General features: G+C 44.1%; 2 protein-coding genes across 12 annotated transcripts; one reads left to right on the forward strand and one right to left on the reverse strand.

Annotated features, from left to right (window-relative positions):
* Positions 1 to 15,151: 15,151 nt before the first annotated feature.
* IL1RAP (interleukin 1 receptor accessory protein) lies at positions 15,152 to 84,288 on the forward strand. 8 transcript variants are annotated; one of them, XR_004358878.1, is made up of 13 exons: positions 28,777 to 28,828; positions 33,436 to 33,503; positions 46,559 to 46,844; positions 47,586 to 47,778; positions 49,473 to 49,638; positions 50,589 to 50,660; positions 51,826 to 51,955; positions 53,183 to 53,331; positions 55,597 to 55,746; positions 56,705 to 56,848; positions 59,535 to 61,195; positions 66,582 to 66,591; positions 84,277 to 84,288. XR_004358878.1 is itself a non-coding variant. In XM_032698217.1 (12 exons), exons 3-12 carry the CDS (start codon positions 33,437 to 33,439, stop codon positions 67,224 to 67,226), a joined length of 2,082 nt encoding a protein of 693 aa, XP_032554108.1. In that variant the 5' UTR covers positions 15,152 to 15,155; positions 17,254 to 17,304; position 33,436; the 3' UTR covers positions 67,227 to 67,527. The 8 variants fall into 8 exon arrangements, 7 of the variants coding, with proteins under 7 accessions (XP_032554108.1, XP_032554107.1, XP_032554109.1 ...); XM_032698217.1 differs by lacking the exons at positions 28,777 to 28,828; positions 59,535 to 61,195; positions 84,277 to 84,288 and adding exons at positions 15,152 to 15,155; positions 17,254 to 17,304 and having other exon boundaries at positions 66,502 to 67,527; XM_032698220.1 differs by lacking the exons at positions 28,777 to 28,828; positions 59,535 to 61,195; positions 84,277 to 84,288 and adding exons at positions 17,442 to 17,638; positions 29,934 to 30,006 and having other exon boundaries at positions 66,502 to 67,527.
* A 27,528-nt stretch (positions 84,289 to 111,816) lies between these two features.
* GMNC (geminin coiled-coil domain containing) lies at positions 111,817 to 120,284 on the reverse strand. 4 transcript variants are annotated; one of them, XM_032698356.1, is made up of 6 exons: positions 120,014 to 120,071; positions 118,649 to 119,514; positions 117,662 to 117,821; positions 117,486 to 117,571; positions 115,989 to 116,105; positions 111,817 to 115,179 (listed from the first exon to the last, which is right to left on the reverse strand). In XM_032698356.1, the coding sequence occupies exons 2-6, from the start codon at positions 118,649 to 118,651 to the stop codon at positions 114,535 to 114,537; spliced, it is 1,011 nt and encodes a 336-aa protein (XP_032554247.1). In that variant the 5' UTR covers positions 118,652 to 119,514; positions 120,014 to 120,071; the 3' UTR covers positions 111,817 to 114,534. The 4 variants fall into 4 exon arrangements, with proteins under 4 accessions (XP_032554247.1, XP_032554245.1, XP_032554246.1 ...); XM_032698354.1 differs by lacking the exon at positions 118,649 to 119,514 and having other exon boundaries at positions 120,014 to 120,284; XM_032698355.1 differs by having other exon boundaries at positions 118,649 to 120,283.
* Between the last annotated feature and the right edge of the window lie 23,144 nt (positions 120,285 to 143,428).

Consider the following 143,428-nt stretch of genomic DNA (forward strand, 5'->3'; position numbering starts at 1 on the left):
AATGATCCTCCTCCCTTAATTAGCTCTAGTGATAATCTCCCTCTTCTGGAGCAAACAACCTTCTACTGACCAATTCCTTCTTTGTATTTGCAGAGGTCCTTTTCATACTGTAATAGCACTTAAATGGGCTGTATAAATGTAAGCCTCCTGATACATATGAGAGTCTAGATGTCAGAGAAGGGACACTCTTCTCACTTCCACCAGGATGGCAATCAATATTAGATGTGGATCTAATTTTTTAAACTTCCTCATTCTTACAAGATATTACTTCTGCACCACCTCTCCTGAGTCTCTCCAGTGTGTTACAGATACCAATGAGCTCTAATACTGTGAGAGAAGAAGAAAATATTTAGCTTCATTCTCACTTGTGATGCTTGGATACATTGCTTGTGTGATAGAACAGAGACTTCCAGGGTCTTGGTGGGAATGCTGGGGCTGGAACCCAGGAGTGCTCAGGTTCAGCTATGTTGTGTTAAGTATAATAGCTTCCATTTCTAAAAGATGTTCACTGAAAATCACAGCTTAGGCACCCACCTCATCTCCTGTGCAGAGATCTTTTCTTCCTTGATATTCTCAACCACACTCCCATGATCACCCTATTCTTGCAAGCCCTGGTGTCAGGGACAGAAAGAATGGGCCTAATCCTACCAGACACAGAGTTCCCACTGCCTGCAGGTAGGGTGGATGGTGCCTGGGACGTCCTTGGGGTGAAACCTGGTCTGTCCACTCCTGCCAGGCAGGATGTTATACCGAGGGCCCAACACTGGTGCAGAGTGGGCCCTGAGTGGAGCACGACCATCTGTGAATTTACTATTCCTTCTCAAATGCTAATTAGTTATTTACATAAAACTTTGGAACATTTTAATTAGTTGCGTTAATTTAGAATTCACAGAAGAGAGCTATAAAAGTCTATTATATGGGACGCTTATTCAAATGAAGCTTGAAATGGCACATGGTGATGTACTCACAAATCTCCTGCCAACACAGTGAGAAAAATGAGAGGGTGGCCAGGCTTTGAGTGAGGCAGCAGGAGACTGGCATTTCTGATGCATTGGGTAAAGCTGAGAAGCTGGTCCTGGTTATGGAGATGGCTCTTTCACTCTTGATGTCTCAGCTTGACAGCCCTAAATTCATATTGTCCTAATGTTATTGTATTTGATGTGTTCTCCTCCTCAGGGAAGCATTTACAGTTCTCTCTTTTTTACCTGACAGTTATTTTTTTTAAAACTTGTAGGAATGATTAGGTTTGAGTTGGTTTGTGATGATTCAAATCAGGCTAAAAATGGCCAGCATTTGTGGAGTCAGAGCAATGAGATGGATGGACATCAGTCCATTAGTAATGTGATCATGCTGCCTTGTTTCTTTAGGAGATTAGGTGATACAAACAAATACACTTCAAATACAGACTTGCCAGGTGGTCTATAAGCTCCCCTTGATTGGCTTCACAAGTCTTTGCCATCCAGCTCAAGCCCTGAGATGGGCACCACAAGGCTGCCAACCTCCCTCCTGCTCTGCACAGGCTGTGGTGGCACATCCAGGCAGCATTCCTCTGCCATCCCACCTGTGGGTACTGCCTGCACTGGCAATAAAGGCAAAGTGTTCTGGTCCTGCCTCAGCTGGACCTTTATTCTCAAGGCAGGTGAAGAAGGGCTTTCCTCCATCATCTTTTCCGTGGCACTAAATTTAATTAAAGCAAAGATGCCTGGAAGTGGATTTATTGACAACTCCGTAAATCCATCTATCTCAAGTTGCTACAGAATCTAAATTACCCCATCACCGTTAATCCAAAGATAGACAATTGCCAAAGCAGCTCTATAAAATAAGTTTTCATCTGCCCTAAGTTTTCATCTGCAGGGAAAACTGTTTTCTATATAAAATACAGCCCAAGTTATCTCTTAAGGTTTAAGACTTGATCCAATAAATCTAGAATAACTTTCTTGGAAATCATCTTCCTTGGAGGAAGGTAAGTTCCAGCATCACATCCAGTAGTGACAGAGCTGCTCTCTGCCTGAAGAGCTGGAGGACAGCATGGAGTGAGGGAAACACAATGGTATATCCAAAACATTATAAACAGAATTCATGGGTGATGACATTAAAAGTAAGAGGAAACAACAAATTCTTATGTGCTCCATGACAAAACACCTGTTTTCTTGGTGCTCCCAAGAGGTCTAGGAATATTTTAATGTCATTTTCTGAAACTCCTACAGAGCATTGCACTGACACAGATTCACTCCACTAAAATCAGTGGGTCAGCTGGGCTTTCTGTACCTCTCTGATAACCCACAGTCTGGCGTTTTGCAGACTGTTGGGCAAACAATGCAAGAAAGACTGTTCTCAAACCAGAAAGAAGGTTTGGGCTGCATAGGCTTCATGGACATCTACTATTCTGCACAGACACTGGAAAATGTAAGTCATTGTTCATAGCAGGGAAAGATCACAGAGGACTGTCTTGAGAGGCAATAGAAGACTATTAGGAGCAAATGATTTGTTCTTTGTCTATAGGTTATGCTTGCAGAATAAGAAGCAGGAATGAGTCCTGCTACAAAACCTGTTAAAGTGGGGAGTGGAGAACATGTTGTGTGGAGAACAGCTCTGTGTTCTCTGGACCACTTAACCTAAAAATGGACTAGTTCATCTGGAAATGGAATAACTAACCTGGAGGTTTCTGCTTCCATCTCTAATGTCTTTGGCTTCCGCGGAAAGGACTGGGGCATACCTCAAGACTGTGCAATCCCTTGGGAGTAGATTTGTTGATTTGATGGAGGCCAGTCTGGGATTGTTGTTTCAGTCTTCATCGAAGATGAAGAGCCTGAATATACTTTGAGAATCACTGCCAATATCAAGGCAAATTGGAAATATTCTCTGGGCAAGAATTTGCTTGGTAGCAACAACAGAAGGGAATGAAGCTAGAAGGCACTGTCAGCCAACTGGCAGGTAGTTCATGGGTGTCAAATCCTTTAATCCAACCTTTTAAAGCCCATCAAAAGATTTTATAGTGAGTGTCTAAATGCCTCGTGATATACAAGGCTGCTGGAAATTATTGAGGGCAAGAGCCAAACATAATTCAGAAAGAAATTGGACATCGTCATGGAAAAGGAGAATTTACGGAACAATGAAGTATTTTTTGGAAAGCCTTTCTGTTATGATGCATAAACTAGATTCACACTAACAAAGGTGCAGAAGAAATATAATTCATAATTACTCTCCTACTTTCACCTGTCTGTAATTGGAGCCAGGGCACCAGAATTGTGCTCAGCAGAGCAATTCCTGTTTCCAGTTTTGGGCTCTCACTCTTTATTCAGAGCTCAACCATTGACCCATCTTCCTGTCACAAACTGATTAAATGCACATGTCAGAAGGATTGCCTGCAATATACAGCAATCAGTGGAAAAGAAAAGAGAACTGGAGGGTATAAAACAAGTAGCCTTTTACTAGTGACTTCACTGTGAAGGAGTTGGAAGTGACAGCAGGGCAGTGCCACATGTCAGGATAGTCCAGAGGAAAGACATGGAAATGGCTGGGGAGCTCCGTCAAGAAAAAGTGCCTTCAGCCTTCCCTTGACCTGAGCATTGAATCCTTTCTCCAAGTACGTAAAGGCAGACTCCCAGGGTGGGCTTGGGATCATAGGCACAGCATCACCTCACTGTGCACAAGATCTACTCCAAACCTTATTCCTAATGCCTCCACCCCTCATAGTTCTATCTCAGCATTGCCTGACATGAAAGCCTATATGAAGGACTAGCTTGTAGGAGGCAGAACATGCTGCCTGTGCCTCTGAGTGAAGGGAGCAGGCTCTTTCTCATCACCAAGAAAGGAATAGGCTTGGTCTCAACGTCTTCCATGTGCTAGATTAAAACTATGGTTTTAATAAAACCAAGGAGGAAAGGAAAGAGGAAGAATGGTCAAACAGGGTTTGGGGCATGGAGGCTGTGGTTTTCTTTTGTTTGTAAGTTCAGTATCTTGTGCATGAAGAGAAGTGGCACAGCATGGTAGAAAGAGGTGCTGGAGAGAGTTGGTCCATAACATCAGAGCTGGGCCACCAGGGTGCCTGTGGCTGGCCCGTGCCTCAAGTGACAGCTTTGCCATCTCCCACACTGGCCAGGACTCTCCAAGGCTGCAGCCAGGGTGAAAGGAAAAGTTTTAACAAAGGGGTAGATCTTTCCTCATCAGCTGGGAAGGGTGAATCGATCTACTCTACACTTCATCAGAAAACTGTTTTGCAAAGCTTGTGTACTCAGGTGATGAAGAACTGCACTTGGCAGATAGCAAATGCACATCACATCCTGTAAATCTTTCCTAAAAGGGTATCAAAAATTAATCACTCTGCTGAAGTTCTTAATTTTTTTTTTAGAGCATCATTTATCAGTTTAATTTAATGTTACTTCAGTTGCTAAGGAGCTATGATTACAAACCTCCACCAAACAGGAATTTTGAACACTGATGTCTGGTCATCTAATTGGAAAATATTACAAAAATCAAGCTGAAGTCTGCCCTCTCTAACCACACTGCACTCTGAGACAGGGAAATGTTCTCTATTATATATAAGAACACTGTTTATTAGTCAAGACCTGTAACTGTAGGAGAGAACAGCAAAATCACAAAAGGCTCAATAGAAGTGACTTGCAAATTAATCTCATTACTCTTGAAATTGAACTGCTTTCCATGCTCCTGGCAGAGATATCTCAAGGATACTGAAATTACCTGTGTATTGCATTGCATATCATGATTGCTCTGCTTTACACAATAATGTACTAAGTCTCCATCAGGCCAGTGATGGGAAGGGGGATGTTTATTTAGTGATGTGTGAAATGACGCCTAAAACTTCAGGAATGATTTCGGGGGAGAGGACAGCAAGGGGAGAGCTTTACTACATTATTGTATTACCACTGACTCCAGAAATCCAGAAATTTTGCACATCTTTCAAATAATGAGCATGAAATGGGGGGGAGAAAAAAAAAAAAAAAAGGAAAGTTCAATGCTGGTTCAAATTTCTGCACAACCAAAAATGTTTCTTCATTTCAATTAAATCTTGACCTATTTTTAATCAAAAGAGCCTGCTGTGTCTTTCTGCCTCAGAAGACTGACATTGCCAGCAGGATGCTGAAATCACAGGTCCCAGCTCACTGGGGAGGGATGGAGGCTTTCCTAGGGGCAGTGTGGTGCAGTGCAGCACACAGGAGGGTCTGCTCCACGGGGGCCATGCACTGCATGCCACGTTTCTCAGAGTGTCTCTCCTCACTGCCATCGCTGCAGGAAACTTCCCTGGTGCCATACAGCAGGTCTCAGATGTACCAGCAACTGGAACCATAAGAATGATTCAGGCCCTCAAGCTTCCAGCCCAGGCATGGCACAGGCTGAGGCATTGCACTGAACCCACAGTGGGGTCACAAAAAGGGACCTGAGCTGGCTCTGAGAGGGACAAGGCAGAGAGACAGGCCAGTAATTCTTCTAGATCAATATTTTCAAAGAAAAATATACAGTGATGTTTTGAAAAAGCTCCTGTGACATAAATAATAAATAACTAATATAAAATCTATATACAGTCATATGCACCTGCATACATTACTGAGAGCTCTTCTTTGCTCATTAATTCCCTTAGGAGTTAGAAAATCACAGCTAAAAACAATAATTTGTATGCAGAGATAGATTGCATAGATAGACAGAATTTTCTGTTCTTAGTAAGACAATAAATACTTTTTGGAAAAACCCCAACAAATTAATGCAGACCATACTCTATAATTTTGTCTAAACAATCAGCAAAAGAGATATTTTCAAAAAGTAAGGAAATGAAAAAAGCTGATTGATTGTCATATTTGCAGTTTCTTAAGTTTTAACTCGATAAGACTGTTCTCAGGGCCTGGCCAATTCAGTCCTTGAATGAGTCTTCTGAAAAACTGAGTATGTATTGCATTAGCGTGAAACAAGGGTGGGGAGTACTCACTGGAAAAATGGTAAAATTCCCCAAATTTGATTTTCAGAGTGCTTAGAACAATCATTACACTTTTTGGGTTCATCTTCAAAGCCCAAAAATTCCCACTCCTGTGTCTGCCAACTGGGCAGGCGGCCCATGAGCCAGCAGCTCTGCTTGCCCTGCCATTCCCTGCTCTCACCACTGGTGATGGTGGACACAGGCAGTCCCACTTCTGTTCCAGTACTTCCACTTTTGTGTTGCATCTTTAAACCACAAGACACGAGTCCTTGAGCAATAATATTTCCTCTGATATTGCATAGTCTGCTCAGCATATAAAAATGTGGAAGACTAGAATAATGTCTCCCAGAAGAATGATTTTGGTGATATTGACTGATTTAAAAAAAAGTTATTAAAAGATTAAATGTTTTCCCTGGACACTGGGAGGATGACATGTTTCCTGACATTTGAAGTGACTTGCAATCAATATTTCCTGCTTTTTCCTGCCCTTTTGCAGCATCTCCCTGACTTTATTTCTGATCTTGAACATGAAAGATTTAATCAATCATTGCTTGTTCTGCTTCTGGAATCCAAATGGTTCAAAGTGCTTGTATTTACTGAATATCATTAGGCCATGGTGTTGAAGTAGCTCTGCTTATATCTTTAATCCACTCCTTGTTACAGAACAACATATGATAGAGCTGTCTTTACCTGGTAGCACTTTATCAGGTAAAGCCCCAGGCACTGTACCAGGACAGGATCTTCCACATTTCTCTAGGCTAATCTTAAGGGCTAAAAGAAAGAGAACAACAGATGTCTTGTGAATTATTACTTTGCATATTAAACCTTCCTTCTTTTGTTGAATGTAAATGCATAGTACCACCAAATTTTATCTACCTCACACCTGGAGAGTTGTTTCAGGAAGAGATGACAGATGCTACCAGCAATAACAGAACCACATGCCCTTTGGATATGTAGCTGAAATGCAAAGGACTTGCCTCGCTACTTCCAGAAGTACAAGCACACCTGGCTACAGTGGGAGAGAAAAATGAAGAGCTGCTCCCTGGGGACTTGCAGCAGCTCCCCTCCTCTGCAGGCAGGCCCATAGGAGGCCTGCAGGATTCACCAGCTCTGCTATACAGGGTGCCCATACTGCTGCTTTAGGCAGGTCTCTAGCAATCCACTCAGCTTGGATTTTCACTATGTGGAACAAGTCTGAGAGAGGACTTGTGCCATGGTTGTTCTGAGACTCTGTTCCACAGACCCACAAAACTTCACAGTGCCAAACTCTCCATTGTTAGGGCTCATCAGGAGTTAAACTAATGATAAGACATGTCAAAAATACTTTTGGGAAAAATAAAACATCACCCTGCATTGCAGTGGTTGAGTCGTGCCTCGTTCTTTGTAAATACATGCTGAATATTTTGAACAAATAATGACTAAACTTCAGACTCTTCCCTTCAGGATATTCCCTGGTGGCAACTTTTGCTTCACATTGAAAGAAACTGATTCTTCATTCAACAAATGAAATGTTATATCAAGAATTATAGAATCATAGAATGATTCGGGTTGGAAGGGACCATAAAAATCAACTACTTCCAACCCCCTTGCTTTGTGCAGGGACACCCTTCACTGGACCAGGTTGCTCAAAGCCCCATCCAGTCTGGCCTTGAGCACTTCTGGGAATTGGGCATCCACAGCTTCTCTGGGCAACCCATGACAGTGCCTCACCACGCTCACAGGGAAGAATTTCTTCCTAACATTTAATGTGAAAGGAACCAAACTCTTTGCCCCTCTACGACCAGGCAAGATGTGGTTTTACCAGCCAGCGGAAGGAACCCACCAGCCTATCAGGCAGAGACTCCCCTGAGCCTCCCTTGCATTCCCAACAAATAGCCCCACAGTCAACATTTCCAAGTTAACCACAACCCTCGGGACTGGACCTGAGACACAGAGAGCAGAGGTGTCAACCCGGAGTCAGAGTCCAAACCACATGAATTCATTCACAAGCACATGCAACATCTGTAAACTGTTTTGCCTTGAATGTCAGGAATACCTATTTTGCTTTGGCAAGTAATCAATAAATGTTATCCTCACTATACGTAAAAGCACTTAAGCTTGTCCTTAATTTGTAGAATCGTATTTAAGGTTAAACTCGTGTTTAAACAACAAGCAATTCTTCTTCTTTTAATTAAGATATATACAGGTTCCCATATGTAGATGAAGCAATGAAGTCCTAATGAGTAGAGAGTCTAATTATGATCATTCTGTAATTGAAATAATGGTGTGGCTCAGAATGAGACTATTATGTTGCCAGATAATGAACTAATGAGCTCCAGAGAAGTACTAAAAAGGTCTGCAAAAGACTCTCACAATTCTTATGAGGACATGCCTGCTTGTGAACACCTCCATGTAGTATTCAAACATGTATAATGGAATATATAGTGTGATATGTCCAAAGATTTATATCAAGGTGTTGGAAATGGCTGAAGGTCAAGGGCATACCAAAAGCAATGGAATTAATTATTAATGCAAGACAGAAGAAAATAAGCCAGACACAGCTGCGTGAAGTGATTTAGGAGACAGACTAAAAATATAAAAAGGGAAGTAAGTGGGAGTCAACACTGGGAAAATGATCAACATCCACCACAATATTGGTTCCATCAGCTGTAACCAGCTCCCTCCACATTCTGATTGATGAAATACACTAGAGTCCGATATTTTTTCTTGCCTAAATGACCAGCTCTAATCATGAGCTCTACACATTGCTGCTTTCTTCATCGTTCAGCTGGTCAGGAAAGAAAAGATAATTACAGAATGTTTGTTTAGTAATTGTCTGCTTCTATTTTGGAGTTTGTTTCTGGTGCTAACGAATGCGCCTCCATTATGTCATTTATCATGTGAACAGTCAGGTTGAGGAACATTTTAAATCAGGAACTATTTTGGTTTGCATGAGAAATAACCCCACAGAACAACTGACAGCATGTGTGAGCAGAAAAATTCCATGGCTGAAAATGATAGGTTAGGTGATTTTACTGGGTAAAAAGCTTAAGGAGATATCTTTTCACCAGCAAAGCAGAGTGTTCATGAGGAAGGGAAGAGTTGTAGCCCCATATTTTTCCTCACAAGGAACTCTAGGTTTTAAGTTATTCAACTAGCTTCCTAGGTAACGTTTGTTTTCTATTACCTTTTCTTCTACCACTCATTGCAAGGGAGAGCTTTCATTTAGATCTTGGATGTGCTAAAAATTATACTCTAAACATGACTTTAGTACAGGTAACACAGGTTGCAATTATATCTCAGGTGTGGCAAGAGTGGGAAAGTGGAGTTAAGGGGAAGTACCAGCCAGACATTATGCACAGATATATCTAGAAAGTGATGGGGAGTTACAGTTATTTACAAATAGCTTCCTGCCCATAAACTCACATTTGTATCCAAAACATTTAATTTCTTATGTTATTCTGTAGCATCAGGTACATAGCTTTTTCCTGACTTAATACACCCAATGCACTGCTCCTGTCCATCAGGGTGGGATCTCACGTGTATTCCCCATCCTATGGACATGGGTCATTCTTGGTGAACCTGAATGTGGTGGCTTGGCTCAATCAAAAGGCTACTGGGAGCACACAACCATGTGAGAACAAACTGGAAATTTTCTCTGAGGGTATTTTTCAACCTCAGAATAATTTACTAACTGATTACACAACTGTGGGTTGAGAAACCTGTCTGAAGCGACTAGTCAAAGGAAAAAACATCCGTTTAATAGGGTGTCCTCCCAGTAATAGTGGAACAGAAGTTGTTTGACAATACTTTGGGTAATGTCTTGAAGGCTGTAGATGACTAATAATAGCAGCGCCTTTTTTTCCAGAAATATGAAAGTCATAAAAATGATGGTTTAGAGGGACCAAAACTATTTATAAACTGAAGAAGAATTCAGTGAAGAGTTTTGACTAAAAAGGAGTGGAGGGGAGAATTTTAATGTGCTCAAAATAGAAGTCAAATCTTAAAGAAAAAAATGCAAATCTGAAGTATTTTAAGTGGTTTTAAAAAAAGTTGAGTGGCTCAAACATGAAAGGACACCTTTTGTTTCAGATCAGATGAAGATTTTATGTTTACCAGGATAAGCAACCTTGATTCGAAACGTCCTCTAACTTCAGCCTTCTAAGGATGGGCAGAGGACTTTGGCTCACCCAGGATCTTTCATCCATGCTTTACACAGAGAAACAGTAATACAGAGAATTTTAACTGAAAAAAAATTAAAAGTTCCCAGGAGCATTGACTTCCATCACAGGGTTTATTGTTCATTTCCTTTTGGCCAATTACTCTCTTCAGAAATATCTCTGGGATATTATGAAGACTAAGTGTTGAACCTGGGAGGTCGTTTCACTTGCAGCCTGTCGAGTATGTCTTTACATTGCTGGTTAACGACTTGTGAACTTCATTGTCAGATGCTGCTCTGCTACTTTGCATCTCCCAGTTGGTGGCTCTCTGCCATGAGCAGAGCAACTGCTGGGGTTTGAGGGTGCCTCTCGCCCTTGTGAAATTCAAGTTCATTCTTTTTCTGCTCCCCTCGCTTTCTCCCTGCAAATTTATGACTTGCTAACAAATGTGTTGCTCTTGATTCCCTCCTCTTCAGTGATCTTTAAGATCTCTCATTTCATAAGGAAGAGGCAGGTGGGTGATCTGCTTCCAAAAAAAAAAAAAAAAGAGTTTTCATAAGCATGGCTTGTGTCTTAAGGCTGCCTATATATCTGTCCAATATCTGGTGACTTAATTCAGTCTTTTTTTGTCAAATTACGTAGCAGTAATTAACTGCCCTAACCAAAATATTTTTCTCAAGGTGCCCACGTTCCTGTGAGAGCCATAGGTTGTAGCCACACTTGCAGGCAGCATCCTTTCATTATTCTTCACACAAATTGAATATTTCCTCTGCTGGCCTTTATAGCTCTTCTCCAAACACTATCCACAATTAATGGAATATTCCTATAGCTCAACTATTCCTTCAAAAACCTCTGTTCAAACTTGTTATATCCTGAGAGGCTAATAGCATTTTTTGCACCTTTGCAAATTTTGGCTCAATCCCTCTTCCTGCCTCTGGGAAGAAAATAAGTTTTAAGGGCTTCTGATTTTCCTTTGAAGACAAATGAGGAAACTCAGGACTAGAAGTTACCAGGAGCATTCCTGAGCCTTGCCCTCTGCTTTCACAGGCTCATGATGACATTTATAATCATACTGATTTCCATTTAAAAACTGATTGATCTGTTAGGCTTGTTTACCCTCCTTGCATCTGCCAGGAGGCTGCTCCAGAAACTTTCCTCTCTGGCACTTCAGGAGGTAATGATGAACAGGTGGGGTGGGCCTTTAGCAGAAGCCACCCACATCCGAGCAGCACCATGGCTGTGACTCAGTGCCAGCAAGGCCAGCATTGTCCCCCTGCTCCTGTCACCAGAGCTGGTCCCCTGCGGCGGCACAGGGGCTGCATTGTGCTGATCTGGCATCTGGGAAATCAATAGCACTGGGGGTGGAAGGAATTACAGCACGTTTCTAGTAATTGTGCAAATGCGAATTTATTACTCCAAAATTTTCTCTAATATAAATCCAGTGAGGTCAATAGAGTTAGAGCAAAACTGGCCGTTCTGCTTCATCTGTTACGCTTGTTTTTATAAAGATGGATAGCAGCTGTTAAGAGAAAGGAACTTTCAAATGCCTGGAAACACACTAACCTGGGAAATGAGCTGCAAGGATGCCAGGAATCACTCTTTGTGCAGATGGGTATTCTGCCTAACCACAGCCATCAGCATTGCCAAAAGCCTTCACCATCATGAACTGCTACAGCTCCATCAGAAGCACTGATTAACAGGAGCAGAGGGTCCTGCCTTTTGGTTAAAACATGCCAGCTTGTTTTAACAAGGAGGAATTTCCAATTTTGGCAAGTAACATCATCTCCCTACATCAAGGTCTTGCTAACCAGCAGCTGCCCTTTTCAGGGATTGTGTAAGGTTTTCTGTAGTTTCTGGAGTTTGCTCCTAAAATCTTCTGTTGCTTTTGCTACCTTTTTAAGAGTTACACAAAAGAATTGTTTTCCTTAAGAAATCCTTAGCTTGTGCACAGATAAACCCAGACTGTAAAGGTTAATGTTGCCTCATCACTGCTGAAGTGAAACCAGATATTTTAAAAGCCATTCTGCAGAATCATCTTGTATCTTTTAGGGGGAGAAGTAAACTGTTACTGATTATAATAAGATTTTGGAATATGCTTCTGGAATTTTTTAATTCACCAGATATGATGCTCTCTTTTCTTCCATAACCATTGTGGTTTATCATCAGACAGTTACCCAAAAAAGTTGGGGTTTGTTCAGAAAAAAAGACTAGTGAAAAACTATTAAAGCATCAAAACATCTGTATAAACTTCTGTCAAGACATGAAGAGCTTTTACAAATAGCTAGGATAAAAATATGATGTATTAAGGCTTTTCTTTCTTCCTTAAGGTCTTTTAATTGTCTCTCAGGAAAGTGTGTTACTTCAGTGCCTTTTCCCATTTGCAATGGTGTCAGCAAACCATCAGCCAGAGAAGCCAGGTGTCTGAAATCATCTCCAGAGACCACTCTGTGTAGAAATACCCAGCAGTAGGGAATTGCCTCGATGACCAAGGCTGTATTCAGCTCATCTAGCTTTATTAATCTGCTGACAGCCTGCCACTTCCCACTGGCATCAGTGAGCAAGCGAGGTAAGCTGCAGCTTAATTAATGGCCAGTCTAGATGCCTTCTTCAAAGACTGACTGAGATAGACACTGGTCTTGCCCAACTGAAATGCCAACTCAGTTTAAGTGTTCCTGCAACCTCCCTGGTCAGGCAGTTTATACAAATTTGGTATGTTTGAATACATTGTGCAGAAGGATGTTCGGGCATCCTAAACACAAACCATGTGCAACGTATGTACTTGTGGGGCAGATATCTGCCAAAAGTCAAAGCCTTTAGCAGGATGAGAAGATATTCCTCTCCCTTGCTGATTTGAAATAGCTTTAGCTTGTATGAAACACAGACTCATGGGACTGGAAATATCTCTGGCCTTAGGCTGTATCAAAACATGTGTGACAGAGATTCGAATGGACTTAGATGCAAGTCACGTAAGGTCAAGTTTCCATTTAAGAACCATTTGCATTAGCAGCCCTACCACTGTGTAACACAGAGGAAGAGACACTAACGATATTTAGCAGATTAACATGGACAACAGCTATTTGCCACATCCTCAGGAATAAACACAGATGAACTCATAATGAAGCTGTGCTTCTAATCCCTCCTCGTTGTGCAGGGTTTTTATAGAGGTTCACACAACATGCCTCACTGGGGAGTGAGATTTGAGATCTAGTTTGGCCATACTCAGTATGGCAGAGAATACACAATCTGCGTCTGTCAAGCTCACCCAACACAGATACAATTGCAATTCCTCGTGCATTTTGGTGAATGAGCAGTTCATACCTGTCTGAAAGCCATGCCAGCATGTTCAGCCAGGCTCAGGTTCCTTGTTGAAAAATGGTCCCAGCAGAAAATATTCAGCCCTTACACCCATGTGGGGGTAACCTCAGCTCCCTTGACAGAAGCAGATGGGAGGTCCATGTGCTGCTATGTCAGAAATGTCTGTCATTCTCCTGTTTCTCCTCTGTCCTGTGTCTTAGGTTATCAGGCGTGCTCCTCTTGATGCCAGTTAAAACGTAGGTGTCAAACACAGAAGGCACGTTCATTTATAACTACACAGACTATAATTATATGTAGTCTAGGGCTTGTTTCCCAAACTAGGAAGAAGGAAAAATGGGTTAGGTGGGTGTGAGTAAAGTAGCAAGCAAGAACATGTTTTTTAGAGGTTATGAAACTACCTTGATCTCCCAGTGTCAGAACTGCTGGCTAAGAACAAACTGGAAAACTGTGTGCAGTCTAAGAGTCGAGACAAAAACAAGGGAATTGGGAACTGACAAGGGTGTAGTAACGAGTTCCTGACTGAGCCTGGGAACTTAGTATTGCAAGGAAAAATGGAGGAGAAATATGAGGTGACCACCACAGCTTATTTGCAGAAAGATAAATGCCAGCTTGGGATTACAAGGTGAGATATTTCAGCGAGAGATGGGGACTTTAATGTCACTGCATGAAGCATCAGTGAGACCTCCTCCCATTTGATACTCTAACTACTTTTGGTCATCTATATGCACTTTAATTGAAACCAGAGCAGATGGAGGGAAGAGGTCTGAGGTGAACTGATAGTCATTTAGGAAAGAAGATTGAAAAGCCAGTCCTGTGTAGCTCAAGGGGTAAAAGGAGACAGGAACCATCTCCACAAAAATACTTGAGTAATGAGCAGTGAGCAAAACAGCTACCGAAATGGAAGTCAGTGCTGGTGCCAGAACATGTGGGAATAAACTGGTGATGGAAATGACATGAAGGTTCCTGATCATCAGGGGCACAGACAACCTGGGAGAATATCACAGAAGGAATAACAGTAGAAAACACAAAATTGTTTTAAGTTGGAGGATGGTCTTTTCATGAAAAAGACCATAAACAACATTGTTCCTTGCACAGCAGAGAAGTGGGCTCTGTGATCCAGGCTCCTCCTGTGCATCTAGCTCTAAATTGCCTAATGAGAATAGAACAGCAGCAAACCAAAGCCTTCGGCCACTTGTTACTGGAGATCTGTGGAATATTTTCACAGCAGCTGTAATGCCAGAAGCTCCAGTGTCCTGGCTAAACACCAGGACATTCCTCTGCTATTGAAGTCCCCCCCGCGGTTTCACTTAGTAATGCTACTCTTTGCTCCCAGTCCAAAAATTGTGGAACAATGCTGCCTTTTTGGGCTTTAAAGATGTTTTCTATTTACTGAATTGCTCTTCAGACTGTAGTATAATTCACTCTAGGGTGTAACTGTGTTGTATTTTAACCTGCACAGAAATAGCATGTGCAAGTGTGGAGAGAGGATGGGAGAAAAAATAGCAGTATAAAAATATCCTTATGACAGCACTGAGCCCAAGTGAGCAATATTACCCTTATTTTACATTAGAGAATTCCTGATCCTTTTAATCTATAAGCAAAAAAGGTTTGAAACCTTTGTCACGAAAACACAATAAACAGGTGTGATTTGGGGCTTTGCTATCAGCTGTAGCTTTTAAACAGTCTCTGGAAACTTGATCTTGAATCTTACTTCATGACCCTTTCAAAGAAGTATAAAGTTGAATTCTGGCTTTTTGTCAAAATCAGAAGAAGTTAATAACTGTGGCCTAAAGATCTTAATAGGCACTGGCAGGCTTGGAGTTTGGAATGGTATGAATTTCCCAGGGTGTAAGTGTCGATGACTGTTAACCTGCATTACTTGTATTGCAACAGTGCTTGGATCCTCCCAAACAAGAATAATGACATGTCCTATCCCAGATCTATATCTGTGGACAGCAGATATTACGTAGAACAAGGAACCATTATTGTTATTTAATTCTTGCAATCACCAGAGCAGCTGAGCTACTCCCACAGCTGCATTAAATATCACGACTAAAATATGCAACCCTTTTGTTATTTCATCTTCTATGAGAAAAGTGGACTGTCATATTTCAACAGATAATTTTAAGCACATATTTCTGAGTAAGTATGTTGGAAATACAGCTCACAAAATGTGCCCTGTTATTCCAGTTTTGCCTACATTCAGTAATACTACCTAAAGTAGCTCCAGACAAGATAGTTTGGGTCCTGGAGCTGTGCAGTAGCATGGAGCAAAATACAGACTAATCTGCCCTAAGAGTGGGGTAAATTAGTCTACACAGAGCTCTGCCTTAAAAAGTTACTTTAATGTTTGGATGGAATTGGGTTAGAGATGTCTTGAGTAGAGCTGATTCTAAGCACAAGCCAAGTAGGCAGATTTTCAAGGGCATTCACCACCAGGACATGAAAGCTGCTGAGATAAGAAACTTTCTGCCTGAATTTGCTGTGCCAGAACCCTGTGAAGGGAAGGAGAGAGAGGTACAGGAGAAAGAGTAGCTCTTGCTGGAGCTGCAGGAGCAGCACTGGCCTCATACTGCAGCTCCTTCACAGCCTGTGGCATAGCCAGGCTGCAGCCACTCTTCCTCAGGATAGAGGAACTTCAGGTGTGCCCACCTTGGTGAGCTGGCGTGAGCTGATGAGGGCAAGGACCCCCCCGTTCCCAGCAACCACGAGTGCAGTGGTGCCTCATATGGCCTTGCAGAGAAAATGGGGAGATGACTGATAGCAATGGCTATGAGAGGTTGTGCCAGATGCTCTGGCCAGACCCTGCTCTCTAGAATAGGTTTGTTGCAGAGGAGCTTCACATGGTGGAGTGAAATCTGGTCTCCTAGATATCCTGGATTCACCTTCTGGGGATAACTGAAGTACTGAACTTGATCCAAGTGTTGTAGCCAATAGTGCTAAGAAGCTCTGCAGCACTTTGAGCAGACAGGAGTCTCCTTAGCACTAAAGACTTTTTGTCCAGCCATATAATTTTGCTGTCAGCCTGACAAGAGGTGATAAAAGTACCAATAAGGGCAGGTCACTCACTGCCAGGATGGAAGAGACTCCACGCCAACTTGAGAGGAGAACGAGCTTTCCTCATGGACAAGAGCAAGGGCACTCCTGCACTAGGGGCTACACTGATTATCTCCAGCCACATTCTTCAGGAGCAGGTGCTAGCCCAAATCTGTGCAGATTCTTATTCCGCTCCCAAGACTCACTGACATTGCCCTTGCAGCCTGTTTCAGGTGCTCACTCCTCGTCCATCAACAATTTCAGCCTCAGCTGGGCTGCATCTGTGGCAGGGATACAGCAAAAATAGGTGCCACTTCTCTGGGATGAGGTGGCATCAAAGCGCCCGGGTTGCCAGCTCTCTCCAACGAGCCCAGGCAGGAAACTCCTGTAAGGGAATCCCAGCACATGAGAGGGGAGAAGGAGAAACTTTATTTTCCCGGGGGGCAGGCAGCCCGCAGAGCGCGCAGTGGCTGCGGCATGGGCACCATGCACACGGCCGGCCCCCTGCTCCCGGCTGCAGGCAACTCCCGCCGGCAGGACGGCTCCGGCCAGGAGAGGGAGCCGTGGCCCCGCACACCCCGCCTCGCACCCGCCTCCTCCGGCCGGACCCCGCTAACTGCGAGAGGGACGGCGCGGCCGCTTCCTTCTCACTCAGCGCCCTCCGGCTCCGATCCCGCTTCCCCGGAGCGACCCGTCGGGGGCGGGGGGACCCTCCCCGTGCGCCTACGGAGCGCGGCCGCGGGGAAAGGGGCGGGCAGGGCGGAGCGGAGCCGCGGGACGCGGATCGGGGAGGGCGAAGAGGTAGAAGAAGAAGAGGAGGAGAAGGACGAGGAGGAAGAGGAGAGTGCGCCGCAGGGCACAGCTGTGCACTCCCCGCGTCCCCAGGTGAGCCGCGGAACGTGGGGATGGGCGGGGACACCCCGTTCCTGTAGGCGTGGGCAGGGACAGGGATGGGGCCCGGACACGCCCCGCCCTGGCCGTGAACTTCCCCGCACGCGAAGGGAAAGTTTGTGTCGGAGCAGGAGGTTTCCAGCCCCGGCGCGGGGTGAGGCGGGCGGTGGTGGCGGCGGCCGCCGCTGCAGCAGCCCCCGTAGCAGCCCCCGCTCCTCGGCTGGCACGGGGGAGAAAATAAGAAAGAAAGAAGAGGAAGCTCTCGGGAGAGCCCGAGGAGCAGTGCTCGGGGCCCTGGGCAAGGACGGGTCGGCACGGTGAGAGCGAGGTGCGGGGATGGGGGAAGCGGGGCGGAGGGGGCGGCGGGCGCGGCGGTGCCGGTGCCACCGCGGGGCCGGGGACCCCCGCGCACCCTCGGGGGACCCTCCGCGATCCCTCGGGAAGGAGCCTGTGTGTGTGCGGGAGGCGAGCCGAGCTGCGGGACCGCGGATTGTGTATCCGGCGCTCCTGCTGGCCATACCTCCGGTCTCCCAAAATTCGGAGTGGTTTCCTTAAATTCGCTCCTTTGGGCCAGGGAAATCTAGATATTCCTGGCTGGAGCTCTTACACGCACTGATGAATTCAACTTTCATTTTTTATCATATGTATTGCAAATGTGGGAGCCTCTGATACCTGCTCTCCTCTCCTGTAAAACACATATCTGAAAAGGAAGCGGGGAGAGGAAGGGGTCAGGCTTAAGCCACAGCAGGGAAATAAAGTGGAAGAGACATGTCCAAGAAAACCGACTGGAAGCGATTAAATACTGCCAGCAAGATGGCCTTTGCTGTGTGTTTGTTGGGAACAGATGCCCCCTTATTAGAAGCATTTTTGGGAGGTTACCTGGAGGGAAACTGCATGGTGGGAATTATTTCCTGAAAAAGAAGGTGGGAAAAAAGGAAACTGTCAGGGCTTCACTGTTTCAGGTGTCCCTTTTCTGTGCCAGTGTTGCTTTCCCCCCGGTACAGTGCTTGTTCCTTAGCTGGGGCTGATTTCTTGGGGTTTCTACTGTGCTTGGCACAACAGAATCCCGATCTCGGGGCCTTAGAATGTTACAGTAAAATGGATTATAAATGCACTCTTACATGCACACTCTCTCTTTCCGTCTTAACCTCTGCTTTGTGAATAGCTGATTATAATGCTTGGATAAAATTCTGGTTTGCTTTACTGATTTTTTTTTTCTTATAAAATGATGGCTTTTGTTCCATGCATTCGGTTTTGTTGTCCTAGCAGAGGCTTTTTACTTCTGGATTTGAGAGATTGCAGCAAGCTCCTTATATTTTTCAAAAAAATATCTCCTTTGTGATTAAAAAGTATTATTTTCCTGACACTCTGTTTTTAACAGTGCCTCTTTTGGGTAAGAAGAACTTGCACTTCCATATCTAGAAGGATTGTGGGGTATTATTTATTAACTGTACCGTGCAGGGTCCATATCTCATAACTTAGAGGGTCATTTATAACAGGTTGCTTTTGGCAGCTCTGGAAGATTTACTTGTGTTCCTTGCAGGAAAGGCATCCCTTGTTTGCATGGAGAGCATCACTCCAGCCCAAGGGCTCTCTGGTGGGCAGGCTTGGTGCTGCAAAAGGTCCTGCTTTCTACCTCCATTGCCTGCCTCTGGTGAGCAGGAGAGGGCAAGCAGAGAGGATTAAGCTCTAATACCTAGATATTTTCCTTCCCTGGAAATAGGTGTGGTGTTGTTGGTGTCCCTGGGAACACTTTCTCTGTAAGAGCAGTTAAGGATGCAGGATAATGAGGGACATGGAGAGTAAGACTGTGAGGACTTGAGGTGGTGGAAGCATGCAGGGCACTGAAGTGACAGGAAACATTAAGCTGGTAAGTTGGGAGCTGCTGCATGGGGGCTGTGGGGTGAGAGGTTATGTTTCTTGTGCAGTGCCTCTGTGCAAGGCAGAGGGCAGGTCTGCACTCTCACAGCCCTGTGACTTGCTTTCCATGTCTCTGGTTGTAGCTTGAGTTCCAAGTGTCTACATATTATATAGGAATAGCAGTGCTTGCTCATGTCTGTCCATGCCTCCCCAGAGTCCAGAAGGTCCTCTGGTCCCTCCAGAGTCTGTAAGGAAAGCTTGTGTCTGAACACATCTAGGCTCTCTCCTTCCAGACTCTGTGGCTCTGTGCAGGTATTCTGCATCTAAAACATTAGGGAGTGTGCAGCGGGGATAAGTACTGTGTTGGTCTGGGCTCCAGCAGACTCATACCCTTGGTCAGGTAGTGCTACCCCAAAGTATCTGGCAGGAACATATAGGTAAGAGAGACTTCAGAGAGTAGGGAGGGTGATGTGGCAGCAGGTTGGATGGTGCCTGGATACATGAAGGTATGGGAAGTGCCTCATTGCTGGCCTCAGTGCTGTGATTTTAAGCTCTGAAATATTCATATAGGAAGAACAAGGCAGAGAGAGTTTGTCCCAGCTTTATTCCTTCAAGACCTGCATGAACCAGATGCCAGCTCTAAGGAGGAACCGTGACACTTTTTCAGAATAAAAGGCCAGAACTTGTGTTTTTATTCCTTCTTCTCACTTATTGTTATGTTTGGATTTCTTTGTTGGTTATTCTGGCAGGCACATGATTCATATTCCTTTCCCCATCTGTCCTGGGTCCCCTACTCTTGTCAAGTGACCTCTCATTTCAGCAAGACTGACTTGTAAAAACTTGCCATGGAGGTAACCCTTGTGGCTGGTGGTGTGGGAGAGATGCCCCAGCTTGATTCTCAGAGGACAGGTTGCATTAGCCAGGTGGACAGTCAGGAAGAAGATATCAGCATGTGAGTGCACTCATGTCTTTTTTTTTTTTTTCATCATACAGTAATGGGGAATGCTTCAGGAATAAAAATAGATATATGGAAAAGCCTGTATAAGCTGAAATCTGTGAACAGCGCCACGTTATCTGGGAACTGAAACACATTCTACAGTGGATCTCACAATTCAGACATTGCCTGCTCTCCTCCTTCCTCCCCAGCCTTTCTCTTGACACAGCTCATGGATTTCACTGCCCCAGCAGCAGGGCCAAGAGCTGTCTCCTCTGATGCAGCCTGGGCTGGTAGCATCTCTGTACCTGGTGTGTGAGAGCTGGTGCTCCTCCGGCTGTGCAAAGTGGGACAAATGCAAAGGCAGAAGGAAGGCAAAGCTGGCTGTCAGGTTTGCCACACTGACCCCTTCTCCACACCAATTCTGCACCCTGTGTGTAGCTTGGGGGCCCATGTGCAGGTGGGTTTTTTCCCCCCCGTGGTTTGTAACTGCTTTGTTCTGCTTTGCCGTCACCAAAACGTGTGGCTGAGCTTCAGTCAGTGCTAAACTGGAACAAAACAGCTTTTCCTTTTGGAGGTATTTTAGGATTTCTCCCCCCACCCCAATGTTTTTGCAAAGCAGAAGGCTAATCTTCCATTCCTCAGCCACAGTGTTGGTATGTGTAGGGCTTTGGCACGAGACTGAGCCAGATGTATGTTTGGCGAGAGTGTAGGAAGGGAACTGATTTGGGGAAATTACTTCAAATGGTGCCTACACTTCGGGGAATTGTGATCTTGGCCAGTGTGTTTGCTGTGTTCAGCCTCAGAGGTCCCAATAAGACACATGCACAGAACATGATACTCTTAAATTCAGTGTCTTATTTGACAGAAAATAAAATACAGGAACATGAACATACAAGTGTATGTATTTTGTTATAGGGTTCCCTAAAAATAGTTGCTTGTAAAAACAGAATTTCTACTGCAAGTGAAGAATTGTATCTTTAGTCAGTCCGTTGTTAATTTAACAACTCTCAGTTTCATCAAACGGGGATATATCCCCAGGAATTCCTCTGACACAGGTGTCCCCTGAGTCTGGATGATTATATTCCAATTACAATTTAAAGAAAACTACATCAAGGATAATTGGCTAAAGATAGAAGTATCTGAGAGCGTTAGGGAAAGAGAAGAAAAGAGTGTGAGAGCTTCCCTTTCTCATATGAGTAAATGAGAATTATTCCATCCTTACCTTTTGCAGTGAGTGGAGTCAAGGTTAGGTTCTTGGAGTTTGGATCCTTCTTGCTGTCTTTCCCTCTTTCTTTCCTTCTACGCCCTCACTTGTTATGTGTTGACTCTATATTTATATGAAAAGGTTACGTTGTTTCTTATGGAGTCCTTTTACATTTACATGTGTTAACAAAAAGGGACTGTTAACTTAAATGCTCTGTTTGTAGCAGAGAAGAAGAGATTGCCATGAATCCTGGGCTGAACAGGGGAAGTGGTAGGTGGTTCCTTCTGGGAACACCAGGGAGGTGCTAGGGAGCCATTACCTTGGAAATTCCACTCAGAGTAGGACCATCCAGCTCTTCCCAGCTCTCTCTTGGTGTCCCCAGAAAAAGACCTATTATCATTCCTGGAAGGAAAACTGAACGGTCTAGCATTCCCATCCCATGTCTGTCATGGGTATTGGGATCCTTGAGCTGGCATGGCAGAGTTTCCAGTTGGTTCAGAAGCATTTGAGACTGCTCTTAAGCCTGCTCACTCTTTTTTTTTTTTTTTTTTTTTTTTTTTTGTTGCTAGCAGCTTGCTTAGGCATGGCTGGGCAAGCTTTGCTCTTTAACCCTTACAGCTTTGGATCTGGCCTTCATCTTGAGCCAGTGTGGCCATGGGTCAGTGCATTGTCTGGGTGCAAGTGGGGAGCCCTCTGGTGCAACCTGGCAGTACCACAGTAAGAGGCTGGTTGTGGGCTCCACATGCAGCTCCAGCTTTGTCGTACAACTGAAAGACAAAGATACAGCATGAATCATGCACTTACACGAATTCTTAAGAGGCCTCTTCAGCTTTACTAATCCGAAGTGTTATGAGAATTAGAAGAGGACTTAAAAAAAAAAAAAAAGGTAAAAAGAAAAAAAAAAGTAAGTTTTAATACCTCTCCCTTTATCTGGAAAAGCTGCTGGGTTTGATTATTTGGTTGTGTGTTTGTTTGTTTTCCTCACTGTTTTGCTTAATCCCTTCTGTGACTGAAATAAAAGTGACATGGAGTATCTTGCCTCCCTTAGGCCTGATGCTGTCCATTTATAGGGATGTGAGATTTTTTAGATATTCAGAGGATGATTCTTAGATATTTGATCAACTTGTGTGTAAAAGCTTGCAAAACAGTGACCTAAATGTTTATACTGAGTACTGCCAGGATGCTGTGGAGCTGTTTAACTATATATTTATAACAATTATCCTACTTGGCGAGAAAGATATGTTTTCTTCTCGGAGGAAATTTTTGCCTTTTTTTTTCCTTTTTCTGCTCATGATTTGTGGTTATAGTTGCCTTTCTCTGTCATTTTACCTTTTGTGTTAGATGTAAATAAAGAGCTAATTACAGTTAATCTCAGTGCAAAGGAATGAAATTTTAAAGAGTGAAAAATAACTCCCATCTGTTGGTTTTGCAGTAACATTTTGGGGTTTGCCGTCTACTTGGAAGGATGCCAACAGTTATCTTGCTCAATTTAAAGTTTTCTTTGCACTATTTAAACTGGATTTTTAATAATTTAAAAAACAAACAGAAGTGGAAAAAGCTTTTCAAATTATGTTTGGCCACATTCTTAATGTGGTGGTTGCTAAAATGTGAACAGCTCTAACTGAAATGAGTTGAAATCCCACTACCAAATTCTATAGGAACATGATTAAGACCTTCTGGAAAAGCATCTATTTTTCATAGTACTATACTGCATTTCTGTGTTTTCCCTCTGCTGAGGCTCCATGTGCCTGACTAAGCAGCCTCAAAATGACTTGTTCCAAGGGAACTGTTGCTTAAGTAGTTACTATTTAAGACAGACTCAGGACCTGAGTTTTATATGATGGGTAGGTGAGACATTTAGCCCCATCAGCTCCACTGACTGTTGAGCTCAGGGAATAAATCTATACTTTGCACTCATATGTTATCTTTCATCTCAGCATCTCTGAGCACTTTAGAGACATTAAGATGCGCAGCTGTGGTGTGAGGTGGCGAGAGGCTGTTATAAATGTGACTGGGGAAACAGAGGCACAAATTTCAGAAGCCTCTACTAATGCACTCAGTTCAGGGAACAGCCATTTATTTAAAAGTTCTCTAATGCTTGGATATCAGGGAGGCACTACAATTTTTCCTGCACTGCTTTTGGTGACTGATGCCTACATGTAGATTTCACGTACATTAACAGAAACTTGTATTTCTACCCTTAACTAGCAGACTGCTTTAAAATCTTCAGCCTTGGAGTCTTACAGGAGCATAGTAAATGGCAGAGTAAATAGTCCAAATTTCTAGTTATTTTTTCTGAGGTTAGTTTGCAATAAGTACGACGATCTCACCTCCCTCCCACCGTAGTACTATCCAGGGCCCCACCTACATAAGTTTGTTAGCAATCTGTTGAGTCAAAGCTCAGATCATTAGAAAATACTGATTTTGACAGTAAGAACCATGCAAATCCACTCTAATACAAATAATTGGATTTGTTCTGTTTGGAAATAGCTGCCTCCCCCCTCTTCCTTCAAGACACAGACAGTTTCCAGCCCTTGTTTCTAAGAAGGGGTCTTGGTAATGGGACAAGAATGTATATGTTGCTGCCCAGCTGGCAGGCTGTGGAGGTCTTGAGGCCACCCAACCTCTTTGAATGAACAGAGATGTGCTGCTGGATCCCAAAATGTGTTGCTGTAGTAAATTGTGCTGATTTCATTTGAGCCAGACAGGATTGATGTGTTGGGGTGACTGAACGACATGACAAAACTAAGATTCCACTGGAGTAACATCCCCACGGACTGGGATTCCCCATATCCATTCTCCTGAAAAAATAACTGCAGTCTCAGTGCAATTTACCTTTCTCCACCTTCCTTGTTCTCTCTCATGTTACTATGTGGAATTTAGGGAGGCTGTTTAATGCTGTCTTCTTGGGAGGTTGCACAAACATAGACACCCTGACTCAAGGTCATGGGGAGATGGAAATGTTTTTCTCCAGGCTTACTTTGTTTTCCTTTTGTCCCATTGCACAGGGGAGCTGCATCTTGCATTGCAGCGGTGCTGAATAGCCCTAGGTTGTGACTACCCAGGAAGGTAATGTTTCCCCCTTTATAAGCGTTTTTTCCCCCCTTGTCTGACAGGTGCAATGACTGTAGTTGCTGACACGAAGTGTCAAAGAGCAGGAGGGAAACTCAAACGAGCTTTCTGAAGACGCTTGGTGATTACTTCCTCTCAGTGCAGAGAAGTGAGCCAGCCCAGGGCCAGGGTCAGCACAGATTTCAGGATATTGAGACATCCACTTCCTGGCATTGAAAGTGTTCAGAAATTAAAATTGTTGAGGCTTTTCAGATTTTTGGCCCTTTGCAGCAGGGTTTTAGTGCACAGCAGTATTTCCTTGTGTCGCTGCTCCTTGTAGCCTTTGGAAATGTCAGCAGCGAATGTATTGCCTTTTGTTTGTCATTCAACTGGGGAAATGAATTCGTTGCCCTCATGAGATCAATCATATTCTCCCCAAATAATTAATATTGATGACAATCACAGCAGACTGCTGCCTGCAGCTCCATCTCAGCCTTCGCACTGTGTACATGCTGTGGGTCAGAGAGCAGACTTTCTCAAAGGAGGCTCCAGGACTTAAAAATCAGGGTGTTGTTGTTTGAAGGATGAATTTTGAGCTGCACTGCTGGGGTCAGTGCAGGCAGAGCCTGAGCAAGTTCCTTGTGATGGTGCAACTGAATATTTGCAGAAGGAAATGTTAGAGATGTGGGGAGCAAATCCAGTACACATCACAGGGGAAGGATTGTCTCATTATGTCTCTCTTTACCTCCTCTTTTTTTGTGTACCCAGCTTTTTCTAGTCCCCTTTGCAGAGTGCAGCTGTACTATGCTTACCAGGAAGGGGCAGTATGCAAATGAAAGCTGCTCTAATAGTCACCAGGAGGACTAAGTGGGGGGGTTGGGAATGTGGAGGGCTGGAAGGACCTCTGGAGAACTGTTTGTAAATGGGATGCTGTCCTGGGAGAAGCCAGTAGCTCCTGGGCTTTCTGTTTTAGTACTGCTTTAAATTTTGCCATGGATTGATGTGTAAAGTACACTTAGAACAGCCTGTCTGAGCTGCAGGACAGGGATAGAAGCATCTTGATGTCTTATTCTTGTTTGCTTTTACGTATAAGGCTAAATGGGATTAAATTAATGTGATTAATATAAGTACCGGTGTGGAAATGCTGTGTGGCCCGAACTTGAAAAATTCATCTGACTTGCTTTTACCCTTGAATATGTTGCTTATCCCAGCATACCAAGAGTCACTTGAGGAGATCCTTCTCTTATGCTGCGGGGAGAGCTGGGTCTTCCCCACTGGCAACAGCATGGGCAAACCTGCTGCGGTGCTGGAGACATTGCAGGCTGCCTGAGGAATTTGTGGCACTTCTGAAAAAGGAAGTGAAAGACAGTGATGATGTGCTCTGGAGCATGGTGGTGCTTGGAGGATTTTTGCCTGCTGTGTCCCTCTCTGGAGGAACAAGAAGAGGAAGATGTTGGCTGAATATAGAGCAGCCACTGTGGGAATCTGGTCTGCAAGCACTGAGGGCTGTAAGGGGAGGAGATGAAATGAAGGAGCAGGTATATATCTGGCAGCAAGGGCTTGAACTTAGGAAAATAAACTCTTGGAGTGTTTTTTGAGACTGAGACCCTCTTGCAGGTAGTGCTGGGCAGGGCTGGGTATAGCCCCTGGTGTGATGGTGGGGATATGGAGTGAGCAGAGCACCGGCTGTGCCAGGCTGGACTTATGAGGAGATACCACTCCTGGGAAAGCTGCTCTGGGGTTCAAGAGCAGCAGGCTGGTGGTATGAAAGGCAGTAAACCCAGCTGATAAACCTGCTCGAATCTGCACTGTATTCTCTGGATTTAGAGACTTGGGCAGAACTAACTTGGGGTTGCTGCTGTGCAATCTGTTGCACAATGTGGATGTGCTGCTGTGTCCGCCACAGCAGTGGAACAACCTCTTAGGGAGGATATTGAAGCTGCTTATATTGAAAAACCATTAAAAAGGTCAGGAGGCAGAATGTGTAAATTAAGTGCTCGTCAGATGTCTCCAGGTGCTCTGTGAGAACTAACTGGAATTTTTCCAGCAAGGGAGGAATCTCACTCTGGATTCCTTAAGTCTTCTCAACTTTGAGCTATGTTGATTGCAGCTTTCTTTTTTTCTGTGCAAAGATTAGTTTATCAGTTTATTTTGTGGTAGTGCAATATGTGGGTATTTCTCAGAACCCTCCTTTCACTATAACATTGCCATCTAAAATAGAAGCATTGTGTCTGGCTTCATGGAAGATCCCGGCTCTCTTTGAAGTTCTGTTGGAAACTTTTCATTCCCTGGCTATTCAGACTTAAAAAATAGACTATCTTGGCTGGATACCTTTTGCTTGAGCACAGAAGTGCTCTTGTAGCTTGGTGTTTGAACTGCTTGGTGGTCAGCATGTATGCATTTGTAGTCTGTGCTGTTTGATTTTATAGCTGTGGCTCTACCTGCCCCTCTTCAGCCCACTCCACAGATCTCTAGGTGGTAGCCCCAGCTGTTTATTTGTCTTGTCCAGGTGTGTATATTTTGTAGAGATGACAGATTACTGTGCTAGTTCATTTTTGATGTATGAAATGCAGTGTGCTCTGCCTGCTAAATAGCTGCCAGAGTATAATCAGCGGCACCCTTGCTTCCAGCAGAGCCAGTAAGATCTGTAGCATTTCTGCTTTGCCAAGTCCTGAGAGGACCCCAGGAGAACTGCAAAGAGAGGCAGGGTGTACTGAGTTTCTTTAGACATATTTTCAAACCACCTCTGCCTTTCCGCATGCCTAGATTGCACGTTTTTCCTTTTGAGAGGGAGAAAAATAGTTTCTTTGTCTGAATTCTGATTATTAGTATTAAATCCGTCGAGCCAAAAGGACACCAGGAGATGGTATCTAAATGTCAATAGCAAATCACAAATTCCCTGCCTGGCAATCGCTTCCATGTCCCAAACATTGGCACTGGCAGAGGCAAATCTTGCACTACCAAGGAAGCTCCCAGAAATGACTCACTGTGAATGAAAATCTCTGCAATTTTCCCCGAGCCTCTGAGCTTGAGGTGAGGCTGCTGCCTGCTCTGTCCTCAGGAGCTCTTGGTGCTTTCGGAGCATTGCTCATGCAGTTTGTGCTGCTCTGTTGAGGGAGGAATAGCTTGGGACCACCTCCTGTGGTGACTCTGGGGTGGCACACTGCTGGGTTCATTCCTCCCCATGTTGGGGATTTAGTGAAAATTAATTATTAAAAAGACATCAGACTGCAGCCCTTGGCCTGGATGGGCAGGCAGGAGGCCAGGGAGGGGCTGTGGTGGGTGACAGGCAAATGGAACCACCTCAGATGCCTGATGTCATGTCCTTGGCTGGCAGTGAGCTGGCTGAACCACTGACTGAGAAGACTGTTTCCAGATTTTTTTGTTGTGTGTTTGGTTTTATTTTTAGGTTTTTTCCCCCCTTCTCTTCAGGGTACTTGGTAGACCTTGGTGTAAAGGTGTGTGTGGGCACTGTATCTCCCCAGTGCTGGGAGCCAGTGCTTCCAGGTTATGTGTTCAAGTGACCAGCTCTGGCCAAGCCAGACAGAAGATGCTCTGTGCTAGTGACAGGGGACACCTCTCACTAGGGCAGCTTTGCATCTGACTCCCAGTAATTTAATTTTTTTTTCCCTCTACAAAAGTAGGTGTGTAATATCTGCTGTAATTCTAGCTGGTGAAAAACTTTCAGGCTGCTCAAATTGAAACGTTTCCTTTGGTTCTGATGACATAAATTACTTTTATAATAGAAACATTTCAGAACAAATTCCTTTCAGCCCGCTCTGCTGTCAGGCATGTGATAGCCTGGTGAGTGCAGCTACCCTGGCAGAATTGGGACTTCAGTGTTGATCTTGCAGGTCCCTGCACATGCCTTGGATGTGTCACCATGAGATGTGCTGATTGGGTCACACTTATGGCTCCTGCAATATCCCTGATTGCCGGGCAGGCTTCAGCCCTGGCTGATTCCTGCTGAAATGTGCTGGCTGTTAGGGAGCTCCTGCCAAGATAAACTGGACTCCCTGCCCTTAGGGGAGATGCAAATGTTTTTCTGAGGACAGCGTTGGGGGCCCTTTGGTCAGTGTGCCTGTGTTTGAAGTGACGAGTGTGGCGTAGCATGCACTAGAGCAGGGAAAGTGCTCTGAGCTGCTTATGGCTTTCATCATCAAACTACTGCTTGATTCCTCCCTGTTCTGTTCCTGGAAGATGTCTGGGAATGAAAATTGTAATGAACGTGTTTATTCCTCCTGAGGAGTAATGACTGGACATCTGAACCCTGTCTTTCTACCCCCATTCCCAGAGACTGCGGTGTAACGTTCTGTTCCTCTGGGGGGCTGCCCCAGGAGGGGCAGGAGTGGCTCTGCTTTGGGCAGAGTGGAACTGCTGACACCACAGCAACGGGTGGTGCCATGTAGTGCCCAGATGGCCTCCAGAGGAGGGGCAGGGCCAGCGAGACACTGCGCAAATCCCGGGTAAGTGGCACCGAGATGGTTTATGCTACAGTAATTCCCCCTTTTGTCTGACTTACTCCTGCACGTACTGAAAAGCAAAAGTGTTTCCTGGAGGGCAGAAGGGCCTTTTCCCATTTTCCATTAGTGTTTTTGCTGTTACTTTTCTGCAGTTGCTTTTGCAGGCTGCCCTTTGTCTGCCTTTTGGATTCTTTGAATTTACTTGAACTGTACATTTATTTTTCCCCATAAGAAAACACAGCAGACTCATCGAGCAGCCTTCTCCAATGCTACTGCATGAGGATGCAGGGACACAGGGCTTGTGAGCACACTGATGTGGGAGCAGAGGAGCTGTACCTCTCTCCTGAGCACCAGCCTGCAGCCCATCACTCAGCCTTCATCCTCAAGTCCATGTGGCTTAGAAACAAAGCATTTCCTAAGACATCCCACTCTGGATTTTGCTAGCCTTCCTCTGTCTGCATCCCATTTTTGGGGCCAGTCCTATGCTCTCAAATGCTTCTGACTTTGGACAGAATTATAGAAAGAAAATAGTATGTAAAAGCTGCTCTGGCTAAAGTTATTTTTTTCCTCTTTCTGAAAGTGCTTTATTATAAATGTCCTTTCAGCCAGAGCACTTAGTGGCAAGGTTTTGAAGGGTGCTTTTGTTCTGCGGGCCATAGTGTGACTTCTCAGTGAAAAGCAGAAAACCTACCAGCCCTCCCTAGATGCCTGTGGTTAGGAGGGACAAAGGTACTTTTCTTGAAAAATGCAGCATTGTTCTGTAGAATTGGTACAGTGTCTTTGAGAATAGGTGTGCAGTAGTTACTTAGAGTGCAGCTCTCTTTGGTTTTGTATCTTGGGTTTTATAATTGTTTAGAAAGTGCATAGGCTTTATGGGGTCTGTGCTGCTAAAGGCAGACCTCTTTGCTGAGGTCTGTTTGGAAAGGGTGTTTTATTAAAAGGTGTTTTATACGAAAATATTCTTTTTTTTTCCTGACATAAATGCCACTTGTGACCAGTACTAAATGAAAAAAAAACAAACCACAAACCTTTCCACCCTCTTTGCTGTTAAGGAGACACTTCTGTGACTGTGTTTCTCCTCACCCCACTTTTCTTTGCTCCTCAGTAGAAAGAAGGTGAAAGTTTGAAGAAGAAAGTGCTCAGGGAACAATTTCTGATTTGAAACAAAGTGAACATATCAAGTAAGTTCATTTAAAAAAATTCTAACAGTGGCTGTGATGGATCATTTTCCCCAACCACTCTATGAATTATTATTATTGAAATGTTAATTTATGGAGATATTAAGAACACCTCAGAGTATATTGGTCTCGTGAGAAGTTCCTGAAGTGCTGAGGATGTATCAGAGCTCTCCAACTGTCTTCTGGCTGCTCTGATTGCCTGCTTCATAGCTGTGATGTGATTTCTGAGCTGGTAAGCTCTTCTGCTCACTGATTTTATTCCTGGCTCCCTTTAGTGTTTGCTTTTATTTTTATTTGCTTTGGGTGGATGCAGTTGGGTGAACCCCTCTGCTGCCACCTGGGTTTGCACTCCCTGGCCTCTGGCTCCTTCGCTTGCAGCCAGAGATGCTGGTGTTTCAGCACAGTGCTACGGAATTGCATAAGAAGTTCATCAGACACCACTGGAATTGCATCATTTACAGGCAAAATGGCAACGTGCTTTCTGATGTCACGAAACAAAGAAGGTTGAGAAAACTCTTCCCTTCCTGGCAAGACTGGGGTGGGTTGTAGTCCTGTGGTGTCAGGTTCTTAAGGGCATTGCAAAACCCATCCCCTCTCTTTGCAACTGGATGCAATGCCCTTCTGTGTGACAACAGTACTGCTGTGGGGAGACCTTTCTGTTTGGGGTAGATCACAGATTTGGGGCTATTTAAAGCAAAGCATCCCAGTGCTAGCAGCACTAGTACACAGAACCTGTGTTAGTACAAACCATCAGATCCTGTGCCTTTGTTTTTTTGGGGATTTGGGGGTTTTTTGAGTAATCATGTGCCACAGGAATGGAGCTGGACTGCAGAAGCCATCCTGCCCTACTGTCCCCTTTATCTTCTTCACTGAGTATGTGAGCTCTCCATTTCTTTACCAAACAGAGAGTATCCTCTTCCTTTATCTCAGCTGGCAAATGCTGGCCCAGTCAGGGCATCCAGGAGGCTGCGACAGCTCCTCTTGACCAGCCCTTGACTCTGTATGTGTACCTTCCATGGCCCCTTGCATTTTGTACACTGTGAGAGCACCCAGGGCTGTGGTCAAGTGCATCCCTTTCCCGTAATGGAGAAATTGCTGTAATCTGACAGGCTCTGTGTCTGTCTGCCTTCACTGATAAGATCTCTGGAGAGCCTGGAACGAACCAGAAGTAAATCACTCTGTGTAAGGCTTCTGATTTTATAGCTCGGTAGAGCAAGAAGCAAGGATTTTCTTACTAGCAGGAAGACCATGGAAATCTTGGACACCTTGCTCATGGGAACAGAGACTTGGTGGCTCTTTGAGACAGTTGAAAGGAGCATGTTCCTGTGAACGTAGCTAATGGATGTAAATATTAGCTCGCTGCAGAGTTCATGTATCACTGAGTGAAACGTAGTAGTTTATTTTGGCCTCGGGCCACATGAATGGCCTTGCTCTATACAAGATAAACTCATCCAAAGTCAGTAGTTGTTCCTGCATGCTTCAGGGCTGAACTCAGTCTGATTTGTGCAAAATGCAGGAGAGAATTACTGGAAAATAAGGGTGAGTTAGGACACGCTGTGCATTTAGCTAATGACAAATGGAGAAGGAACCATGAGGGATTTTTATTATGGGAATGATTCCCCGTCTCTGTTTACACCCCCTCTCTTCAAGCATCTAAATTACCAAAAGATCCTAAGTTCCTACCAAAAGTGCAGCATGTTGGTTCTCTCTGTCTGATCTGATGGTGTAAAGATGTTTTATTTTTCTTCAACATCTCCGGGGGGTGGGAGTACTGAATACTGTTTCTTCTCTATGAATATTCTTAAGTAACATTGGGAGCTGGTTGTAGGTGGCATTGGAGAAGGGTTTGATTAGCAGCTGGTATTTCAGTTTGGATGAAGGCAGTAGGAGATGACCACCCCTCTCAACTAAATCTCAGGGAAGAAGATTCACTTTCTTCCCTGCTTCTTGCCTGTTTTTTAAAGCCTGATGGCTTCAGAGGCAATCTGCAGCCCTTCGCATGGACTGTGCAGGGAAGAGCAGGCTTACTCTGGATTTCCTTTGTCTCTTTGAGATGAGCCCAGCAGAAGGAAAGCATTGCACAAAGGCTTTTCAGATGTAAGCATTGAAAAGGAAGGATTCAATATCCGCTGCTGGGTTTTGAGAAGTACAGTTCACGTGTCCCATTCTTGTTAATCTCTGCAATCTGTGCAATCGTAGGTGCTCTCTGCTTATGCTCAAAAGCCCTTCTGTGTGCTGCATATATTCTGGACAGGTTTATGAGGGACGTGTTTAAAGGAGCTCTGTGGCTTCTCTCCCCACACTTTTAACCCACCGTGATGGAACAGGTTTCCCTGTCATCTCGTAAGCACACTCCTGACAGTATCACCATGCTTGTTACTGCATCTGCCTGGTGGAGCTGAGATGCTTTGATGAAGTTCAGCCTTTTAACCATCTCTTCTCCCTTTGTGATCTGACAGCACCTAGGAATATCAAATGCGACCTTCACCCCGTTAATGAGAGCATCTAGTAGATGTCAGTTTTCATGACTACCAGTTTATAAATTGCATCCTGAAAAACCTAGAAACAGAGGGAGATTTAATTCCAGTGAGCGAGCAGCTCTGAGAGCTGAATGCCAGATACCGGATCGGTCAGCCAGTGAAAGTCTGGCAATGTACATTTATCTCAAATTACAGGAAATTGTGCTCTGTAGCAGGAATGGAAATGTCTGGGATTGTTTTTTGCTTATCAGAGCTGCTTAGAAAGTATAAGCCTTTGTTCAGATCATTTCTGAAAAGCCTACAAACCTGATGCTTGTTTACTCCTGTGAGGTGGCTGTTCAAAGAAGGGTTTGACTGAAAAGGACTGGTGAGGCCTTGTGTTGCCTCCACTGCCTGTAGGAGCAGAGTGAAGCAGTCAGGACTCTGGCAACCAGCCTCTTTGCAGGTCACCAACAGCAGACCTTGCCAGTTTGGACTGCACTGGTGTGGTTGTCCTGTTGAACTGTCAAACACATGTTCAGTGCAATTGTGCTGCAGCTGCCGCTCACCGTCGCAAGTGCTTTCTGCACTTGTTCTTAGAAATGAGCCGAATGAGGTCTTGGCAAAGGACCTCGGTGTTTTGGGAGTCAAAGGTCGGGATTTCTAGCCTGCAAGCTAGAAATTTTACTCCTTGTGCTTCCAGATACAGACTATTCCAGTGACTTGAGTCAATGATCTAGGCTGTCCTCTTCAGAGCCATCACCTCCGAGGCTTGGCAAGCTGCCACAGGCGGAGCAACGCTGCCATGCAGTTACTATTCTCAAGGAATCTTAATGAAATAAAACCAGAACCTACCAGAATTAAAGAATCACTGGGTGGATGGAGGGATAAACACACATACTCAGAGTTAAAAAATTACCTGCAGTGATGAAACTGTCAAATAACCAGAAACTCTTTGTGCTTTGTCTCGCAGGATGAAGATGGTCAGTGTCCTGCTGGTTACACTCTGGCTGTCCATGGTCACCCTCGGCAGAGGCTCGGGTAAGGACATGGCATGCAATGGGTCTGCCTACTTACTGTGGGAAGAGCTGGCCTGAGGCCAGAGAATAAAACTGTCTGCAGCGAGTTTTAAGAATTTACAGCATTTCTGGATTAAAGGTTTGTGTGTAAAATGCTTCAGCAAAGTATTGAACGCAATGCTAGTTCTGTGGGATATTGTGCAATGCTCGTGTATGGAGGCTACAAGCTGGTGTAAATGGGCGCATTAGCAAATAGCAGAAAGCACCACCTCGACCTAAAAGTGCTTTGTAAATTCAAGCTGCCCACTTGGTCAGTATCTTTATTCCCCTTCTGTGAGGGATGAAACCAGGGCTTGGCACGTGGTGTTGACTTGTCATGAGTTGCAAGCAGGACCCAGACTTGAACCTGAACTCTGCTATTCCCGGTTGGATCTGGAGGGGGTTGAGATTCAGCTCTCAAATTCTGACTCATGCCTCAGCAATGCAAGGGGAGAGGGGAACTTCTGGAGTAAGAGGAGCTCTGATACCCGTCTCACTGAGTCACTTTCCTGACAGGAAATATGTTGTCATGCTCGCAGCTCCTCTGGCACACGTTCAGCCCAGCTCTTCTGAAGAGGCAGATTGTGCATGTCTCGGCTCCGGACTTCCTATTTGGGGGCGGAAGGAGACAGCATGATTTACAGGAGGCGAGTGGAAAGGGGGAGGGAGGAAAGAACAGGCGCTGGTTTTGTGGGGGGAAATGTTCAGAAATAAGGGCTGTGCAGGGGATCGACAAGCCCCCCCCCCCCCATGAACCTTTGTCCCTCTGCAGCAAGGGACAAACAAGAAGGCATAATGTCCTGAGCAGATGAACAGCTCTTGTGCCATTCCCTCTTGGAACCACACTGAATTATCATGGCCGAATTCACATCATGCATTTCAGCAAGGTTCATCCCAGTGCATTGTTCATCACAGAGACTGGGAGGTTTTTCTCCTCCTTGGGCTGCCCAAGGGCTGCAGGCATTCACAGTAGGCTGTGGTCTTCGGTAGGGGATGTCCCATCCTGGCTGACAGGGGCTGGGTGGAAGTGGTGAGCAATGGGGAAACAGCAAAGGAGAAAGAATATACGGCCCGGGTCTCCTCTGCTAAGCCCCAGGTAGCAGGAGCGCCAGGGGAAGGAGGGATCCAGTGACATGGTTCTTTGCTGCTCGCTGGGAAAATCCCTGCTTTGCATGTGATTCTGGACATGCTGTTCTGCTCTCCACCAACGCAATATCCTCCTCCTGCTGAGGCAGCATTACAACACCCCACGTGCAGTCATCTTGGGCTTTTTCAGAAATGGGATGTAGGTGCAATTGGACCAGGATTGCCCAGGAAATGTTAGAGCTACCCTAAAAGCTGATACAGTCATCTGGGAGCCGTGAAAATGAGCACCCTGGCATTTTGGAAACACAGGCTCATGCCAATGGATCTGGCAGAACCAGAACCCTCCATGCAGTTTTGTAGGGTGTCTAGTACTATTTAAATATTCCTCCTTCAGCAGAGGTTTTCTGTACAGGATGCTCAGAGCCCTTGTAGAGTGCTGCAAGAACATAAGTGTCAAAGGGTGTTGCATGAGACACATGATCAGTTAAAATATGTCTCTCCTGCAAATCCAGTGCAGTATATGCATTTAATTATCTGAAGGTCTGTGGTGTCAGACACACTCTTCAGTTCAGAGCTTGCTGTTTATGCCATGGACATCATAAACCAGTTTGGGCTGTCAAAATGTCTTCTGTTATTCATGATGGGCCTGGATGGCTTTTTGTAGTTGGATGGAGGGGCAGCTGTTTGTGCAGCCCTCTGTTACACTGTGGGGTTTCCTGGGGCTGGCACCAAAAGGCGACTGGAGCTCGTTTCACCCTTGCAAAGTTGTAAATACAGAGCAGTATGGGAGACCAGACTTGCTCTGGTAATGTTGCAGCATTTGGTCTTGCTTTTTCTTTCAGGAGCAGGAAGCATGGGTGGGGAGACCAGAGCTGAGGTTATCTGGAGTGAATGCAGAAGGGCTGTGCCCAGTCTACAGCTGCCCTGGTGGTCACCTAACACCCAGCAAGGCCATGGAGATGGGTAGCTCTCAATGAGGAACCTGGCTCCTGGGATATTTATTTAACATGTGTAACTTGGTAGGGATTTGTCATTTCAGATGAATCTCTTTCTGTGCTTTGACTATTAAGTCATGTAATGCTGTATTGTCGGGACCAGCTCTCTCTCCAGCCAAGGCTGGACTGAGGAAGGCTGGAGGCAGGGACAGGAGTCCTGCTGTGGTTTGTTGCCACTTTTCCTGCCTCTGCCATCCTTCCTGGTGGAACAGTGTGGTCAACAACATTGACCAGGGACTGCCCAAGCCAGGGGTGCCAGTTCTACTGAGTCCCAGGCTCTGTGAGCTTACAGAGGAGATGAGGAGCCAACACTTGCTAAATTTCAGCTTTAAAATACCAGCACTGCTCTGGCTGTGATGCAAGCAGCCTTTCCATCCAGTTCAGCCAGTACGGCTGACAGTCTCCCTGGCAATGTGTCAGAAAGCTTCAGCATTGTGCTTTACCCTGCTTCTTACTGGAGAGACAAATCCATAAACTTTATTTCCCCCCCAGATTTCGCCTACAGCACTGTAGCTCTAAACATCTGTTCTTTGGGCTCTGCTGTTTCTGCTGCGTATGGAGGCTGGTGCTGAAACAAAATCACTTGCCGGAAGGGAGGTGCAAACTGTACAAGGAGAGAAATGTGATCTGAGTAGTGTAGAGTAAAAGATGCGGAGTCTGAGACTGAATTGGTGCCTGAGTCTTCTATTCACTCATACTGTATGCGAGGGTAGATCTTTTCTGGTCTTGAAAGTGTACATGATCTGCAGTGCATGGGTTTGAATTCCTTACTTCTGACCTCTGGCATAGTGTTTGCAATGGTGTTTGGGGTCTTTTGCTTTCATTGCCTAGCTAAGCCAACCTTTAAGTTGGAAATGAGGCTCTGCACTTGTGTTGTAGGATGCTTAGTGAACCCGATGTTCTGATATCCAGAGAGGGATTGCAGAAACCAATGGACCCAGTTTTCGTCTTAAAATTATTTCTTTGGCACTACTGAAGTCATATAAATATACACTGGCTTAAAAGAGATGAAAAAGCAGTTGGACAAAGAACAGTGTGAATACAGAATAATGTTATGTTCTTATTTCTGAACAAAGCTAGCTGATGTTAGATACCGGCTTATGTAGAAGATATAGCTGTAGTTGTGCTCCTTGTTCCATTTTCCTCTTTCTGCTAACCAGGCTGCTCTCTTACTCTCCAAGAGTTCTCAGCTTTTGCGGGGGGAGGGTTGGGGAGGGGATCATGGTTAGGAGTATTGTCTTAGGGAATTGCAAAAGCAGAAGAATATTGCTGCCATGAGAAGAGGAGCAGTCTCATGCTGATTATCTGAAGGACATGTATAAAGTGTTAGCAGGTACCTGCTGTGCATAAATAGTGCTTTGGTGGGAGGAATCATCATGTTTGCATAGGAATGCCTCTGATAGCTCCCTTGGGGAACTATCAGACTCTCAGGCAGGCTGTGTGGTAGGATGAGCCCAGAACTGGGGCCAGTTTCTACCCAGAATGACACCCCAGCATGGCAGGCAGTGGCTGTAAGGCAGCCAGGAGCTTCTGTCCTGGGAGCTTTATTTTGGGCTCTGCTGTTATTTGCTGGATTGTGAGCATGTCTTTTACACTCCCTGATATCAGAGGCTTTCAGGCACTGGTTTTGTCCACTCTGAAGTTGGCTCCAAGGTGCCAGATGTCACCAGTGCTTCTCGATTCAGGCGATGACTGGAGCAGAGAACTTGCAGCTTCAGAGAGAAAGAAGCAGAGGTCAGGCTCCAGAGGTCAGAGCTGCCGCCGGAGCCGTCTCTGCCAAGGGCCGATCTGTACTCCGTGTCTGTGTCGCACTGAGCAGAGAGCAGAGCAGTTGCTGATGGCCGGGGGAAATTTGCAGATTAATAAATTACTGTCTGTAAAACACTTTGAAGATGGAAAGCCCTGTGCAGCTCCTCAGGATTATTACTATATAGCTCTTATTCTACTGATGGGGTTCCAGTGGCCTTATTTTCCCTATGATTTGTGACAGCCCCAGAAGCTGAGAAGCTTATTTTGGTGTGTAAAGTCAGAAGAAAAATAGATTAAACTGCATTATTGTTTTCTAAAGAGACTAAATCCCTCCCCCATCATCTTCTCTTGGGATTTCCTGACTTCCTCCTACTCTTCCAATCTCAGCCTCTTGCTGTCCTAATTTAGGACATGATTTTATAACCATCCATACCCATCTGTGAGTTACTGTCATTGTAGAAGTTTATGGCACTTGGGGGCATGAAATTATTCGACACCGAGGGTGTTGAAAGGTGCCCAGCCCTGAAGAAGATGAAGATAAAACCTGCAGAGCAGAGCTGACCTGGGTGCAGACGTGTAAGTGCAGCTGCCAGCCTCCCTCCGCACCAGCCACAGTTGTGCCCGCTGAGGAGATAAGACCTCAGTCTGCTTCTTGTCAGCTGAGGAAATAGGTTGTGAGGGGTGAGTTTTGTGCAGGCGTCAATGTGATGTGACCTATCTGCATTGAAGTGCAGAAATGTGTGGAGGAAGGCAGCTCTTTTTGAGTGTGTTGCTGATTTGGTATTGAATAGTCACTTTTGCTCCTTTGTGTGTAACAAATAGAGTATCAGGGGACATCGGGGTCCTGTCTCCTACCCACCTTATCCGTCATGTCCCTCTCCCACAGCTGCACAGTTGTGTTTTATTGCACACAAGTGACTCTGCTGGGCTTGTAGACCCTTGCAGTGCATTTTATTGCCTACTGTGCTTTTTCAGTTTCCATCCTTGCCGGAGGACAGTTGCTGCAGCACCTTTGTAATGCAGACATCCCTGTGGATGGACAGTGCAGAATCATTGACTGTTTTAAAACAGGCAACAGGGCACCTGGCTAAACAGAGTAACTAGGCTGCATGGGTTGGCAGAGCCAGGAATTTAGCCTGGACCTTGTCAAGCCCCAGTTTGGTGTCTCAGGCACACAAAAGAGCCCCTGCCAGCTTGAGCACAGCTCAGTGGTGATGCTAATCGGGTAACCCCCCTTTTCATGCTGCCTCTCCTACAGATGAGTTTGCAATGGGGTGTTCTGTTTCCTGTATTTCTCCTCCTCCCATGCTGCTCTTCTTTGCTTCACACAAAAATTTTCTCAATGAAGTGGAATGGAAAGTAGCTATTTGCTCCTCTTTATCCTTCAGGGAAGCAGTTCATACCCCTACCTTTATCGTTTTGACCTCAAATTTAAAGAAAGCCTTCAGGAAAATGTATCAAGCTTGCTAGAGGAATCTGAATATAATTTTTTTTTTTGGCCCAGTTGGTGGAGGTAACCAAAATACTCTGTGCCACATACAGTAAACAGCTTTATGCACAGATAGAGAGTGAAGGCATAAAGCTCACTGTGGAGGAGTTTTAAAAGACACAAATAACTACCCCATGTTACAGGCTGTGCTTGATGAGATAAGGCTATTCAGAGTCAGAAGCTCTGGGCTCCATACAGTTTTTTGAATGTCATGCCTTGGCTACTTCCTCTGGAGTCAACAGAAGTTTATGCTGTCAGCTTGTTTTTCATTAATTTGGCAGAGAGACAGGCTGTCACACCTGTTTAAACTAGACTTTCAGGGTCTAAAGTTAATCAACCACAATGTACAAGTGCTTTTTGAAATGATGAACCATTCTGCAACAGAAAGTACTTTTTCTTCTCCCTTTCTCAGCTGTCCTACCTATTTAAATTATAAAAGCACTTGGGCAGGGAGAGAGAGACTCCATCCTTGTGTGCAGCATCCGGAGGAGCTACTTTTGTGGAGTCATCACAGCTCAGTGGCAAAACAGGATGGATATGGTGAGACCTGGGAGAAGTGCAAGACCATGTCACCAGTGCCATCACAGCAGAACCACATGGATGGGGCTGGGCTGTGATAGGAGGTTTCTGCCAGGACCACTTCCACTTGTTCTACTGGAGAGGCAGTGGGAGAAAGGCAGTGAGGTTATGACAAGCCTTTTTTGATGTGTTTCCACTGGATGTCAGATTATAAATTTCTGCAGAGTTCACACAGCTTCTAGGCCAAGCCTCCAATGCAGCTATGGCCTCAAGGCAGTTGAGCTGTGACCAGTTTTTAGTCAGTCTCTGACCACTGTCAGCGCTGCAGAAATAGTGGGAGCAAATGGTGAGAGCTAGCTGATCTTGGCTATGTCTAACCTAAGTTTTGTGTCATTCCCACCAATTTCAGTGTGTTTGGCTCTGTGCCTCTTCTCCCAGTTAAGGGCAGATCTCATTTGTTTTGTTCCATGCTTCTCTTCCTGCACCGTGTTGGATGATCAGATGGGATACAGGCAGCATGGGGAACAGTGCCCTATTCAGCTGCTGAGCAGAGAACACAGCCACGGAGCATGGTGTGGTTTTGTGCAGGGTGGATGTGTGAAAGGAAAACTGCAGTAGAAGAGAGGGTGCTCCTGGCACTGGCATAAATGGAAGGCACACCCACGCGTGATGGTGGCCACAGCTGGTACCTCCTGTGCCCACAGTGCAGCTCCTCTGTTCAGCCTGGCTTCCTCTGCTTCCTTCTCACTGACTGAGCTTGAAAGATGGTGGGGAGGAATTTTTTTTTTTTTTAAGGTAGTAGTGATTAATTCTCACTTAATTGCTTTGCATGATTAGCTGTTTCTGCCTTATTGATGCTGATTCGTGCATCGACGTAACCACTGGCCTTGCTCTACTCCCCAGGTGGAGGCTGACTCATACCAGCTTTGCTTTAAGATAATGCAGCAGAGGCAGACAAAGAAAGTAGGAAGCTTTGTAGGGCCCAGCAGCGTGGGCTTGTAGCCCAAAAAGCCAATTGTGCCCTGGGTCACATCAGAAGCAGTGTGGCCAGCAGGTCAAGGGAGGTGATTCTTCCTCTCTACTCGGCTCTTGAGGGACCTCACCTGCAGTGCTGTGTCCAGCTCTGGGGTCCCCAACATAAGAATGTTGGAGCAGGTCCAAAGGAGGGCACAAAGATGATCTGAGAGCTGAAGCACCTCTGCAGCTGAGAGTTGGGGCTGTTCAGCCTGGAGAAGAAAAGGCTCTGAGGAGACCATAGAGTCCCTTCGAGTACATAAAGGGGCTACAAGAAAGCTGGAAAGGGACTTTTCATGAGGCCATGTAGCGATAGGACAAGGAGTAATGGCTTTAAGCTGAAGGAGGGTGGGTTTAGATTAGATATTAGGAAGAAATTCTTTGCTATAAGGGTAGTGAGGCACTGGAACAGGATGCCCAGAAAAGCTGTGGATACCCCATCTGTGGAAATGTTCAAAACCAGGTAGGATGGGGCTTTGAGCAACCTGGTCTAGTGGATGGTGTCCCTGGCAGCGAGGTTGGAACTGTATGATTTTTAAGGTCCTTTTGAACCCAAACCATTCTGTGATAGTGCAGCCCCATCTGATGATTATGAAGGGCACATCAGTTTCACAAATGACACTGTAATTTGTGCCACCATGATAGATGACCTCTCATAAGGATGGCTCTTTACTGTTTCTTCACAGAAATTTTAACTAACAGAAGCCTTTGCTTGTAGCCCTATGGGAGGGAAGGGGTGGAGGTGGTGTGGAGCTGGTAGAGTTTTGATGATTGAGATTTTTCTTTTAAACTGAGAACCAGTTTCATCTCTCTTTCTCTGTTTTGAGAGTGTGAATTCTTGTAATAGGCGCTGCAGGTGCGTCTCAGGTGTTTGTATTCACACAGGAGCTCTGTTCTGAAACCTGGAGAAGAGGAGGCTCAGAGGTGACCTTATCACTCTTTACAACTCCCTGACAGGAGGTTGTAGCCAGGTGGGTGTTGGCCTCTTCTTCCAGGCAACCAGTGACCGGAAGAGAGGACATGGCCTCAAGCTGCATCACCCCTTTTGTGACCAGTGACAAAAGGGGTGATTAGACATTGGAATGGACTGCCCAGGGAGATGGTAGAGTCACCATCCCTGGAGGTATTTAAGGAAAGACTGGACATGGTACTTAGTGCCATGGTCTAGTTGTCATGGTGGTGTTCGGTCATAGGTTGGACTTGATGATCTCAGAGGTCTTTTCCAACCTAATTGATTCTGTAATTCTGTGAAGAGGGTCAATCAGTGCAGTAAGTGAAAGGCTGGGAAAGGTTTCCAGAAATGTTGGTTTTCACCTTTATGCAGCTGAGCAACATTATTTTTTTTCCCTCTAATTTGCTACTTTGCCTCTGAAGAAGCCACTTTCTTCAGCTTTGTTTGGCTTCTGAGGAGTCTGTTTTGGGATACCTGGTGTTGAAGGGCATCATAGCATCAGATTCAGAAATGGGACAAATCTGTCAGTTTCTGTAAGAGAAGCAGTTTCTGTCCCTTGTATCAGTAGAAGACACCTCTATGAACACAGCTTGCAGCGTACAGTCCAAGCAAGGAAGACACTTGGAGTTAGCTTTGCCAGTTCACCTTGTTCCCAGTGTGCGTTAAGGAGGAGTGCAACAGCCTGCTCGTATCTTTATGTCAGGGCACATGATTTCAAGATAAGCATCCTTACCCTCAGCCTTCTGCCTGCACTTTGTCTTTTAATGCTGGAGAGGCGGGGGTGTTCCTTCTACCATTCAGCATCCCTCCACCCTGTATAATCCTCATCCCTTTTCCAGAGCAGGGCTGTGCAAGCAGGAACATTTCTTGCCTTTTTCCTGCATTGTCTGTCACAGGTAGGTATTATGGGTCATAGACTGCCCTGCTGTGTGATTGCAGAGCATTCAGCAGTAAGAGGGGTCAGTTGAGGCATCTGCAGTACACCTCATTGGTAATGAGAACAAGGTGGTTTCTTTCAAAAGTGTTTTGCAGAGGTGTTTCTAGGAAGATGCATCTGTGGGATGGTGTATTTTTAGAGAATTTTACTGTGTCCCTCAGGTATGTGTGTAGTGCTCCATTTGCTGCAGCATGGAAGGGACCATGGAGTTACCTATAGTTCCATCTCCTCACTGTTTTCCATTTGTTAGCAAACCTCTGAAGTCACAGCATGAATGCTGATTCCACTTGATTTAATCAGGAGCTGCTCTTAACTCCAGCAGCTGTTTTGTGTAGGAAATGTTTCGAGAGAAAAGAAATTTGCTTCCTAGGCTTAGCCAGTGAAAACAAGTGTGAGTTGCTGCAAATGGGCACAGCATCGTAGAAGTTAGTGCTGTTTCTCACAATGAGAACTGGATCCTTGCGTCTTCTTTCTGCAGTGCTCCCTCAAATATCTTTACTGGAGTCAGGATACATCAATGTGTGTGTATATGTATTTTTTTCATAGTGGTAGCCGCTTTATACCAGTGAAGGGTCACTGTGAAGTCATGCCATTTTTTTCAGGCTATCTCCAGTTCAGTCTGACATCCAAGTAGCTGCATGCTGATGTTAGCAGCAAATAGGCTCTGAATATCCAATAGAGCTTAAAATAGTGGAAGGGACACAAAATGTTGCAGCGAGCTGTTGGATACAATAAAATTATAGCAATAATAATGTGAGTATCCCCTCTATGCATGTGTGTGGAGTGCAGCCAGCTGTCTGGGTTTGATCTCTCTGCTGGGGTCTGCTGTAGAAGTGCCCCCACAGCAGAGGTTGCTGTTTGGCACGGGGAGAAGAGCACTTTCACAGCTGGGGAGCAGGAGGCTCACAAAGGTGTGTGTGAGGGATGCCCTGCAGTCCTCACACATGTTATGTCAGGCAGAGCCCAGCTATCTTGGTCATAAAACACCCCAAAAGTAGAAATTAGCAGTACTGCTGTCAGCACAGCACAGGGGGAAGGGAAGCTGTGCAAAGGACCACCACTTCTGTCCTTGGTGTTTTGTGTCTGAAGGAGCTCTTGCTGTAGCCTGGGGTGTTTTTTCCATCTCTGCTGTAAGTGATGGGTCATGGCATTGCTCCCTGAGCCCTCAGAGCCGTGCTTGGTGTCTTTGCCCTGGCAGCCAGGAGGAATCCTTGCCAGCCAGGTGGCAAACACAGCCTGTGATCTCACACTGCACGGCTGCTCCTGTGGTCTGGGTGTAGCTGTTCAGTACCAGCACAGTTATATGCTGGTTTTGGGGTTCAGCTCAGAGCTTGCAGCACTCCAGGTAAGGGCACGTGGGGAGCCTTAGTGCTGGCTCTTTGCTGTGGCAGTGTTCCTGAAGCCAGGCTAATTACCCAGCTCTGAGGCAAAATCTCCAAGTATAGCTCTTATAGTAAAACAATAACAGTCACTTCTTCCCGAGCCAAGAAGAAAAGGCCTGTGCATTGCTTTTGAGAAATGTAGGAAGAAAAAAAATAAAATAGTTGTATTTATTTTCAATAACTCATTCAGGTAGAATGGGTAAGTAGTTTTACAGTGCTGATTTATGGTCTGTTGCAAAATGCAAGAGCTGCTCATGATTGCAAATTTCATTGATCCTGACTCTAAGAATTTCAGTATTGTAATGTTTTATTTAGTTTTCTCCCTCCCCAGTCCTGCCATTTGAAATAATAAGGACAGTTTGCCTTTATGCAGCCCAAGAGAAGATAGCAAAGTCAGGTGCCAGGAAGAGCACCCAGGTGTCCTGATTTACAGACCCAGGTTTGCTCCTTCCAGAGGGAGAGCCTTTCTTTGCAGACAAAAAAGCCCCATCTCCATGAGTAGCAATCCATGCTTTATTGTGCAGTTAGCAGACAGTCTCTGCAGGCTCATTTGTCTCATTACCACTGTATGGACACTTGCCCATACCTAATCCAGTAGCTTGACCTCACCAGCATAAAGCAGCATACTGGTTCCAGTTGGCCTTGATCATGGCAGTGACTGGCGACCATACACCTTCCCATGGTATAAGGCTTCCAACAGTGGTTTGGTCTGTCAGAATGAGCCTTGGCTTTGGCTGTGGTAGCAGCTGTAATGTGTGATGCTGTCTTGGTTTAACTACAAGATGTTTGGGAGGTGAGACCTCTAATGAGAGGTCGGTCCCTGTCGAAGAGGCTCCAAAGGTCAGCAGTGCTCCAGTGAGCAAAATCCCAGGTACCAAGAGAGGGTGAGTTCTGGGGCACACCTGTTTTTATCTTGTCTCTCAAGTTCCCAGAATGCTTCCCTTCAGGGACCCACCTTTTCAGCAGGTCCCAAGATGCTGGGGACAGTCTTTCCCTGATTCAGCTCGGCTGGAGGGGTGGGCGGTCCCTCACACTCTAAATTACGTGATGGTATGAAAAAAAATCACTAAAAATCTTTCCCATTTAACTAAAACTACAACAGATGCTGTGTGGTTGTGAAAGATCTATGTTTTTTAGATAATAAGCTGTGGCACTTTCCAGCCACTTGGTTTTGGGGTTCCTATAGGCAAATATTTGTGTTCTGGGTAGCTTCACTGCCTCTTCCTAGCCCAATTCGTTCTCTTCCTCCAGAAGTAGCACTCTGTCATATGGGTGTTCAGAATACCACAGGAGGAGCAGTGCAGCTTGCATTTACATTTATGTGCAAACCCGCCAGAAAACATTTCTATTCTTACTGGCCCAGATTCCTCCTCCCCATGAGTAACCATTGCTGAGCCACAGGAGTTAGCATTGCTGCCTTTAAGTGCTGCAGGCCTATCTTCTCAAAGGTTTATCACTTTGCTTTTTTTAATTAAGTATGAATTTGGGGCCGAGCTACATCCCACTGTCTACTTAAGGAAGAATAAATGCCAGAAATCCTGCTTTGGGGCTGTGAAGTCAGTTCAGAAGAATTTGGCTCAAAGAGCATATTGTATTCTGTTTTTCCTTTTGGTCTGAGTTCTCTTAATATTTGCAAATGGGAAAGGCTTTGCAGTGTCGTCTCTGGTAAGCCTGTGATGTGCTGAGACACTCCTCCCAGGGACTGCTGCAGGCAGCACACCCCTCTCCTGTTTGACTCATTTTGGGTTCTCAGATGTCAGGGTGCCCTAGCAAATGCCTCCCAGCAGCTACAAGAGATGCACTGGGAAGCGTGCCATGCTGTGCTCTGCCTCGTCAGCGTGGGGAGACAGGAGATGCACTGACAGCAACTTCTCCGTGTGTCTCAGTTGGTGCCGACAGTGCAGGTTGCTCTCAGGTTTGCTGACACCCTGGTACCGTGCTTTGCTTGCACTGACTCCCTTCCTGACTGGACATCCTGATGGGTAGGAGGAACTGAGTGGAAAAGACTACCCAGAAGGAAGCTGGGTTTGAACTGTGCTTTTGTCCTGAAACTATTTGCTAATGAGAAGAATAAATTCTTTAAAGAAATAATTTAAAAAAAGGCACTGTACTGCTTTTTCTCATGTTGGCCAATTTCTGTGTCAATCCAAGTTTGCTGTGAGCCACACTGAGCCTGTTGAACTGTGCTTGAGGAATTGCACCTGGGCGTTGCCTGGGAATTCTCAAGAGAACCTGCTGCTGCGTCCTCCATACTGTCTCTTCTGCCCCTCAGCCTCCCTTCTTAAACTTCACTATAAACAGTTGCTCTGTGTCACTTATTAGTGCTTGTACTCTTTATGTTACCATAGTGTGCACAGGGGTCACATGAATCCATCACAGAAAAGGCAGTTCTTATTCTTGGAATTCACAGCTTCTTCTGTCAGGGGCGGTGACCCATAGCTCTAGGGGAGGGTTGATGTTTCTGTTGGGTTTTTTACTTTTTTTCCCCCCCTCTTATTTTAACACATCTATTTCCATCTTCCCTACCATTGTATATGGATGCACACACACCTCTGGCATTGCTTTCATCTAAACTTTATCTTCCCACATAAGATTTTTGTGTTACGTTTTCTTGAAGCTCTCTAGGAAGCCTGGTTTTGTGCAGGAATATCCTATTCTGTTGTCCTGATGAGAGATAAATAGCTTGGAAGAAGTGTAGGAGGTGTACAAATGAAAGCAGAGGTTTGCAGGTTCTCCAGAAATGAACTCAGTGTTCTTGCTCTGCTTTATAAAAGCCCAGTTTGCTTTCACTGAAAACACTATGTTTTTACCTCTGACTTTAATGGAGACAGGACCCAGGTCTATGGGGAGCATGGCAGAACAGTTTTTGTCCTGCAGGCTCGCAAGCTAAGGCACCTTGTTCTTCCTGGCTGCAGAACGCTGCGATGACTGGGGTGTGGATACCATGAAGCAGATCCAGATTTATGATGGGGAACCTGCCAAGATCAAATGCCCACTTTTTGAGACCTTCTTGAAGTACAACTATAGCACAGCCCATTCTGCTGGCTTAACCCTGATCTGGTACAGGATCGCGCAGGACCGGGATCTGGAGGAACCCATTAATTACCGTCTCCCGGACAATCACATCAGTAAGGATAAAGACACCCTTTGGTTCTGGCCTGCTCTCCTCAATGACACTGGGAATTATACCTGCATGCTCAGGTAAGTTGTGTGGTGCAGCTCCTGTCTTCAGTGCAATCGAAGGACTTCTGTGGAGGTGGGGAAATTAGGCTGTTAGCACCAGATCTTTCTGTAGGGAGACGACCATTTGTATAAGCATTAATGGGAAAAGAATGTTCCAATTATAACACCGCTCAGTGCTGAGCCAATTTACATTGCAATAACGCTTGGAGCCTTGCAAGCGTTAATGAGTGTGCCCCTCCTTGCTTGCTGCAAGTGTCCGTGAGAATATTATTGCTGAGCCCATGGCAAAATCCACAGGCGCTCACCATTAAGAAGTGATCTGGATGTCTAGAGTAAAAATAGCTTCAGATGCAGGGGTAATGTTTTGACTGCACACTAATTTGGCAAAGATTCATGAGATTCAGACTTCTAGGAAATTAAAAGTGTCTCTGAGATTGGTACAAAATGAACATAGCATCTGCTATGCACAAGAGCTCTTTTTGATCTTACGTTGTCTCTTGTCTGTGTCTTTGACCCTATGATCTGCTTTACCAGCAGGAGAGTACATGTTGCTTGTTAGTCATCTTTATAGGCTTTTCTGAGCTTGTGTGGCCACCTTTGATGGGGCTTTCTTTCCCATTTATAAATGAGTCAGCTAAGGCTGTATCTACCACACCAGCGCTATGATGCTCTTTATTGCAGATGTAATTTTTATATCATTCCACTGCTATAGGAGTAAACAAGTTTCAACTAATCAGTCTTAGTCTTATCTGTCCTTAGAAATACAACCTACTGCAGCAAAGTTGCGTTTCCCTTGGAGGTTGTTCCGAAAGACCAGGACTCTTGTGTGAGCCGTTCGATAAAACCCACTGAGGAGATGTTCTACTTGGAGCACGCCAATCAGAAGATCATATGTCCAGATATTGATGGGTTTTACCCTGCCAGTGTAACACCAACTGTCAAGTGGTACTTGGTAAGAAGGACTTACGTGGGCAGTGGTGGAATGCAGTGTTGTGTGTGAAAAAGCAGTGGTCGACATACGAGTCATGGAGCTGTGTTTGAGAGTCTTCCCAGTGATGATGCTGCAAATGAAACTTGACTAACTTTAAGAGCTTTGTTTCCATTGAGTTCGAGGGTAAAACTGCTCTTGGAAGGGAATTGAGAGCTAATGCTGAAGCTTTTTTGACTGGAGTGCACAAGTGGAGAATACTGTAGCAGGGATTTGGGAGCCTCAGTTCAGTTATGGGCAGTATGCCTGACCTGCTGTTTGAGCCTCTTACTATCCCTGTAAAGAAAATTATCATTCATATTCACTCTTTAAAAAACCTCTGCCTGTTAATTAAAATCACACCCTTTCTAAAATCCTCTGAGGTCAGAAAATGAGGCCTCTGTAAAGCCCATGGGTGACCCTGTTTGACACAACTCAGCAAACTTCTTTTCTGAAGATCAAGACATCTCTACTCCACCCTCCATACTTCTCTAGCCATCCTCAAGCTCTTGCCTACAGAATTACTGCTCAGTTTTATTAAATTTGACCTGACTGTTTTTCTCTATGTCTTAGGTAGGACTAAATTCTCTGTTTAGTCAATAGAGAATAGGAATTCTCAGGGGATGTACAGCCAGAGAGTTATGGGAGTGAATTCTTTAATAACTGCTTAGAAAGTGCTTTTGGCTTTCTAGATGGAAGGTTCTGTATAAGTGAAATTAATAATAAAAGAATTTGTCAACAAATATATCTGCTAATTAAAAAAAAATTTAAAAAAAAAAGACCCAAAAGAAAACCCTTTAGAAAAAAATTACTTTTGTATCCAAGAGGAGCAGTTTCACTCCAGTAGTTTAAATGCTTTACTTGTATCATTCATTGAAATTCACATCTCGGCAATCAATTAGCAGAATGAAACAAAAAGCCCCTTGGAAGTGATTTTTCAGACAGCGAGTCATCTCATGCCTAATAAAAATCATTAAAAATGGTATGTGACCCCTGTCTTAAACTGCCCCATTAGGATGTATCTGATTTGGAAATGTCCCATTCAGAAATAATCTCTTAGAAAATGTGCACATCTTTGGGTTTTATGACAATCAAGATGTTATCTGCATAACCCCTTTCTGAAAAGGGCTCTCTAGCTTGGTATTTGGCAGAGTTTTCCTGCCTTGCCTGACAGAAAGAGAGGAGTTATTAAGATTTCTGTACTGCAGATTCTCATTTGCCATTTGCCAATTTTGGGGCCTCATCCTCAGCTGAAATCAGTCAGGGCAGCTTGATTAGTCCCAAAAGATGGACATCAATGGGGGACACGTTCCTTAGTCTTAGTATCCATTTGTGAATACGTCATCATTTTCTTCCTGTCTGTTTTTGCTTTTCACTCTGCTGAGATGCTCACTTTAATTGCAAAGGTACTTCTGGATTAGAGATCTCTCTTTTATAAAATTGCCTGTGTTTAAGGTGGGATAAAACTATTAGGGTCATTTGCTTCATCACTTCATTTTCAAGGTGAACATAGCAGTCTGTATTCCAGCATGCTCAAAGTTCATGGTATATAGGTCTGATCTGCATCACAATCCCAAGTACCATATTCATAGTTGAAGATCAGATCTTTGTAGTAGCATTTAAACCAATGTCTTTTACTTTGGAATCCCAAACTCAAGTGTTTTTCTGCCTGACTCCAGAACTGCAACTCAGTGGATGGCTTCTCTGAGCGATATCCCCAAGGGCCCAGGCTTGTCATCGTCCTTGTCCGCAGTGCATATAAAGGGAATTACACTTGTATTGTGACATTCAAGGACCATGGAAGAACATATAATCTCACCAGAACCATATCGATGAAGGTGGTGGGTAAGAATGACTTTAAGATATGTAAAATGCATGTGGATAACTGCAGAAGTGGTAAAAACAGCTAGAAGAGTCTGTCGCAGGATCCATTTATGGTTGTGTTCAATCTGCATTACTCAACTGACCTGGTGTATTTTTTCTTGCTGGGATCAGCTTTATGTGACTTCCCAGAACATGTTGCACTAGAGGTCTTACCCACCACCGTATCAAATGCCCCCAAACACAAAGAGTGGCCAGATATAGGCTGGTGAGGTTCAGCCCATGAGATGGCCAGGGGTACCCTCTGCTGGCATGTAAGTGCATAGCCATGGCACTCCTGCTCATTGTTGTCTCCAGTGCCCTTTGCTCATCTTTCTTTGTAGGATTGTCCCTTTATAGCCAACTTGTCTTGATCTTCTTGGAGTCTCAAAACCTTGTGTGCTAAGGTTGGGACTGTTAATCACCTAGGCAGAGCTCCAGGTACCCACTGCTTGGACAGTCTGTCCCAGGCACAAGGGCTCAGCCTACCTGCCAGGGAAGTGTAGACAGAGCTTAAAAACCTAGTGAGCTGTAGGATGCATTCTGAGTCCCGTGGCAACAGCTGCTTTAAGAGCTGAATTAAATATTTGCAACAGGAAATGACGTTTGTATTTTGGTTCTTAAAAGCAGCAGTAAAAAGAAAGTGGTACAGGTTATGCCTTGTGGGAGAGGAGAGGGATATGGACGTCTTCGGATGTGAGAGGCCCAAACTAGCTTACCTAAACTTTGGAGAAGCCTCAAAATCTGTATCTGGCCCTCAGTTTGGGGACTAGAATTAGATTTCTCTGTGCGTGGAACTCTGCAGCAGGACTGTATCACAAGTTAGTTTGGGGAATGCACAGTGGGGTGCGAGGGCATCATGAATGAAGCTGCAAGGATTCCAGGTTCTCATGAACTTTGGGTCCCTATGGGGGGCTCTCTGTTGTTTCCTGCAGGATCTCCAAACAAGGCCTTGCCACCGCAGTTCATCTCTCCAAATGAGAAAGTTGTGTACGAACTGGAAGCAGGTAAATTCCAACACTCGCTACCTGAAATTGCTGCCCTTACACCCTGCCTGTGGGTCAGGGAGAGCCAGCCAGGCACAGGAGCTCTCCCCTTCCACCGCATCCCCAGTGCTTTCCCTCGCAGAGCACACGAGCTGCCACAAGTTGTCTGGCAGACAGTGTGGGATGCCAGTTCCCGATGCCAGAATAGGAAAGCGCAGCTTTAAAAGTTGATTTTTTGCAAGCATAAATAAAGACAGATATTCAGGCATGGAGATGCAGGACTGCAGCTGCAGAAGCAGATGAAATGGGAACACTGAACTGCTTGGGAAAATTCTTGTAGGACCTTGTCTTGGCCCTGGCCCTGGCTGTGGTTTGCTCCCACCCTCCCTCTTGGATGGGAGGATAGTGGCTTCAGCCTTCTATCCACTTCCTACTCATCTTTCCCTTTTTGGCTGATTACTTCCTAATTAGTGACAGCTCTCCTTCTGCTGGCCTCTCAGTGTTGGGTAATGGGGTACCACACCCCTTCCCCAACCCCTTCCCCCACTCCATCAGTTTCAACTCATAGCTCTTTGGACCAATTCCCTATATTGAGTGGATTGTGTGCCATTATGCTGCTGTAATAAATGTGGTGCCAATGATGATGATTAGCCTCAGAATCTTCACTTTAAAGTACAGCTTTTAAGGCTGAGAAGGTCAGACTTCTTCAGTAATGACTTTATAAGAAAAAATCACTTATGTGGTGATCACAAAGATATTCACACTCCCAAGTCTGATCTTGAGCAGAAGTCAAATTCCTGAAGAAGAGTTGCCACATCAAAATGCTTTTGTGGAGCCTCGATCCTTTGCTTTTTGGCATCTGTCCCCTGTGCAGTGGGGATGATTAGCACTGCCTGGCTTTCCAAGGAAGTGGTTGGCATGGAGCATCTCCCTTTGGGTGGGTCACTTTGCGAAGTCAAAGAATTTGTAACACATTTGAGAAGGCAGGATATTTTTTTCTGTTTATGCGTCTGTCACAAATCATCATGTCCGAGATGTTAAAGTGTTACTAGATGTCAGAAAGTGGATGCCTCATTCCCTCCTGAAGGGAGGCAGAGCTCAGGCTGGTAGGATCCCTGGATAGCACAAAATAAGGGTGGCACTGTTCCTGTTTTGCAATACCTCACAGTTGGTCCTTCCTTTCTAGGAGATGACCTTATCCTGCCCTGTGAGGTTTTCTTCACCTTCCTGAAGGACTCCCGGACTGAGGTGTGGTGGACCATAGATGGAAAAAACACAGATGATATCACAGACCCCAAGATAAAAATCACACAAAGGTAACATAAAATGTGAACCTTCGTTTGAATCTAATCCTTTCTTGGGTCCTGCAGGGGGGTGCGGCTATAGGCATGTGCCAAGGGAGTGTGGAGTCCTCTGCTTCCCTGTTAATCAGAAACCCCTGTGTCTACACCATACTGTGATGAGCACCAGGAGCTCTAAGGAGAAGTTAGACAGTTTCATATATTACAGAAGGATTTGAGGGAGCTTTGTTATCCAGTTCACATCATCATGGGTGATGATCTTATGTTGTCTCTTGTCTGTGTCTTTGACCCTATGGTCTGCTTTACCAGCAGGGGAGTGGATGTTGCTTGTTAGTCATCTTTAAAGGCTTTTCTGAGCTTGTGTGGCCACCTTTGATGGGGCTTTCTTTCCCATTTATAAATGAGTCAGCTAAGGTTGTATCTACCACATCAGCGCTATGATGCTCTTTATTGCAGATGTAATTTTTATATCATTCCACTGCTATAGGAGTAAACAAGTTTCAACTAATCAGTCTTATTCTTATCTGTCTTTAGAAATACAACTTTGTTCAGGTCCTGGTAGTGCTGCCAGTAGCTGGTGCCATTGTGGGACTTCTGAAACAGGGGCAGACAATTATATTTAGAGGAATGTTCCAAAATAGCATAAGCGATAAAAATGTTTCAAGAAAACAGAGGCTGAAAACAAAAATATAATATTATGCATAGTATTGATTAGGAGGAATAAGGATTCAGTTACATGAAGGACCCAAACGAGGATCAAAGTCCCATTTGCTGGATGCTGAATTACAACTGGAAGGAAGTCACTGCCCCAGTTGATTTGCAAACCAGTGTAGAAAAAGGAAAGGCAAAAGGAAATACTGTATCCCCATTTTGCAGATGGTCAATTCAGGCAGAGAGAGACAAAGTGACTCATCCAGGATTGCATGGAGAATGTGACGTGAGCTCTGAATCTTGAGTTCCTGAGATCTTCTTGTTTTATAGGCAAGAACTTCCATTTTCTCTAAAAGGCAATGTGACACAGCTGCAATGAGAAAATTCTGAGTGGTAAAATAATTATTAAGGGAAATCAGATAAAGGAATGGCTGCAGCTGTATTAAAATCTGAAGTGTGTATTGATTTATAAATATCAGTTTATGTGTTTTGGTCTTTTTAAAGAAAGAGATTATATCAGGGAAAGGAATATCTTCCACTAAGAACTTGCTGCAGTTTCATGTATGTAATGCTCTAGTTTTTCTTTTACAGTGAAATTACTAGAGATTTTGAAGACAAAACTGTCATAAGGACTCTAACAGTTGCAAAGGCCACACCAGAGGAGTTAAAACGGAATTATACTTGCTATGCCAGGAATGCCAAAGGCGAGGACCAGAGCCAGGCCATAGTGCACATGAAAGGTAAAGTACTTGCAGAGCCTGGGTGTGAAGTGAGGTGTTCTCGGTGGGGGCTGTTGGTCCTACCTTGAGCCTTGCCCTGCAAAACAGTAAGGGAACAAAGAATTCCATCAGGACTTTTTGCCTAACCCAGTCTGTTCTGTACACACTGCTGCATCACTGCTGTCATACTGCACTACTTCTTCGAGACGGGGTACTGTGGTCAAGTGCCTGGGAGGAGAGAGGGGTGGATAGGTCTTCATTCCCTCCATGTACCACAACTGAAGCAGACCTGGGGGGGACAGGCTGCTTGAAATGACTTCAGGTTACTTTGACTGTGTGAGGGTTTTGTGTGACACAACAGCTACCAGTTGCATCCTCGAGAAGGCACAGGGCACTCGCTGGCATTGCTCAGGGAACGAGATGGTCAAACGACGGTGCTCTGTGGTTTATTCCCTGCTATGATTATGCTTCAGTCTAGATACAGCCACCTCAGCCTGGATGGTGTGGACTGATTCAGCTCTGCTCAGTGTGGGGTTTTCCTACATCTTTTTTTCATCAAAGATTTTGTTCCTGTTTCCCAGACCCACCTCTCAGTAATAAAGGCTATGTGAGGTTTCCTGATTAAGGCAGATCTTTCTGCCTCCTTATCAACCTCATCTAGAGCTTCAACACCTGCTTTTACTGTAAGTCAGACCTCCCCTCTCCCATAAGGAATGCAACCCTGTCTTGTGTAGGTCATGTCAGACACCTTCTTCCCCCTACTCTGCCCTACAAGCATGGGAAGGTTCATACAGGTTTTTACTGGAAGATCTTTTTCTCTTTCTTCTTGATACTTGTCCTCCCTCTTTTTTAGTCCCATTCCTTTGAGACAAACCTCTTCTGAATTGTTGGGAAAGAACAATAGATCAAACACATAAGTGAGAAAGGCCAAAACCATCTGCCAGTGTGTTCATACTCCATACATAATTCTTCTGGGGTGATAATATTGGTACATGTAGCAGAAGTGAATCTAAAATACTCAGATTCTTTCTCTGTATAACAGTGCCTAAATGCTGTTCTCTAGTGGACTCATCTGTACCATCCTCTCTCTTCCTCCCCCATCTGCTCCTGGGTAGTTGACTGGGTTTTCTCTGAGCAGACGTGGTTACCCACAACCCCTTCTTCCTGCTCTGTTCCACAGAAAAATCCAATCCCTAGCTGCTGCTGGCAGAGTTAAGCTTACTGCAGCCCATCCTACTGTGCATAGGAACATTAAGAATGCCTGAACCTGACCCCTCAGCACTTATCTTCAAGTTTTTAGCAAGTGGCTATATATGTTGGCTCCAACTCTTTCATTACATTAGGTTACATACATTTCTTGCTTTTTCTGGATTATTTCCCTCTCCTTCTCATGTACTTCAGCTGCTCATCACTTAATTAAAGTTGATAAATTCTTTCCTTTTTATTTTTTGTACTTCACTTTTATTAGAAACTTATTAAATATTGGAATTTGGTGGTGTTTCCACTCCCTGCTGTTCTTCCATTGTGCAGTTTGCCAGTGTGCATGTCAACTGCCCCCTGGAGAGTTGCCCAGGGATACAGTGAGAAGAGTTATTTTCTGTCCTTAGTGCAAAAAAGCAGCAGCAGTGTGACAGACAGTGTATGAGTTGGAGGGTGCCTGCAATGTTCTGGCTTGATGTCCACAGGTTGTCCTATTTGTTTGCAAGCATTTCAACTTTTCTTTAATCAACTCTGATTCTTCTTTCCTGGTAGAAAACAATCAGACCATGGCTAGTTATATCCTTGCTGTCAGTCTGGTACAAGCCACAAGACCTTTGTCTGTTTGATGGGGAGCGAAAATAGTAGCCATTACCTTTAGTTTGCTGCAAATGAACCTTATCTGGCTGTCCTAGAAGTAAGTGTAGCTGTTGCCCCAAGAGTGTGTATACTTCTGAGAAGGTCATGTTCATGAGCTGGTTTTGGACTATGAAGGTTTTTTTCCATCAACAGGTCATTCTACCATCTGGCTGCTCCCGGGATCTTGCTCAGAGACAGAAATCCAGCCTGTGCTATGACTTGCTCTGCCAGCTCAACTAGACTTAATAACTGAGAATGGGCACTCCAGGGTGGCCAGCTATCATGTGTCCTGCTAGAGAGCCTTGCCTTAGCCACCTTACTCTGAAGAGCCCACTTGGCTCCTGGCTGCTCCTTTGTGATGTTTGGCTGCATGTGACACAAACTTGTTCCTGCCTAGCTGAAGGCCCAGTCTGTTTTTAAACCTGACCCTCTCTTTCTTTTTGGGCCCAGTTGTAGCACCGAAGTACACCGTGGAGCTGGCCTGTGGACTGGGGGCAACCATCCTGCTCGTCGTGGTGCTGATTGTCATCTATCACGTGTATTGGCTTGAAATGGTCCTCTTCTATCGGGCTCATTTTGGAACAGATGAAACCATTCTAGGTAAGATATTAAAGAGTTTACATTTATTTTATCCTGCTGCAGACCAGGCCCTTCATTTTCATACAGGACTTTTCCTATAAGCTATTTTTAACCCTCTTCAGAGCATAATGACATTTTGATCTTCCATTTCTATACCTACATTCAATTGTGTGGGTCATTGTAGAGTCAGAGGAGTCAGGCTTGGGTCGAGGGAAAGGAGGGAGAAGTCCTCTGTATTCTCTGCTGAGGTGAAGCATGGACATGTCGGGCTCCCTGGGGCACTGCCCTGCTGATGGCTGGCTATTTCATCTGATCTAAACAGTAAAGACAAGTCACCAGGTTTCAGTAAGTCCTTGGTTTCTCTGGTGACTCTGTGTAAGAATTCATGATCTGATCCAGAGTGATCCGCTTTAAAATGCAGGAAGGCATCCAAAAGGATGCACCTGGAAATCACCCTTCTCTCCTCAGCTTTTCCACAGCTTCCCTGTGTTACTGGGAGTTCATTGCTAGGGACTCTGAGGTGAGATTTCTTCCTCTGGAGGAGGAGGGTGTTCGAGCCCTTGCAGCTTGGGGTGTGAACCTGCCATGGGGGTGCGGCAGCTCTCGTAGGGTGTAGGCAGGGTGCAAGTCTCTGTCTGGTGGGACTGCTCATGTGGATAGACTGCAGTAACAGGGAGCAATGTCAAAGATGTCAAAAAACAAAAGGAGCCTGGACAGAACAGACTGATCATCGTGCTTTGCTTTTCTAACTTCAGCAACCCAGCAGTATCTGAGTATGTGCATGTTCAGGCTGGGTAGTCAAACAGGCAGTGCTGCTCTCTGGTAACTATGGAAATAGATTTGTTTTAACCTGCAGTGCCTGGGCTCAAAGTGAGCCTTCATACCTGGTTTTTCCATGAAGCAAGTCAAAGGCCCAGCATGTGCAGTATCACAGGTGTCTCTTCTGCCATTTGTGTCTCTCTGTGCTCCCAATGCTCAGACGGGAAGGAGTATGACGTGTACGTGTCCTACGCGCGCAACGCGGAGGAGGAAGAATTTGTGCTGCTGACACTGCGGGGAGTCTTGGAGAATGAGTTTGGGTACAAGCTGTGTATCTTCGACAGAGACAGCCTCCCTGGGGGAAGTGAGTATTTCACAGGGGGCTGTGCTCCATGCACCTCCTCTCTTTATTGTTCTTTGAGGTATTGGTAGTTTGGAACAGGCCTATTCAGGTTATCTTTTGTTTTTTTCCTCTTATCACTATTAATGAACTCTTTTTGGTATCTTCTAATGTTTTTGCTTCACATGGCAGTGTTGGAGATGCTCCCGGCCTCCAAAAAAGCTGTGGTGGGCAAGTGATAGTGGTTGGTTGTTTCAGTTGCTCTCTCCAGGACTGATGTGCAGGAGTGATTGATCTATCAACATGGGGAACCAGACAACTGACCTTCATGCAAGCCCTCTGAGCTGCCTTAAAAAAAGGGGATAAAGTCAAGGCTAGAAGAAAAGAAGCAGGGAAAGTGTTACACTGGACCAGACTGGTAGCTCACAGAGGGTAATGGTGAATGCCTGTAAAAAGCAGGAGTGTCTGCTTCAGGAAGGTATGGAGAGCACCATGCCAAAATCAGTGAGAAGATAACATGCCTCCCACTCACCCTCATTAATTAGAGAGTTTGTGTCTAATATGTCATACAATTAAGCTACTATAATTAAAAGTACTTTGTTGCAGGTAGTGGGACTATCTCTTCAGTAAGATGTAGTGTTTTTTCCCTGTTTTGAGCTAAATCATGTAAGGTTCTGGACATAGTGTCTGCTTCACGGATGCAGGGAATCAAGAATAGAAGGTTTTGAAACTCCCCAGATAAGCATACCTTCACACAGGTGCCACAGCAAGGGCACAAATCTAGCCAACACTCTCTATTTCCAGTGTCCTGGGGGCTCAGTAAGCTGTGTGACCCCTGATGCCTATTAAAAGTTCAAAGTCTGAACTTCTGCCAGTGCAGACCACCCTACTTTGAATTCATGGCCTTTGGGTCAGGACCCCACTGATGACAGAACCCATGCTGAGAAAGTCCATTGGGGTACCTTTTGGGAAGGACAGGAGGGACTACTGGAGTCTCAGCCCAGCTGCATGACAAAGGGAGCAGAATCAGACCGGAGACTGTTATCTTTATCTCCTAGATGCTTGCTAGGATCTAGGAGCACCTCAAAGTTTGGAGATAAATGAATAAGTTTGCCTCAGGGGACCTGGAGACAGATGCAATCCTGGTACTGTTCCTTCTAGAGAGAGCCTGGATGACATGGCAGGGAACCTTCCAGGCTCAATTTGCTTGATGCAGTGTCAGACTCAGAGCAGGTTTGCTCTGAGCTGTTCTCACCAGATGTCCTTCTTCCTCCTGTTCCCTCTGCCGCTTCTTGCCATCCTTCCCCTTTCGCTTGGGAGGGTGTCATTTTCCTCCCACCACAGCTCTCCTGGGCTCTCTCTCCCTCACCCTTACCCCCGAACGCTCCCATTTCTGCCCCTCGTGCCAGTCGCTGTCAACCTCAAGCCAGTGCCAGCCCTCTGGAGCACTGCTGGAGTGGCTTGTCACCACACTGCTGTTTGTGATGCTGCTGGGGCTTCCCCGTCGCTTCTTAGCCAGGATTTGACTAATCTTCTTGGGAAAGCACGGCAGGCTAGGAAATAGCTTTTGGCAGCTGATGTCATGCCTCCAGAGTGTGCATCTGTGTCATGGTTAGTTATGTTGTCCTTGATGAAGAAACAGTGGGGGATGGATTATCCTGCGAGTTAGCTGACAGGAACTAATCAAACATGCTTGACAGCTAAATGAAGTTGCCTGTCAGCATTATTTTATCCTCCATTGTAATTTCTGACCAGTCAAGAGTGTTCCCTTGTAAATGAAGTGTGGGAGATCCTGCAGCAGAGAGTACAAGCGCTGGGATTCACACTTACAAGGGATTTTCACATTAATTATGGGAGGGTACCTAAGGACAGTCTACCTGCAGGTATTAGAATATTAAAGAGGATCCACAGTTACCATGACATGTCTCTTCCTTGGAGGGTGTTATTTTTGGGGCACTTCACTAAAAGGCCTCAGAACAGTTTACTTTTTAAGTTCTAAAAATGCTCTAATCTGCATTCATAGATGACAGCAACAGGAACAGATGGATGAGTAACAGGAGTTAGGATGGTAGTACTACCAAAGCAAATTAACCCACGAGGACGCTGAGGGAGGGTGTAGATGTGTAGATACATATTGTGTGTGTTTGGTGTGGGGAAACTGAGGCAAGAGGAGTGAAAGGAGTATCCAGAGTCATTCTGGACATCTGCCAGAGGAGGATGTAAGCATAGGCATTCAAGCTTCCTGATACCTCTTCAGGCTGAGTTTTGCCCTTGAGGTCATGTGTTGTTCAGCTGCCAATTTCCCTGCTTGCTCCAGAAAGCCTCTTTTCACCCCTCTCTATGAGATCAGCAGCCCTCTTGGCCACAAGGCATCCTCATAGCATTGCGTGGTGTCACTGACATGTGGTACCGTGCCTTTTAGATGTAGCTCTCTTGGGCATCTCCACATAGCACAGGGAGAAGGAAATGCATCTCCAGGGAGTCTGAGGCTGGGAGCAGAAGATTTCACTGTGTGGGGAAGTGGGTACCAGCCATGGTGTAGGAGGTCCTACCTGGAGTCACTTGCAGGGTTGGGAAGCACCAGCGTAGTCTCTAGAGAGGGCCTCCAGGGGGTTTTACTGTCCCCTTTAAGAGACACCTGGTGTCACACTAGCAGCTCAGCAGCATGTTCTTGGGCATCACTAACGACCTCAATGTTTCTTTCTCCCAGTTGTCACAGACGAAACCCTGAGCTTCATCCAGAAAAGCCGACGCCTGCTTGTTGTCCTGAGTCCCAACTACGTCTTGCAGGGGACACAGGCCCTGCTGGAGCTCAAAGCTGGTCTAGAGAATATGGCCTCCAAGGGCAACATCAAAGTCATTCTAGTGCAGTACAAAGCCATCAAGAAGAGCAAAGTGAAGGAGCTGAAGCGGGCGCAGGCAGCCTTGACTGTCATTAAATGGAAAGGCGAGAAATCCAAGTACCCAAAGGGCAGGTTCTGGAAGCAGCTGCAGGTGGAAATTCCAGTGAAAAAAATTAGAAGGAGTTTGAGCCTTGATGGGTTGATGCATATCCCTGAAAAATGTTTGACACCATCAGAAAACAAACCAAACCAAACCCACGAGTTATACCAGGGAGTGGGAAGGAGCTCAGGGTTTTTTCCATGAAGGACCGTGTCCCAACCTTTTTGGAAGATTGTCATGTTTTCCATGCAGTTTTGTATTGCTCTGGCAATAGAGGGACCAAAGATGTAAACATGTCCTCTCTGCAAATGTATATTCTTGTTATCAACCACACAAACCCTGGGCTTAAGGTCTAAATTTGAGCTATACAGGTGTGATGCATCCAGCACCTTGTGATGGTGTGGTATTTGTATAGGCCAGTACTCTGAGATCCAGTTCCTATGGGACCTTCATTAGCATCCAGGACAGAGCTCCTTTCCTCTCCTAAGTGACTTCACTCCTTTATGTTCCTTGGTCCCTGTTACAGGGGCCAAGGAATAGTTTGAAAGGTGGCTCCAGCTCTATAGTATGAATCACTGTGGGATCACAGACTTCTGCTTTAGTGGGGGGAGCATAGACTCTTGAGGCTCCTCATCATTGCTCCCCACATTTCTGTTGAAGGTGCATACAGATAGTTTGGCAATGGGGAATGGCTTTTACAAAACATTAACCCCCCCTCCCACAACACTCTGCTAGGTGATATTTGTATTGTAGCACTTCTAGTAACGAGTGGTCAGTTTCTGGGACTCTGTGGTCTCATGAGTACACCAGATCATTCAGAGCTGTAATGCTTGTAATCCAGGGGAAATCTCTCATTAGTACAGGCCATGGAGCATATCTGAGAGATGTTTCTTGTAGAGTAAACTCAGGGACTTCACAAGCACTACAAGGAACTCCAACGTACTACTGAACCTGCCTACTGCCTCTGCCAATGGCTGGGGGACAGCATCATGCAAGGTACTGCCAAGGCCTCTGGGATGACACTGGATATATATCCAACTCACCAGGAGGCCCTACAAACTTATTTGAACTTACTAAAAGCTACTAGCTCTGTCCAGCTGGGTAAGACTATGAGGACAGGCTTAGAGAGCTGGGATTGTTCAGCCTGGAGAAGAGAAGGCTTCAGGGAGACCTTATTGTGGCCTTTCAATACTCAAAGGGGGCTTATAAGAAAAATAGGGACAGACTTTTTAGTAGGGCCTGGTGCAACAGGACAAGGGGTAACAGTTTTAAACTAAAAGGGGTTAGATTCAGACCGTATTTAAGGAGGACATTTTTTACAACGAGGGTGGTAAAATGCTGGCACAGGTTGACCAGAGAGGTGCTGGATGCCCCGTTCCTGGAAAGAGTCACAGTCAGGTTGGACAGGGCTATGAGCAACCTGATCGAGTTGAAGATGTCTCTGCTTATTGCAGAGGGATTGGACTAGATGGCCTTTACACGTCCTTTCCAACCCAAACTATTCTATGATTCTGTGAAGAATCTGTCTTCTGTGCCTGTTTGTGAACCATCACCATTCCTAATTCAGGACTCGGGTTTAAACTTGCTTTACAGAGCAAGTCTCCCCCTATCTTGTTTCTAGCCCAGAGCTGCAGAACAGAGTCTGTACCTCAGGTTCTGTAACCTTTGCACAAAATGGAAACACAAAAAACCACTGTGTACCAGTCCTTGCTTCAGTGGGAGGCAGTAGGAGAGGACCTGGTGAGCTAACCCCCAGCACACAGACTTTTAAGACAGAAGAGGGGTGTGTCCCTTTCCTTGTAGGACAGACAAAAGCACAGTGGGACCCTGGCATTGACTGGTGCTATGGCTCACAATGTTTTCAAATAAAACTGCAAACTGGGGGTGTCTCCATACTCCTGTAGCTCCCAGTGCAAGGACCTGCCCACTTTCAGTATTATGCACACCAAGTGCATGCTTATTTTTTATTGATAATGGTTGATGCTGAGTTACCTTGGACTCATGTATTCACTCTGGTGTTCAGGGGGTGAAGCATATGCATTCATAATGGCATTAAAAACCACTACAATTTCGTGTCTATGCACTACTCACCCAGCTGAGAAGGTTTACGGGCATCCCAATAAGAAGCCCAGCCTTAAAGATGTGGGACTGAATCCTGGCATCAGGGAAACCCCTTGCCCTTAGCATTTTATGATTAATAATGTTATTCCAGGGCTGTGGGGAGCTCTGCCCTTGGTCAGGTACTGTATGCTATGGTTTAGGAATGGTATTTCCCAATTTAATGCTCCCCCTGAAACCATGTGCCACTTACTCCTCTCCCCTTCCCCTCCTCCTCTCCCTGCAGCAGGCTGGAGAGAATTGGAGGCACAAAAGGTAAAGATCACAGGCTGAAATAAGAGCAATTTATTGGAAACAGCACGGAGATAAGAAAACAAACAGTAGCAGCAACAATACTAATGACAGAGGGTACAAGAAATGAATGATTCACATGGAACCCCCCCTGACAATAGACAATACCTGACCATTCCCTCCCACCAACCCAGAAGGGACCCCTTCTTCATGAAAGAGATTCCCTTCCCCTGGCAGTGATGTGAGGTGATATCGAATAACCTCCAGATCCTGGCCATGCCCCTTCCTGGCTACTGCAGAAATTAACCCTGTCCTGGCTGGAACCAGGATGCTACAAATGTGAAACAAATAGAGCTGCTTTTTTACCTTCCTCTTCATCCTCCCCATCCCGAGTAAGCTTTGCTTTAAGCAAATAAAATTGCAGTCAGCTTCACTGGAGGCAGTGGAACTTCTCATCTGCTCATAGGTGCTTAAAAGCTTTATTATGAGCTTTTCTACTGTAGTTGTCTGAGGAGGGACATTTATAAGAGATAGTACCCAAAACCATGCTCAGCTTTGTGAACCCATTGCAACTGTGTCATTTTGCCCAGCTTCACCTTTTTGTTTGTGTTTTAAGCATCTCTGTAACCAGCTGCCAGATCTGCAGGCAGAGGGAAGGCCCTGAGGCCAAAGCAGAGCTGTGTTAGATTCCTAGATGATTTTTAAAAAGTTGACTCCAAAATATGCATAAATTGAATTGACATCCCAGACCTCACAACACCACATCTCACTTTGGCTGAGTTACCAAGAGAACTTCTGCTGATGTTTCAGTAAGTCTGATTGTTTTAGAAATTTAAATTCACCTCATATATATTTTGCTGATTTTATTCAAAGAGTTTTCCAAATAATTAATAGACCTGAACTTTCTCTGGCACTATTGCACTGGCCTTTGGATACATCTCCAGCACCACTGCAGTGGCCTTTGGTGCCATTGCAACCTGAGAACAGGATTACTGAGTGACATCAGCAGAGCACCCACAAGGTGAAAGGTGTGACGGTCTGGAAGGGACCTGAGAGGTCCAGAGGGAGCAGTGTGGAAGGAATAGTGCTGGAGCAGGTTCCACTCCCCCAGAGCTTTACCACTGGCTTTGCTGGGATCTGTCAGGCCGGGGGTAAAGCTCAGTCTCAGTTATAATGCAGATCTGCAAGCACCTCAGATCCACCTGCCATTTCATTCTAAGCCCCTTGTGGTTTCCATTGTGAGATTCTGTCACAGCACATCTGACTCAGTTGATTCATTTGAGTTTCTGTGCTCTAACCTAATATTTATGCAATATGCGCCTCATGCAAAGTTCCTCATTGTTATTTCATGGGGAAACAGTGTGGCACAAATTGGAAAAAATATCTTCCCTCCCTGTGCTGTTTGATGTTGTACAGCTGTTCCAGAGTTGTTTTCCCTTCTCTTTTCTGCATGTTTTTGCCTTTGTGTGATTTGGTCTGTGAAGTGTCAGTATTATTTTATTTTGCTTTTCAATAAAACATTTTCACTTTTGCATTTCAGTCCTTGTGCATTTCTCGTAAGTACCATCTTCCTCCCCATTATGTCTACGAAATGCCGTTTAAGAAAGATAATTGTGTATAGTCCAAGCATCAAGATCACTTGGGACACCTCCTTGGAGGTGGACATTCTCCTGGCTGTTTCATGTTGTGCCTGCAGAGGCACCTGAGCTACCAGGGCCATGCAAGCAAAAACAGAATGACACACAGCACTGAGGTGTCTCACAGCAGTGGACACACACACAGAAAATCCCTGATCTGAAGAGTGCCTGGCAATCACAAGACAGAAAGATGGAAAGGAAACATCATCTCTTTGCTTTAGAGATCAAGTCAGAATGTTGAACAGAAATCTTGGAAATCTGCCCAAACCACAAAAATGAAACTCACTCTTAGGCTACTTTGCCCATCGCCTTCCAGGCAGTTTGGTCGAAAAGTTTCAGTCAGCTTCATATTTTCTCATCCAAGCCACTTTCTTGTCTGTTTCCCTTGTTTGCCTGTTAACAGGTAAGTTGAGAGAGAGCCTAGCACTTCCAGACCACTAGCAAAATGAATACTTGTGACAATCTATGGATTTGGGGTCTATGGGTATGGGACCTAGGACCTATGGGACCTAGTTATAATCCTGTGTTATAATCCTCTGGGGTGCATTAGGGAAGACACAAGTAAACCAACGAAAATATTCTGTAACCATTTAGTAAAGGTGGAAGTTTTTTTAGTGTAAAGCAGATAACTAAGTGTATCAAATCCCCAAACTCCTGCAGTGTTATTGCTGCCTGTCCTATCCCGTGCTGTTGGTGTCACTATGACCTGCACACTGTGAAGTGGCCACTCAGGATTTTTCATGAGCTAGGTAAACATTGTAAACTGAACATCCCAGGGTATCCTGGTCAGACAAGTCTAAATGCATCCTATTCTCAGAAATAAAATCTATCTTTGGGAATTTGAGCGTCTTCCCTGACAAAAAGTGTCGAGTCTCAAAAAGTGTTGCAAATTCAAAATTGATAAAAGAAAACCAGCACTGTCACCTCAATCAAAACATCTCAATTCAACAGCATCAGAGTCATTCATGTTAATTGAGCCTGGACTTTTTGAGCAGGCGGGTAGAATAGGTGACCTCCCAGGGACTGCTCCTGCCTAAATTTCACCATGGTTCTGTGATTCCAGTTTCAAAAAGAAAGACCTTTCAAACCAGCAAAAGATCTTTTTCTTTTACAAAATTTGAAGCCTGGCTGTTTTCAAAATAGATCTCAATCAGTTGCAGAAAGGTTTGAATGAGGTCTGGACTCAGTAAACTGGACATTGCTGCCAATTCTTTGTGCCTTTGAAATAGGGTGTTAAGAACATGTCACAGCATTAAGTGGCAATTCTGACAGAACTGACTTTATCATCTACTTTTGGTTTCAATGAATCAGTGTTTTCCTGGGTGTGTTGGGGGGGAAAGTCCCCCCAAACCTTGTATACCAGAAAAAAACCCCTCAAAATAATTTTATTTTAATTCCAGTATTATGTTAAAGAACCAAATAGTGCTTTACTTGCTCCATTAGGATATTACTGTGTCATCATTTTTCCTGTCCCATGTTCTTGGTCTCCAAATAATCTAGTGCTAATGAGTTTTACAGCTACCCATACATATTTGAAAAGTATTTCTCTGTACAATATTAAAATAAGGTTCATCCAGAGGCAACGTGGTGGACTTTCTGCTGTGAGATTAGAGACAGCCAAGTGCTGGAAGAATAAGAGGCATTGCCATTACAGGGAAGGAACTGTATCTTTATTTATATAAAAGACCAGTGTTCTACTGGCAGGGAGAGAGGGAAGTTTCCAGACTGAGGAATGAAGGTTTCAGCAGCGTGACAGGGAAGGGAAGCAGCAAGTACCTCTTCTTCCCAGAACAGATCTTTGCAAGCCATTCTTAGAGAGACAGATTTTTCTCTCTGAATGTGCGAGAGCTCTTACTCAAATGATCCCTGTCTTGCCTGAACACCAACTTGTCCTTGGGTCCCCCCTCATCTCAGGCACCAGCACTCAGCCAGTGTGTGGTTTTTTTAGAGTTTTTACAGTTCTCTTAATCAGCTTGGGTTAATTTGCTGAGTGCCTGAGCCCTATAATTCCCATTGTTTCCACTGCTCACCCATTAGCCATGACACCTTCAATACGCTTACTGCATCCCAAGCCACAGGTAGAAGTCCAAGGACATCCTTCAGGCTTGCTGCTTTTCAACATTCATAATAAAAGAGATGCTGCCCTTGCCTGGCACCATTCCAGCTAAGCATCTTGCTGAGCTTTACAACTTGCAATGAATCGCAAGAAACGTTTTGAAGGATGGTATTTACAACCCACATGATGGCTAGGGGAACTGATGGAAAGGTTTAAGGCTGACATTTTTGCTTTCTAAATTTGGAGGTTTCCATTTCTAGGTGAGAGAGCATGACAGGGAAGGAGGTGGGTCTTGGCCTTGGTAGTGTGAGCTGTGGCAAGGTGACGTGATTGCTTCGCTTTGTTCCCCTGATGCAAAGGGCTACTCAAGCTGGGGGCAGGTGGTTCCCAAACAGGACCTGCCCTTTATCAAATGCCTGCACTTCCCTGGGAAGGAGTGATGCTGTGCAGAAGTCAGAATACAGCAGTGGCATATCCTGGCTTCTCGTTTACCACTTCTCAAAAACACCCTGCACAGCAAAAATGCTGCCAGCAGGAGTGTGGGCAAGTCGAAAGTCACAGGGCTTGTGCCAGGTTTCCTTCTGTGGGAAGGGGGTTCTGTGCAGGTATGCCACCAAACAGCTTCATTCAGTTTTTATCTCCCCGCTCCCTTCTCCCTGTGCACCCCAATTCCTCTGTCCTTGTACTCTTAGATACCACTGAAGCCGTGTTCGACTTCATCCAGAGGAGCCGCAGGATGATCGTGGTCCTGAGTCCTGATTACTTGACGGAGAAGAGCATCAGTCTCCTGGAGTTCAAGCTGGGCATCATGTGCCAGAACGCCATAGCAACCAAACTTATCGTGGTGGAGTACAGGCCACTGCAGTGCACCCACCCCAGCATCCTCCAGCTGAAGGAGTCTGTCTCCTTCGTCACCTGGAAGGGGGAGAAGTCCAAGCGCTCCGGCTCTCAGTTCTGGAAGGCATTGCGGCTCGCCCTGCCCCTGCGCAGCCTGAGCGCCAGTGCTGGCTGGAATGAGAGCTGTTCCTCCCAGTCAGACATCAGCCTGGATCCCGTCCAGAGGAGAAGGAGCCGGTTGAAAGGGCAGCCTGACCCACGGGGCGCCGCAGCAGTGACTCTCACTCACGGAGCGATGGCCCTGACCCCCGAGTCAAAGGCCAAACACCGAGCTAAGCGCTTCCTGACGTGCCGGTGTTGTGGGACCTATTGCAACGACAGCAGCAGACTCAAGCACAAGCATCAGGCTGTGGCTGAGCCCAGGTGGGCCACTCACCTCTGCAAGCCGGGCTTGGGCAGGCCTGCGGCACAGGGGCTTCAGGGCAGGGTTCGAGCTGAGCCCCCACCAGCACAGGCTCCCGCTCTTGCCCTCTGCCATTACAGCGACCTGTCAAACAACAATGACTTCTATGTACTCTAACCCATAGGCTGACAGCACTGCTGGTGCTGGGCCAGCAAAAGAAACTCACTGCAGCCTCAGGAAATTTTTATCATATCACAGGCTGGCGTGGTGCCATTCAGCGTCAGTCCAGTGCCAGCGTGGAGGACTGCAGCAATACCACTGCTGCGGACCTGAGCCACGGCCCCGCAGCCATGCACAGAGCGGTGGCTGGGGGCTTCCTGCCCGGGTCCTTCTGCTGAATTTAAATTGCAAAGTGGAGCTGATAATGTATTTCTCTGGCATTGCTTTTCCCCAGCCGCGGTCGTGTTTGCAGCGGGTTTCCTGCTGGGGTCGGGCGTGGGAGGGAAGGTCCCCAGCTGGAGTCTGGGAGGGAGGGAGTGGGGAGGAGCCGTCCTCCTGGCAAGTAACCTCTGGAGAAGGGGAGCAAGCCTGCATTTTGCAAAGAATAAAACTTTGCTAATGAGGGTAACCCCTGCCAGTGCAGTTATCCACTGTGGTTTAAAAGAATTTGGTCAAAAGTTTTAAGACAAGCCCTTTCTCTTCAAATAAAACTGATTTCTTTAACCTGCTGTTGTTAAAAGTGCCATGGGAACTGGTAAATGCTGGAGCGTTGTTCACCAGGTGCTTCCTGGAAAAATGGTTTACCCAAGCTGGCTCAGGTCCCCTCCTGTTCCCAGAGCTTCAGTGGAGTCCTGGGCTTGGTCCCTCTCCCAGCTTCACCACATGATGAATTCTTCTGTTAGTTGAGTGGCCTTTCACACAGCAGGAAAGAAAGCCATTAAAAATCTAGGGAAATCTGATTTTAAAGAAGTTCTCTGAGTAGTCAATGAGCTCAGGGATAGGGCAAGACCTCAAATGCTCACACAAAACCTCCGGTGCTGAAGCTGAGGGGTCAAAACCACACTTCATTAAATAACCAAAAGAGCCTTGAACAGTATCCCTGGGGCTACTATTTCATCAATCTGTTGAGCTGGCTGTCAGCAGTGTTTCCCACTCTTCTTCTGCAATGAAAATTTCATTTCCCTCAATCCACTTTGTTTAACAGCTTCTCTCCCCATAGAGGAAGGGTGTTAATCCCGGGAGTCAGCTGCTTCCCTTCAGCTGATGCTCTGGCATGACAGACCTGGTAATATCCTGCATTTGTTTTCTTTCCCTGAGACAAAAAAAAGGTCTCCTTCACCACTCTGGTCAGTCTAATAATTGCCTGCCAAGTTGACAAGTAATTATTTTTCTTCTGCCTTGGAAATATGAACTGAGTCCTTGGGGTACAGGGTCTGGTGGCCCCCAGGACAGACCTTTATCTGATGGCCTCAGGTGAAGCCCTAGAGAAATTGCTGGAGCTGTGAGGAAGGAAGGGGCCATGTCTCAGTAGTGCTGAAGTCCAGTTTTAATTCACATATCGCTTTCCTTCCCTCAGCAGGCCCTCTTCCCTCTTCCTCACTATTGCCCTGACTTTTTTGATCTTTTCCTTCTGAGATCAAGCACAGCTGACAGCTCTCCTGGTACAAGTCTCTGTGAGCTGAATCCTAACAGCCTGCAACAGACTGAGAAATAGAAACCAAAAAACCTGGTGCTGAGTCAGTCTAAATAAAGCAAGGGCAATAAACCCCTACCAGCTCCTAGGAGCTAGAAAATCAGACTCTAGAGAACTCTCCAAGGACACACCATGTAAAAAGGGATGTCTGAGCAGGGACCAACCCACAGAACCAATTTCCATTGTGTTTGTCCCTCATCCTAAGCAAGATGCTTAGAAATACCCCCAAGGACCAGCCTGATGTCCTGCTTTAGGACCAGAACAAACTCTTTGCAGAACTGAATTCTGCTCTCTGAAAATCTGTTAACATCTGTTCATGTCCCATCTGACACTGACTGGTGCAGATGGATGTACGCACTGCTCTCTTCTTTGCTACACGTGAATTTGCCAGTTGTGTACAAAAATGTATCTCCAAAGTTAACAGCACAGTGTTATAACCCCCTTCACCCCATACAGTTCTCCCCAAAGAACAGTTCAGTGGGAGCAGAGTCAGTAGATATGTAGAATTTCTACTATATCCTAGTACAAAAACATTCATACGATGCTGAATATCCTACCTGTGGCATGCAACTGTAGAAGACTAGCAGGTCATGACATGCAGAGCCATTTCTACAATAATTCCACTGCTCCCTAGATGGTTTTAATCTGTGGAGGGTTGGTGCTGTCCTGAAGACACTGAACAGGCATAACTTAACAGGGAACACAGGCAAGTCACTTAGTCCATCTCAACATCAACCCGCTTTCACTTTAGTGATTGCAAAGGTCTGGTATCTAGGAGGCCTCTCCCTAGCAAGTTTCACTGGACATGCCAATAAATGGGCTGCTCCTCACATCTGAAATGTTGGATGAATCACTAACCCGCAAGAACTAAAAGAAATTCTCTTTCTAACATCAAACAGGTTTTTATTCTCATCTGTTACACTAGATGCTGATCTCAGAGCATCTGATCTAAGTGTATTTATAGCAGATATTTTCCCAAACAATGACAAAATTGTGAAGGAACCAACAGATGCCAGAAATAAGGAAAAAGTGCTTCAAACCTTTAACCCTTCCTCCACAATTATATTTTTTTCCCATGGTTGATTCACTGTCAATATCTGTGAAGGGTGGAACCACCTCCAGGATGATGTTCGGTGTTCCCTGTGTGGCATACACACCCTAAGAGTATAACTCAGAGCCAGGACAAGCAGATGAGGGGAGACCATATGGAGAGAGGGAGCACCCATAGCATGGAGCTGCACCCTGGGGCATATGGTGCTCCCTGCTCACCAGCCAGGCATTTGGCCTCACCTGGGATCTGGGAAAATGTGGTGATGTTCTGGAAATGTATGAGTTAAAACACTGTGGCCCAAGTAGGGAGAAACACAAATGACCCTGCAGCTGCCTGCCCAAATCCATGTGAAAGAGGCACCATGGTTTGACTCTTGCTCACGTGGTTGTTCACTCTATGTACCACCACTGGCCGTGCTGGGGAAAGGCTGTGGCTCTGAAATGACATAATAAATGCACTGCAGAGGCTCCTTTTGCAAAGACTTTAATGAAACACGTGAATGCTGCAGAACGGTTTACAGAAGAATATGGCTTGAATTCTTCAAAGTACCAGACACAGTAATGGCCAGACATCAGAGGACACAGCACTTACACTGATATGCCTTTAATCAGGCTAACGATTTGTACTTCACTAATATGTATCTGCCACAAAGTCATTTGGCTTGAAAACATCGAAGATTTTTCCAACTCATTAGTATTTGTTCAAGTGAATAATCAGCCTCCCCTTTAATATCACACCTGATTACTGTGTAAGCCTGGGTTTTGCTTCCAGACAAGGTGCTGGTTCTACTCCTCTGCTTCAGCAAAGAGACTTCTCAGATATTTTTTCTGTCTGTGGGGGTATTTGCATGGTATTGCCAATCAACTGACAATCCATTACCTGTGAAAGGGTTGTTCACAAGTTTTCCAAAAGGTTTTCTTCCTTTTCTTTGCTATTTAATAATTTTCAGTCCCTGGGTGGCAGAGACATCTCTCCTTTTACCTGGGCTGCACAAGGAGGTGTAATCCCTGACCTGCAGTTATTCACTGCTTCCCACTGACATTTCCTTTGTGCCACTACATCTCAGTCAGAAACCGGACTTCATTGCTTGTCCACTCCAACACCCTTTCTGAGGAGGTGTTATGGCTGAGGTGTCTCCTGGTACTCCACTGGCATGATCTTAGATGAACTTTTTTATTACGCTACACTGTATCTGCCTGGGGCCAGTTCATCAGGCAAGGCAGATCACGTTGCATGCTTGGTGAAGCGGGAAATAGCGATGACACACAATCTTTGTTCCATCTGCCATGGTTATTAGCAAATGATGTTTTATTTATCTCTGGATCAGCCAGAAGACACCGACTCCCATTAAAAACATGTTCAATAAAAAGTTCTTACCTTTTGAGATTTATAGGTTAATGGATAAAGAACCAAAAACCTGCTATCAGTGTGTGCAAGGTGATGCTTACAAAACACTACCATGTCTATGTACCCACAGTTATCAGCCAAGCTGGAAGTTCTATTTGTAGAAAAAGGTAATGTAGGAATATCTGGTCCCACTGAGCCATTTTCACTGGCTACTAATGGCTTCAGTGACACCTTGAAATTCCGTATGTGGGCAGTTCCATATTGACCTGTCTGGGAATGAGCCTGCAATGAGCTATACAGATTCACAAAGAACTTGAATTTTCCATTCACAGGAAATCCCATTTACGTTGTTGTTTGTTTTTTTTTTTTTCTCCTCTCCTATCATCAGGTAGAAAAAAACCAGCACAAGATGACATAAAAATTTTCCATGAAAATGGAAAACATGTGATTCCCATTTAAAATTATGTTTTCTTTAACATAAATATGTTTTGAAAAGTTTTTTAAATGCAGCTCAAAATGTGCTATACCAAGAGTGTCAAAATCAGTCTGGTATTTCACTTCTGTTTTGCTTACAGCATGCTTTGTTAAGACTAGTGCCTTTTAAAACATTTCAACTTACATGAAAACAGCATTTGCCTTCGAGAAGCAGCTATCATTATAAACACATCAGGTCTGCGTTTGTTATCAAACTTGCCCTTTTCTGCATATTGGCCCAGCATTCTGTTTTCAGTATTTGCAGTTTCCCAGTCTGCTAAGATTTATTAAAGAATTAGGTCAGTGATGCCATGAGCTCCCTAACCAGCCCTCTAGCAATTGAAAAGCCTCCAACTGTATTCTTACGGCTTGCTGGAAATAATCAACATGTTTGCCTATCAGATTGTATCAGCTCCTCAAATCTCACTCATGTTTGTGTATCAGGTCCAAGAACTTGGCTGTGAATAATGCCTTACTACCTCTTTCCTCCTGTACATTGCCAACACAAATGGAGATGTCTCTGCAGACAGCAATCCATGCCTTCTGCTTTGCTCTGTCTTTCAGTGCACACTGTTGCCAGTGAAAGAAAATTCTGCTCCATTCATGCTTACATTTTAATTGCATGCTCCTTTCTGGAGGCAGGCAAGAGTAACATCTATAATTTTGTTTCACATCTCTGCCTCGAAAGCATCTGCTCCGTTCGGGGATGCCTGAGAGAGCAGCTGCTGGCTCCCGTTCAGTATCAGCCTCACTTGCACATGTTCATTTACCTGCATTTAACATCAGACAGCATTTCAAACTCACTCACTATATCTTTCAGATTTGCATATGGGAAAAAATACACCACAAACCAAAGCAACCAGGATATACCTGGCATTTTCCCTTGATATCCACATCTATTTTGGCTGGTTTCATCCTCTCCAGCAGCACACTCCTGCCAGAGTCCTATTGCACCCAAACAACAGTAAACATCCAGTTGATCTACTTTTGCCCAACATTTGGAACAAAGCTGGACCTGAATGAAGAAAAGTGAGGGCATCTGAGCTATGTCAACACCTTGCTACTACGCAGCTCCTCATATAGCCATCAGACCCCACATAGGGCTGCTCTATTAATGCTGAGTCCTAGTTTTGTGCTGGCTTGGCCTCGTGGTTCCTTTTCCCTTGATGTCTTCAAGGATATGGCTTAATAAATGCAAACAGTGTCAGCAGGATCCATTCATATCATTCTAATTTTAAGTATTTATTACTGCTTCTTTGGGGATATAGGGAAAAAGACCTAAGTAACTGTCCCCTTTTCCCTGGGGACACCTTGCACTTCTGTTCAGTTTTGTTGTTACAAGTGAGCTAGACCTCTCACACACACTACCTCTCACTCCTGCCAAACTCCTACACACAGACATAACTGGGAAGATGCCCAGAGTTCACTCTAGACTTAGTGCTTTGCTCAGTCCAGCTCAACTGCTTGCAATTGCTTTTATGTTAATTTTATGCCATGGGGGGACCCAAGGTCACCACTTTGTAAACTAGATCAAAATGACTTAGCTTCATATCTTCATTTCTAATTTAGCTACCCCTCTGTCTTGCCTCTCTGAATCTGAAGCTTCCTGACAACCACTGCTATCCACGCAAGCAGTATCCAAATATTTCCAGCTGCTCTGCACACCAGCCTGACTATTAGAGGGAGACAGACTTAGCAGGTGGCTGGGACTCACCATCTGGCTGTGCTCCATCCTACCTGCTTGCTTGCTTTCTCTCACTTATTCTCACTGAAGTACAGCAGCTTACCTCCTGCCCTTATACCCCTCTGCTCTAACAGTATCTGGACAATTCAGTCTCCACCCATCCTCCATAGGTAAGGAATTGTGTGCCAGATGCTACACAGATGTCAGGAGACACTTTCTTCTCTAAAAGGGCTCTACTCTTATTTTGTGTGATGCATAATCTGACAGTAAACTTCCACAAGGTACACTAAGTTTCTTCAGTCTGACCCTGTGTACAGTGAAGAGGTCAACACAACAGATGCTTTGAGCAGTGACTTCATCAGCAAGTGTGGTCCAAAACTGTGTACAGACGTCTGTCTGCCAGTTACCAGTGGAATGCTGGAGCATCCAGGTCGGAGCAGCCTGCAGGGTATCACCTCCTGTCACTGGCTGTTTCAGTTTGGTGAGTGGCTTATATTTAGTGTCTAGTAGGTGATCTTATGAAAGGAGACGGAACAAGGAAAGATGTGGCAGTGAAAATAGATCGTATCATTCCAATTAAAAAAAAAAAGTATTCATCCTGGCATTATCAGTTGTACTTTTATTTATAATAGGGTTGTTTTTTTTTTTTTTTTTTTTTTTAAATACAGTACTTGGCAGGCAAATAGCAGCTCTCCATTGTACTACTACAAAGTGAAATTGTGACCACTCATTTCACAGACTGAAGGTAACCCTTTATTATTCTCTGTTTAGCCAGTGCTTTTACAGAAACACTAGAATAAGGAGAGCAATTGCCCAAAAGCAAGCTCTGTTGTTGAGAATTCCTGGCTGCCTGGCTGACACCTTAGCAGCATTCCCCATTGTCACCTTTATCACTCAGTTTGACTTAGTACATTATTTGATTTTTCTTACTTTCCTCTCAGGTTGGCATTTGGCCTTTCTTTTTAAATTCCGTGTGCTGCAATCTCCCTCCCCTTATAAATAGGGAAAGTTTGAAACTCCCTCTTATCCCTGGCTGCAAAAGCAGAGCATACAAGATTAGTATTAGACTAGTTACATTAATATTTTCCTTCAATTTTTAAAGATAGAAAGTACCAAATAATTCAGTAACATTGCTAGCAGGTGGCAGGGAAAATTCTTGCAACAAGTTCCACCTGCAGCAACTCCTTTAGTGCCTCAGACAACTCCCTTAAGGTCATCCCATTAAATAATCAGTGAATGCTTATTAATCACACCAGCTGTGTCTGAAGAATACAGCTAGGCAAGCAAACCCTCACAGAAATGACTGAGAAGTGGGGCTGGGTTGAGATATATCACCAGGTGCCTGCGTTGGATGCAGATGCTGGAAGTGAACGTCACCAGAGATCACTTTTCCTACGGATCGCTATGGTAAAGTATGACTTATTATATCCCTTAAGAAAAAGCACTGAAAGGTGGATATCTGAGTGCTTCCAGATACCTTAATCTAGGTAATTGCTCCTGGTTACATACAGACTTTATAGCAGAGAGAGAAATTTTTGTATCTGTGAAGCTTAGTTTGTTCAGTTGAAATACACCTTCTGTGTTGCCTATATGGAATAACAGAAGGCAAATGTGCTGGTTCTTCCCTGATGCTTTCAGAACAAGCTCCTTTTACTTTTAGGGTCCAGATTCCCAGGAGTTGCAGACAAAATTGCTCTCTCCTGTGTATCCTCATGTCCTATTGCATGCCAAAATGATATTTTAATTAGTGAGCTCAATAGTCTTTAGTGTTTTTTCTCCATCTCCATATTTTTTGTGGAATTAACCCTTTTTATGAAGTTCCCCTGGCCTAGCACTTGAAATGCACAGGCTATCCTGGATGATTCCAGTCTGGATCAATCCAGACCATTTTTTTTCCCTCTTGATTCTCTCCTCCCAACTCTTTACTGCTCCTTCTCTCCTAGCTCGTTTGGTTTGAAGATACAGGCACAGAATCTTGAGAAATCCTGACACTCTGTTTGTGACGTGCTCTGCACAGAAGTAGTCATAAAATCAGTAATGATAAATACATGGAATCCATACCCAGTGTGCACCTTCCCCACTGTGCCATCAGCTGTAGCTAGCACAGGCTGTTTGACACATTGGGAGTGTATCACACCTTCCTGAAGTGCCTCTGGAGTGGGGGTGGGAGGAAAATGTGAGTAGCTTATTTTGTCCTGTTCTGTATTTTCAGGGATGCTTGGGCTTCTAATTATGGATTCATATATTAGAGTGAAGGGTTCACTTTTTTCCCCACTTGTAGCCTGGAGTCTTCTAGCCACTGTGCTTCTCTGTTAACCCTTGCTATGTTTGCTGTCATCTGTAAAGATTAGCAGTGTTTTCTATAGATGGAGTCAGATAGTGCCCTTCAGGTGCAAATTAAGACAGGTTAACCACTACAGGCATGCAACCAACAGTTCTCTCTGCATTAAGCATATGCCAGAAAGGTCAGTAGATACCTGGGAGGGGGCCCTTCAGAGAGGACAGCAACTGGGACTTGCCTGGGGATCGTCCTGCTCAGAGCACTTCTGCTGGCATCCACCTCTTGTGGGCAGTGGGTTCATTCATATTTCTGCCACAGGACAACATGCCTTGCCACTCTGATGAGGCAGCTCTTTTGAGACATCTTGCTTGCTCTGGACACTCTCGCATGGAGGCGTCAGCTTCTGCTGCGTTATTGTATCAGGAGCGCTGTGATATTTGCTCTGTGCTCCTGATGGGAGCTCTTCCAGCTTCCCCCACCTACTTCACACACAGATACACACACTTCAAGCTGTCCAGTGGATCTCAAGAGAGCAGAAAGTATTTGCTAAAAATATTTATGCAGGAGTTATTTATGGCCTGGCCCACATCAACCCGTGGCAGCCGTTACGCAACGCTGCACAAAGGAGCCCTTATCTGGAGGAGCACACAGCCAGTTTTGCAGCCCACCAGTTAGCAAGAGGCAGTTCTACTGACTCTTCAATCAAATCAGGAACTTGAGGCCTGGATGTTCAATTTAGATGTCAAGTCTTGTCAAGCAGGCTCTGCCAAGCTGCTTTCTCATGCCTTCCAATTTGAAGGGAAAGAGAAGATGAGAAAACACTGTACTGCTCCAAGGTGTGGCACCTTTCTCTCAAAAAGCTGGAGGCAGGCAAAGGAGGTCTCTTTAGCTGGAACTTAGATCAAGATTAGAACTATTTTCTCTGTCCAGTTGTTGTAGAAAACATCTCAATAGCCTGTGTAAGAAGAAGGAGACTTATCCCCTGGCTGACGCTGGGCACATACCCACAAGGCTGGGCACAGAAATGGGATCTGGGTCACAAATGCATTCCACTGCCAGAGTGTACATCTAGCCTAGGTGGCTTTTGCTTTAAACCCTAATGGGTTTGGGTTGGGTTTGGGTATGGGGAGTTTATAAAGCCCTTAATTTTTAAAAAATTACTCAAAATTCAGTGCAAGGGAGATCCAGCCTTTTGTTCTGGACTATCTCCACCTGCATATAGGTTTTTTTTTACTCTATTTATGATCTGCAATGGCCTCGCGGGTGCTGATCTTTAAAGGTCTGTACTAAAACTTCCAGCCTCATCTATTATGGTGGGGATGTGAGACATGAGCTTATGAAGGTAAGAAAGCAGAAGATGCTCTCAATATAACAAAACTGGTGGGATACAAATGTACCAGAGGAATGACAGGAATATCAGCGCCTCCCTGCCCAGCTACTCAGTACCAGTACCCACAAGTCAGAAGTGATTACAGCATAATTCCTTAGTTAACTTAGGAGATGGCAGAAGGGAAAAAGTATTGAAAGATAAGAATCTCCAGTTAGGATCACATATGTTGGTTCGTCCTCCATCAGGTCACTCACATTCTGAAGGAATTCAGGGTGGTTCTACACACTTGTTTTCATCAAATCTCTTGCAGCAGGTCCTTATGGTTTCATTATCCGTTCAGTACTAATGACAGAATGCTCTGTAACCACTTACATGTCCTAGATCTTGGAAAGGCTAATCTCCAGACCTCCTCTCTTCCCTCTTTTTAAGGTAATTATTATGCTTGCCCTTTTTCATTCCTTTGAGACCTTTCCTGTCATCTTTGCCTCCTTGAATGAAATCATTAATAGTTCAGAGGTTTAATTAAGCTAATTCTTTCCATAAGCATTCTAGAGGGAATTTCAGCAGCCCTTGACATCTTGAATACATGGAGTTTTTTAAAGTCTGGATATTTCTTGGAATCATTCTTCCACTATGCTCCTTCAGAGTAACCTATTCCTTTAATACAATTAACCCTGTTAGAATTTACTTGTTTGTGAAAAATAGAACAGAATTAATTTTGAGTCCTTCAGCTTTTACATGCTTTTTTTACCTGTTTGCTCTTCCCCCCCACAAAGCAATAGACCAGTAGCATCTTTTGTCACAGCCCGTTGCTCTTTCCCTCACACCTCCAACTCTCTCCTTTTGGATGACCAGGCAAAAGTGTTGCCTTCTCAGGACTCTCATAAAAAAAGGGATACGAAGAAACCTTTAGAGCTGGAGAATAAGGTGGTACATACATGCTGATAATACCTGTCTACTCTTGGGAAAACCTTCATGAGACTGTGGGATTTTATCACCAGCACTCGGGTGCAGGTAAACAACTCTGAAGGAAATTTGTGGCCTTCTCTGTATTTACTAATTTTAGTGCTGTTAGATCTGCCTTGAGCAATTTCAGCAGAGTTTGGCTAAAGTTGTCTCTGTGTTGTCTGGGTTCCCCAGGATGAGGAGAATGGTATCCTTGCAGCTCACACCCAGGAGCCTCGTGCTGCCTCAGCTCTGTCCACGTCTACACTGCAGCTCTGCAGAGCTGGAACTGCCCAGCTGTACCCATGTTTTTACCACTGAGGACACATCTCTACATGAAATAGGCATGAAACTGCCTCACTTGTGTACAAATATGGGAACTCAGAGGAGAACTGCTTCTGATTAACCCTTTCTATTGTTTCCTGGTGTTCCTAAGTTGGTCTGCAGGGTGACTGTCAGCTCTCACTGCTCAGAACAGAACTACAAATTTCTTTTCTTAATGCTTTTTCTACCTCTTGTCAAGAAGAGCTAAGGGCTATGATCTATGAAAAGCAAGTGATTCCATTCTAGTTTTCCCCATCTAAATCAGTTATGAGCTATTAAGATCAGTAGCAAACTAACATGCAATAACAAACTCATCAGCAAGAGACTATCAAACATCTGCTGTTGTGGTTTTCCTTCCTCTGAAGTACTTGGTTATTATCAGAAGCAAGATCTTGAACACTTGGTTATGGAATAGTCACACCTATGTCTCTAAAGGGTCAAAAAACAGGAAGCAGTTTTTAAAAGCCTCAATCACTGTTCTAGCCTATCAGCATTGTCCAGCTGATCTGATTTTGAAGGACTGTCTGCATTGCTGTTTAGTCCTCTGGGATGGTAAAGCCAGGCATGGATAGACACCTGCATGTGCTGTAGGTGATCGTGAATGCAGATTGACAGTTTGCCCATTGGAGAGCAGCCCATGTCTTACAGATGCCTTTTGGTACACCTAACCTGATTTTAAAACTTGTCAAGGGCAGGACGATGTTTGAACTGGTACCTCACCTCCCTCGATGCCACCTGGTGGCTGCTGGGGCCAGGAACTCTTAGACAGGAACATAGACTTTATACAAACCATCTTTTGGGATGAGGGAGTTACAAGTTATGGTTATTCTTGGAATAATAAAGTTAAAAATCAGATAAGACCACTCTTAATCATATACTGGTATGAATCAAGCCACTGAATCCACTGTAGAGCCAGCCCAGCACAGACAGGGGTCAGCAGAGCTTGGGCAGCTGTAGCCTAACAGAAAACCATTTGTGAATTTGGTGTAGAAAAACACAGAAAAAGAGCATCCTTAAAAAACACGGATGCTGATGTGCAGCTCTGGGTATGCAGCATGGACATGGAGCTGACAGACAGGCAGCAGTTTCAAACATGATTACAGACTTCATGTGAGTCTTTCCCAGTTTCTTCCAAAGCCTGCAACACATCTAAATGGTGTAAAAATATGTTTCCCCTGCCAACAATGTTCCAGCTGATGACACTTTGCAAAAAATCCTAATTAGGACTGAGTTCTTAGGTGCAACTGTAGGTATCATAATATCCTAATGATATATGTGTAGAAATCAGTGACTGAGCAAATCATCTAATGCAGCCTCTCCTCTTTCATTCACAAATTATTTGGGATGTACTTTGCCCTATTTTGTTGTTGTGTTTTGTGTGCTGGGTTTTTTAACTCACTCTAATCAGTGGTATGAGAGAATGGCTTCCAACCTACCTGAAATATTCCTGTTAATCAACCTTGGCATAAAAGCTCAAGGCTATTTCTGGTTTTAACTTTTCTGTTAAACTAATTTGTGGTCCCCAGGTTATTTTTGTTTGAGTCTCTGTAAAATAGTTTATATGTAAAAACACTGAAAAGCATTTTTCAATCACATGATAATAACCCTATATTCTGACCACAAAAGCTGGCTCTTTGAGAGTTTCCAAATAGAATTTTTATTTTTTTTTTTTCATTTCTGTGATACTAAGAAATTGAACTCCATTTACATTCTTGGATTATCTTGAGTTGTAGCAAAAGTGTCTCTAATTTAGCAGACAGACTAGCATTTTCAAAATAAAAAATATTAGTATTTATTCTTAAGTTTAAAGCAAAACCTTCTTTATAGAGTATTTTCCAAGAATTTGCTTTCTGTACAGCACAGTAATTGCAAAATTCTAGATGTCTACTCTAATCCCTCTCTTCCCCTGCTACTGTTTAAACAAAGATCAGTGTTGTTATTTTTCCAACTAAGAGCTCTTTTAGTAGTCACTTACACAGACTGTAGCTCACAAAGTCTATAGCCCCATAGATCACAAAATATGAGCTCATGATCTGATGAATTGTCAATTGTTTGCAAGGAGTTTGTAGGCAACACAGCTTTGGAAAGGAATGTGGAGCGACTATTTTTGCTTCCATTATTCATCCATTCCTTTTTCCCCCAAATAGTCTCCTTTCAGTTCCAAGGCATGTGCAGACTAGAAATAGTATCAGCCCTGGGGGATTTTCCTTTACCAATCCCTTGGACATTCATTTCCCAATTTAGGATGTCTGTTCTCAACTTTTCAGAATAGCATCTCCTTTCCTTCCTCCATCCTGCATGGACAGAGGTGACAGGCTGCCTTGGGAGAGGGATATTCTTAACTGGGCCAAAGAAAGTCAGAACAACCTCACTGCTTGTCTGCCAGCCATCAGATGTAGCTGGACCTGATTTTTATTAATTGGAATAGAAAATTTCCTGGTTTATGCTTAACAGTCACTAGAGGGCAAAGCAGGTCTCCATAAGGCAAACCTGCAACCCACAGTGGAGGTTCCCTGGCTCTTGCCTTTGTCTCATGAGGCTCTGGTGTGAGTTCCTGTTGCAGGGATAGAGCTGGACAGTCCCTGTCCAGGCCTGACTGCTGACTTAGCTGATTTGAGACATACTCAAGTTTACCCAAAGACTGCAATTCTTGTGTGTTTCTGGTTTTGGACAGTGTTTGCATCTATGATATTGTTTTGCTTTTATAAAAGCATCTTATAAGATCAGGGTCCTTGTGGTCCAGCATCCATCCAGCATCTTGCTACTAGAAGATGCCAAAGGTAAAATATATTGATCTGTTTTCCTAGAATGTCCTCCCAGCGAACTGTGGCTGAGATTCTGGATGCAGAGCTCAGACCTTTTTAAATAACATGTTGTTTTCTTCCTGAATTTTGAAATACTTTTTGCATCCCAGTATCCCTGAGTTGCTTGCAGTGCTCTTTCATAAAAGGCCACTTGGCAGTGAGTGAAAAAACCCCTCCGTTGGTCTCTCTTGGTTGTGCTGCCTTATTATTTCGTTGCATGTGCCCCTGTGTTGGTATTAGAGAAACAGCAAGCTGCAGCCACCTTTTCATCCTCAGAAAGCCCATTGTGAGTTAAAGTAGCTCTGCCATGTTCTCATGTATTTTTTTTTTCTCTTCTGGGGAGAAAATTCCCAATGTATGCAGTGGTTTGGACATTCATTAAGTCATTCATCCTGCATGACAGATCAGAAACCACTCCTTGAAGTCAATCTGAGGCTACCCAGGGAAAAGTTGATTGAGAAGGCATAGGAGGACACCAGGAGAGCAAAACCTAGAGATGACAAGTCCAGGACAACAGAACAATTTTCTTGGCCTGGTTGTGGCCTCAAAAGCTTGTGAAAACCCACTTAAACCAGGGTAAAAAAAGGTGCCAATGAAGTCTTAAGTGTCTCATGTGTAGGGATAAAATCTGTTGACGTTGTTCCAAAAGTAAGCTGTTTTCATTCTGGTGTGCACTAAAAGGCCTTTGGAGGGTGCTTATGCAGCAAGAAGCTCTGAAAGGTGAGACTTGTGCTGCTGATTCCTGATTCTCGGCATCTTGGTGAATATTAAGGCTTCTGAAATTAAGAGCAGATATGTTTTGGTGTTTCTAAAATAAATGTTGGGCTTCAAAGTCTGCTGATTGCAAGATGCTTCAATCCAAAATGTTCCAAATTTGGGTGAAACCCTTAAAAACATCTTCCATTGTTTTCACAGACCTGAAAGCCCATTTTTCAACAAATTGGGCTGGAAGTTTTTGAGCACCAAGATTGAAATCAATGTCTGCAGTCAGTCTCCTTCATGCTGTGCTCTGCCACTTAGTAAGTCTTGCTCATGTGGCGGGTGGAGGTCGCTATGGGCCAGCTTACATGGCAGAAACAGTTTGGCTGTTGGCAGGTGTCCCTGGTGCCACAGCAGTGGATTGAGCTCCAGGTGGAAAGAGCCTGCACTGAGTTGACAAGGGATTCCATATGAGCAACAGGGTTTCCCTTTCCAGGGTGCCAGCATGGGGTTTTTTTCCTGAGCAGGAAAGGCTTTTCAGTCCACAGATGAGATGGCAAGTGAGCTCACAAACATCACCTCAGGTGAGTCAGTATTCTCAGCCTTGAGACAGAATCAACAAAGCCTATGCTCAGGCCTGGGTGCTGAGAAATGATAGTTGCTTTTTGAATTGTGGACGTGTCTAACACTGAGCCGTTTAGCTGAGATCTTTTGTTACCCTGAAATCCCTGAAATGAGCAGAGGGGGTGTAATGGTCAGGGAGGTCTGTGACAACTCAAAGGGAGTTGGAAAGGCCAGGGCTTTCCAGTCCACAGGATCACAGATTTGCACCAGTGTGTGCCAGCTCCAGTTGGCACTCTCAACAGACTGGTGAACAAGCTGTGAGCAGCACACATGGTGCAGAGTGAGGCCAGAGCATGCAGCAGCTGCTGAGCCACTGGCTAGCAGTGCTTTTGGGAAAGACCAACTCTCCCAGCTCACACTGAGAGTCCCAAGAAAGTCAATGGGAGGATGTATTTTATTTTGATGTATTTATGTTTGGTGTTACTGCAGGAAGGACAAGGATCTAAGACTTAATTTTTTACTTTTGTCCACTTAAAATGAGGCTTAATGCCTAATCTGGACTTTTTGTTTGCAAAGCAGCCACAACTCACACTGAGCACAGGGATAATTTTAAGTTCCCATCACTTCTGGAAAATGGGCCATTAAATAGGTCATTAAGTATAGCATTAGCTGTCTCATTTCAGCCACCCAGGCTGAAGAAATCTGGCAGTTGCAAGGAAAACAGAGACTCAGATGAGTGCTGGGTGCAGGCTGGCTGGCCATGCTGTTGTCTCCTGCTGCACTGCAACAGCACAAGAAACCTGGGGGCCTTCAAACACATGCCGTGAGGTCCACAACTGGCATTTAATAACCCACTTTCTCAAGGGAAACCAAACCATTCCTGAAACCATGTTCCCAGATCACAGCAAGATCCACAACCCCGCAGGACCTTTGGAAGTGACAATCGGAGCTTTTCATTTTTAGATCATTGACTCACGCCTAGTTCAGGTTGGAAGGTCATTCAAACAGTGGCTCCTGGTATCCTGCTGCGGAATGAGCTGACTTCTGTCCCTTTAGGAACCTAATTGTCCATAGGAGAAAGACCCTGCTACCCCATGTAAGTGGTCTCCTGTGAACACAGGAATGGCCACCTCAGTCCAAAGGTCCAGCTATCCCAATGTGCTGTATTTGGCAGTGACAAAAGCAATCCACGGGAAAACGTGATAACTTGTCAAGGACATATATCTCTCCTTGTTTAGGGAGGGTCAGATCCAGGAGTTTCTCTGTCTTTAGTAACTCTATACATCTCTATTTCATGAAGTTTCTCTGTCTTCCTTGTTCTCACATAGACTTGTTGCATCCACAGTGTCCTTCGACAGGAATACATGAATCTGAGGAGTGAATTACAGGTAATGGATATGAGGAACAGTTGGAAGCAGCATGAGAAAGCAAGCCAGCTTTCTTCTGGCTCAATTCCTTCTTGATGCAGCTGTAAGGAGGCCTTTTCCCAACATGCTGAGTCTTTGCCACAGCTTTGGATTTGCTGAACCAGTTCGTGAAAAATCAGGAACACACAGAAAAAAAATATTAGAGATGTATTTAGCATGAATGTGAGCAAAATAAGCCAACTGTGTGGCTATGGGATGACCCCACCCAAACCCGCATGTGTTCTATAGGTCCCGGAAACAAACCTGAGGGCTCAAATAGCATCATTGTGCTACAGTGAGCTCTCCTTTTTGAAACATTTAATGATAAATGTTTAAACAGCTGCCCTTGTAGGATTTGGGGAAGGTGAGCAGTAAGGCATTGTCTTGTATTAAAGCCACAACTGGACTTTGGCCAGAGCTGAGGAATTTGTGGGTGACAGGAGTATATTTTTCATGCATTTTGCTGAATCTCCTGCATGGCGTAACTTTCTCTGTGGGAGATTTAGCCAAACAGTCCAAAGAAAAGAAAGAAATGTGGACAAACCAGCTTCTGTGATTTATTACCTTAAAGCCATTCAGTAGAGATTGTCCCAGCTGGTCATAAACTACATATTTCCTACTTCAGTGGAGGGAAAGAAGGGTTCTGGATGCACATTTTGCCCAGATAGAGATCTCTATTCTTTAATTTATCTCACATACTTAAGACAAATGAATAGTAGTGTTGATCTTATCTTATGCTTAATTTCTTGTTTATTTATTTTTTTATTTTATCAGTCCTCTCTCCCTGCTTTTTCCCCTTTCCCTCATAGATGGGAAGTTTCTTACATTAGCCTCATATGCAGCTGGAGGGTTGATAAAACTAATAAACTGACAACCTTAGTAACCATAGTGCCCCATCTGGTGTGATCCTGGAGAATACAAACACTTGAGGAACGCTGAGTGCTTTTTTTTTTTTTTTCTTTTAGTACTACTAACTGTGTTTTGCTTCCTAAATATCAATTGAGATTACAGCTCCATTAACTAAAATCGTTGTGAAGCCCCGAGTGTGCGTCTGCGTTAGTGTTTCAGTTCAGATCAGCTCCCTGTAGAAGCAGTTTGGTTTGCGTTGTGGTGCCATCTTAAGGATGCTTGGATTACTGTCCCTTTGAAGGAGATGTGTCTGCATTATGTGTTCCCCTTATCCATTCCAGGCACTACTGGGAAATCGGTCCCTAGAACCACGCTGTATATGACATGAATTAAAAAAGAGGAAAAAAACCCCAAACAACTAAGCCCCAAACGACAGAACCATGAAATGTGTTTACTGTGAATGTCAAGTCCTCAGCAAAAATCTTCCTGGTCCCTGGCTCTGTGCATCTTAGTCCATCCTACTTGCTAATGCAGACATAGTCTTAGAAAATCCACAGATAATCCTCAGTGGATTTGAAGGCTTCATGGCTAAGCACTTCCAGCATAATCACAAAGTAAATGTAAAAAATTAAATGAGTCCAGGTGTGTTGTGTGGTACCTCTCTCCTTGCAAGATATGTGAAATGCAACTTTTTCTGTTGTGACAAATAGGAATTGTTCAAAAATCAGTCATCCTTTTTTATTTCCATGTGAATAAAATTCTTATTTCTACCATATATTGAATTGTTTGGACTGGGAAAATCTCACTGTAAAGGGAACAAATCTGTGTGTCCTCTGATGGACCTGCGTGTGCCATGGGACTTCAAGAGCAGCTTTACACTGTACAAAATTCCATGCCAAAACATTTTCCGCATGTCTAGAAATCCATTTATCATGAAGGTATGTGACTTAGGGTGTGATCCTGCCACCTGCAGCACCAGCATCCCAGCACTGCTGATGGCTTGTCCTTCAGCCTTGGGGACAATGACCCACTGAGCATCACACAAGTGCAAATCCCCAAACCCCATCTCCTCCCACAACCTTTGTCTCTACTGCCCCTTTTGGTGATTTTAATTATTTAATAATTCATCAGACCTGCCTAAGGTGCAGTAACTCTGGTATTATGGGGGCAGAGAGGTGCAGTGTGGAGGAGGCTGAGCTGTTGGGAGTAGGATTAAGCATTCCTTGCCACTGCACTTGGATATCTGTGCACCCCACACTCTAACCTGAGTGTACACACTTTGCTTTTTTTCTGGTGACAAAGAAATGAAATTAAATCAACTGAGACTGATTCTTTTGAGAGGGAGAGAAGAGAAAGCGAGTGAGATGGGCTGACACACATCTGATCCTCACAAAGCTGCTGTGCAGGTGGGTGGACAGGTGATGACTGGCAAACAGTGTGTCCTGCTCCAAGCTGAGTCAGAGGATGTGGAGGTGAAAAAGCAGATGCTACCTCTGCCACCTCATGCCCTCAAGTATTAAACATCCCTCAGAAGTGAGCTAGTGAAAAATTCTTTTTAAGTGTTGGCAAGATCTCTGAGCTTACAATGGCAGATTGTGAAATGTTTATTTGTTTGTCCCGTGGGACTTTCCATAAAGCTTCTGAATGCAAACTTCTTTCCCTTTCTCTCTCTCAGACATGTGCACTCAGGTGCCAACACCTCCACCTGAATAATAAGAGATAATCACTTTATCTGCAATTGTTTTACTCATAAACAATCCAGTTACCATGAATACTTAGAAGGAGGTTCATGATGGTGCTGTAAATCAGGACCAAATTTGATGTCTAGATCTGATATACATTTTTTATAAATATTTTCTAATATGAAAAAAAAAAAAGTCCTGTAAAACATCAATAGTCCTCATCTTTTGCCAAACACTGCTTTGGCAGAAAGTTTGCTTTCATTTGAGATGTGTTACTTCTTCAATAACCCAAAGTTTTAAATGTTCTTTTTGCAAGACTTTTAGGAAAATTACAGACAATTAAAATGTAAAGGATTGTTAACAACTCGGACAAAATAATAACCTACTGAATCTACTTGTTTCTATTTCATTTTTACCTCTCTGAGGCCCAATACACTGAAATGCCGTGCCATAAGCACCCAACACACTCATGCTATACCCTCTCTGGTGTAATCTGCAGAGGTTGATGCATGTAACTGCAATTGTTCTTTAGTAGATGTCTGAATTTGGGGAATCTATCCTTTCTCAGACAGTGTTGGTGAAAGCCTTGCCCTCTTCTTGCCAACTGTTTTACCAGGCCTTTCTGGACACAGATTTTATGGAAGAAAAACTGAAAAAGAGAGAATTAATCAGCCAACTGTCCTTACAGACATGAGATCTGCATGTGGAAATTCCATACAAACACAGACCTTTAAACTCATTGTAGAGCTTTGGGATTTAAGGGTGTAAGTTCAAACTTAGCAAAAATAAGCGACTCAGTGATTATGAATAGTCACAGCCTCCGTGTTTGCAGCTTACATATCACTTCTGCAAACACAGTGGTTTATAATTGACTGAGAGGAGAAATACATCTTTCAACACCCACCAGCTTCTGTATCCTGGGTGATTTCCCACCTGAGCACCTCTCTGGTCTGTTTTTGTCCTGTGGAGAGGTTACAGCAGCATGCTGGCCATGATTTCTTTTACCTAGCAGGTGCTGGTGATACTTTATTTTGCAAATGAGGCATTTCATGAACTATCATGAGAATAAAGAACTACCAGAGCTGAGGGGAGCCAGGGGGAATGTGAAATGGAAAGAAAGGGAAGGAGGGCAAAGAATGACTCTGCAGACAAATCCTCCACACTATTGAATCTTTGCTGGCACAGAAAAAAGCCAAACATCGTAAAAGTCATGCTTCAGTTCTCCACCATTGCATTATCCTTTTCCTTTTCTTCTGCTACTTCAAAATACCTGCAAGTATGCTGCCCTCCTTGAAGCAGGCTCCTTGAAACTGAAGTGTGCATTTCAAAGACTGTGTAAAATATAACTCTTTGTGTTTGGCTTGGAGAAATATTTGTTGGGTGGAAAGGAAAAAGGAATTTAAGTAGCTGGTAGTAAGCAAACGTTCTTCCACTGCCTGCTCAAAGCACATTGAAACTAAGGACAAATCTTGACCATGCTGGTCAGAAGTTGCATCTTGTGACCTTAAAAGAAAATTGGAGCTCTTGACAGTGCACTGCAAAATCAAACACCCCCAAAACTTGTGAGACACACATCCAGAGATGGGTAAGTTCACACTTTTAGTGTGACGATGACACAGAGATGACAGTGAGGACTGGTTTCCTCAGCATCTGTCCCCAGTGCAGGGCAGAGCCCTGAGCTCCCTGTGGCACATCTGTTCTGCTGGCAAGGCTGTCACCACCTGGTTTGAAGAGTGCTGTAATCTACACATGGAGCAGCGGTGAAAATATCTCACACCCTCTGACAACTTCCCCATCCTGTTCCCCCTGCTTTGACCTTTTTATCATCTCAAAACCTCTTTGAGCCAGAAAAATGCTGGTATCCCACATGTACAGATGGGGACCCAGGGCCCAGACTGCTCAAATATTGCTGCCAGCTTGTGTTACAAGTTGTTCCACAACATCCACTGAAGATACCACTGGTGAAAGAACGAGAGAGGTTTTTTAATTCCAAACTTGACGACTTAAGAGCAAGTGTCTTTTTTTTCCTTGATTCCACACATGATCCCAATGCTTCCAAAACAGGACTTCTGGTGAGCTGCCAGGAGAAATAATGATGAACTACCCCCCTGGGTGACATGCTCTACCTGCTCTACATTCCTCAGGCGAATCAGGGAGGACAGCAGATTTGGATCACCTTTTGTTTGCTGAGCATGTCCAGATGAGATGATTAGCTCAAGTAAGTGGGTAGGACTGGACTTCCTTAGTATATACTTGTCTATCCTCATTTCTTTTTGTTTTGACTAAGGTGCCAAAGCACAGTACCATGATGATGAATATACAAAGGTCTTGGAAAATTAGAATTAAATATGTGTATTTTCTGTAAGTTGAGACATCACAAAAAAGAGAACTCTATATCTAGTGTAAACACATATCAACATACTTCTGTTTGTTTTTCAGTCCAATTGTCTAAGTGTGCTATACCTCATGTTTTAAAATAGTACTTGAGCTGAACTGATGCCAGGCTGCATCTCTCTTCTCTTAGAATTCCTAAGCAACACGTACTTGGCCAAGGAGAACAGGTTGGACACTTGAGTCTGGTGTTGTCCAAAGCTTTGATGTGCCACCCACCCACTTTTTGCCACTTCATGGCTGGGCCAGGAGTGAAATGCATCTGAATTTAGTGTCTTGCTTGGGCACTAAACAGAGCAACAACAAAGCTTTGTCATGCTTTAGTATTTTATCTGGAGTTTTTTGTTGCTTTTAATTTCCAAATTGCCATAATTCTCTGCCATAATATGCCAATTCCCTAGGCATATTTTGAAGTTAGCTTAATAAATTTGAGTTTGCTTGAGCCAGGACTTGAATTCTTTCATCTACATTCAGAGAAGACGGAAGACTTTCCCTAAGTAAGTTTATTTGAAGACTCAGTTTCATGCAACCACCTGAAAGAAGCCCAATTTTATGCATGCAGAAGAGATACCTCAGTGCTTAAAATAATTTCCAGGGAATAATAATTTCTCACAGTTTGTGTGACTTTCAGCATAGAACAGTCAAATAGTTCCCCAGTTTTTAACTGATTTTTGGCCTGAAGCTGTCCCACAGCAGAACTGAACATTTAAGAAGTTGTAATTTCAGCATAATTTGAACTAAAACCAAATATGACTTCCCTTGAAACAAGTAAAAAACCCAATTATTATTTCATTTTGAAAGATCACTTGGAAATAAGAAATTAAAGCATTGCATTTAAAAGTTATTCAATAGTTTAGAGAAATATAATTCTATTTTTGGCTTTAATACACTGCTTTTTGATCTAGATTAAAATAATATTTTGGTTGACCAGCAGTTCTGTTAAAACCTCCCCTCTGGTTATCTTTATGCTCCTCTCCTGTACAAGACATGCTCAGCAGGAGGTACAGGAACAAGATCAAAACCATCACCTTGATCTGGCCAGGCAGAGCCTGTATCCTGAGTCCATACTCTGAAAGATGTGCAGCTCCTGCAATCAGAGGGTTCCTTTCTTTGACACTCAAAGTATTGCCAGTTAGCACAAGAACAGCAATTTTCCTGCCTGTGGACCTCTGAAGTAACTATTCATTGATTACTCTCACGGGGAATAGAGGAAATAAAATATGCCAAGGTCAAAACTAATTAAAACAATGTTTTCTTGTTGTACTGCAGGTACAATCAGGCTGGGAAATCAGTATTTTTTGACATCATTGTGGTCAAGGATACCACAAGATATATGAAAAGTCTTGGACTTGAGATGAATGTGCTTGTATCTCTGCATGTACACACACAGATATTGCCAGAGGTATCATAAGTCATTCTAAGATATTTGCATGTAATATTAAACTTTCTGCCACTGTGTTTGTGACAGAAAAATATTTAAACCCTAATCTGTGCTTAAGATCTAAGTTTCTATTGAAGTCTAGGAGCCTAGATAGGCTGCAGGATCCTTCTGTTGTCCTGCTATGGTGTGTGCATTATTCCAGCTCAATTACTCTGGCTGGAGGGCTGCAGCTCCAAGCAGTGGTCTGCTGGGGCAGCCTCAGTGCTCTTGAAATTGAAAATGTGCAAGCAAAAAACCTGGTTCACCCAGTGGCTCATATTTGTGTGGAGGAGGGCCAGGCTGCCTAAATTGGCATCATGTCCATAAGGCAGAGGTTTTCAGTGGAGTTCAGGTACCCAGGACCTGCCAAGGATTGTATGACCATGTCCCATTTGCAAGTTTCAAAGCCATTGGGAAGCAGTGAGCCAGTGGAGGAAGCAAAAAAGGATCTGATAAAGTCTTTGTTAGAAGCTTGTTCCAGTTCTGATTAATCACATTCAATAACAATTCAATTAGTTCCATGAGTTAAAAATTACCAAGTTAGCTGCACATGCTGAGATGGACACATTCAGGGCTGAGACAAAAATAACCTGGCAGAAATGAGAGGCATTGAGTAAGGCAATGATCTCCTGGGACATTTCTGGAAATTGTTCATGGCTATTTTCCATGTCCTCATTCTCCAAATGCTTCTAGCATTGCTTTCCTTCTCTGACCCAGGCTCTGCACAGCAGATCTCCCACACACCTTCTCTTGCTAATGGGCAAGAGCAGAAACTACTGGTGTGAGTGGGGTGCTGTGGTTAGTCAAGGAGACTGGAACATCTCTTAGAAATTCAGTTTCACTCTGCTAAAAGTGGAAAAGCCCTGAGAAGATGAATACAGACAAAACAGCAAGCAAAAGGAATATAATCGAATAGGATTGGTCTCTCTGAGAGCCAATGGTCCCAGCAGTTCAGCTGTCAGCCCTCAGGCTGCTGGACACCACAGCCATGTTTACCAATAAGAAATACACTGTACAGCACCATCTCATTGCTCTTTGACTTCTATCATCCATTTCTTTATGCATTTAATCCCTTTTAGATGTTACAGCTCTTGGATGGTGTTCACTATTTATATTGCATCAAATACAACAGGGTTTTGATGTGAATTTTTGGCTGGTAAAATAGGAGGTCGAGTGAAAGTCATCATCCCATGCTTTATAGCATTAAAAACTTAGTGATATAAGTATACTGAAGGAGCAGAGAAACTCTTTTACCAAGAGGAAACAAGAAATACTCGACTAAAATTCTCAGTGATTCTTTTAATAAGAAAATAAAAATTCAACACTGGAAATCATCTTCTGCAAGCTAGGTCAATACTTTGCCCTGCATCTTTGAGGTGAAATGGCTTTTCGTTGCTTTGCTAGGTATTTCCTCATCCATTTTCCACTTTTTAAGTTCTTTTGGGATGTGTCAAAGAGAGGTGTTTCACCAGAGAAAAAGGGAGTACAGTTGTAATTTCATGGAAGTCTGCATTGTTGTGTACACACATTAGCACATGTAGAAAAATATCTGGGCCAGCACACCTGCAATGTGTCATTGGTGTCTCTCCATGTATCAAGCTGGTAGAAGTGCAGGTCCTAGCCCACCTCCAAGCTGAGTTGTAGAGTAGATTCCCCCAAAGCTGAGAGTGTTGCTGAACATTTAGTCTTGTCAAGTCAGTTTTCCTTTACTCTGACAGTGCCATTATGAAGATTCTTCCCTCAGGTTCCAACATTTCTTTTTATTTCTGGAATTAAGACCACTGTTTTGTTTCAAATCAAACTTGTCTTGCCTTTACCTGAACTTAAATTTTGCTGCTCAAACAGTATGTAACTGGTGTGTAGACCTTTGTACCCAGTGGATCTCCATTTGGCACTTCATCAACATGTCAGAATAATGAACTATAATCTCATTTTGCATTGAAAAGTATGAACAAATTCCACTTGAAATCAATCAGAACAATACATACTATTTTGGGTAAATGATTTGGAAATAAAATTAATCAGAGCTGTTTTCCTGTATGTCACCAACTGAGAGACAGCACTGGTGATGGGGCTAATGTGCAACATGGGTGTAACTACTGAAATGGGAATTCTGAAGAGGGAGCAGTGGCAAAAATAAACCTCTAATTCAGCAGTCAGATGAGTAGTGGAAATGATTTTTTCAGTCCACACTGTCCCTGTGGCTCCCAGCACAATAGGTGCTGCTGTGCTCTTGCGTGATGATTCAAAGTCCATTCCAATAAGAGGAAAGGAGTTTTTTATTAATTTGTTTGAGTTTTCCACTTATCTTACAGAGGCAACTGTTTATGGTTCAAATCACAGCTGTAGAAGCCTCTCTCTAGTATGGATTAATATGGATGGGCACCAAAGAAGCAGGAGGCTGCAGAAATTCTCCAGGATCCCAGAATAATTCCATCACTGTCTTCTAGTAGCCAGTGGCACTGCTGACAAAAGTGCCATCACAGTCCACAAGCTGGTCCTCCTACACATGTGTTGGGGCCGTGATGGTACTGATGGTTCTTCATTATCCTCATGAGCCTCACCTGGGACCTCCACCCACAGCCCTCGCTCACTGACCCAGGGATCCCAGGGCTCTGCCTGGGGCATGGAGCTCTGATCTGAGCTATGGTGCAGGAGTGTGTTGACCTGCAGATTGGCTGTGTGTTTTCCTGGCAGTGAACAGTGAACCCCTTTGGTCCAGACCTTAATGCACAGACTGACTTCCTTCCCTGACCTTGGATGTGCCTTGCTCTTGTGGATCTGCCTGAATATGACCTGTGGGTTGGCTTCCTGGTTTGACTTCAAACCTGCCTCATCACCATGGATTCTCTAGTGACCTGAATTTGCAGCTGAACCTGTATGCTTTCTGTGGCCTGCCTTGCTTGAGTGTTGTAGATGGAGTCCTGATTGGTGAGTAATGTGAGTCAGTCTTTGCAAATGTGCTGGGTACCTTGGATGCAGAAGATTTCTATGTAGTAGCTGAATTTCTTAAATCAATTGTTTTAGCTATGGAACTATCCAGGCAGTTTTCAATGTGGGCAAGTGCATTAGAGATATTCCTTTGCTTGCTCTTTATTCTGACAAAAGTGGGTTAAGGTCTGTACTGCTCCTGGCCCCCATGCAGACCTTGCTTTGTGAAGGAAGAGTTGCAGCAGCCTGTTCCCAGCTACTCCACATGCTCCTTAGCTGAGCATAGTGCAGGAATTTGACCCTTGACGAGACCCTGCACTCACTGAAGCCTCCCTTGGCATGGGGATGATCAGGTCTTTGACCTTGGAGATGCTAGTAGTAGGTGAATAGTCTTAACCAAGACCCCACATTATGCTGAGATTGCAAACCCTTTTTGGCAAGGACTGTCTTTTCAGTGCGTATGGAGCCCCTACCTTTGTGTGGTTTTGGTCATGTTTCCAGGTGCTGCTGAAATGTAAATACTTAGTAGAGTAATATCCAGTTGCTTTTGTTTTGCTTTTCATAAGTTCACATACCAGAGAGGGCTGGAATTCAGGATTTACCAATAATAGACCCTGCTCTAAAGGTGATGCTGTTGTCACTTGCATTGTGTAAAGGGTGGGTGAGGTATGTTGGTAGATAGCAGACAGCAGACGCAGTTTCTTTTGGGAATAAATAACTAGGATTGCTTCTGTGAATGCCTTGGGAATTGTTTAACCCACTGTACTGTCTTGTTTGTTAAAAATACTTAGAACTATTCATAGAACCAATTCAGTTGAACAAGATCAGTTGAGATCGAACACCATCATGTCAACTAGACCGTGGCACTAAGTGCCATGCCCAGTCTTTTCTTAAACAGCTCCAGGGGCGATGACTCCACCATGCCCCTGAGCGGCCCATCCCAATGTTTATTCACCCTTTCTGTGAAGAAATTCCTCCTAATGTCCAACCAGAACCTCCTCTGGTGCAGCCTGAGGCCGTGTCCTCTTGTCCTGTTGCTGGTTACCTGGGAGAAGAGCCCAACCCTCACCTGGCTACAACCTCCTTTCAGGTAGTTGTAGAGAGTGATAAGGTCACCCGTGAGCCTCCTCTTCTCCACGCTAAACACCCTCAGCTGCTCCTCACAGGACTTATACCCTTCACCAGCTTTGTTACCCTTCTCTGGACATGCTCCAGCAGCTCAATATCCTTTCTGAATGGAGAGTCTCAGAACTGGACACAGTACTCAAGGTGTGGCCTCACAAGTGCTAAGTACAGGGGACATGTTGTCCAATTTTCTAGTTCTTGAAAGAGCTGTGGGGTTTGAAAAACTAGTTTTTGTTTCAAAATCTATTTTGTCATATGATTTAGATGAGCAATTTCAAGGGGTAAAATTCCTTCAAATCAACCTATTGTGTTTTGAAACAAAACCAGAACCTTTGCTGTGCAAACAATAGGGACTGCATTGCCAGCATCTCCCTTGCCTCAGCTGCAACAGACCATGCACTTATGCTGCTTGACTGGAATCCAAACTGTCATGTCTGACTGTTCAGGACAGGGTGGTTAAAATGGTCTGAGATCAGAGAACAAAGGTGAGGACTGCAGTCTTCCAACAGGAGGGATGAATTCTGGGCTTCAGTGTGATCTGTTGGCTTTGGTAACTGTTCACAAGTGGGGATTATAGCAATCTTCAGTGTGGACTTTCAGGCAGTGCTGGCACAGCCATCCCAGGGGATGCCAGTCTTTAATTCAGCATCAAACAGCCTAATATCTAAATCTGTCACGTCTGACCAAGTTGCTTTGTGAGGGAACCCATTTTTCATGAGCTGCTTTACCTCTCTCTTCCTTTCCCAATTTCCTTCTGTTTCCTCTTCCACTGACTTCTGTTTAATTTTTCCCTCTACCCACTTCTCCTAATCCTTATTTTTGCCTTGAATTTCTTTTACTTTCTGAAAGCTGAAATTGTGCAGCATATGGGTGCTTAAATCAGGCCACCTGCACACATCCAGGAGCTCTACATAGTCCATGAATCATACGCTTCACGACCTCAGTGTAAAATGCTCTGCAGACACAAGAGTCGGGCTGCTGCCAAGACATGGTGGAAACCCTAAATTGTTACGTGTCTCCTTTCCATCCTGTAAATGCTGTTTATTTACATAAATTCAGAGAAGCCTCCTGGACTGCCTCAAAGCTGCAGCTGTTCCACTGAATTAATCTCAACCACCTCAACTTGCTGTGTTTCGTGCTGCAGTTTTGCCAGCACCCACCGCTGCCACAGCTGTTGGGCACAGCAATTTGTTTCCATATGCTCTTCATGCAGCACATGCAGTAGCACCCAGTGGTGCACAGTGTAGCTAGAGGGACAGATCCAAAAATTTTAGACCTATTTATCAAGTGCAAGGAGTTTGGTATTACAGTAATTTTGTACACAGCTTATGCAGTGGAGCTTAAACCTTCAAATACAATGGAGTAGCAGATAGTGATAATTATAGAGTCAGTAAGTAGTGTTTCATAAGCAGTCTCTTGGCAAGATGTCCTCCTATATGTGTGGTTATGCAAACCATTTCCCCTTCATTAATTGTTGCTAATTATGTTTTCTCTGTGAATGATCCATTAACTAGCTTACCATGGCAGAGTTGAACAAGAAAAAAATATTTCTCTTGCTCAGGGAATAAATAGAAAAAAGGCATAATAACTCTTGACTGGGTCTCTCACTGCTACTTGATCTCTTCAGATGTGTTCCTTCTCACCGTCTATTGGCTTTCAGGCCCCGTGGGTTGTACAGCTTTTAAAAGGAGCATGCAGGTGCAAGTGATTTAAGGTCTGAATTTTTTATTAAAAAAAAACCAATCCAGTTTTTGCTATATATAAAAGCATAATGTAGTGATGGCTAAGATATTATTTGAATGCTCTAACCAGTAACAATGGCATCAATCATCAACTTGAAAAGTGGAGTTGATTTCAACCAAATCTGGGCACAATATTTCCTTGAAATGCTCATGAAGGAACTGCTGCATGTTTCTCTTATAACAAGTATTTATTTTATGGAGTTTGGATACAAATGCTTATCCAGAAAAGCAGTGGCACTAGTGGGTAAAAATTTTAATTGGAGTCTGATGTCTGTATGAACACATACAAGAGACAGGCCTAATCTGATTGTAGATGCAACATGGCTTCAACATCCTAATAGTATTTTAAAATAGTTACTGGGTAAAATAAGTAGAGTCTATAAACCTATATATTTGGATAATCCACATCTTTGTCTACTAAACAATTTAAATAATTAAGAGGGAATCCAAAGGGAGTAAGGATTTATGAAGATGCTTGCTTGTAAAACAAGAATATACAACTGGTTGTCCTCAAATCCACGGCTCAGAGAACAAATGAGTCTTTGAAAATATATCATGGTAAAAGACGTTGTAATCAGGGTTTTTACCAAGCCATTACAAACAAGAGGTGATGAGAAACAGACTGCGGTTTGGATTAGCAACAGAACTGGGAAAAGAACAGCCAGGTTGAGACTATCAGACACTGTCAGCACTGTCACAGTAGCACACAATGAACAACACAGGGATTGGAAAAAACCTGCATGAGCAGCCCCCTCACTGCCAGCATGTGGTGGTGCTCCAGAGGAAGGACTCTCTTGAAACATCTACAGACACCACAGGGAAAATCGGTGGTGTGAAGAATGCCTGGAAAAGCATGAGCAGAATTCCAATGTTATGCTGCTCTGGGGAGGAATCACAGATTGTCCCAGAGCACCTGGGGCAGCTCTGGCACTGTACCACTCCTTTACTCAGTCAGGTGTATTTCTGCAAGAGGAGCAGGGAATGTGGTTATTGCGAATACCTACTGCTATGATGTTTGTGGTTTTCCTCCTTTATCCTATTATATTTTATTCCCTCTAGTTAAACTTATTTACATTCTTTGCTCTTTTCTTGTTGTTCTCTTTTAAATTCACAGTTAAACCCTCCAGCTTGTTTAACTAAAGGCTAACGAGAACAGAGCTTAGGGATTGGTCAAAAATTGTCAAAATTCTTATGGATTCAAGAGGTGTGACGTGTGTAAATATTCAACTGCTTCTCCATTGTGGTGCAACTCATGGCCACAGGGCAGGTGCTCCCCTACAAAGGTGTAGGCAAGTATAGGGCATCCAGAATTTCCTTTGTCCTCCAGTCTGTAAGAAGAGCTGGGCAAAAGCTCTGTAGACTGACTTATTATCTGAAAATCTGGAGGAATTCCTGTGTGTGTTTTAAATGGACTTTAGTTGAAGCTGCTTGGGATGCTGTATTCAAGATGGGAAAATAACTGGAAAGCTGATTTTGAGCGCTGATCATTCACAATGATGCAGAGAAGATTTTTCTCAGCTTAGACAAAGAATCCTTAATTTGTGTAGATGACTCAAAAAGCAGAAAGGAGTAAGGACATGGAGAGTCACTTTCCATCCAGTTGTCAGAGTCAGATTTATAGTGAACACTTCATCTCCTATCTGTGTGTATTTGGTGCATAAACATAAACTTCCAGGCTGACCCAGACTGCAACTCTGAATATTGGGGCAATAGATGTACAATCAGATCACCACAAGACGGTGGTGGATATGAGCCAAGCCTAATTTGCATCTGGATCAGAAATATGTGGTGCGTTAATGCAAGTGTTGTTCACTGAATATAGATTTTCAGCATGTACTACACTAGCCCAAAGGTTATTTTGCAGGAGGATACTGCTCTGGAAGAAATTAGGCTGTAACTGTAGAGTGATTTTTAAAGGCTATTTTTCCTTTAAGCATGATGAGAGCGTTGATTGATTCTAATTGATAGCCATTTAAAGTATGGGAAAGAATGTAGAGTATAAATGCCATTTAAGATAAAGGTTTCAGTGACATTTACTTTCAAATACCTTAAAATTTATAATTTTTCACAGAATTACTTTTTGAGCAGCTGTTACAACTGGGTGGTGAATCCTGGACAGTTGCTTTTATACCCTTCCTGCACAGTAGTACATCACTGCAGCCAAAATGGAGTGGGACTTGTGACCTATCTTGCATCTCAGTACCCTGTATTGCAGCTTGTTTTAGCAGAATACACTACACCATTCTGACCAGAAGATGGCAATGAGAAATGAGGTTTTAAACTGTATTTCTTTATCAAGTATTGTACAGTGATGCTTCAAGCTGATCACAGTTTATATGTCAAAACCTTCCAGGTAGATTTTTTTGAATAATTGTAAAAGAACCAGCTCCACCTCTACAGAGATGAGCTGTCAGTGGGTTGTGTCTGAAGACATCCAAGCAGCAGGAAATGCAGGTGGCAGTTTAAAATCCATCTTCATATAATTTGTATAATCCAACTTTTTCATAGTTGGATTCCATGGACTGCACAGTGGTTTTAAAGACCAAAAACATTCAGCAACTGTGTTTTAAGGACCTTTGGAAGACCAGATGGGTGAAGCTTCACCTGAGCGCTGGGGTCCCAGTGTATCTACTCCCTTAAGGCTTCAGCTGATTAGTTTTTAATAGTGCAGGGGGGATTTGTTAGAATGCTTTGATTTCTCAGGTTTCTCATTTTCAGTAGGAATGTAGCAGTTTTAACACAAGGTTCATTGTCAGAGGTTCCTCAGCACAACTGACAATGAAGCTGCGTGGTCACCCTTCAGGAGACCTATTGCTCACCTGTCCCACAGACATCAGGGTGTTGTTCCTGGTGTGGCACTGAACCCAGCAGGGCAGCTCTGTCTCCAGCACTAGATGTATCCCACAGATCACTTTGGTCTGCATTTCTTTTGGTTTTACTCTCACCTCTAGAAAGACTTTGACTCTTTGCACAAGATAAGAACTTTGTGAGAATCTGCAAAACTGTTTCCCATTAAGCTCTCCTTATTGTTTTTATCACACTGAGTACTAATATCCATCAGAAGTAGCACAGTGGAGTTGGTGAGGGAAACTCATAGTGGTAGAAGAGGAAATTTCTCTCCTCCTTCAGTATTTCCATGACTGACTGCAAATGTGTACCCTATATGTAGATATGCTGTATGGGTTTTACTAGAGGGGATTAACTTAAAACTGAGCAATTCTTCTGACCTGAGTGAATTATCAGTTCTTTCAAACTTCCCCATAAAAAGAAATGAAGATAATAAAAATAAAGTGTTTGGAATCTTTGCACAGTCTCCTTCACTGATCCCCAGAAAGTGAGATGTGTTTCCAGTACGAAAATGGACAGCAGGAGAACAGCAAAGAGATCAGACTAAAAGAGAAGTAAAACCATGAAAGGAAGAAGGTCAGAAGTTGATTTCAGAGCCAGGCTGAGAACTTGCCTTGTTACCTAACCCATGTTGATTCCTTCAGGTGATGTCTCTTGAGACAGGAGCTCATACCCCACTATTTCACAGTCTTGCTGAAGCTGTTTTACCTACACATTGACTGTAGCTCTTGGACCTGCTATTCTTCATCTCCTTTTTGGGGGAGGATAGCATTTGAGGCTCTCCCTGTAGGGTAAGGGGGCAGGTCTGTGGTGTGTGTTGTGCACCAGGATGGCATTTTATGTGCCAGTGATTAATTCTAGCTTCCTTGTTTGCTCTCAGAATGAAGATTCTCCAGTATCCTCTGCTGTTCTTTAACAGAGAGACCTAGTGTCAACAAGGAAGCAGCTAATCAAAGGCTGCTGGCGTAAATGATCAGATTCAGGGCAACACAATTAATGCACACACCTCCACAAGTGCTCCTTGTCCACTCTGTTTGCCTTTCCTTGGTTTTGCATTAATCTGGCATTGCCATCCTCCTCCTCTGTGGGCTGATGATCACAACTCTATCATTTTATGGGAATGGAAGTATCTTCATGCATAATTTTCTCTGCTTGCTCTTGTTGTTTGCCACGGCTGAGAGTCAGCTTGCTTTAGGGACAGCCTTCAGAGGATACATCCCCAATGGGAAAACTCTGGTTAAACATCCTAATTCATGCTTGGGGGGGGGATTGGCTACAGTGGCATATGGCAGGATGCAACATGAATGGGTTCATTTCCCTCTATCACTCCAGATTGAATTCTGATTTTTTGGAATTATTCTGTTCTTTAGTGATTGCTCAATGAGTGCTGAGATTACAGGACCATGTTTGTGAAGTCAGTACAATGATTGATTGTGGTGATGGATGCAGGGAAGAAGCTGAATATTTACCATCATACCTGGGCCCTCTGTGCCAGAGGCAAGGATGACCAGTCATCCTTTCCTGCCTGTCCTCAGGTAGCACAGAGCTCTGTGGTAGGAGTGGGGGTAACAGCTGGATATGAACTTAAAGTCAGAGGCTGTGTATTTCAGTGTGTGCATTCAAGGTTCTGTGTCTTTCTGTGAAGACAAGGATTGTCCCTGATCTTTGACCTTGTTGGTACATTTTAGCTGTAGGGTGTTTACTAGTGGGCTGTTAATGTCCTCCCTTATTTGAGGCTACAGTGAAGCAGCAAATCTGACCAGGGAATTTCTCTGCTGAAGAAAAGTGAGCAAAACCAAAGACAAGTGCAAAATGCTGCACCCACAGTTCGTTGATAGAAAAATACCATCTATGCTTTCTCATTTTCCCATTTTTTTTACTGTTTTCATCTGTTTTCCCCTAGTTTCTGCTTCTTTACTGCTTATATACCTCATTCCCGCCTTTCATACGCAAAATATGTTTTGGCAGTAGGTGTAGAGACTCCAACCTGACATGAATCCCAGTCTTGCAGGGCACTTGCTGGACTGCTGGTCTGCTTAAAGTTGAGTCTGCAAAATGGAGTTTCTGGGGGATTCAGTTCTACAGGACATGCACAGAGAAACATCACGGGTGGATGCTCTCTTCAATTTCTTTGACAGAAGAGAGATGCCAAGCAATCAAAACCAGTTTACATCATGGTAAGTAATAAATCAAGGCTGATATTTTAAGCAGTAGGTTGTGTAACATTCATAAAGGAAGAATAGGAGTTTTGCCAGCCATGCCAGTTATTCATCATCTTCTCCATCAGTTTAGCCCGTCTCAGGTATTCAAGCTGTTCCTTCCCTCTTTTTATTTCTTAGTAAGCATTACTTTATTTTCTAGGGAGTACAGAAACAAGAATAGAGAATGAACATAATGATGACAAATGGTTGCTTTGGCCTTCTCTGGAAAGACTGTGATAACCTTGGTCTGGGCTTTGTGTGCTCCTTCTGCCTTGCCATATGAGTTCACTGAGGTGGCCCTAGGCTGGCAGAGCTCCAGACTGGCGTGTGTCTGACATTGTTCAGCGGGAACACTCTGTGCAGACCCGGGCACGCTCCTCTCCTTGGCATCAGAGGAAAGAAAACAAAAGACCTTGGTTCCAAGTTTGTTGGCTTTATCAGCACACATGGTTGCTCCTCCATCTTAAAAAAGCTGTTTCAGCCCCAGGACCAGACCATTGGTACTATCTGGCAAATCCCTCTTCATTTGCCAGTCACAGACAATTGGCTTTCTTGGAGCTGATGAGTAATGCTTCCCTGCTGCAAGCTGGTTGAACAGGGAGAAATGAGCTGAAAGGAGCTGAACGTGGAGAAACAGCTGAACATCCATAAATCACTAATTATTGTCTCTTTGTCTATATCTTTGTTCAGCTTAAGCATAGTGTTTGTGTAAAACTGATTCTTCCAGGGCCCTTTGTCTGTAGGCAGCTTCATCTTCTAGATGAAAGAAGATGTAATTGATACTACTGATTTTGAAAAGAGTTCCACATCAGGCATAAAATGTATCCCAAATATGTTCTACTTCAAAGTCTTTGACACAAAATTCTTAATTTTCCTTGTCCCTATTTTCTTAAAAAAGTAAACAAAGTCTCTAATGTCAGTGCTTGAGAAAATGGAATCACCTGTTTTCAGCTTAGCTTTAGGGAGAATCAGCAGTCAAAATGTGGTTGTAAAGATCATTTTTATCAAATTTCTTAGCTTCATGTAAGGAATGAATTATGGTGGAATTGCAGAGTAAGCTCTTACAGCAGCTTTTTTAATCAGATTTTTAATCAGATTTTGAGCTAGGATGTAAAACTGCTTTCAGTCAGCCTGAACACTACTATTCTGAGCAAAGAGGTGGAGTTAGTCTTCCAGTTCTTGCTCTCTTCATGGAACTATGAGGTAATGTGAGAATGGGAGTGACTAGTGGGAATATTGTTGGAATACTTATTTGCCAACATTATTAATAACTTGATTCTATTAGTAAGTGTACTGAATGAAAGGTGGTGTGGGAAATGCTGGTTGTGACCTGTATTCCTCTCACTTCATTCCCTGTTAAGAAAAGCTGGCAACCTCTGCTGCAGCAGCAATGTGAGCGTTGCCTCCTTGAGTCTGTGTCTCTAGGAAGGATGAATGTTTGTCCAATGACTTGTGACCAGGCAACTGACCTCCAGTTCCAAGGTGTTTCTCTCCTTAGGTTTTCACTTGGGATTTCTCCTCTGAAATATAGCCATGTAAGTTCATGATGGACTCAGCCTACTTTGCAGAAGGAAAGCATGGGCATAACATCCTGAGAGGGCTTCTGCTCCAGAGCAAAAACCCAGTGTGTGGTCTGGGCCAAAAGACAACTCAATCATTGTAAAAGTTGCTGCAATATAGAGTCTTTATACAAACTTTTTACACGTGGGATGACCCCAGCCTAGAAGAGAGCAAACTCCAAACTCCCGCCCTGGTACTCTGAACCATGACTCAATCTCAGGAGGGGCTTGTATCCATGCTTAGCTAGTACCTGTTAAAAACAGTGTGAGAGGAGAGGCTTCTAATTGTACAGTGTTTGTCCAGTGTTGGACCTACTGGTTTGGTAACCAACTGGGAAGCATTAAGTGGGATCTAAGCAGCTGGTGCCTCTGATCTGTGTTAATGGGGGATAGCAAGAGGCAAACTATTATTTCACTCATATTAAACACTAAACATGAAAGAGTTGCAATAAAATGCCCCAGAAGAAAGGAATTAATTGTCTTTTTGATCAGTGGGTATTTCTTCTAGAAGATTTGACACTGGCATGTGTCTGACTTGGTGCACCCGGTTATATTTTAAACAACAGTAGTAGCTGAATTATCCTTTCAAAGGGAATGAACACACAGCTAGGTTAATACAGAAACAGCCACAAATGGCTATGCTTTAAGATGCCTAGGGAATAGCTGAAGTTTCTGGATTCTGATCCCAAATGAATTTGGACAGAAGGAAGAAAGTGTGAGGTTATACGGGAAAATCCATAGCCCTGTTTTATAAATGAAAAAGGAAAGTGGTGTATTGTACTCTGCTAATGATGGGTAGTCCAAGGCAGGTGAGCGCTGACTGATTTCTACCTGCAGGGGAGATAGTACATGAAGAGATGACTGATCAGGTGTGGATTTAGAATCACTGAAATATTGAAAATCTGAAGATATAAAGAGACCTACAGTGGTTTGCTGATCCAACTTCCATCTCAGAAGTAATTTCAAAGTTGAATTGGGTTGCTCAGGGCCTTGTCCAGCCATCTTTTGACTATCTCCAAAGGTGGACTTCAACTACCTGAATCCTTGTTGCAGTGTTTGCTTTTATTGTGAGGAATTTCATCTTTATCTTGAAACATATGTATCCTTAGTTGTCACTACTTAACATAAGGGTAATGGAAAGACAAAGGTCAACATAAATATTTCTGAGGGCTTTCTAAAAAGGACTTGAAACCACTCAGGAGAGAAAAGAAGACCAATGAGTGAATGCTGATGTTCAGGAGACAATTTCGTTTCAAGGCAAATAAGAATCAAAGAGAAAGATGTCCCTCCCTTGTAGCTAAATCAAAAAAATCTTAAGAAACTAAGAAAACTAAAAGGGCTCATGCCCTTTTTCCTCCATGAGCATTACTTACCTCCTTACTTCCCTGTCTCATGGTTTCCTGTTGCCTTAGAGTCAGAGAAGAGAGGTCTTAGGTAAGGACTTCAATTCCATTCTCTACTTTAGGGCCTGCCAGGGAAGGCAATGGGCTTCCAGCTGCCCTGGACAAGCATGGTTTGCTGACCCTATGGGCCAGTGGCCAGTATGTTTTCTTTGTTCGTTGTAGCCTCCGTTGGGATGCAAAGAGAGTGCCAGCCATGGATTTCATTAATTCCACCATCAATAGGTCTGAATTCATTGCCACTAATACAATGCCCTTTTCTATGTGCTGTGCCAGGGGTATTTTTTTTTGACACCATGTGTGACCTCCTGTTATTTCTCAACAAATGTTGGCAGGCACAACACAGCTGGCAGAGCAAAGTGCATCCATGCTGAAACGAACAGCCAATTCCAGAGTGGGATGAAAGTTAAATCAATAAAAAAGAAATACATACCAATATTGCTCCCCTTTACTCCAGCTTTGACTGATGCTTCCCATTGCACGTGTTAACTCTCCTGACTTGAACTCAGGCAATAGCCAGAACAAGGTAATCATAGAATATCATAGTTATATTTTTATATCTGCTCTATCCTTCTAAAACTTCCCCAAAGTCTATAAAACAACTATTCACAAGTAACTTAGCAACTAATTCCTTTCTCCGAGCTGATGCTCAGCCTCTGCTTTTTGCTTTTACAGGACAACTCGACCTGTTGAAATAATACATTACAAATAATGATTATGGTAAATGTTTATTGTTTTCATCACTGGATAATCCAGTTTTCTTATTTTCCTTTCTTCTTTGGGGTTTTGTGCCTCTCCTCTCTGTTGCTCTGTGTATGCATGTTGTTGTGGAAGAGGAGAGCAGAGTGAGGGGCTCCAGTCACGGGCAGCCTGAGCTTTGCTGGTGACAGTAGTTGTGATGGCTTAAAGTGCTCAGATGCAGGACAGAGGATTGGGTAGTGCTGCAGAACATGACTGTTGGGGATACTGGGTTTTCTTCTTTATTAATAAATCACTTTCAAATGCTAAGGAGCAGCTGTGCCATCCTATGAACTTCCCCTGCCCCAGCCATCCTGCAGCCAGCCCCAGCCTTTCTGTTTGTCTCTCTGTTCGTGTCTCCACTCTGCTCAAGCCACACAAGGGAGCTGAGTCACTGCTGTCAGCTCAGGGCTCTGGATGCTGTGACTCATCCAGCCCTAAAGCTCTGCAGCTCGGGGTGGCTCATGGTGTTCAGCCCTGTCCCTCAGGGTGGATAACACACAAACACGCTTGGGTTTCTCTCTTATGACCAGGTTTTATTGAGCAGCTCTCAGTTATGGTGCAATTAATTTGACCTGTCTTAGGATGACCATGGTAGGAGGAAAGTGTCCATAGCACAGATTCCTGCTGGGACACCCTCTGCACTCTGTCAGAGCCATGTGTATGATTTTGTGTGCTCAGTATGGTGCATTGGACTGGAGAAGGTGGAGGTATGTTCCCCTGCCAACACACCCTTCAAGAAGGCAAGGCAAAAAGAAGTAGCTTCAATACAACTATCCTGCAAGCCTGTTTCTGCAGTGGATTGTCATTTTTTTGGCACAAAGGAGAGCATTTTAAGCTGATGAGAAAATGCAATAGACTGATTTACTTGGATGCTTTCAGTGTTTCTTTGACTTTAGCCAGGGGAGGCCATAAGGGGGGTAGAGAAAACCAAAATATAATCCTGCACAAGGCTTGTTTGTATGCACTGGGGCTTGCAGACATTTGCTGAACTTGTACTTGCATGTGGGCCAAGTGGAGAAGGAGGGCAGGCAGAGGGAATTTTTACTCTTGCTGAGATAGAATGACATCCGCAATCATCAGCCCCAGGTGAGGCCATGCAGCTTGGAAAAGTTGTGAAAAGTGTGTGTGTGTTATACCTGCTCTGTTTGCAGTCATGCTGTTTTGCAGAACTTTCTGACTTGTAGGCCCCCCGGCTCACCCTCCTCTTCCTTCCCACGGGTGAGGGTCTGTAGATCTGGGGCCCACCAGGTGGCACTGGAGAGGTGAAGCGTCCTGCAAGCAGGGAGGACAAATCCTGAGCCCAAAAAGGATGGAAATAAACCCATTTCTCATCTCTTTGTGAGCAAGCCTTGCTTTCCTCTCTCCTAAAGTGCCCCTTCCAGAGCACAGCAAAGGGTAAGCAGAGGCTCTAAGTGAGGTGCCCCGGGGCAGTGACGTGTTGCTGACAGAAGCATCCCATGCTTTTCTGATAGAAGTATCTCATTCCTTAGTGTCCATTAAAGACTGTAGCAGGGGTCTGTGAGCCACTTGGGTGACACTAATTACTGCTCTGGCTGAAGTGTTTTGATGGCAGAGGATGGCACAGGCAGAAATGAGAATGTGAGGATAAACAAGTCCTGACAGAGACCACCAACATGCAGCAGTATTGGTGTCTCTTAGAAATGAGGAAGTGTGACCCAAAATTGTGGCCCCAGAGCTGGTACCAAGACTTGTACAACAGAAAGTCAAAGAGAGGGTATTGCAAGGGCAGTTCACTGGAGAATGGTGACAGTGACTCCATCCCTGGTGGCTGTTGCTAAAGCTGAGCAGGTTGTTATTCTCAGAGAAAAAGCCAAATCCTCGAAGACTTAAACTTTTAATTTGCAGTACATTTAGGGAATCCATGTCCTGTTGTGATGGGAAGCACAGTGTTGCATCTCTGAAGTAACAGCACACAGGGTTGCTGTTTCTGTGGCAGCTCCTGAACTTTTGCTATAACACAAAAATCTGGATCAACCCTTGGATAAAGGCTGACTGGTCTCGTGTTTCATCGTGCTGCTGCCTCTAATTATACTCAGACTTAGCTGATTGAATGAGACCAAAATTCACTGGCTACTCCTTTTCTCTGCTGCCTTTGTCATTAGTATCCAGGGCCTCAAACTCAATAGCACCTGCTTTCACACCCCTTTCATGTTTCTGCTCACATCTTCTGGAGAATTAGTCCAAAGGTTGGGTGTTGGCAACTTCTCCCTTCCTGGATGATACAGTGAAACTGTCTGGAAGTGCTTCAGGTTTCTGGAGTTGTGGTATACTGCTAATCTGCCCCCTATGAATTCTGAATTAAATTAGGACTTGCTTTACAGGAAATTTTAGGTAATGTCTGCCTGTATTCACAGCTCAGTCATTTCTCTGGGTGTAGCCCAGTAGTCTGAATAGGCTGTGATTTACTGCCACCAGTTAAATGAAACAGAATCACTTTCTCTGATTTATATCCCCTATTGTAGTTAAATATTTACACAGTATCAAGATCTTAGTAATTGAATGGCTAACAGATAGGTAGCAAATGTTTATATACCTCTGAAATGGTCACAGGGCCATTGAGGTAATGATATTTCATTTTGATAAAAGGTCTTTTACCAAGAAGAAATTTAAAGCTCTTTCAGCTCCATTTTGTTCTCGAGGGTCGGACTAAGTCACGTTGATTTCAGTAGCTTAGTGCAATTTTTACAGACTGTAAAAATGATCCATCTAGTTCAGAAAATCATTTTTGTTGAAATGAAGCAATTGTAATGGAGGAACACAGCATCTTTCAAACAGCAGTGTTATTGTTTGCTTCAGGTAAGAAGGCAAGGAAAAATACCAGACTAATATCACTCTCGGAAGGAAACTGGAGCTGGCAGGTTTGAACAGTACTTACCAATATTAAATCAGGATTTCTCCATTCACTTGCAGAAAGCTATCACTAAATATTTCATGACCCATAGGTAAACAAAATTGGCCCTGTTTCCTGAAGCAAGAAGGAATCCTGCCATTCCTACTTGTTCTGTGTCCAAATGAGGGAACTGAAATTCAAAGCAGATGCAACAGTTACAACCAAGTGTGAATATTGCTGAGATGGATTCTTGTTTTACAGGAATATTCAGAGCTTGGGAATGAGCTGACCTGGGTTACACTGTTGTCAGGTGAGGATTTTGTCTAGGTCTGGACAAAAGTGTGTATTTCTTGTAAAGAGAAGTTGCTTGTGTCTTGGAACTGTCTGGTTCTATAATGAAAAGAGATGTCAACTTTTCTTAAAATCAAAGTCTGCATAGAAGCTTTCTATCAACACAGATTTTCCTTTTTTTCATCACTATTTGAAATTGCTAGATAATTTTGAGCTCCTGGATTTCAAATGGGATTAGACAAGCAAAAAACAGGAGAGCAGCAGAAAGGTAGCATCTGTGTCTCATATAATTACAGAGTGGATGTTGGGGGAAAAGTGGAAATACTACATATATTTCAGGTCCTACTTATAATAATGAAACTTGGACCTTTTAAAACAGGGGAAGGTTATCGGGGAATCTTGTCAGGGGAAATGAGAATTCACTTCAGAGTGGTTAACATTTCGAATATGATTTCCAATATAATGGAGTCCATATTCCTGTCTGGATAGTCTACATAATCCTATAACACAGAATGATGATTATTTTAATTCACTAGTAACAAATGTTTCTGTAGAATCAAATATAATACGTGGAGCCTGATACACAACTAAACGTGTAACCTTTGGAGGTTACAAAGGACGCTATTCTCAAAGGTTGCAGGGATTTCTTGTTTTCTCTGTCCTGGCTTGGAGGTAGTTGATAATTTCTTCATTCTGTATCCAGGATAAACTGCAGTTCATAACAATGGTAAGGGGAGCTTTCTGGTGGACACTTTCTCTACATGCAGTGATATGTGGTAGGATGCTCTGAAATGACCCTGCCTGCTCCGCAGCTACCTCACAGCCTGGGCAGAGGAGCCCAGCACTGGCTGTACCTGTAAAGTGTCAGTTATGTTTACCAAGGATGTAGCCCGGTGAACACAGTATTTCTGCCTGGCTCTCTGACCCCAATTGAGTTATCGGGTGAAGATTACCTCGAGATCAAAGAAAGCTCATTTTTCTAACCAAACACCATCAGGTGTGACAGGGTCCTTCGAGCACTGGTAACTGCACGGGGCTGCTCCACCTTATCTCGGGTGGGTCGCACAACGTTTGGGTCTGCTATTACGGGTCTCTCTCTGGTGGGGCCCCTGGCTCGCCCTGATGCTCTCGCACCCCCGGGCCGAGCGGCGCGGTCGTTTCAGGACCCTGGCCAGGGCCGCGGGGCCGCGGCTGCGGGCGGGTCCCCTCCGGGGCCGGGAGATGCTCCACGGGCACCGCGTCTGCACAGACGTGGAGTGAAACACCCCCAGATGAAGTCCCCAGCTGTGAAAGCCTTGGGGCCTCAGCCCCGCTATGGAAATCAACTTCCCTCTACACCTCTGGGTGTGCAGCTGCACCGCTGGGGCTTCGGCTGCGCGGCTGCTGCGATCTGCACAGCTGGGGCTTGGGGGGCACAGCTGGGCGCTGACAGCACGTTTGCACTCCCTAACGTGCTGTTAGGCCTTCATTCTGCACCGCTGGAAGCTAGGATTCCTGGCCTGCATCCCAGCTCATCTAGTGACATATTTTGTATCCCTGAAAGCATCACTTAGCTCCCAGTTCCTGACCTCGCGGTCTGTGATCACTAACAGGGAATAATGTCATGGTGGAAGATGTTATACATTCAAACATCGGTTAGTAAATGAATAGTTAGAGTGATCTTTGCCTAGTAACAGCTTCTGAGGCAGTAGTTGTTGGAAATTTCACCATATCAGTATTACAGCTATGGTTTGAGATTTTTAAAAATAAATTAGGGGAAATGGGGACCTCAGACGTCCCAGCTCTTCATGCTTATGTTGATTTTTATTATCTGTTCCTCGTGCATCATTATTATGCTGATTTCCCTGGGCTGCACTGCATCTAAGTATTTAGCCTTGAAATAATTCAGTGATGCACAAGTAATGAAGCAGAGAAATGACTAGAGAGATAGCATTTTAGGTGAATCACAGCTCATTCCACAAATTATTTATAGACTGCTCCCTCTTTATGACAGGATGTCAGCTACCTGGCAACAGGCCAGCGTGTTTATGAATCATCTCATGGACTTATTGTGGCTTCTAGATGAGGGCAAAAGAGATAAAGGAAAGCTCACTTTGTATCTTTTCATAAGCAATATGCAATCTCCATTCCAATGAAAAATCTCTCTCGCCCCAGCTGGTGCATGGTTACTAACAAACCTGCCCATGATCAGAAGGGGAAGTTAATAACTAACACAGCTTTACTTTGTTGTCAAGTAGAGCTGACTAGAGCTTTGAATTCTTTAGTCACGCTTTTCTCTCTCATCTTCATTCTCTTTATGTGACACCTCAGTGCCATCTTACAATTCATAATTTCAAAGTCAGAATCAGGAGTACTCAGAGTACTATGATGAATCAGGTTGCCCTGGATCAGGATGTTCAGCTGACTAAGAAAGAAGGTATAAGTCTATTAAATGAGAGTGCCAGATGCTGCAAAAATAACAGACAAAAAGCACAATACTCCTCACCATTTTGTAGCATGGCATCTGAGTGAAAGCAATGATGGATCACAGCAATATGCTGTGCAAGCCCAGACTGAAATGAGCACACCTGTGGCTATTAATATATTTAGGTCTGTTATCATAAAAAAATTTGTATGTCCTTGTGTGGACACTTGTGCTTGCAGGAAATAAAGGTTCCTTTCAGTCCTCTGGAAAGGTGTGTAGGTGCCAGGTGTGGTGCTGTGCAGTGTGAGCAGCAGCTGCATGGTTTAATGGATGTAAAGTGGGCAGAAAGAATTGCATCAATTAGTTGTTAAGTTTTATTAGACATAACTTAGTGACACTGGTAAAATTGACATTTACATATAATTATGGCCTTTTTCAATCACAAAAATCATGAACATCAACATATTAAATGTTAAATTACCTTCCATTTCTGTTAGTATACCTTTCTAGAAACATGGGTAGTTTTAAAGTGTGCTGCTGCATGTTACATTCACATAATAAAGAAAACAAACTTCAAATAAAAAAATAAAACAAATTATGTTAATGCAAGACAGATATTTACAGACAATGAAGTTCACTGCTGCTCAAAGAATCTCCTAGGGCCCCATGGCCATTCCCAGAGTTGTATGGGCCTGGTACTTACCCTTGGCAAAAGGGAACTTCTCATGGAGTTTGCAGCAGCAAGAATCATGTTTTGTTAAATAGCTATGAGCTGGTCTGATGGTGGATTCCACGAAACCAAAGCTCAGAAACTAAGTGTAATACCAGAGGCAGTAACAGAACCCAGAACTTCTGTCTCCTGCCTCTCTATTCCAGCTGCCTGATTTTTTTTTTGGAGTTAGAAGTACAGTACCAAGCTGAAACTTGTCTCTGCTATCTCCTGGCTATCTAGTTGTGATGGCTGTGTGAAGAACTGGATTTTGTTTTCACTTTTTGCTTTCATCCCTACCGATTTCTAGCTGCCTCTGGGCCACAGGAACGTGTCACAAACTTTCCTGGGCTTTAACTCCCACATTCCATGAGCAGCAGGGTGGCTTTGACTGCTGGGAGTGGATACAAAAGGACAAACAGGGAGGACTAGGCACAAAGCAAGACTGAACACCCATTTCAAAGTCCCATGTAGACTTTGTACAGGCAAGACCTTCCCTCCCACATATTTGCAGGCCAAAGAACTGTAATGCAAACTGGACACTAATCAAAATCAAGCAAGCATTTTCCAGAATTTTATCTTATGAGGGAAAAGATGGTGTGTTAGCCTCCATTTCTATGGCTTATTTTCATAAGTTCTATCTAAGGAACATCTACAGTGTGCCCACATGTTGAGGAGTGGGATTCAGACTTGCTCATATCAAGTTGGTAGCAGTGTTGCTGCTGCAGCCCCAGCCTGCACTGAAGGTCATGAACCCTACCAAGAGGTAAAAGCACAAAAATGGAAGCAGCACCACATTAATGCAGCTTCACTGCTTTCAGGCCCAAGGAAATCACGGGGACACGGGAGGTCAAACCAACATGTCAAAACAGCACCAGCCCAGTCAGTAACTGTCCTCATATCCTACCACTTGAAAGTAATCTGCCATGAGATGTCTTCAGCCTCTTATTAATTTTCCTTATCTATTTTACCTGCAGGAATGCAGGATCTTCAGAAGAACCAGGCAGTCTAGAGTGAGGTAATGCTGAGTAATGGCTTGCTTTTGGCAATAGGAGCAGTATTTATCTAAAGGAAGGGTTCAGTCACTGGGCTGTTGTGGGTTGGTTTTAGACACAGAGTAGCTTGTTTTTATTGTTCTTCACAATAACTCAGGAAATACTAGTTCAGATGGTGCTGACAGGGAAAAACAAATCACCTTTAGTTATATGTTAAAATGCTTTGGAGATTCTTCTGTTTCCTTTCCAGTGTGCTCCCCCTGCTCCAGGGATCAGCAGCATTATTAACACAGACCTTTGCTCAAGCAGTTGTCTAAATCAGAATTTTAAGTTTGCACATGTAGGTCAGGAGCACCCATGAGTTGACAGGAGCAGCACCATTGGATTCTCTACCCAAATAAACCAGGCTCAGACAGAAATCTCTCCTACAGGACTCCACTCCTTCATAGAGAGTAAAATTCAGGAACCCACAGGAAAAGAGGATTCATTCACGTACATCATTCCCTTACATCCATAACCTATTTGCTATGAGACAAGGGGACAATCACCCCTTTACAAAAGGCTGGCAAAGGCTGAAGCATCTATTTGTTCCTACTGAAACCCTACTTCAAGATTGTACCAAAGATCTGACACTTTTGTTCTGTCTGTCTGCAGGAGAAGTTCTCATATGCAGTGATATAAAAATGTGGAAAGGAAATGTCAAACAAATGGAAAGTTTTTCTCTCTCTTCAGAGAAAAAAAAATGATTCAATATTTGTTGACAGGACAAATGTACTTATTACTACTGCTGACTCCATAGCATTGAAATTTGTTAAGTAATACCATTCAACAGTGTTAGAAAACACAGATATTTCTCTACCTATGTTTTACAGCTGTTTTAAAAGATGTGACACCTACAGCTGCAATTGGGTGTAATCCTCTAGTCACACAGTCTATTCCCTGCATCTCCCACATCACATATACCAGGGTGTCTCATCACACACTCATGTTAAGGTCACGTATTTTCTACATTACCACACACACCAATAAAAACTCCTGTGACAGGAGTGTTTTCTTCAGTGTTATCTTATATAGTGGAGCAAGAGGAGATTAATAGAAATGAAATGCCTTGAGAAAGAAATGAGTTGTTTGTAGGACAAGATTTTTCTTCTGCTTTCACTGAAAAGCAGAAAAGTGCTACAGAAACAGTTGTCTTATTTGACTAGTCTTCATCAGCTGGTCATAATTTTATGGACTACAACAAACTTCCCAAACAAAGACTTTGTATTTATTCCATGTGCATCGTTTGTTTTGGGGTTTGAGGGTTTTTCGTTGAGTTTTTTTTGTGGTTTTGTTTTGTGGTGGTTGTTGTGTGGGTTTGTGGTTGGTTTGGTTTTTTTTTTTTTTTGGTTGGTTGTTTTTTTAATCCAGTGCAATAATGTCTACAGTCAGTGCTTTCTAATTGCCTGTTCTGGAAATCTGCCACAGTTACTTTAAAGTAACTACCCAGAAATAAAGAGTTTGTTTACTTAGAAGTCTTTTGGAAAATCATCACTGCTCCTGATGGAGTATGTCACATATTCTAAGGCACGACAGGCTATTTAGGAGGTAAAAATAAAGGAATATCCATTTTTCTATAGGAAAATAAGCCGCTGGAAGGAAATTCTCAGTTGCGGTTATTTTTTACTTAAGTCCTTAATGTCACTGACACCATTCTGAAAGCATGAATAATCAAATCAATCTATTTTGAATATTTAGGCACCAAATTACTGTAAAACAGAAAACAAAGGTAACACAAAACAGTACTGGTGAGCTTCCTTCATATCTGTTGACTTCATATCATTAGTAGCATTACTAAAAGTCAAGTCCTGTGCAGTGCTAGAGCACCTTCTCTTCAGAGAGTTTTAAAGCATTCTCAAGGTAGTGATGGTCTTACCTTGAGCCCACCACTCCCTGGCAGAGACATGGAAAGGCAAGAAGGCTGTGGCTCCCAAAGACTCACTCCAACCACTGATATTGCCTCCCCAAAGGTAAACTCCCTTTATCTAACTGACAAAATACCTTTAAAACATATTAGTAAACATATTAGTCTCTTAATCACACCTTAGAAAAATCCCTTGAACTCACTGAATCACTTGCAATTAAGTAGCCTCCAGGCAACAGAAGCAAACCCTGTTTATTTTGAGGCATCATCAAAGAATGTGACAGCACCATGGATCTGCAGATAGGTCAGCCTTGTGTAGCACATAAGGCAACCACGGGTACTTAAATCCAAGGCAATCTGTGCAGTTAAGACAGACACAGATCACTTAGAAACTGCTGATCCCCAGTCTCCAACCTATGCCTCCTTTGTTATCCGTGGATATCCATGAGAGAGGTGCTATTTCCCAACTGTAACCCAAAATGCTTTCCAGTTTGGTGCATGTGAGAGTGATCATCAAAGTTGAAAGCACTCCAGCCTGGAAACTACCAGTAACAAGGAATAGCTGATGATAGAAAAACCAGGAAGCAAGTAAAAGCAGGTATCTCAACACAGGCACAAGACAAGGGAATCCAATTTGTACATCTGGCCTGGGGCAGATAATTGTCCAAGTGCAATCTGGAGTCACACCTGTGAAAATCTGGGAGGGAATGAGGATCAGGTAAGTGACAGAGTAGCATTTAACGAAGCCCAGAGGGGTTCATTTTTTACACCTGAACCTGTCTCATGCACAAGGTGAAGTGTGTCTCCTACACCCCCTATGGCTGACCCTTGATCCAGGTGCATTATTCAGCCTGTTTGGGCACCCAGGTGAATCTCCATCCTCCGTCGTCATCCCTGCGCACAAAGGCTTGTCCTTGGTGGAAGGTGTGTGTTCTCACATTGCGGTGGGGACTTAGAGAAGTTGTGAAGGCCACTTCAGTCTTGTTGGGTGACAAATCACCAGGCAAATAAGGTAACCCATACACTGGGAGGGAGGAAACACTAGGTACTGCTGAGGAGATGCATGGTGCTGAAGGAAACTGGGGAAGGAAGGGAGAGTCCTCACTGCATGGATGGGCACTGCTGTCAGCTGGAGGCACGTGGCTGCAGCTAAACGCTGCTGCTGCTCCTTCACTGTGCTCGTAGTCTATTGCTTCACCAGGGCTCAGGCTGTACGGGTCTTTTCCAAGGTCTGAGGACAGGGCACTGTAGTTAGCTGAAGCTTCATCAATGGTGTTGACATCTTTTAATCCTAAGGTCTGCAAGACCCAGCTGTCCACGGCAGGGCTGGCCTGCTCTTCACAGGCAGTGAATTCATCCAAGAGGTTCCTTCTAGCTTTGGAAGCATGAGGAGTTTCTTGAGGAACAAAGCAATGGTCCTCTTTTAATCTCCTCTTGGCACTTTTGGGAACAGCACAGGTTTTCTGTCCATGGCAGGATAGTAGTTTCTATTAAAACAAACAAACAAAAAGGTAGAGAGAGAACATAAAAATCTGATTTTCTAGATACCTGAAAGAAACATGTTTCTGACCTCAGATTTTAGATGTAGAAGATGGTTACTACTGAATAACTTACTGGAATAATAAAAAACGTCATTAAGCTGACAAGGAACAAATATCTTTATTTTTTTTTAAGATGAGAGACAAAGAATCCAAATATTTAAAAAATCCCTTCATACTTAGTCTAACAGAATATTTCATCCAACGTGAAATGTTTCATTTTGTATTTTACCTTTACAAAAACGCCACATAACTTTTTAATTAATAAATTGGAAAAAATATAGCTCACTATTCTAATGTAAATTAACAAAAACATATCACTGGAAAATCAAACAAAACAAGACAAAACATAAACCAGAAATCACAAAAAAATAACAATAAAAAAAGGGAAACAATCTTTATCAAAGGGATAACTGACAAAACAGGTACATTAAAAAAATATGTATTCAAATTTTATCCTTTTTACTGAAAAAAGGCATTAGATGGAATAATTTTACCTTGCTTATAACCCTTACTTATAACTAATAAATTAAATTTTGCCATGGGCTATACTGTCTTCACAGTCAAAACTTACAGGATATCATTCCTGGAGGAAACTGTCACCTTAGATCCATGACCAGCAATTTGGTAGCTCTGTGAAGTTAAATCTCACACTGCTGGTTGTCTGCACTCTTTGATTTTCCATATATTTTAATGACCTGTAGCTATTTAAACTGTTCCTTCTGCACACATCTACACAACACGTTTGAACACAATACCTTGGCTTTTTCTTCTAAACACTTAATCAGGGCAGAATTCAGGTACTGTCGGAGGTTATTATTTTCTTCATGTAACCTAGCAAGTTCCTCTTCCTTCTGAAGCAAAGTATCTTGAAGCTGTGGAATAGAGATACTGATGAATAGATGTTGACTCTGTAACTTAATAGCAACTGCCCTATGGTACAGGCTACTTGGATTTGATGATGTGGGTGTTTGCTTTGTGAGCTCAACACACCCCCTCCAGCCTCTTTTCTCTATAAATCTAAGTGGCATGAATGTTCAGGTTTCACTTTTAACTTCCTTTAATCTTTAGTGAGTGTTTGAGAAGATTACTTTGAAAAAACCTGTAACCACAGAATAATAATAGAAAATAGAATTACAGGTAGTCCTGTGAGCAGCCAGAAACCGTCATGGGCATGACAGCAGCTGCAGGATCTCCTTCTGAGTGGCAGTAAACATCCCTTTGCATCCCTCATTCCCCTTTATAGTTGGCTGGTGAGAAGAAAGGAGGAGGAGTTGCAGACTAACAATTTATGGGAGTAGAGTGCAGAGGGAAGATGTAGTTGCCATTCTTTATGATACAGTAAGATGCAGTTATCCCTTCAATTCTGGACCCTACTGTGCTAGTCCTGGTACATATACAGAGCTAATTCCCGCTCCCTAGAGCTGAACAAGAATGGCAGATGCCTAACCCTTTTTCATGGGAAATCTATGTGCTTGCAGACAGATTTTTGCCCTCTGATCACAGATCTGGAGACTTCTTTAGGAGGACAAAGGATCTTCTGCTAAGGACCCCAGGCATCTGCTGAGCAGAGGCTGTGAAGCACCAGCCTCAAATGACTGAGGTAGAGCCAAAGAAAGAAGTACACTGGCATCTGGAACTAGGGTTGATGATTAAGTTAATAAATGACTTTTCATTGACTTCACTGTGTCAAAACATCATTCCAAGTTCTTGATCAGAGTCATCAGTCTGGAGTTCCTTCATCTACGATTGTTCGAAGTCTCTCCCGCTCCTTGTTGGGAATTATAAAAAAGGAAAAATGAGAGAAAATAAAATAACCAGGAAATCTTTGTTGGTCAAAATGGCTGATCCTCCATGGAATCAGGCAATTCTGGTGGAATCATTTCTCATTAAGTTAAACCTGGTTGAATCAGGAGGACACACTACATATTTTTGGACAACAGCACTATCAGAGCCCAAGGGACCTCCTGGTCATGCTCCTGGTCTTCTCTAGTGCCAAGGTGCAATAAGCAGTAAGAGAGGAGGGATGCATAGCGAACCCCACAACAGCTGTTCCAACCTCACAGGGCAACACAGGGGAGACAAATACTTCAAGCAAGGAACAACAAATAGAGCGGTTTTCTGTCACTTCCCACGACTGTGCGAGAGAGAGGGAGATACGTCACAAACCAACCCAGAAGGTGCGATACGGGACACAAAGTTCAGGAACCTCGTGGGGTGAAACCCGCGTTGCCGGGGCGGCGCGGAGCCTTTACCTGCTTGTTTCTGTAGAGCTGGGAGGACAGCTGGTCTCCCTGCCACGCCGCGTCCTGGGCACCGAGCTGCGGGCTGCAGAACTGGCCTGGGGGAGCAGAGCCGGGGTTAGCCCGCTCCGCTCCCGCTCCCTCGCCCTGCCCGGCGGCGGGAGCCCCGCTCCCGGGAGCGCACTCACCCGGGCTCAGCCGAGCCTCCCGCCGGCCCTGGCTGTGCGGCGGCTCCGCGGCGCAGACGGCGGCCCAGGTCTCCTTGGAAACACCGGCGGGGGCGGACCAGGGGCAGGCGCTGCCCGGACCCCCGGCGAAGTCCGGCTCCGGGCACGGCCGGCCGGTGCTCTGCGGAGGGAAGGGGCCGAGGCGATGGGGCGCTGGCGGGGGGACGGCGGTGCCCCCTCCCCAGCCCCCGAGGGAGGCGGTGTCAGCCCGGCCCCGGGAGCGCTCCCCTCGCTCCTGTCCGGGCCGGGCTGTGCTCAGGTGCCTGTCCCGGGGCAGGCGCCGCCTGCTCCCGTGGGCGCTCCCAGCCCTGACCCGGGTGCCCGCTCCCCCCTTTTGTTTTCTGCCCGCCCGGGGGCCCCGCACTGCCCCGCTCCCTCCGCTGAGCGCGGGCAGAGCCGCCCCGCCGCAGCCCCCGGCGGCACAGGGTCTCCGAGCAGAGCTGTGCCAGGGAGGTAGCTGAGTTTCCTGCGATCCCTTGGAAAATACTACGGTGCTGAGTGGGTTTAGGGTGAAGGGAAGTCCCAGGCTGTCCTTGGCCAGACCGTTCCTGCCACTTTGGAGGTTTGATTCAGCTCTAAAGCAGCAGCACAGAGCCTGCAGTCACCTCCAGGCTGCTCGCACTCTCTTCTGCCCCTGCAGTTCTACAGGAGTCCCAGACCGCAGAGCCTGGGGTTGGCTCTGGATTCACCCTTTTCCACTCCTCCAAATAAGCCCCATCTGCAGCAGCTCTAAATATCTGCAAGGCAACGGCAGAGCTTGGAGCCTCAAAGAGGGAATCTGCTCACCCATGGGAAGGCACAGCAGCAGAGACTGCTCTTGCAGGTGGAGGAGAGCCCTCTTTATTCCCCATCTTAAAGAGGGCACAAAATGTACTGCAAGCCCCCAAGGCAAAGAGACCAGCTTCTGTTTTCTGCCTCGAGGTCGAGAGAAATGCAAAGAGCACTTACCATATTAGTGGCAGAATGAAATGCAGGTCTTGGGAGCACGTTTCTGTTAAAGCCCCAGAGAGGTTTAAAAGGCTCTGAAGGAGGGGGAGAGGGGGGAGACCGGGGAGGCGAGTTTAATCTAAAGGAGCTCCCAGTGACGCCTCAGAGCTCTCCTGAAACCCAGCAATCTGATTTGGTGTAAAGCTGTCAAACTTGTGACGTGAATAAACAGCAAACTTGCTGAAATCAAAGTCATTCTGGTCCCACAAATCAACACAAGGAAGGAGGGAAAAGAAAAGGAGGGAGAGGGAAAAAAAAGCTTCCACACACTTCAAGACAGCAGTGAACTGGTGTATCTGAGTTTCACTCCGGGAAATGAACAGGGATCCAGGGAAGCATCGCACATATTCAGAGCAGGGCTGCTGGTGTTGCTGGTGAGTTTTTTGATTTGTTTTGTTTTGTTTTCAAGCCTTGTTTGTGGTTGTAAAATCCAGCAGGTAGAAACAAGTTTGTCCAACATGCCTGGCTGAGGGAGTGGGTTTTGCCCAGCTTCCCAGAGGTATGTAGAAACAAATATGATTCAGAGCACTTCTGTGGACAGTTCTGACAAAGAAAATTCAGATTTGAGAACAACACAATCTGCAGTGATAAGTTCCGGCAAATGTCTCACTATACTGGGAATGTTTTCTGCCAAGCCCCAGGCTTCCAGAAGATCTCAGGACATAAATGCTGTGACAGTGGTGAAAGATTTACTATCATAAAGGCTAATTTTGCAAAAGCCATACAGAGGTGTGTGTGTGAAAGGCAGAGATTGCCTCCATATAGCCGCCTTTAATTCACATAGATTTTCACAGCAATCAAAATCTATGGACAGTCTTGAGTTTTTCCTGGAAGGAAAAAAAATCAAAACAAAACTCTTCACTGAGGGTCTGTCTTTGAATAGAACATAGGATGGTGGAAATAAAGTCAACTGCAGAGCAGTTGTTCCATCAGGATCCTGCCCCTGCCATGATGTCAAGGGCTATTCCAGGTGGTAACCCGACCTGTCTGCAGACATGAGGCACAGGGTGACACTGGGCCGAGGGCAGGCCATGCCAGCATATGGGATGATCTTTCATTTCTCCCCTGGAGGACACTCAGTGCTGATCAAGGCTCAGGGACAACAAAATCAAGAGGGCTATTTGCCTTGCAGTCTTTTATTCCTGGTGTATTTTCCAGGTAGACTGGCAGCCATGCCAAGTTAAACTATTGCCATCTCCTGCCTTATGTTTTTTCCAACAGAGGTGTTTTAAAAAGGCCTCACGCTCCATGCCCACAGTGCCTTGGGTCTCCCTGTTTAAACCCCAGCTCAGCACCGTACATTTGGTAACTGCTCTGATAACCCACCTCCTTCAGATGCCAACCCCTTTCCTGCATGGCTGTACGGAGTGTAGGGGGGGATCTGCTGGCTAACAAGAAAACACGAGCTCTGTGACACACACCCCACACGCGCCAAGGCCCAGTGCAGCTCCCTGGCCGGCTCTGGCCCCTCTGTCACCGCGTTGCCGCCGCAGGGCGCTGCGGCAGCAGTGCCCCCGCACAGCCCAGGCAAGCCTCGCCGCCCCGGGGAAAGGCCCGGGGCAGGCGGGTGAAGCCGGGACAGCAGAGGCGCTGGGGCGGACGGGGAGGCTGGAGGAGCCCTCAGGACCCGCAGCTGCCCCGTACGAGGCGCAAACACCCCGCGGATGCCGCCCAGCCCCGGCAGAGCCTCCGGGGGCAGCGGGCTCAGCCCGGGCCGCCATCGCGGGGCTGCCCAAGATGGCGTCATCACCCCGCGCCGCCCCCGCCGCGCGGCGATGGCGGGGGGGTCCCTCGTGAGGGGCCGGGGCTGCCCTGCTCCCCATCCTCGGGATCGAGGGCCGCGCTCCTGCTGCCCCGGGCAGCTGGGGAGGTGCCCGCCCGGCCCCGGATGGGCTGAGGCAGGTGCACAGGAGCCTGTAGCGGGTGAAGAGAAGGGGTGCCCTGAGCGAGAGGTGCCCCCCGTGTCGCTCCGGGTCGTCTCGCAGCTCGTCTGGAGGGACAGGGGCAGGGAGGAGGGTTGAGTGTCTCTGAACAGCACATCTAGGGAGATGATCAGGGGTCTGGGACATCTCTTAGGAGAGACTGAGGGAGCTGGGCTGTTTGGTCTGGAGAACAGAAGACTGAGGGGATCTCATGCATATGAGTATGTCAAAGGCGGGTGCCAAGAGGATGGTGACAGACTCTTTTCGGTGGTGCCCAGCGACAGGACGAGGAGCAATGGCCATAAACTAGAACACAAGAAGTTTCACTGCAGCGTGAGGAAGAACTTTACATTGAGAGTGGTAGAGCACTGCAATAGGCTTCCCAGGATGGTCCTGGAAGTCTCCCTCTCTGGAGACATTCAGACCCCACCTGGACGCCTTCCTGTGTCACCTGCTCTGGGTGACCCGGCCTTGGCAGGGGGATTGGACAAGATGATCTCCAGCGATCCCTTCCAACTGGGATTCTATGAGGGACAATGAGTGGGCATGGCTCCTTCCCACCTTGTGTGGACGTGGATGTGGGAGCAGCATTGCTGGCCTATGGCTGCTCCCAGACAGGGCCCTTTGCCTGGCACAATGCGTGTGGCTCTGTCTCTGCTTCCTTTTGGCAGAGCTCTGCACACTCAGGCATGCCCTGTGCCTCTGAGAAGTGCTGGGAGGGGTGTGGGCACACTCTTGAGAGTGAAAAGCAATTACAAAGAGAGCCTCTGGTCACTCCATTGTTGTGTCTGCACAGCTGGTATGTTGGTCGTGTTGGTTGGAGGGTTGACAGTGCTTGGCTTTCTGAGCTCGAGGAGTTCAGGTCAACGCACGCTACCAAGGTTGATATGCTGGGGAGTAAAAGCTGGTATGTGGGTAAAAGACCACCAAATCAGAGCCCTGGTAGGTTTGGGGAGACGATCTTTGGGTGATTTCTGAGGAAAGAAAAATGCTGTTGATGTAGGAGAGAAAGATCTAATTTTGCAAAATCATGCATAGATGTCACACTTGATGATGGAAGAGGTTTAAGTCATAGTGGCAATCATGCATCCATGTGCAGTGTAAAAGAAAAACAAAGTGACAATCATCTGTTAATTCTTTTCCTGTTCATCTGAGGCAACCCCTCTCAGAGCTCTTACTGCTTGTTGTAGTTAATGATGCACCTCTTTAATTGGGAATACAGTTCCAGAGTGAAATGTTTATCAAGACTACAGTATTGCTTCAGTGGAGATAGGATTTCACTTTGCGTGCCATAGCAGCTCTTTTCTGGCATTTTGGGAACACACTGAAGTGTATTGAAGTGTGTTAATTCCCATATGTTCTTTGTACCTATATTTTCATTTGTAATTTCTATGGTGTTTCTTGTTTCAATGACAGTGATTAAGCAAATTCTTCAGAATAAAATAAATTTAAAAAAAAAACCCAATAAACTTTTTTTTCTGGTTTAACCCATTTTTATGTAGAAATGGCCTTAAAATTGCATTTGCATCATTGTGAAGGGACGGTACATGGAAGAAAAACAATAATATTTACAAATAGTTTAATTCAAGTTTTATACCAGGCTTACTACAGTTATAGTATGTGTCACTTTGCGTGCTAACACCTGCATGGGTGTCCAAACCCACCCCAAATCCTGTTCACTTTTCCTGCCATATTACTGCTACAGTGCTTCTTATCCCTATTAAGAGTGGTTGAAGTATATCAGTGGTAAAATAGAGGCTCAGTTAATAACTCCAGATATTAACTTGTAGTCAGGTAAACACAGGTATCTGGCACTTGCAGGAATCTGTGATGATGTTTGTGAACTAAAGGTGTGAAAAATTAAACCTGATGAGAGTGATTTGCAAGAATGCTTCTGAAAGGGAATTTATGCAGAGACAGGTTCTGGTTGTTTCTCTGATCAGTCTTCCTCCTTGAACGCAGGACTAAAAGGCACTTCCCAAATCCAGTCCCCTGCTGTTGAGACATTCTTAAACTTTTCAATCTCCCTCTTAAAACTAATTAGGTTATTTTCCTTACGTTATTCCCACTGTGAGGCTGCACCATACTCAGCTCTGATGGCTAGACACTTTCTAGTTCCAGTTTGAATGTATTCATAGCAGGTATAATCCCTTTTGTCCTTGTGCCAAAGCCTTGCTTTAGTTTAGACACTTCATCTCCCTCTCTAGTGTTTAGCCTTGATGTCTTTGCAGAGTGCTGTCATACATTGTCTTTTCCTTTGCTTTTTAGGTCAAAGAAGGCACTTTTTTTACAATCTTGCCTAATATAAACACTTCAGGAAACCATCTCAGAGAATATTCCAGCTGACATTAACCTGTTTTTCAGATGGATGACCAAAGTTACTCACATTGCTGTGTAACACACATTGTTTTAGAAAAAAACATTGGCGACTCTTTCTCTTTTATATCTTTCTGGTACAATTTAGGGTAGTCTTTACCTTTTTCATCACCCTCTTCTTGCAGTTAATAGTTTTGAAATCATTGTCAGCTGGTAGTGAATACACCTGTGGGCTTCATTTGCTATAAAATGCATTTGGTCAAACTGAGTCTTCAGTGCTGTTGGGCTCCAGCTCTCCTATGCTGATACTTTTCAGTACTGTGGAGTTTCACAAATATTTAGAAAGAAGGAAAAAGATGACTATAAGATGGAAAAACTGCAAAACATCTTTCTGGGTTGACCTGCATTTTCTTACAGCGAGATTGGTGAGTCAGTGAATAGAGGATATCCTACCTACATACAGCTCTTGTGGTGCCTTTAATGCTTTGTCTTGGTTTGATATGAAGACACACAGTATATTAAGGGTGTATGTGATTTTATTCCTATGTTTTCTGATACACACTGGCAGAGATTTATCCTTGGCAGAGCCTTAGAAGTAAATTCAGTATTGCTAGTGCTTAATTGCCTGGGCTCAGTAAAGGGTTGTTTTTGTCAAGGAAGTAAGGTGTATTTTAGCAGCTGTATGGAAAAGAATAATACTTTATAGTGATCTACAAACTTAATTTGAGCAATGGGTATTATCTGATGGAATTTATCTGAAAAAGTAGAAGCTTTTATACATGGATAGTGGTACCTCTATACATAGAATATCCTTGAAGATGAAGTGTGTAAGGAGTATGTTTGAATAACATCTGTGCCATGTGTTGTGTCCACAAGTGCTCATTCATCCGTTACCACCCCTGCTAACAGCAAATCTTGGTTCTCTCCTGTGGTAGTAGCTGTTGTTTCACAAGGGATAGAAAACCTGCTTTGAAGAGAGATCTGCTAGGTAAAGCAGAGATAGCTACTCTTGAAGATCTAGGACTAGAGGGGACATCTGTGTCATCTTGTGCTATCTCCTACTTTAGTTTAGGCAACTGATTCATAAAACATCAGTGCCAGCCCTCCAGAGCTTGCTCATGTACTGCTGGTACTGCTTTTTACTGCTTGTCTGTACAAAGTCTTACTCTAATTTCTGATCTGAACTTATTCATGGATGTTTGTGGCTTTAGCTTTTTCCGTTTCACCCTGTGTGCTTGACATTTGATATGTTATAAACTACAATCTGTGCTGTGTTTGTCTGGTTTTGTGTAATTGTTTTTCTATTTTGCAGTGTGGGTGACCAGTTCTTTTTTTCACAATCCTCTAGATTGCAGTTGATTACACCCCCAGTTACAGGAATAAAGAATCACCTTCTAAAATGGAAATACAAATGGAAAAAGTGCAAGTTTTATGTGCACAGAGTATATTTATAGAATTCTCTGCTTACAGAATGTAATTGAGAGAGCATTGTGATATTAAATAAATAATAATTTTTATAATTATAGAGTTTTCTTTTGAATATTTTCATTGATTCTACTAAATATACTGATCTGTCTGAAAAGGACGCTAATTGCACTGATGTAGTATCCTATGGACATGTTCTGTCAGAACTCATTCCGGACAATTCCCTATGTATTGTCTGTGTCTTGCGCTTTCCTTTTAAGTGGTTGGAATTGTATCATAAAAAATGAGGTCCTACAGAGGTACAGATCTCAGAGCTGGCTTTTGACAAGCTGATGAATTCTGAAAACTGCAGGTGGGAATCTGCTACTGTTGCTAATCTTATTGGTGTATGGAAGAGAAATATGTTCTACTCCTGGCAGCATTAAGTGCCTGAGACTTCAGAACATCACCCATTTACACTATGGACCCAAGTCAGTCTCTGCATCTTGGTGTTTCAGTTCCTCATCTATCAATGGGACTGGTGCATCTGCTTAGATTTTACATTTCTGTAGTAAAAAATGTCCTCACATGGCCCCTGACCAGATGAGTTCCTTTGTTCTTGACTGTGACCACTGCGCTCCAGGAGAGCAATATTAACTGTGAACTGATGACTTTTCATGAGGTTTGGGAGTTAATTGGATGGGGATTTTAATATAAACCATAATATAGTTTTGGAACTGAAGCCTATTCTTGGTCTGGCATCAGCAGCACGCTGCTTCTGTGTCGATGTTCCTCTATCCGGAGGTTACCACTGAACTGAGCTGCCATGCTGTAGCTAAGTAACCTTTACATCCCAGAAAAGAGATTCAGCAGTGTAAGCAAATGCACAGAGGTTGTCCCATAGTTAAATAACAGATGGCAGAAACGGTTTTTCTTGACCGTGTTATGAGTGTTGGCCATCGTGGTTTGGGGGAAATTGTTGCATCTTTACAAGAGAAAGACCAGTGTGCTGAAAAGCCATGTTTTTCTCCATGGTGTTTTCTATTGAAGTCAAACTATTTTGCAGGGAGACCTGCCAGAAAAGCTTAGCTCATGGGTTTAATCCAAATTAGGATGAATTTTCATGGGACCAGATGCAGAGCTGAATGAGGGCTCGTGTCTAATCAGCCACTGATGTGTGCATCTGCCTGCTTCCTAACCTGGCCTGTGAGCTCCTCCAATGTTAACTGTGCTGCCAGTACCTATGTCCTGGGCTTTACCTATTTAATAGTGCTTTTCTTCTTGGCTGTGGCTCAGGAGTTGGCAGTCTGGCTCCTCTCCATCTCGCTTTGGGTGTAGAGCTGGGCACTTTCCATTCTTGGCTGGCAGTTGGGACGTTTGGCAGAGATCTCTGATCTGAGTAAATATGTGTGAGGGCATCTCTTCATTGCAGAGCTGTATGGCATTGCCTTCCCTAATCAATAATGAAAGAATGATTCTAGGATGTATGTAAATGTGTTGGGGGTCAGAAGGTGAAGGATGTTGTTGTCATGAGCTGAGAAAGATGTCAGGGTTTTTGTGCATACTTTTCAAAGGCTGAGTTAAAACAATAAGTCACTGGGGAGATACCCTAGTAAAACAGCTCTGGCTGTATACATAAAATTTCCAGCTCCTAGTCCGTGCAGGTAGTGTTCGATGAACTGGTGATGAAAAGGAATTAGTTGGCTGGTAATTCATCTAAAAGATTGGCAGAGGATTTTACAGGCTTACACCAGAGCTGGCTGGAGACAATAATCTCTTTTCTCGAAGAATGCCGAGGTCCTGACGCCCAGCTCGTTGGAATGAAACCTGAATGCTTTTTAATTCTCTGTGAGATTTTTTCTTTCCCCTCTTTGGTTTTTGTTTTTAGGAAGGAACAAAATGTTTCATTGTGATTTTGTCAATTATTTTGATATAATGGATTAAAAGACTAAATGTCTTCCAAATCCCAAAGCCTTTTAAAAGAATTCCATTCAAAACACATCAGAGCTGTTTTCTTCCCTGAATTTCTGCTGAAATTTAATTTTAACCAAAAGTTTACACACTTCAATGGCAGCATAGGTTCCCTTGTAGCAATAATGTGCATTGGATAATAACTGCAGACAGGATTTTTTTGGGTCCAGATATATTTTATGCTATCCTGGAGGAGAAAGGGGTGGGAGGAGGCTTGTATCCATTTAGCAGCCTCATACTGTGCCAAAGCAGTGTAAAAAGGCCTGAGAGTGAATAAGAAACAAGAGAAGTATTTGGTTTTTAACTGCTCCTGGATGAGAGAGCAGGATTCATCCATGCCTTACTGTAATTTTACGATTCCGTTGCAAACTGTAATAGTGTGAAAGGGAAAGAAAGGTGAGGTTAGTACAGTGAAACAGAGCAGGGACAGGAGGCTTTCTCTTGGCTCAAGGTTCTTGTGTCCAAGTCTCCTGATGTGACTGGAAGGAACAGAGACTTAAATGGCAGCTGTTGAGCTGCACAGAAGCTCCTGTGGGTTCTGTTTCATCTTTCCTTTCTCTTTAGTCAGACAGAAATGAGACCTTGCCATCCTCAGAAGCTGCAATGTCTGATCTCCCATCTGTGGCTAGCATTGAAGCTCAGCAGCTTCCTGACATGCATATTGGGACCCTTGTTGGCTCAGGTCAATGTTTGCTGACCTCCTTCTTAGAGCTGGAAAGGTGTACTGTTGTTTGAAAAATGGCAGGTTCATTTGAAGGGAACTAATTTAATCTGGGATGCTACTATTAGCTGTTGGATGTTGTTTTGTGACTCCTCAGATTTCAAGGGAGTTTTGTGTTCAGTGATAGGGCTTAAACCTCTCCATAATCTCCAGCACCCAAAAGATACAAATCTACAAGGAAGAGTCTGGGCAAGCACATCTGGTGCCTTGGGCACCACCAAAGGAGTGTGGCCCTGTGGAACAAAATACTTCACTGGGAAACTGAAAGACCCCACAGTTCTCATTTCTGGGTTTGCTACTGGCCTGCAAAGTACCTCTCAATAAATTGCTTTTATTGCTTTGTTTAGCCCAAATATGTCATGAAGAAGATACTGTGTTAGATGTTCTTACTGAGGAATAGCCCTCTGTAATTGCTGGCGGTTTTACTTTCAGAGCAACATTGATTATAGACTTTATTCTTTCAAAGATGTGGTTTGGCACCATGAATTTTGGGAGATGGATTTATTGCTGAAAATGTTTTGGTTTTCATGCGCTCCTGAATGTCAGTGTTTTATAGAAGCATGCCGTGGGTGGACACTAGAGGGCTTGCTGGCATCCCTCCCTCTGCTCCCAACCGGGCACAGCAAGAAGGTTCAGCAGAGTAAATCAGGGAGCTTTCTCTTGCAGTCTTACAGCTGGATTTAAGTTTTGAGGGTGGAGGAAACTGAGCAATACAGGGGAAAGGAATTCTTTCACTCTGCATCTTCATGAGCTTCATCAGCCCCGGGAGGACAATAGCACTTATTCCTCCTTATGGCAATGACCTTTTCAAGTGCATCTGTAATCAAATAAAAGTTGCCAGTAGGAGCACTGCAAGCACAGGCTGTGTTTCAGTTAAACCTCCAGGCAGGCAAAATGATCCCACTAGCAATTAACTTGAGGCATTTCAGCAATTAGTTGTGGGTGATGTTCAGGTTGCCTGTGTAACTCTGTAGTACACAGAGGTGTGAGTACCTTAGGATGGGCAGGCTCTGGACTGAAGTGTTGTGGGTTGCTGTCTGAAAGTTTTTAGCACTCTCCATTGCCCATTGGGAATTTGGCTTCATACCAGGCATTGTGACAGTTACCATGTGCTTTCCCAAATCAGTCTGATTTCTCACACTGCTATTTGCTCAAGTACGCAGTTGAACGCAGTGCTATGTGGAGCACACTCACAGTGTGTCCAGCCAGCCTCATCCTGACACAACTCTTGGTCCTTGCTCCACCTTACCCGCTATCAAAGCTGTAACTTAACAATGTGTTTGACTAGTTTCAAAACAATTATATCACTGGGTTCCCTCTTCAGCATGTAATAAGAAACCTTCAACCATTTTGTTGGAGAATAAGAGATAGAATGGCTTTGCAAGTTAATGTGCTGCCAGCAACCAGCCTTGCAGCAATGGGTTAAGTGGGACCATCCCTACAGACTGTCACTCCCAGACTGTTTTCTTGAGTTGACCTGCTAGGATTTTTCCCTCTCCCCCCCCCCTTTCTCTTCTCTCTCTCTCTTTCTTTCTCTTTATTCTTTTCCTCAGGTCTCTTGATTTCATGCTGGCTTTCTAAATTGAGGATAAAGTTAATTCACCGCACAATGCCGCAGCTGGAATGAAATATGGCCAGTCGCCTGTGTGGAGTGGAGGGCTCCATGCTGGCTGGGGGTGGCTTGTTGCATCTCCTAAGGCCACTACGGGCTGTCACTGATTTATTGATAGTGCTTCCAGCAACAAAGCAAGAAGTTAACTAATTATGAACATATGGTTCAGCTCACGCTTGGCTCAGCAGCCACCTTGTTAGGCTGGAGCTGCCTAGGTGTTCCGGAGCAGGAGAAGAGGAAAGTTTTGGGTGGAAGGTGTGGTCCAAAGTCCCACTGACAAGCCAGAGGGAGATTTGATTGATCTTAATCTATTCTTTTTGTTAGGAGGCAGCATGCTGCTGTCAGGAACAGCTTGGTAATAAGAGATTTGTGGCCTCTAAGTCCTTGTGGTTATAGCCAGCCTGCGACACTCGGTCAGCTCCTTGCATGCTCTGTTCTTAATTGGTCTCGATGGTGGGGTCTGAAATGAGACGGCAGTTCAAGGTGCAACACATGCTGTACCTGAAATTGCAGCCTGTGAGCTGCTGCACAGATGTCAGCTTTTTACCAGTGGGCTTACTACTGGGGACCCGGAGGGTCCTTGCAGAAAGGGACAAGGGATGTCTGAGAGGACCCTGCAGATTTTCAGGGCTTAATATGGAATTAATTAGAGGAAAACTTAGAGAGTGTGTGACTGCTAGAGGAACAAGAAGGGAGGTGCAAAGAACTTGTTAGGAAGTTAATCAAGGTGGATTGCAATTTTGTCTGCATTGAGTGGTCAGCATGCATAGTCTGGACATGGGAGAGTATTTAATGGGAATTGATACCAGCTAGAGGTGGGAGGAGGGTGTCTCTTTCTGTCCATCTGTTGGTCTTTCAAAAATGAATTCGTCTATGCCACAGGATTCAAAACAGTGTAGTTAAAGACTCTGTTTTTTTCATGGGCATACATGGTTTGCAGGAAGAATGAGCTTATTTCTGTCCAAATTTTTAAAAAAATTTTAGGGTTCTTTGAGTTTCCTTAACTGGAAATGCTGAGCATGGAAAGAAAGCAACTTTACTAATAGGCAGCAGAAAGAACTCCAGGGATGTGTGATTTGACTCAGCCAACAAACTGGTTATTTTATGACTACCTAGACAAAGAAAATGTGGGCAGAGAGGGTTATCTGTTTGCTGGGATGCATTAGCAAGACCACAGTCAAGGTCTCCCAAGGCTGAGGGAGATGATTAGTAACCCCTACTAGGCACTAGTGAAACTGCATCTGAAGTACTGCGTCTGGTTTTGGTCTTCACAGTGCAAGAAAGTTGTTGCCAGACTGGAGAATCGAGCAGGAGGGCCACTATGCTGATCAGGAGGCTGGAGCACATGAGGGTGAAGGAGCTGGGTTTGCCTAGCTTGGAGAAGAGGGCTAATGGAATCTGATGACAGTCTTCCACTGCCATGGGAGTATATAGAGAAGACAGAGGCCAACTCTTCAGACATGCACAGTGAAAGGACTTCAAGTATTTCAAAGCTGGGACGAGTTATATTTCAACTAGATAGGAGGGAAGGAAAAAAAAAAGGAAACCGAAACATGATAAGCTAGAGAGGCTATGGAACTGCAATTTCTGGTGTTCTTTATAACTTGGCTGGGCCAAGTGTGGTCTAAATTTGAAAAGGACTCCTAATTTTCCTGTGACCAGGCTGCAACTGGAGCACAGCCCAGTGCCTGTGACAGAGGCACACGACTCACGTTCTGTCATGTGCTGCTGTGGCGGCTGGCTCGTGGCTCCAGTGTCGTACCATGATGTACATGGCAATTATCGTTGTCACTCCTATAATGTAATGAATTAGGACAGTTAATTAGTGGGTAAAGCTGATTTGTAAACAACAATTTGGAACATAATTTGCCCAGATACAGCAATAGGTTTCCTTAGCAGAGGCTGTGCTTTGAGCTGTGATTAGCTGCTTAGAGCAGAAATTATTTTTGATGCTAAATAAGAGGCTGTCCATCAGCTATTTCTTATCTCCTGTGAGGGGATGCTGCAGCTGAGTTGAGAACCAGAATGTGAGTTGCCTGGAAGACCTCATACTGCTGCTGAAGATGGTTTGAGTTCACCTGGCTGACTGCACTGGTGTGGGTTGGGAGCACTGACGTAACTTATAATACAGATTCAGGCTATTGAGATGTTCATCTCTAGTTAAGTCATCTAGAGGAAGTGGAGGGGTTATTTTTCAGGCTATTAAAGCTGCTCTTACAGTTAATTTCTGACCAAAGCCTTGCTTCGAGTTTGCCTGTGGGGACCTTCTCTGACTGAAAGCCTTGCCTGCTATGTAACCACATAGGAATAGTTACTATGTACTGAGATCCCCATGTCAGCATCTCTGTTGTAATATATACATTAAAAAAAACTACCAAGACTAAATGTTCAGGGTTAAGAATTTATTGAGACTTTATTTGTATGACTAACAGTGTGTGAGAGAGAAATCTGAAGGAATCAGGAATTAATCTCAGCGTAACACCTTATAAGCACGTCTGTGTGATGCAAAACAGCTTTGGAGGAAATAAGAACCAGGATTTGGTGCTTCCTTGTTTCTCTTGGGATCTATCTGTTTTGTTTTTCTCCCAGAGAAGCAGTATAGTACAGTGGACACCTTCTTGAGGTAGTGTTGTCATTCCTCACTGCAAAAAAACCAGCCACTCCTTTGGTTTGTAGCACGTGCAGGTTATTCAAAAAAAGGAGACTGTGTTTATGAAAATTTCAGATTAATTGGGCTCAGATTTGAAAGTGACTGTGACTGGATCAGTTTGTGGTTTTGTACCTAACTAGGAAGGGAAGCTGGGGGGTGAAGATTAGGATTTAGATCATGATCCCAAAAGTACGTTAAATACTCAGAAACATGTGAGTTTGAAGTCCAGTTTCAGACTTGCTGCCTGGAGATCTCCTAGCTGCCAAGTTAGGAGGAGCTTTTCTGACTCTAGTTTGAAGTTGTTACTCCAAGGCAGACCTGCATCTGAGTAGGAGCAGTTATTTGGTTTAGCTGGTGCCAAATGGAAATTGGTAAGAGTGATCACAGTTTTCTGGGTACCTTTCTCTAGAGTTGGCCAAAAAAGGGAGAAAAAAATTTAAGCAAAACTCCTAGTGCTGATGAATGAGACCAGCACATACAGGTCAAAGGCAGAGGAACTCTGTCGTGAGACCCTGCAAGCTGAAGACCTGTGTTCTCTGCAAGTAACACCGTGTTCCTGCTCAAGCCTGTGGAGGGCTTGGAGCTTCTTTGCTGTGTGTTGGTAAGATGACTTGTTTCCTGGTGTAGAAGTTGCAACACCCGTAGTTTTATACTCAAAAGTCTGTTTCTTTGTCGGAGGGAGCTTTACATCGCAATGGATGAACTGTTTAGGTGTGTTCCCATATAGAATTCAATGCTGTTTCCCCATCTGCTAATTTCCTTTGGCTTCCCAGCTAAAACTGGGGTCTGTGTCATGACGTTCCTGTTTCAATACCAGTTGCTGCTCCCTTTCCCGCCAAATGCAGATGTAGCCATTAGGATGACTTGCATCCTGCTGCAAGCAATATGTCCGATCTTTACCCTACAAAGGTATTGTTTAAAGGGCTCTGAAGATTTTGAACAAACTGGCCTGGCAGGGGGACTTTCAACTTCCCCTCCTTTATGGGCACAACAGCCTGTGTTTGTAAACAGAGCCTTAGAGGAGTAGTGGGAGCCACTGGAGGACTGTCAGCTGGTTAATTGGATGTCAGCTCCCTGCCGGGGCCGGGGGCTAATGAGTCATCCTGCATAAAGGGAATGGCCCTGGGAGAAAGGCAAAGACTTGGACAGCAATAATCACATCGACAGAGAAGCCCAGAGCCCGCCTGTTGGGATAAAGGCAGAGCAGCATTTGGGGACAGAGGGCTTCCCTGTTTGGATTTTTTTAAAGAGATTAAGCAGGTTCTGAATTTGTAAAGTTGAGATATTATTACCGGTGCGTGTGTTTAAACATGTGCTCATCTGCAGGGGCAGTGGGCTAATATGCAATATAAACACCTTCAGTTTATAGGTTTTGGTGGCCTTTGTTTTTTGAAAAATACTTAAGGAAAGAAATAGAAATTATATGTTAATGGGGAGTTTAATGCAGGAAATGGGAAGAAGGAATCATATGAGGAACACTGCAAGCACTACAAATTAGGAAGTTTATTTTTTCTCTTGAAAACATAAGTCAAAGATTACATCCTTTTTCTGAAAACTGTCTTCTAAAATTATGATTTTTTTTCCATGGAAACCTAACGTTAAATAAAACTTGAAGATTTTTGGAAGTTAGCATTTTGTATGTAAGTTCACTTTATTTCAAAGAATATTTTGATTTGAAAATATTTATCAGATATGAATAAACAGAGGGATTTTATTTATGTCGTTTTCAAGAGGGAAACATGAATGAGAGAAAGATTGGACATTGGTATTAAGTTCTATAATAAAAGCATATGTTCCCATTTAAGACTATTTTTGCCAAAGGAAAAGCTAATAAGAGAGAAATAGACACACAAAGAAAGGTAATATAAAGATTAAAAGAACCTCGAAAGGTGTCTGAGAAATCCTGGGAAGTCATTAGGCCTTTCTGTGTGCCCTAAAATGAGCTGCTCTTTACCTAAACTGCTCTTTACCTAAACACCTGATGGACATTTATTTAACCAGCTCCTAAAAAAAGAGAAGAATGGAAGATCCATTGCCAACCAATTCTCGCTTGCCACTGTTCTTACTGGAGAGGTTTTTCTTGATATCTAATTTTAACTATCCTTGTTGTAATTTAAGTCCATTGCTTCATGCCCTGCACTCCTTGAACATAAAATTAGTTCACTTGCCTCTTTCAGCAGCATTTTCCATATTCAATACCTTCCTTAAATCTTCAGAGGAAACATCACATTTTCTTTTTCTTTCATAGTATACAGATTATTAATTGTTCCAATCTGTCTCCCCACAAGGCTTTCTTGACTTGCTATTTATTATTTCCTTAGCAACCAAGAGAAGGGTGGGGGAGGAGGGAAGGTAAAACAGGACCTGCTGTGGAGACAGTTTGTTAGCCAGGAGAACTTTTGTAGGTAGGAGCTACCTGCTAATTGGAGTGTCAGGGAAGTGGAGACAGTGCTGGACACAGCCAAGCCACAATTGTCATCCTAACGTTTGAACGCATCTCAGTTGCATGTGGCCCACCCTCCACTTGCCCTCTGTAGCACATAAGTAGTGTGCACCCTGATCCTATTATAGCTCATGGCAGTAGCACCAGGAAGACCTGTATGCCTCAGTGCTCTTAAGTCATTCCAAAATGGCAATTCATATGGCTGACAGCCAAAGGAGTAAATAAAGTATTGGCTTCTCTCCCAATTTATGCAACGTGCTGTATTTTATCAGTGCTTCTCTGAGGTTTTCAGTATAGTCAAAGAAGCAAATGGACACAGTGGTGTTTCTCTTGATCTGCATTCATCTGTGGAATCCAGACCTGGTCTGAAACTGGTGAGGAAATACTTCATTTAGATTCTAGAATTGCTTAAGTATTGCGTAGTGGCCTGAAACTAGGGGACTTTGTGGATAGGGAAACTCTTTATTTGAAGGCTGTGGATCTCTCAGTAGCTGTGACATTTATAGGAGCTCCTGTTTGCCCTGGTCTGCTGTTTGTGCCTTCTAACAGGATGGCTGTTTTGGAGATAAAGGTTTCTAATGAGCCACTATGTGCAAGAAAGAAGGCTTCTTGCAGAGAGCTGGAGGGGGCCGTGTGGTTCCGGTTACCCAAGGGAGGATGAAGCACCGTGTCACCTCCTTCCAGAGCAAGAGAGTTAGCTGGATAGCATGGCATATTCACCTGGCTGCTGCTTATGCTAGATCAGATCAGTGGAGTAGAATCAAAAAGCTGTCTATCCTGCACCAAATTAAAACAGAATCATGAGAATTAACATGCTTTATAAATGCAGGTTAAGCACACTATAAGCACACTGTAATTATAGTCAGCTGCCTGGCTAGTGCAATCCAGTAGCACTGGCTTAGGAATTAAGTTGAATATACAATTAATAGGAGCTTATATTAAAGGCATTAGTAGAGTTACAAAAGGTTTGTAACAACAGAGTGTGACCCAGCCTTGGACAGAGACAATGGGGTTTTGTGTGCTATAATTAGCATGCACAAAACCTCCCCATTAACTCGACAGTTTTCATTTGCCTTTTACAGAACTGAGCAGTGCAAAGCATCCTCGGCCCATCAGAGGTGGGAGCTGTGTAGTCAGTACAGAAGTGCTGGGGATCTCAATGCTGTCTCCTCTTGGGCAGTACGAGCTGGTCAGCTAAGACACCTGATGAAATAACTTATTTACAAGGTCAAACTCTGCCCCCACACTGCCTGGGCATGCCTGAGTGCCAGGACCAGCATGCAGCTGCTACTGGCCCTCTGAAGAGCAGCATCTCCTTTATCTCCTCCTTGCTCACCTGAAACGAGTGATCATCAGTGAAGAGAAGTATTTTGACCTATTGCTGGACCTGATAGTTAAGGAAGAGGAGCAAATGCAGGAGGGAAGAAATGTTCTCATATATGAACTAAAGTATTAGAAGAAATCTTCAATTGAATTGCAGACCAATATGGCAGTATTTGTGAACAGTGACAGCTGGAATCTTTGAGGTCACTCTGCAGGTCCAAGATACTGCTGGAGAAAGACTGTGTGAATTAAAGGTAACAAGATACAGAGGTGTGTGTAGTAAAAGATTTATATAGGGTATCTGAACCTGAAAAAGGGGAGAAAAGCAAAACTTGAGGACTAGGACTTTTGAGGCAAAGAATGTTCAGCAGCAACTTATTTGCTTTGAGTTCCACATGCAGCTTAAAATTCAGATGACACTTCACACGTAGTCTTTTGAGGGCACATTATTTATTTGACTAAGGTGGAGTCTGACGTTTGAGGATGAGGAAAAAGATTCGTGTTCACCTTCAGATCCGACAGCGTAGCTGTGCTGATTAGCTCCTGAGGTGCTCCACTCCTAAGACTTGCATCAGTAGTGCTGCTGACCTTTAGGACAGGGCTGGTGGTGCGTGCAGACCTGTGCAGTGAAGGACATGGCAATGCCCTGTAGTTGCTAGGGTTTAAGGTATACAGATCTCAGATCTACTCCATTCATCCCCTAAAGACTGGTTTCTTCTCTTACATTTCACTAGGATACTGTGAAAAGATTCTTTCCCACTAAGCAGGACTTCCCTTCTTAAGAGAGGAGAGATGGCTGAGATGCAGTAAAATGTGTGACAGAGGTTTTCTGTGCTGGGAAAAGCACCTATGAAACTTGGTAGTCAGATTACAGAGATGATCCAGAGAGTAGCACCAGGGCTTCTGCATAACTATTGACTCTTTTTTCCTCCTCTTTGCTGAATGTAAAATACAGTCGATTTCTAACTAAAGGTCTCTCATGGGAGAACCTCTTTTGAGATTATTTCACATTTAAGCTGACCTTCTTTCCCTTAAGATTTGGCTTGTGTCTAATGCTCCTCCAAAGCTAATCTTTATTCTGAAAAGAAGCTCTTCCCTGTCATTTTTGCTGTCGTCCTACAATTCTGGGGACAGGCACTAATCTAGAGGAATGTTATTTCTGTCAGAATTTTGCTACTGCCTGACTTTGTGTGTGGACCTGAACAGCATTCTAGTGCTCACCTGAGACAAGGTGGTCTTTCCTATTTAAAAAAACCACCTTCTTTTGCACTCACTTTTCAACATTTTGCCACTTTCAGAAAAATGCTGTGTTTTCAAGTGCTGCAAAAAATATCAGTCATTGTATAAAAATAATTCCATATTGCTTCCTTTCTTTTCTATTAACTATGCAGTCTGTGCTGGAGCTTCTTATAAAGCACACTCTACTGGTGGCTCTGGCTTTCCTGTAGTGCGCTAATATGTAATACAAATGACATCTGTCATGTTTGATTTGTTCTGGTGCTTATGTTTGGGGAAGAATAGCTGTCACTTGCGATGGGAAGTCTTGAGTCTCTCCCTCTGTGTTGAACTGCCTTGCAATTTGTTACGGTCAGTAAAGAGGGCTGCTCTTCGCTGAGACTAAAACAGAAATCCTACTAGTGCACTAATCATGTAGTAAATACAAAGGCAATGCTTCTAAAAGTTCCTGAGCTTTAAATTCCTCACAACTAGAAAGGTATATGACTGAAGCATTGCCCTGCTCTTGCATTCTTTCCTGAACATCCTCTACTGGCTGGAGAAGACAGGTTGTAGAGCTAAATGGTCCATTGGTTCTGTTGTATCTACGTATTCATAAAGATTAATTGATTAACTTTCACCCTTTCTCCTCAAAATGAGGGCAGATTATCCAGCTGTGTTCTGTCATGTTGCTTAATTTGTCCAATGTTTACCACTTCTCATCCTAAAGGTGGTGATAGCTGGGGGGTTAATGGGGTTGTGCCAGTGCTGAGTTAAAAAAGATGACTAAAAATAAAATGTTCCAACCTAGACAATTGTTTGCTGTCTTATTGTCATCTTGAACAGTGAAAAAATTTAAATCATTAAAATTGAGTGACATTTTGAAAATTAAATTAGAAAATTTAATTAGATTTGCTTCTTCTTTTGGTCTACCCTACAGACCTGCTCCAAGTTGTCTTAGGCAGATTGTCTGTGCCAACTGGTTCTTGGCTATCTGTTGTGTTGCTCCCTGTCCATTGTCACAGTCTGTACTGAGGCTGCAAAGTCTTACTCCTGTACTGTTCTTATGACCTGGGGCTTGCCTCATGATTTTTTTCCCTTTTAAAAATTTTTTTTTCATTGCCTGAACCTCTTAGTTTCCTTTAATTGTGCCTTTGGTTCTTTGGTGTTGACATAACTAATAATTTTATAAAGCTATGTGGCAGATGGCTTGCATGAAGGTATAAGCAAATAACTTACTCTTGTTTTGCTTAGAATTGTGGGAAAGGCAGTGTTTGTCTAGATATACTCAAATGTGCCTGCACTTTTTATTTGAACAGTGTATGTTTTTAGTATGTATGTATGGACACAGGCATATATGCCCAATCTGTTTTATCACACACTTGTATGCACTCCTGTTGTGTGCCCTGAGTCCAGATAGATTTCTTACACATGGTCTGACCGTCTGATTGTTGCTATTACGCTTCAGATTATGTTTTCAAAAATAATTTCCTGCCACATTCCTGACTGTATTTGTAGGCTGAGTTTATCCTCTTCCCTGCTGCTCCATGATCTGCCCCTAGGTTACTAACAACCCCAACAGACAGCCTGGCTCATGCGACCTGCTGCTTAGACACAGATTAACTACCAGCCATATGGGCTACCAACTTCACAAATTCCTCTCCTTTTGCTTTCTGCTCTCAGTAAAGTTAATGGACAATTTACTGGTGAAGAAAACATAAAACAAAACCCAAAACCTGTGACATAATCACCTGGCTTTAACACAACTGGCCCCTCCATCTGCCTTTACGCTGGGATTTGTGCATATAAAGCAGAATATGGTGCTGTGTGCACTGTGGGTTCGTACTGGTGACTTTCCCTTAAGATAGAGGTACTTGTTTACAATACAGTGGAATTAGGCATAGGCATTATGCATATGTTGCACACATATAACCATATATAACGGGATATTCTCAAAAAGATCCCCATTGTTGTGTTGTGCTTCAATTAATAGTGACTCCTGTGGTCATTTCTTAAATGTTATTAGACTGGCAGTGTGATTTCCACACTGACTTTACAAGACACATATCTGGGAAGCAGACCACAAATGGTCAGAAGCCCAGAGATTTTTCAGAATGTTAAGGTGCTGCCACATAAATAAGGAGAGGGCTGGGAGAAGGTTTATGTTACATTTCTAGTGTTCCATCTCAAGATTTTATCCGAAAACTAAACTCTTGAATACCAAGTGCTGACTTCGGGGTGCCCTTTCTAAATATTTATTTGCTGTCTGTGTCTTAGATGTAGGGTGCCAAGATGCTCAAGAATTACTGGGCTGAGTCTTGGAAGTGCTCAAGGCCAGCATTAGCAATCGTCAGTGGTGTGCTCTGCCCCAACCCTGTACCTGGACCTGTTGTGCCTATGGATCTTCTCCAGGCTGAGTCCTGACTGAGTCTGCTTGAGCTTCCTGCCATCTGGGGCAGACAAGGACATCCAAAAGAGATGGCAGCATTAGCTGGTGCTCTCAAAAACATGCTGTGCTGTCTGAGGTACAAGTGAAACTAACTCAAGCCACCTCAGGCAATCACCAGTCATGAAATACCCTTCTGTCACTGGGGCACTCAGATTTATGACTTGGGTTACAGGCACGCTGCATCCAGTCACTTGTAAATTGGTAGTTTGTAGCATATGTTTATCTGCAGTGTGTGTGTTCATGTACAGGTAACCTGATACCTATAAACGTGTCAGATTATCATCTTTATTACTGTTGCTTGGATCTTTAGTTTAACCCTGGAATTAAAACCTACTTTGCATCTTAGATTGTAAGCATTAGCTTTATATTTCTTTGGCAAAGGATTAAATGGTTATGGAAAGAGGAGGACTTAAGTTATCTCATTGATAGGCAAGAATATAATTGGTGAAACTGCTGTGATAGTTCCAGCAGTGCTGGGTTTATGAACGTGTAGTTTCCTAAGTGCTTCTGAAAGGGTTTGTTCTTGAATGTTTTGGCAAATAAGAAATTTAAAGCTTTAAGGAGAATCAAATGAAAACTACAATATAATATAAACTGTTTAAAAAGGAAATAGATTTTAAAAAATATTCTCTGACTTTTAAATAGGAAATATTAATATTTTTAAAGTCTATTTGACTTTTCCACATGCATTGCACCATAGAAATTCAAAGATATGTTATTGGACCTAAGCCAGCCCTTTACAGGCTACCACTTTTCATCATCCCTTCCAAAAATTAATAGGTTGGGTTCTTCAAATTTTTCAATCTTTGGAAAGAGGAAAAAAACCCCTTAAATAAAAAAGAACGAAGCATGACTTCCCAATGACAGAATGCAAATTGGGATAGAATGAAAGAAAAGTGCCAAATAATTGAGGGAGTTTCATAAAAAGATTTCTAGTATTTCTTTTTAGAAAAAAAAAATAATTCTTTCCAAATATCCCAACTTATGGTTACCTTTTTTTGATCTCATACCGAACATCTGTAGAAAGGCAGGTGTCATGTGTGAGAAGTATTGAAAAAATGTTGGGAGTCCCACATCAGATGGTGTATTCAACTTGTCTGATGCTTTGGTTCCTGCTTTGAGATGTAGTTGCTAGTACAGAAACTAGTAACATGAAATTGAACCAGAATCTGTGCTTTCAAATTAAGGGGATTTATAAGTGATTTTTGACAAGTGATGATTATTGTGAAGGAGTATATGCAACTTCATATGCTGCATTTTGTAAATGTAAGTGCTTTTAAGTCATCTGTACAGTTTTATTTTGGTTTTATTCAAATTGGTAACAGAGAAATGAGATGGAAGGGATGATATGGTATCCATGTAGATTCATTGAATGATTCTGCTGGAAGTATTAATGCTTAGTCTTACCTGAATAGAGATGGGTAGAGCTATCTCTTTTTCCTGGGTTGCTGGGGAGCTAAATATCTCGGGACATCCATCCTCACTTGAATGCTCTGTGACCACAATGTGTCATTCTTTGCAGCTGAAGGTTTTAACTGTGTGACTGATGAGGAAGTTCCTGACTTTTCTCTCTCTGAGCTTAGTGATGAAAATCCCTCACTTTCATCTCAAAACTAGATTAAACATTTGTGGTATTATTTGAAATGGGTGGGACTATCCTTTGACTTGCCTGTTTTGAGCCAAATCAGTCTCATGCCCTTGAATCTGCATGACTGTTCTGGCTGTCTGAGAACATAGGGCAGAGGCAGGTCTGAGGGCAAGGCAGGCTGAGAAGAACGAGATACAAGTGTCTCTCTTCATATTTGGGATGTGGAAATTCTTATTTAATTCTAAGGTTTGAAATACCCCTTCAGCAAGGAGGGAAACCCAGACAGTGGCCCCAAAGTGCCAACTCGTGGTGTGGCTCTGCAGCCAGTGCAGACACGACGTACAGTTGTAAGGTCTTTGCCTCTCTGATAACACACATTCAGCTTGAGTCCTCTGTCCCATCCTGGTGTAATGAAAATTTCTCAGCAGGATGGTGACTTGTGCTGTGGCCCCAGGTCCTTGGGAGGAGGGGCAAGGGGGGTGGAAGAGATTTCTTTATCAGCAAATACCTTGGAAGTGGATTCAGGATATTTAGGGAGCACGTGCAGGCCGCCATGTGAGCAACAGGGAACCAAAGTCTTAATGAAACCCTTTGACAGGAGGGTAAGGCTGGCTGCTGTGGTCACTGGTGCTTAGCTCTGGTGCAGACGCCAGCCAGGCCCTGCTGACATAATCCTCTTAGGGAAAGAAAGAGCAGAAACCGTTTCTATCTGCTCCGTGTTCTATTTGGATGCTGTGTTTGCTGTGTCCAAGTCTTCTACACTTCTCCCTGTCTTCTGTCTCTGAGCCATGCAGGACATCTTAACAAGGGAGAAACGCTAAGAGTTGTCCCCTTCCTCATTTGGACCTGGATGTAACTATGGGTTTGAGATGCAGAGGAATAGGAATGGGTCTGCCTCCCGTGCATCACTTTGAGTGTGGGCTGGCAGTCCTTACAGCCTGCCTTGCTGCCTCTGTACATCTGTGCTTTATTCCTCCTGTCTTTCCTCTCCAAAGCTGGATCTCACCGCTTTTCTCTTGATGTGGTTGCCTTCTCAAAGATCTCATGTAAAGTCATTCTGCTCTCCACAAGCTGCCTTCTAAAATTCTGATGATGGTTTTGTACCCCCTGGGACTAAACAGATGCTGAGATCAATATTCCAGAATATTTCATTTCTGGTACCAAAATCCCAAATCCAACTATCTATGTTTTAATGGAGGGAAGGAAGCTCTGATCTACGTCCGAATTTTGCTCATCATAATCTGAAACAAATCTTCACTTTTCTTAAAGAATTAATTACAAAGTCATATTTTCCTCCAGATTTGAAGAGCCTGAGCAGAGCTTCTCTCTGACCACTATGAAACAGACCTGAAGTGATATTTGGTGCCTCAAGGCTCTGAGGAATGTGTAATACCCAAAACCCATGGGTAAGGGTTTGCCATCTTTGGTCTAAAATGACAGGTCTCTCTCTGCATGTTCAGAGAAAGAATCAAATCACACCCTGTTTTTGCATTCATTCCTGTTTTTTGGTTTTTTATTGTGTTGGGTTTTTTTTTGTGTGTGTGTGTGTTTTGGACAGGCTTTGACACTTTGCAGCATTAATCTAAAAGGTTTTTAGACTAATGACATACACGACATCCATGGTGCACTATCTGCTTGCCATTTGGGGAGAAGCTGATCTCAGTCATGTGGTTTTGGTCTTTGTGCTGGCCAGGTCAGGTAGAGGAGCAACATGTTTATTTCAATATTAAGCTGTCAGCAGATTACACTAATGTATTGTACGGAAAAAGAGGTTCCTGAACATTATTAAGTCTTTAGTTTGGGATTAGGAGGTCTTAAGACAGATTTAATTAAACAGAGCAGGGACACCTTTATGAACCTGAAGTTGGGGTTAATTCACTCCCCTAATGTGCTCCACTTCTTGATTACACAAAGATGAAACAAATTCCATGTCCTACCTGGGGAGCCCGGGATGGGAATGTGAAGTTTCATCTCCAGACAGTTCAGTGCCCTGTCAGTGAGGCCATGATTAATAACCATGTCAAGGGACTCTTGGTGATGGAATGAAATGAAATGGAGCCATGTCTGACAGTGAGCCAGTGCCACACAGGGTGCTTTCATGGAGATGGTGGTCCTGGCTGAACGGACCTGATAAAAGAGGCCCTTCAGAGTTGTAACAAGAAGGAGAAGAGGAGAGTGGGATCCAAATGTCGTCCAGAGGTCATGATTAATGGAACTAGAGATAGGTGCTTAGTTAAATTTGCCTTTGTGCTTGGCATCTCTTGGACTGCAATGAGCCTGTTCTCAGTGAAGTGGTGCAATGGGTCAGATGCAATTGGAGCTTACCCCAACTGCCACCACCACGGTAACCAAACACAAACAAACACTTTTCAGAGCTGTCTTGGATTTCTGATGGTTTTTCACTAGGTGCTTCCCACTGTTCCTTATTTTTGGCTCCCATGTCTCAGTGTTCAAAAGGCACAAGATTTGCAGATGAGAACACTGATTGTCTGTGTTACACCTGCAGAGCTTTTCCTCTTTAAACCTGTATTCATACAGTCATGGACCTTATGTTTGTAGGTTTCATGCTAGATACATAATAAAAAATTAGACATGAGCCTATTTTATTAGGAGAAATGAATGGATGAATCTGGATAATTGCTAATATTACAGTGAATGTTGTGTTTTGTAGAACGACGTGTTTACAGAGCTTTAAACCTGAAAGGGACAACTTTGACACCAAATAGTCAATTTTCTTAGTTCTCTCTACACTGAGGTTTTGCACGTGATTAAAACATCCTCTCCCAAAAGGCACCTGCCCTGATTTTGAGTTACTAGAGGGGGGTATCACTGTGTGAGAGACGGTTCCAGTGTTTAATTGCTGGTGTTAATTGATGCCTTCACCTTCCTCTCATTGTGAGCAGTAGCTTCCAACTGTTGAATGAAGGATCCTGTATATACCTGACACTGGAAACATGTGGCTGTTGGTCTTATTCTAATCTTCTCTCTTGGTGGAATGAACAGACTGATCTCTCCCTGCCTCTGCCAGGTTGCAGTCTCATGTCTTTAACCAGTTGGTATTATTTTTGTTCTTAACCCTCCTTTCTCCCCAGTGTCTTCCAAAACCACAACACTCTTCTTCTCTTCA

This window comes from Chiroxiphia lanceolata, chromosome 10 (assembly GCF_009829145.1).
Source record: "Chiroxiphia lanceolata isolate bChiLan1 chromosome 10, bChiLan1.pri, whole genome shotgun sequence".
Lineage (NCBI taxonomy): Eukaryota > Metazoa > Chordata > Aves > Passeriformes > Pipridae > Chiroxiphia > Chiroxiphia lanceolata.

Bases quoted from the DNA above. Each gene is read 5' to 3' on its own strand.
- IL1RAP (XM_032698215.1), top strand. From the start codon at position 28,779: ATGGCCTCCAGAGGAGGGGCAGGGCCAGCGAGACACTGCGCAAATCCC. The intron at 28,829-33,435 runs GTAAGTGGCACC...TTTGTCTCGCAG, and splicing joins AGACACTGCGCAAATCCCGG to GATGAAGATGGTCAGTGTCC. The intron at 46,845-47,585 runs GTAAGTTGTGTG...ATCTGTCCTTAG, and splicing joins AATTATACCTGCATGCTCAG to AAATACAACCTACTGCAGCA.
- GMNC (XM_032698354.1), bottom strand. From the start codon at position 120,043: ATGCAGGAAAGGGGTTGGCATCTGAAGGAG. The intron at 117,572-117,661 runs GTGAGTGCGCTC...CTGCTCCCCCAG, and splicing joins GGAGGCTCGGCTGAGCCCGG to GCCAGTTCTGCAGCCCGCAG. The intron at 116,106-117,485 runs GTAAAGGCTCCG...TCTATTCCACAG, and splicing joins AGCTCTACAGAAACAAGCAG to CTTCAAGATACTTTGCTTCA.